Raw genomic sequence first — 144,179 nt, forward strand, 5'->3', positions numbered from 1 at the left:
ACACCTAACCTATTTCAGACCTTCTTTTAGGTTTTTTTTAATGCCTATCCCCTGCGAGGGGCTTATTTGTACATTCATATCTTAACCTAACCTAATATGTATAAAGATACTTAAGAAATTAATATTTTAACACACCTGCGTTTGTCCACTTCTGCGTTTGGGACTCCTACGTTTGTCCTGGAGCCTAAAAAAGATCTATATAAACAAACAGTTAAAGATTTTTTAAATTTTTTATCTTAATTAAGAAAATTTAAAATAACCTAACCAGTTAGGGACTGTAAAATGGGTTCAGAATAATGTTTTAAATATTTTAGAAACAAGTGTAGAGCAAATTGTGTCAAAGAAATTTTTACCTCTTTCTATTCCACTAGCAGCTATGCCCCTTGAGGCCTCTAGTGGCACTTTAAATATTTCTTTTTATTTCATGTCTATGTTGTGTTCAAGTCTCTAAAGGAGAACCTGATCAGTTCAGCGGATAGTGAGAACCTTTGGTACAAACACACAAACACACAGACAAGCTGTTACTTTATTAAAAGGCTAACAACAATGAGCTATCAAAAAAGCATATTATATATTTTGGAAGTAAAATAAGACTAATTCAATATCTTTGGACCTACCCTGTATCACTTGTTTCAAGAAATTATGTAAAATTTATCGACATTCTATTTTGAGACAGAAAAAGAAAATTTAATTGAAGAAATATCTTTTTAAGGCCTTGTGGTACATGTGTTTTATATTGGTGTATATTGAAACAATTTACTCTTAAAGAGAAAGGCAAATATTACAATATTGTGTTAGCTTGCCATAGGGTTGACAAGCTAACAAATTTTAATCGCATAAATTAACTGGTTAGCTTGGAATAGATGTATTCTAGTTTAAAAAGGTTGCCTTAAATTTATTTGATGGGGGAGGATTTAAATAGTTTGAAACCATGATAGAATTATTAGGTTTACTCCCTAAAAAGCAAGATCCTAACAGTTCAGCTGTTAATATAATTATAGAGGAAGAATACACAGACAAACAAACAAATACCCATATCTATAATACAAAGTAGAATGATGTCTGTCTGTCTGTCCATCCGTCCATCTGTCTGTCTGTCCATCCGTCTGTCTGTCTGTCTGTCCGTCCCTTACGATCTCTGTAACCACTAAACTGATTGGATTCTACTCTTCAGGGAATATACCTACTGGTTTTGTGGGGGTTTTAGGCTATTTTCTTGGGGGGTGGGACAAATGAAAAATACCTTTCCCCTAAAAAAAATTTCTTTTTCTTTTGAAAGCTAAAATTAAAATTAAAAAAAAGATTCTCCTTCCCCCCCTAAAGAAATAATTTTTCTTTTCTTTTTTCTTTTAAATTTAAAATACGAAAAATTATGTTGTTCAAAAATCTTGGGGCAAAGCCCCTAGAGGCTAGGGGCAAAGCCGCTAGTACTTTTTATTATAGTAGTAATTAAGCTAATCATGCTCTGATATTGTTTATATGTAATTCGATTAAAAAAAATTGTGAAATACAATATATTTTAGTTATTCAAGCATGTGAACCAATTTGTCAACTATGTTCTTTGCTGTGAGCTCACATCAAAAGAAACCCACATTTTTACAAGATTGTCAAATCTAAACCATCCGTTTCATGTTTAGCTGCATCTCAAAATAGATATTTTCTTCAATTCTATTTCTATTCAATTTGTGTATAATTTGCCATAATTTAAAGCAAAATGTGTGCAGAATGTTTATTCTATTTTTATTGGTTGTTGTTAAAAATACTTAAAAATTCATAGTGCTAATTGGATTGCATCTGCAATTAATGCTATTTTGATAGATTATAGTCTTTTTTAAAGATATATAAAAATTCTTGGGATTTGCAAACAATGTTATTTTATTATCTGTTTTAAAACTTATTATAACTTTTAATAATTAATATTATAGACAAATGAATATAGGCTTTGAGGAAAACAACCTAAGACAAACACTTTGAATAGGTTTTATAGTTCATCCATCAAAATAATTTATTACAAACAACTAACACTTTGATAATGCAACCTTTGTTTTATGTGGACAGTTACAGCTGTATTCCAAAATACATTAATTCAAACTATTATTTAAAAAAAAAAGATGGTACAATTCTTAACCTTATAGTTCTGAATTTCTTCTTTTTAAGATTTAAACTTACTAAATGTGCTACAACATTCATCACAGGTTTTGAGCCAAACAGATTTAGCAATTTAAAAACAGTTTAAAGCTAAAACTATAAAACAATTAATTACTCTTTTAGAAGATGATTAAAGTCCCTCCACAGATTATGACGTCATACGATAGAATAGCCAATGAGAAGCCAGTATACACTGTAATTGATTAATGGTAAAATTTATGCTGGCATCTCATTGGTTATTCTATCGTATGACGTCATAATCTGTGGAGGGACTTTAATCATCTTCCTATTTTATATCATTTTAGGAACAACAATAACACAAGCGAGAAAGAAAAAACCTGATATGAAAAAAAAGCTTATTGGTGTCCCTAACTGTTTTATTCGCTTAACAAAATGGTTACCTTTATGATACAGTACAAGTACTTGATACTTACATTCATGCGTACAATGTATTGTACATTCATACATTCATTCCACATGTTACAAGAACAATTATGTCTGTAAGCAGCGGAACAATATTAATAAAACAACATGTTTGATTTATTGTACGTCTCAAATGATAAAAAAATATTTCCAAACAAATCTGAAAGATAATTTAAAAATTATATTATAGGGTGAATTTTTCACCATGAGCCTTGAATTAACGCCAAGCATGTAATTACTTGGATGTTGCACCAGAATTTCATGTACTATCATAAAGTGATACACCAAACTGGCTAAAATATCCTCCATCCACTGCATTTATATCCCCTCCTCACCTACTCGATGATCGAACTGACCAATAAATGAGGTCCATATTAGAATCCTGAAGTGGCGATCCACGTACTCTATATCCATTTGCAACTGACTACTGAAAAATGTTAAAATAATATAGCCTGTTTGTAGATGACGTACAGACGGACTTATATTTCTAATTGATGCGCCCCTACTATATTATGTATGCATGGTGTATTGTGAACATATTACGAGGAGCACAATAAAAAGTACTTAATGTGTTACATCAAGAAGCCAAAGGTCAGGCTACTGAATAATACATTTGACGTAAAGATTGCTTTTATACTACTTCAACCTTTATGGAGAACAGAATCTTCTCTTTCTGTCTTTTGTGTTGGTTGATATGTCTTACAATTATATAGTTGACTTAGATAATTATTTTGTATTACTTTCCAATTTTTATTTGATAATAAAGCTACTTTAAACATTGTAGGTGTTGGTTAGTCGGTAATTCACTGTTCAAATGGATTCCTAAAGACTTGAAACGTTCAAAAGACTCGTGGCTGGGTGCGAAGATAAGATTTATCCACATAAAGAAAAACTACAATGGATGTAAAAGGTTTTAAAAATAATACTTTTCTAAGGATATCTTTAAGAGTTTCGTTTTTATTGAAAGTTTACGAGCTTGTTCATCTATTCTACTGGTGCATATAAATGCCTCTTTTTAGATAGTGTGCAATCATAGACAATCCTAGATTAGTCAACAGGTAGATGTTTTGACAAGGCTAGTCTTAGCAAAATATGCCCATTTTCCAGTATGCTGTTTTCAAAACATCTAAAATTAAGGGTTTGAAAGGGTGACATTTATAGGTTAATTGTTGATTCTGGTTGATAACTTTTTTCAACGAGGTTACACTGATAAGCTTCGGTTAGTATTCTTTGTCGGTAATGCATCAAATTGCTCAGAATTAAAATCTTTCATCATTATGCAAAATTTAATTCACAGTTTTCTATTGAAAGGGAGAGATTGAGTGAACTCTTAAGATTCTCAAATAGGTTTTTGATCGTGGTTCGCAAGCCGCCATTAAGCCTGTAACATCCAAGCGTTAATATGCTGTAAATACAAAGCATGCAGCTAAAATAATCAAGAGATGCTGAGCCAATAATTCGTATTTATACAATTTTGGGGGTCTTTTAGCCGCAATTATAAGTCCAATAAAGCTGTCCTAATCGCTAAAATCGCTATGAATGGTTCTGATTGGTTACATTATAAACATTACCCTTAATCGTATCATGATTGCGGATCGATAGCAGCTGTCAATCTTGCTAAAGAAAAGTATACTCTGCATCAATTTACCTAAATTTTCTGTTCAGATTTCATTCATACACCATAATATACAAAAAGTATACAAAAAAAAAATAAAAGTCATACAAGTCAGAAATCCTCATCACAAGAAAAACAGACACTTACCCCAAATACTGCAAAAAAGCATGTGTCCCCCAAATAATACCTGAAACATAGATAGAAAGGAAGATGAAGACGTACGGACGGGCTTGTATTATGAAGAGTAACTTTGCACGACTACAAAGCAAAATCCTAAAAATCAAATTTGAATCATTAAAAGAAAACTAAGTAGCGTATTTCGTCGTATTTTAAAGTAGCTTTCCTCCTATTTGTAGCCTCTGCGGTGGGCTTTAAACCTGCTTGGCAATGATTAACATTTACCTTACCTAATCTAACCTAAAGTAACCTACCAAAAGCTACTGTGAAAATACGATGAAATCCGCAACCTCGTTTTCTACCATGATCCCAAAATTTCTGTCAGATTCACTAATAATATTAATTTAATCCAGTCATTTGGAAAAATGTTCACTGTTGAGTAATTGTTTTAAACAAGGACGATAGCACTGAATAAAAGCAGAGCTAACAGTACTCAAATTATTGCGGGGCCCTATCAACCAAATACCATCCTAATATTTAAAACGACTTTTTTAATTTTTTGCTTTACCGTTAAGATCTCTCAAACCAAAAACAACAAAACTGAAGCCTTTATCGTTGGTATTAGGCTTTTTTGCTCTTCCTTAAAAATCAGAAAACAGAGCACTTAGAATCAGATACTAAAGGCGCATCCCCTTGTTTTTTTCTTTGTTTTTTTATATTTATTGCAAAGTGCCAATACCTTTTTCTTGATTTATTTTTTTTTCATCATTAATTATTGTAAATTAACCATATTTGGCTGTACATTCTTCTAAAATTTCTTCTAATATCTTTAGCGTGTTTTAGTTGTGTGTTATTTTTGGATACAATTGTCTTTGTTGTGTACATGTTTGCATTATGGGTAAAGTATAGAGTAGCAACTCTAATAACAATCAATCCGTTTCCTCCTGCTGCCAAATCACGTCTCTGAAAGTCTTGCTTGGTTTTTACAAAGTTTTTATAGTACAACAATTTGGTCATCAAATAAAAATAAAAGATTGAAAGCCTATTCATTTCAAAGTTGGGATGCTTGATTTAGATTTCATTTATTAGAAATTTGTCAAGATCGGCCGTAAGCTGTATCTAAATAATTTGAACAATTTGTTGTACTAAAAAGACTATATTTGTTAATGTGTGTGTCCTGAAAGATCTCACACTGCGAATTTTAAAAGAAAAAAAGTTGACCCTCAAAATTTCACCTTAAAATGATACTTTTCTAATAGTTTATAGTCCACTGAGTCGTAAGCAGTAAGAATTAAAATCTATTAAGTCCCTTCTAACGAGATATTGGCAACTTTTTGCACACATTTTCGCAAACGGCAATTATTTCCTTTATTTGAAGTTTTTGTTGATAACATTTTCATAAAAGTTTTCAGTAATAATCATTTAAGATCCATTGTTGAGAAGAAATAACTGAAAAAAAGTGTTTCCATGTAAAATAAGCATAAAATCTAATGATTTTAAATATTTGCGATTTAATGGTAAAAAAGAATATTTTTTGCTTTTTGATAGCCTGAATATGTTTAATTTCGTTTTTTATTTAATCTATTCTTTAAAAAGACATGCATATTCTTTCAGATTTGAAAAAAATTTAAAAAAATTAAAAATCGGAATTAATCAAAATTAATCTATAGCCTTTAAAAAATACTTTTAATATTTTGAACCTATATAATCAATAAAATCAATGGAAAATAAAATAGTTTTATAAAATAAACTTTTGGAAAAGGTTTAAGATAACTTCATAAAAGTAGCATTAAAGTAGGATATTTTACTTGTCTTTTTTAAAAATGCAAATTAAACATAGTTAACGACTATTTAATTATCAAGAATGGTAATAAAATATTTCAATAACCACTTAAACCTTTTTGTGGCTATGTTATTTACTTAAACAGAAATTCTATTTTGTCAGAATTATAAAAATAATGAAGTATTTTCCAAAAAGCTTGCAAAAAAACGTAATTTTATCAAACTTACTCACAGTTTATAGCAGATATTGTTGTAAAATATTAATTATCAAAATAAAATCTTCAATTTACAACGTTTAAAACACCTGAAATTCTAAGCAAAATTAGATTTATCCCCTAAATTTAGAGTAGCTGCGCTACTTAAAAAAACATCTAGTATTCAAACCAATCAGCTGATCAAATTGCTATAGACATAATTTGTTGGGTTGTTATTATCTGAAACATTTATTTTCTTTAATTTTAAAATGATGCTTGACATACTTAAAACAAGCGGCTACGCCCCCAGCGCTCATTAGGGGCACTAGAATTTGATCCCCTCCATTTTTAAATTTAATTTTTACAAAAAAAAAACCAAGAACTATATCTGTTCAGTGGATAGCGAGTTCCTTTGTTACAGACAGATATACATACATCTCATTATTTCCATATAAGGACTATCGGCTACGTACCCTTAAAGTCTCTAGGGGCACTTGGGGATAGGGAGGGGGGGGGGGTGGAGAGTCCTAACTATACTTAAGATGATTGTTTTTCAAAATTTTTAGAGGGTTATTTTTTGTTCAGGAACAATTTTTATATGGTGGAGGCACCCTTCCCAAAATAGTTATAAACATTGCCAGGACATATAAAAAGCTTTAATGTAAAGAAAAACCATATCTGTCTAGCAGTTAGCGAGATTCTTTGAGACAAATAGATAAATAGTTATCATGATACTTTTATATAAGGATAAAAAAATCAAAGACGTTCAAGCTTTATTTTGGGATTCAAATTAAAAAAAAGAGTTATGCGACAGGTTTGTGGGTAAAATGATACTCGGAGTGTCAAAATGCTGTTTCAAACTAACTTGAAATTTTTACATTGTGGGATCAGAACTGTGGTGCAATTTCACCCATTTTGTAACAACTACAAGGACGTCCAAGGGGAGGGGGTAAAGGGGTGATTATTCCCCCCCCCCATATAAAATTTACCCCCCCAAACAGTTTTTTTAATTGGGGGGTGAATTTCCCCCCCCAAAAAAATAATCCTAAAAAAATTTAGAGAGCTTCATGTGCATTTTTATGTCCACTATCAAGATTTTTTACCACAGCCCAAATTCAAAATACTTTATGGTTCCGCTAATAAATTTTGAGATTTCTAATATAAAATAATAATAAAGATAAACATCTTCTGAAAAAATTGTTTTTCTAACTTTAAAGATAAAAAAGGCAGCTGTTTGAAATGTTTAAATAAACAGGGTCCTACCCCAAACGTAAGAGTCCCAAACGTCAGAGTGGACAAACGCAAGAGTCCCAAACGCAAGAGTCCCAAACGCAAGAGTCCCAAACGTCAGAGTGGGACAAACGTCAGAGTGGACATTGCTTAAGTAAAACATCAGAGTCTATGCTATTTTAATTATATGACAAAAAATAGACAGTTAGGCCCCCTAGCCTGCCTAGCCGCGGGCGCTCGGCCCCCTAGCCTATAACCTAACCTAACCTAATCATAAAGAAAATGACTCTGGCTGCAGCACTCAGCACCCTGGCCTACCTAGCCGCAGCGCTCGGCCCCCTAGCCTGCCTAGCCGCGGGCGCTCGGCCCCCTAGCCTATAACCTAACCTAACCTAATCATAAAGAAAATGACTCTGGCTGCAGCACTCAGCACCCTGGCCTACCTAGCCGCAGCGCTTTAATGATTATAAAATCGAGACTCATACGTTTTACTTATAAAATGTCCACTCTGACGTTTGTCCCAAAAATCCTGCGTTTGTCCACTCTGACGTTTGTCCCACTCTGACGTTTGTCCCACTCTGACGTTTGGGACTCTTGCGTTTGTCCACTCTGATGTTTTTCCACTCTGACGTTTGGGACTCTTACGTTTGTCGTGGAACCATAAACAGGACCTAAAAACAAAGGTTGTGAAATAAAAGGGCTAAGTAAATAATACAATATGATATTTAGTCAAATTTCAAACAAATATTTTTTCATTAATTCATTTATAAAAATCAATATTTTAAATATGAACTCACAAAGAGACGTTGTATATTATCATAATATATTTAGTCTGCTTTGTAAAACAAAACACACATTTTTCTTTCTTTAATGCAGGGATGATTTTGGAACAAAAAAAACATAAAAAATAAATTATTTTTAATCTAATTTGATATTATCGTACAATATTTTTTTATATACATAATTTAAGAAATATATTCATAATATAATAACCTGTCATAAAGACGACATATAAAAACATCATCCTGATAAGGAAATTAAAATATATCTTCAAAATTTTCAAATTCATTTTATATTCAAGAAGGAACGAGAAGGATTTGAATTTCAACATTAACTTGTTATTTTGGTTGTATATTTATCATATCTCTTTACAGTTTATTGGTAAAGTTTGGTAATACTTTATTTCGAGTCTATGCCATTGTGCTCAGTAACCACTTGAATATTATAAGAATAAAAAGAGGCTACTTCGGATATAGTTTATCTTTATTGATAATTTCCCATATCTTTCTCAAGGATTGAGTTTTTCATTTATTTTCAATCTAAATCTATGAAATATTTAATCTTTGCCTATTTGTCCTACATAATAGTATCGTAGCTACTCCACAAACTAAATGCAAACGTCGGTGTTTAAAATAAAATTATTATTAGTGATATACTGAAATACCTTTGGAATATCCTCAATTGTTGTCTTTTTTTAAATCAACGTTTTCAATTAAAACGTATTTGCCTTTTTTAGATTACTAGCGGCATCGTATCCAGAATTTAGAAAAAGGAGGGGGGTAGTGAAATAGATTAAAACCTGCCCAAGACCTAAATCTAAAATGAAATAGAATAATCTTAAAGGACACACAAAAAACCTTACTACTTTACATAATAAGTTACATATTTTTCTTGTTCTTGCTGCGCTTATTATGTGCAATAGTATTCTTGGTTTGTTAATGGTTTATGTTATATGGGTATGAAGTGCTCCTATGATAAAGTACTTTAATTAGCACCTATGCGGTCCACAGGTTCAGAAAGTAGCACCGAGAATTGGCGCTGTTTTGCAATAATTTAAGGTGTGTAGCTTCTGCACAATTCTATTACGTTGGTTTGTTAGTTGTAATAGGCGTTTTTATACGCTACGGAAGAGAATAACTCCTCTAAAATATATCTTGGAAAAAAACAGATCAGCATATTACAATTCAGAAAGCTTATTAATAGTTGAGGGGGAGAGGGGTGTAAGCCACTTACTGTTCAAAGATGCCGAACTGCCCCCAAAAAGTTGTTTTTAGGATTTAATATTGAAGACCCTACGCTGCTATAAGACTTTCTTCCATGTTGTATAGCTAAATTAACTATTTGAGGCGCTATTTCATACACTTATTATCATTAACGCTGCTTTTCTACTTTTAGATACTGTCTGTAAGTATGACATAAGTTTAACTAAAAGTTAACTCTATTTTTAGAGTTGAATTAGTCCTAATAGATTTCAATCATCGCATCTGCAAATGTAAAATAGTAGAGCAGCATAGATATATATACACTTATTATCAGATGGTCAGAAGTTTGTTGAGGAACTTTTAATTTTCGCCGAATATACATAAATAATTCTGAAGTTTTTATAATGATTTATTGAACGTCCAGGCAGGAAGTCATAAAAGTTAGGTAGGTACGCAAATATTACCTATTTCACAAAAAATGTTGTCTTGAATTATTAAAGTTTTTGCCATTCTGAGAAAATTATCTTTGGTTTTAGTTTTAGAGGCTTAATTTATTTGGTTGAGCTTTGTTTTTATGGATGTTGTCATTCTCTATGATCTTTAATTTAGTGTTATACTCTATATGTGGTATCCGCCTAGGATGAATGGCAGACACCAGAGTTCAAATGACTACGGCAGTGTGAACAGACGTGGACACCTATACTATAGAGAAGCTACGCTTCTCTAGCAATCACTAAATAATAAACAGAGTCTATTCAGTTGTTCCTTTATTCAGGGTCTAAGGTTTACTAACGTTATATACAACAAACAATAAATACACAGATAGGAATAAATAATCATAAACAGAATCAATATAATACATATACAATAGTCAGTTTGGGCAATAATTTTCCCCCATCCCTGGAAAGGGTGGGGGGAATTAACAATACAGCTTAACCATAATAAGGCTGTCAGAACCTATCATTAATTTTAGGCATAGGGAGGGGGTCGGCAGACCCCTTCCCCAGGACTCGGGGGAGGGCCCTCGGCCCTTCCCCGAACCCAGGTCAGGGTTGCCATAGGCATGGCTCACGGTTGCCGAATACCACAACTCTCCCCTCGGAAGGCTGGGAGGGGGTCTCCCTGCCAGACTTCCGACAGTGGTTGAGGCCTTCGGCCCGCTCCTTAGGGCTAATTTATATACAAGCGATAATGATTCAATGGAATCCTAGTGGTGATTTTCAGGGCTGATGGGCTCCCAACGTGGGATAGAAGGTAGAGGCTGGCTTTTGTTGGACACGTAGCTCGGCGCCAGCAGGTGTCAGGTTGGCGTGGGGCACAGCCGCTACGGGGCCGGTCAGTAGCGGGGCATTCTGGTTGTTGTTGGCAGCGGCTGGGGCACTGGCTACCAGGTTGACCGTCTGAGCGACAGCCTGGCCTCCCGAGGGGCCGCGGGGCTTTCCAGAGTGTGGCCCAGGCCTGCCTGGGCGGTCATTCCCACTATCGGCTGATTGCATGGACACCATTTCCTCGGCTGCTTCCCGGCCGATAGGAATGGCATCCCAGTCTACTGAAAAGTCCCGGGACTTGGCATGGGTGAGTCTGGCTCTGGCCAAGGCCTTACGATACAAGGTTGGGTGGTACAGGAACACTTGTGACATCGCGTTCATGGCGGCCCGTACACCTCCTTGTGCGGCTGCCAGGGAAATGATGGTTAAGTCTCCCAGCAGCTTGAGAATCAACAACAGCAAACACAGTATGGCTGCGCCATCTCCCCACTCGTGAATGGCCTGTCTGAACCCAGCCCAGACATCCAGGGCTGCTTCTCCTTCCTCCACCAGTCGGTCAATATCGTAGGACACGATCCCATGGTCTCCGGTGGCTGAACAGCTACCTTGCTGAACGCATGAGCCATAAGACAGGCCGGTCAGCATGGCGGCCTTATACGCTGGGAACGCTAGCAGCTGCTGCCAGTCGTTCAGCTCAGCCTGCGAATACAAGCCTCCCGAACTAAAGTCACCCAAGGGCTCTGTCAGCAGCTGCTTGGGCGTATCCAGCGGGGGTGGCCTCTTCTTAGGTGCGGGGGTTAGCTCTATCCAGCCTTCCTCAGCGTGCACAGTTAAGGGGTAGGTGGAGGAGCAGGGAATTTTGGTGGCGTGGCCGCTATACACCTTTGTCACGGCATCCACGAATCCTGTGGGCTCCACCGGCACTTTGTCCCAACATTCATTGCTTTCCCTGACAACATATTTGTTGCGTTGGCAGGTAAGCTGGAGCAGTACATCTCCCCTCAGCACAGAGAACGTGCTCCCCTGGACACGCACCGGATGGGCCGGGTCTAGTTGCTGGAGCTTCCAGCAATTGGCCGCTACTTCTTCTGCTGCGGTGCTTCTCATTCGAGTCTCCAGGGTAAATCCGATGTAACCTGCATGTATCTGGGCCTGCAGGGGGACATCCACGTCCCTGGCCGATACTCTGGGCAGCGCTGCCGCGGCCGGGTCAGCTGCCACAAACAATGCTGGGTGGTTGGTGGCATGGGCCTCAAAGTCGCAGTTCACTATTGAGGTGGGGGTAGTCATGTTGATGAGGAATTGGGCTTGATGGTCAACCAGAAACGCATCCATCACTAGGCTAGGCTGGAGGCTGCGGATCAGCCTCCAGGGGCAATCTCTCCCCAGGTGGTCCCACACGTAGGTGGCCTCCCCAGTGATGCAGGACAGCTCAGAATGGGGACACTCTAGGGTCAGGTGGTCAGACTGGGACTCCACCCGTCCATTCTCGACTACATAGGTCTCTTCATTGACCAGTAGCCATCGTTCCTGGAGCACTAATTCATTGCGGTACAGCTGGCCCTCGAAATGGACGTCCTCCCCTTCACAACCCAACCCCTCGGGGCTGTTGACCAAGGCGCCCACCATATCGAGGGTGAAGAACAGGGGATGGTTCAGCTGAAACGTCAGTGGCTGGGTCTTGCCTGGCAGCGTGTAGACTCGGTTCCTGGCCAGGTCTCGGCACGTTTCTGGATCAATCTTTGTTGGCCGCATGAGGGTGGGGACCGAGGTCACCTTGAGGTGGCCCCATACTCCACACCTAAATGTCCACTGGGACACGGTGAGTTGACAGCTATATCCCGTTGTTTCCCTAATCTTGACTTGCTGCAGGACATGTACCTCATGGCCCAAGGGCACCTCCTGGTGTAGCGGCTCCGTGCTACACATCTTCTCCTTGTTGTAGGCTGTGACATGGGTGGGGTTGGCACAGTCCCACCCTACCAGGACGTAGCTAGTTGTAGGCCACACGGCTGCGAGCAGTAGTCCCCACAGAACCTTCCACCAGTGTGAGAATCTACCAGACAGCCATCGACCTCGCGCACGCGGCTGGGGATCCTCGGCTCGGGCCACGGCTGCTTCTTGGGGCTGGACACTGCTAGGCTGCTCCTGGCTAGATACAAATTTCCATTGAGCGTTATCTTTGGGTGCCCGGGGCATCCCGATACCCTCCCCAATGACAGACTGACAGGCGACTGGCGCCTGCCTGGGTGTCGGCTCCCCTAGCCCCAAGGGGTCCCTTCCCTTGTCCATGGCATGCCCAGTGGCATGGGGCTGGAGTGCGTGTGGCACAGGCTCGCCCTGGATTACGTCCCTCCCCTGCCCTAGGAACTCAGGTGCATGTGGCACAGGCAAGTCCTTATATCCCCAAATTTCAATCTCCCCAGCCTCTGGTGCGGGAGGCACAGGCAAGGCTGGAGGGTTACAATACTTTGGATACAATACATTTGTCAAATTTAACTTATCCTGGCTCGGTTGGGAATGGTGGGCAGCTGGGTTCCCTCGGATGGCAGGGGGCGCTGGATGGTGTATGGCTGGGCTCTCCCTACGGACTGGTGGCGCTGGCTGATGGATCGCTGGACCCTCCCTGCTGGCTGGTGGCGCTGGCTGACTGGGGGTGACGGATGTCACCCCTCCCTCTGGGGCTGCTGGCTCGTTCCAGGATCCAGGTATCTCGGTGGCGGCGACGGTTGTCGCCCCAGGCACCAGGGTGGGGGCGCTGGATAGCACCCCCCAGTCATCGCAGGTGGCGGCGGCGGTTGCCGCCCCAGACATCAGCTTGGGGGTGCGGGGGCGCACCTCTCGTCCTTCCCAGGTGGCGGCGCCGGATGGCGCCCCATACATCGACTCCGATGCGCTGGCTAGCGCCTCCTGCCTCTCTCGCTCAGCGGCCGCCAGGGCCTCCCCGTACACCGTCTCAGTGGCGCTGGGTAGCGCCCCTCCACTCTTGCTGGGTAGACTCGGTCTGGCAGGCCCCATCATGTTGAGGCTGAAGGGTTGAGGCCTCAGGACTTCTGGCTCTGCAATGTTGGTGGGCTGCACGAACTCTGGTCCCAGGTGATTGAGGCTGAAGCCCAGACCAACCCGGTTGGGTTCAGCCGCTCCTCCCAGCACGTTGATCCTAGCTGGGACGGTTCCAAACTGCGGCATTCCATCGGCTCGGCCCGCTGCGTTGGGGGCGGCTGCTTGCTGGAGTGTTGCTGGGGGCGCGCTCCCTTCCATGTTGGCTACTCTGCTGGGCTTTCCTGAGGGAGCGCCCTTGTCAGCGACGCGTCTCCGGCCGGCTACCTGGTCCCAGTCGGCTTTGCACTCGGCCGCCGTATGGCCTGCATAGTGGCAACGGTCACATTTGGCAGGACGGTCACGGCGTGGCTGGGTGCGTCTCTCTTCTAGGCTGACCTCCATAGGCGTCGGACAGTCTCGGACTCGGTGACCTTTCCCATGGCAGCGATAGCAGCGACCTGGAATCTTGTCATCTGGGGCGACCTTCCCCATCTGGTGGAGACCCGGAGCCAAGGCGCCAATCTCCATTGGCTCCGACTCATCATATTGGGGCAACTGGACGCTGGCTGATCCCGTGAGCCCGTCGGTGGCGTCCACTAGGCACACACCCTCCTTCAGCTGCTTGGTGATCATTGTGACGGTAAACATGGCTCGCCTCGTGTACTCAGGTACCGAGGCGATCTCATGACCCATCATTTCACGTTTCACATTAGCGTTACGAATGCCACGATTTAATTCGTCTATCAACAATTCAAGGTCCTCATGGCTATAGGCCTCCCTATACAATGCACACTTTGTGGATATGTATGCTTGTATAGGTTCTGTCGAGTGTTGCCTATAATCCCTGAAGGCTTGCTTCAGGGTCTGGGATTCATAGGCTGGACGAAATAACATTTCACACTCGGCCTTGACTTGTTCGTATGTCAAGGCTTGGCCTGCCTCGCCAAACAGATGAGAGGCCATCTCCGCCGCTTGCCCCGCCAGGGATAGTAAAAGGGCGTTGCGGCGGTTTAGTGTGTCATGGGGGGGCACACGGTAAGCCGCCCATGACATCTCGAGTCTCCGGATGTGGGAATTCCAGGATTGCTTGGGCGGTCCTCGATACTCCGGCAGGTTACTCAGCATCAGCTTGCGGTACTCGGCTGGAGCCGGCTGGGGATCATCCTGGAGCCATCCTTGGAGCTGGTCGCTCCATCGGGTCAAAGGTTCAGCGGCGGGACACGAAGTTTTAAGTCAATACTATAAATGGTTTACACTTGAGGCTTTCTAGCCTAGCAGCCAACACTGTTTTATCACTAGGTTGGTAGTTTAACTACAAAGATTTAAATTAAGTGTACCTAAAGTACTTGTCACTAGTTTCTGAGTTGTAGAGTAGGCTGGTAGGTGTAGATAGCTGTTGAGGGTCTGAACTGCTGTCAGGAACTGATTGGGTTTTCCTTATCACACTATAGATAGGAGGGAGGAGCTGGCAAGTCTTTTTTTCTAAAAATATCTCTGTTGGATGCTATGGAGTAGCTCCGCTCCTGTGTGTGTGTGTGTGCGTGAAATATCCTTTCCTTGCAACGCGCTTACGCACCGGCAGATTCGCGCACACAGGTAAAACGCACACCAATCCCTCAACCCGCTCTCTCATTGGTCCGCTTTGTCTTATTCGTCCGTTGAATTTTGTTGTGCGTCCCGAGCTCTGCTGCGCGACCTGTAAATGGCGCTCTGTTCTCCCGGTCGCTATCTCCACACCGTGGGCGGACTGATTCAAGTGTGGATAGGAAGGGGGAGCGCGTGAGGAGACGGGGTAAAACCGTCCGTTCCCCCCTATGGGGAGGGGGGGGTGCTGTAGGTTTGAAGTAACTGTGTGGTGAGGTAATTGTGCCCTGTCCTTAATCCTGAGCTTATTGTTATGTCACCTCGATTGTATTTTCTTCAATTGATGGTGGGCCCCTCCCCTTCCGTTGGGATAAGGGGTGTATTTGTTGTGCTGAAGGCTTGGGGGTTAGATTGTTTATCAATGCATTGTTATATTACATCTAGGTTCTATTTTTGGCTTTATCACAATACACAACAGATTTGCTTACCAAGCCTGTTCTATTTTTAGCTTTATCACAATACACAACAAATTTGTTTACCAAGCCTTGCTCATAAATCTATTGTTCAGCCTTCACACTAGGGTGGTAATCCCTAAAATGTGATATAATATCTGTTTTTCTAGATGGGTGGCTGCGCTGTAGCCTCTCAGGATACTTGGAGTTAACGTAGTTTTCTTCTGCTTGGTACACTACACTCGTATTTTCGCTCGCAGCTCGCAGCTATTTGGCTTGTTTCAGCCTGTCGGCGGCAGGGAATGTCCCGTCCTGCAGCGCCGTGTATCCGAATCCGGCTGGTGGCGGCAGGGAATGTCCCTTCCTGCAGCGCCGCTGGTTCGGATCCTGCTATCTCTTGCAGTAAATGTTGGCCTATTTTCAGCCGTTTGCACTTATTTGGCCTGTTTCAGCCCGTCTGCAGGCCTGTTTCAGCCCTTGAGCGCTCAATTCTCCGTTAGATGTCGGCGCTTCTCGCGGTTCTCCGTCAAGTTTCGCTGCTCTCCGCAGTCTCTCGTCCGATTTCGCTACTCTCCGCAGCTCGGGTTCCGCCACACTTAGTGGTCTTTCGCTAGGTTTCGCTTCCACAACTGCCGGATGCAGAGTTAGACCTTGCTATCCAGGGTGGGTAATTCAGGTTGCTTGTGTCAGTTTTGCCAGTTTCACTGCTGGGAGTACCTTAGCCTCAGCTGCGCGTCTGCTCTACACTTGTGGTTTGCCGTAATCTCACACAGCTGTCACCAAAAGTTGTGGTATCCGCCTAGGATGAATGGCAGACACCAGAGTTCAAATGACTACGGCAGTGTGAACAGACGTGGACACCTATACTATAGAGAAGCTACGCTTCTCTAGCAATCACTAAATAATAAACAGAGTCTATTCAGTTGTTCCTTTATTCAGGGTCTAAGGTTTACTAACGTTATATACAACAAACAATAAATACACAGATAGGAATAAATAATCATAAACAGAATCAATATAATACATATACAATAGTCAGTTTGGGCAATAATGATCCCCCATCCCTGGAAAGGGTGGGGGGAATTAACAATACAGCTTAACCATAATAAGGCTGTCAGAACCTATCATTAATTTTAGGCATAGGGAGGGGGTCGGCAGACCCCTTCCCCAGGACTCGGGGGAGGGCCCTCGGCCCTTCCCCGAACCCAGGTCAGGGTTGCCATAGGCATGGCTCACGGTTGCCGAATACCACATATACTTTCATTCAAATATATCATTTAATCAACATCTTTGCCCCTTACTGCTATGTGAGAAGCCAAGACAGAAAAAGGGAATATTATTATTTGTCTCACCAAAAAATTTCGAATGATATTTTTCAAAGAAGATTATCTTTATCTTCTTAGGTATTTTTTCTTTGTGCCAAATCTCTGATGGGTTAAACTACTCCCCCACTTTTATGAAACCGGCCATGGGTTAATACAAAATTTGACTAAAAATTGTAAATTATCTGAAGGTCGTTTACGAGATAATAACGGTAAAGCATACATCCAGAAAACAAAAATCTAGTTCTTGTTGGTTATAGGATTAATCTAATTCTAAACTATTAAGTAGCGTTTAAAATACAAGGATAAATATGACCATCGTTTGCGCAATATCTTACTGAGAAAAATTGCCCGATGAACCCATATCAATAAATTAATTGATACATATGACAATGATGTCATGAGATATCTTATTTATTTTTATTTATATGTTTTAAAATATTAAAACTCCGACAGAAATAAGAAACATTATACATCAACATGATGGATATTTGCAGTCACCTTAATCGTAGAGTTACTTAACAAGGGACGGTACATACGGACAAGCCTTAATTTTAGAGTATCTTATCCACCTAACAAAAAAATACAATATTTTAAATTAAAAGATTATATTAAGTCTCAATTAATTAATATAGCATGTCTTAAAAAGGTACATGTTCTAAATTTAAACATATGTAAACGGATACAATATTTGTAATTGATTTAATTACATAAAAGTACTTAATTATTTTGTACAAGTATAAATTATTACTAGTGGCTTCTCCCATAGACGGTGAATGTGTCCCATGGTCATAACTTTCAGCATATAATTTACCCCCCCCCCCCCCATTCATTAGAAAAAAAATTAAAGGGGTATTCACCTTCTAAATTATCTATTATATTAACTAAGTGATAGATTTTTATTGCTTTCAGGATAAAAGCTGATGTAATTTCAAATCTTTGAGGCTATTAACCTCAATTGGACACAAAATAAACTAAAACCTGCTTAGAACCAACACTTAATTTTCCAATCTATTAATAACATATTATTCCAGCTGTTCATGAGGTCTTACAGAACAACTAACCATACATCCAAATACTTTAGTGTACACTGTACAGTGTACATTGTACATATAGGAAAGATGTAACCTTTTTGTTTGAAAGAATTTTTCGGCCTAATAAGTTAAAGAGTTAATTGATGTTTAAACATTCAGAAATACTTTTTTAGTAGCGAAGCTACTCTTTTACACATAAACCTCCATCCGTTAATACGTCCAACTGTCAAAGTTAGTAATAACAAAAGACTGTATTTACCTTGTTTACTTTGAAAATTTATACTAAATAAAAAAGTTGCTTAAACTGATGAATACAATCATAATTAATATTATATTTTATTTCTGATTATATTTAGTGATTTCATGAATGTTTTAATTCCTTTTTTTCGATATAAAAGTTGTTGGTTGTTATTGCTGCGCATATAGTATTTTCAAATTTGATTTTATCATTATCAAATTTATATACATTATTATATTTTGATATCTGTTACAGCTAAATTTTACATTTTTACCCTTCCCGATGAATATACCTTTTCCTTCCCATAATATCAAACAAAATAAAGGCCACGTTGTTTTTGACCAAAATTTACGCTAAAAGAACCAACTTGTGTAAAAGCCGGGTGTAATCTACGCCCCCCGTGTCTCCCCCCCTTCCCCGGCTCAATTATTTACGCCTTTAACCCTCTCTCTCTATACCTCCGTCTGTGTCTCTATCTCTGTGTGCGTGTCTCTATATCTGTAAGTAAAATTAGTGCATGAAGTAAGAATGGATATAGCGACGAGTATTTTAGTTAGTGAGTAACTATTACAGAGTAAAGTTAGATTGAGAGCGCCCCCCAGGACAAATAAAACATATACACACACACATACAAAATTTGTGTATAAAACGGTGGATTTTTACAAATCTGTTTTCCCGCATTTTCTGTTTGAGATAATGACACATCCAACCTAGGCAACACATCTTTTTATTAAATTAATTATAAATACTAATTACCAATAAGGTAAGGTAAAGTATGATGTTATTAGGTTTACCTAAATTTTTTTTTCATTAAACATGCTCTTTTAGTTTTAAACATTGTTCGAAAGATTAATAATCTTATCTAAAAATTCATAACTCTTTGAGATAAAAAGTCAAAGTTTCTTTGAATATTTGGGGTGAAGTTTAATTTTTCATTCATTGTCCTTTCCATGTTTCCAAATCAATGAGCCTATGGTCTTTGAATTTTATTGAAATTGTGCTAGTTTTTTGTCTTTGGTATGACATAGTTTTTTTAATGGAAATATTTACATTGATAAAGACTATTTTAAGGAAAAGGGTTGGGCATTAATTTATTCACAATGTTATCCTCCCTTCCACCACCTAGGAATATTTAGTTTGGTAAACTAAACAGAAAGTTAATTTAAACAAACCTCGGCAGCCGCGTAGTTCTAGTTTTGTTCGGTAGCAGCTGCGGATAGTTAAAAATTGTATGGCTGAACTAAACACAAGGCGGCTGAGGTTGATTTTTTGGGCAGCAGTTTCCCTAGTGTCTAGTCAAGCAAAAAAACAACCGCCTTTTTAAAAAATAAATTGAACATAAGGAGGGGGGAATTTTCCTTTTGTAGTATTGTTAGTTTAGAATAGAAGTTCGATATTCACTAGACACTTTAAGGGAAAGCACCCTTACGGCTGTTTTTTTTTTGCGGCAGTTGCAGCTATAGCTTACTAAAAATAGGCTCAGGTGTAAGCGGCTGCCTAGCCCTACTTTTAAAGTTAGATTATACATTGTCATGTTTGAAAGTTAAATGAAAATATAAACAATTAAGTGTGCTTAGTATAATTTTATTTACTAAGTGTCTGAGGCTACAAATTTTTAGCAGCAAAGCTGTTTGTTAACTTAGGTTGCTAATACGTCCGAAGCCTAGTTAAAAAAAAATGCTAAACAATTCATGTCTTGATGACAGCAAAGCATATTTTTTATTGTAAAGTAAAGTATTATAAAACAAAATACGTACGCTTAAGCAAGTTCAAAAAATTAACAAATAGATTTAAATCTAAATAGTCTATTGGCTATATAACAATCTTATTCAACACTTTTAGGTGTTCTCTACAGACGAACGGACGTGCCCTTATTATAAAGTTCTAAAAAAGGATATTTTTGTCTATAAAGTTAGTGTAAAATATTAGATTAAAAAATCACACAACCTTTCATATAAATTTAGTCCGATTATACATTGTTAAAATAGGAACATCTTTTATATCTTATTTTGTACAATACTAGATGATAAATAAATGTCGCAAGTTTTAAGCTGTTTTTTCGTAAGAACATCAACTCCCCCCCCCCCCCCTTAGTATAAGAAAAAGTCCCAAGATGCAAATAACTCAATAAGGGTTTATTGATTCAACCCTCCTCTTTCAACCCATTTCCTTTTGGGCTGATTCATTAGAGTCAGTCCCTAGAGCCATTGGGCGCAGCCACCTGCAAATATAAATTGTTAAGTATTATCTCGTACGTGGTTTGTAATTGACTTTATCTAAGGTTTAGATAAGTAAACAAACTTGACACACACATACACACATGCACACACACACACACACACACATATACACAGACAAACAAATCTAAAATTGAATAAATAGAAGGAAAGGAATTTTGTTGAGTGCGCTATTTCTATAAATCTATAACTAGCGGCTACGCCCCCTAGAAGCCTCTAGGGGCACTAAGGGTAGGAGGGTGAAATGTCGACCTCATCCCATTTTAAATTTGAGTTTCAAAAGAGTAAACAAATATTTCTTTTTTAGGGGGGTATAGGGGTGTGAAGACTCCCTCCCCAAAAATAGTTTAAAACCTTCCCAGGAACTATAAGAAGCTTCATTGTAAATTAGAACAATATTGGTTCAGTGGTTAGCGAGATCCTTTGGGACATACAAAAAAAGCTTTCTACTTTATATAATATAATATATCAGTTTTTTTGTAAACTGTGCTAAGCAAGGATGTCAAAATATATAATGGCGAAGCTCGACAAATCAGACGGTAATATAGACGAACATTATAACATGATAAGCTACTTGACTAATAACTATGTAGTTCAACCCCTCAACTTTAAAGTAACAATTCTAAGTTATTGTTTTTTGTTGTAAATTGTGAGAGAGTTAGTGTACAAATTTTGTATTATGTGTTGAATGGAGACTTAGACAACTATAGATGACATGTCAGGTAGATAATGTTGGATAGATACTTATACAACTGTAGATGACAGGTCAGGTAGATAATGTTGGATGGTGGCTTAGACAACTATAGATGGCAGGACAGGTAGATAATGTTGGATGGAGACTTAGACAACTATAGATGGTTGGTCAGGTAGATAATGTTGGATAGATACTTAGCGACTATAGATGACAGGTCAGGTAGATAATGTTAGATAGATACTTAGACAACTATAGATGACAGGTCAGGTAGATAATGTTGGATGGAGACTTAGACAACTATAGATGGTTGGTCAGGTAGATAATGTTGGATAGATACTTAGACAACTATAGATGACAGGTCAGGTAGATAATGTTGGATGGAGACTTAGACAACTATAGATGGTTGGTCAGGTAGATAATGTTGGATAGATACTTAGACAACTATAGATGACAGGTCAGGTAGATAATGTTGGATGGAGACTTAGACAACTATAGATGGTTAGTCAGGTAGATAATGTTGGATAGATACTTAGACAACTATAGATGGTTGGTCAGGTAGATAATGTTGGATAGATACTTAGACAACTATAGATGACAGTTCATGTAGATAATGTAAGATGGAGACTTAGACAACTATAGATGGTTGGTCAGGTAGATAATGTTGGATAGATACTTAGACAACTATAGATGACAGTTCATGTAGATAATGTAAGATGTAGCAGATCAAAGGTCTTACTAGTTTTGTTTCTTTAAAAAAAATAATTTTCAACTATTTATCTCAGCTGTAGACATTTTCATGATGATCGGTCATTTTTAGGTAATTTTTCCAGGATTGATAGGGGACGTCATTCAAAAGTAGAGAACTTAAATATTGTTAGTAAAACCAGAGACCATTTTCATTTGTTATATAGAGTGAAAAAAATGGCATATCCGTTTTATTAACCTATTAGATAAGATATTAGTTATTATCCCTTTTTTGGTTGATATGCAAAAATTTAAGATTTCTACTTAGCAGGCTTTAAAAATATCTTTGCTTTTAATTTCGGAATATTCTGATTAAAATCATAATTACAAAATTACTAACGGTTTTTTTTGTACATTATTATTTCCCAAAATTAAGTTTTACTTATTATTAAATTTGAATAAATCTAGATATTGGGCCAAATCCTGAAATTTCGTATGATTTGGTTATAGATTATTTTGTCTTTTTGTAAAAAAAAAGTAGTTCTGAAAATTAATAACATTTTAGAATATATCAGTCAATCTAGCTTTATTTAACCAAAAGCCATAACATTGTTATTTTCTTTCAAATGCCACTACTAAAAATGCCAGCTTTTTTTCTATCTGGGCTAAAGCGATATGTCACGGGGAAAAATACACTTGGTAGATTAGATATATTTCAAAGTTATTAGGTTTCCCAGATCATTGAAAGAAATTAAAGTAGTGGGTTTCGTCGTATTTTCACAGAATCTTTTTATAGGTAAATGTTAGTGATTACCCAGCGGTGTTATGAAATAGGCCCGCAGAGTTAGAGCCCCCTGCATGGGCTAGAAATAGGAAAAAAGTTACTGTGAAAATACGACGGAACCCACTACTTAATTTTCTTTGTATGATCCGGTTTCCTTTATTAGATTTGAACAGGAATAAGAGGTTAGGTCAATGGTAGAAAAAAATCTTCTCTCAAATCTCAATTACCTATTCCTGTATCCCTGGGACTGTAGAGTACTCTATTTTGAATTTTCCTAATTACCTTATTAATCCTACATATACATATCCCTGTATCCCTGGGACTCTAGAGGAATCTATTTTAAATGTTCCTAATTACCTTATTTATCCTACATATACGTATCACTGTATCCCTGGGACTAAAGAGGACTCTATTTTAAATGTTCCTAATTACCTTATTTATCCTACATATACATATCCCTGTATACCTGGGACTCTAGAGGAATCTATTTTAAATGTTCCTAATTACTTTCTTTATCCTACATATACGTATCCTTCTATCCCTGAAACTTTAGAGAACTCTATTTTGAATATTTTTCTAATTACCTTTATTAATCCTACATATACATATCCCTGTATCCCTGGGGCTCTAGAAGACTCTATTTTAAATTTTCCTAATTACCTTATTAATCCTACATATACATATCCCTGTATCCCTGGGACTCTAGAAGACTCTATTTTAAATTTTCCTAATTACCTTATTAATCCTACATATACATATCCCTGTATCCCTGGGGCTCTAGAGGACTCTATTTTGAATTTTTCTAATTACCTTATTAATCATACATATATATATCCCTGTATCCCTGAGACTCTAGAGGACTCTATTTTAAATGTTCCTAATTATCTTATTTATCCTACATATACATATCCCTGTATCCCTGAGACTTTAAAGGACTCTATTTTGAATTTTCCTAATTACCTTATATATCCTACATATACATATCCCTGTATCCCAGAATTCTAGAGAACTCTATTTTGAATTTTCCTAATTACCTTATTAATCCTACATATACATTTCCTTGTATCCCTGAAACTTTAGAGAACTCTATTTTGAATATTTTTTCTAATTACCTTATTATTCCTACATATACATTTCCTTGTATCCCTGGTACTCTAGAGGACTCTATTTTGAATTTTTCTAATTACCTTATTAATCCTACATATACGTATTCCTGTATTCCTGGGACTCTAGAGGACTCTATTTTGAATTTTCCTAATTACCTTATTCATCCTACATATATATATCCCTGTATCCCTGGTACTCTAGAGGACTCTAGTTTGAATTTTCCTAATTACCTTTATTAATCCTACATATACGTATTCCTGTATTCCTGAGACTCTAGAGGACTCTATTTTGAATGTTCCTAATTACCTTATCAATCATACATCCTGACTAATTATCGAACTTAATTAACTCACAATTAAATATCTTCGATACTTTTAATCAAGGCCCGGCAACCGTCAACAATTTGCAATTAATTTGATAAAATCTGCGTAAACATGTCCTTAATATGATTCTCTTATTCGCTTACCATACATGGTTTAATAGAAGCCAAACGGGCAAAAACTTGGCGGCTTAGCCGCGGTTTATAGCGGCTGTCTAGCCCTAACAAAAAATTTTACTTTGGTGATTAATCAAATTTTTCCTAAAATACAATAAAAGTACTTTTTTAAAAGTTTAATATATCTATAAATTATTTTAAAAAATTACTAGAACAGCTATTGACCGAAGAAAAATATTAAAAAGCAAAAATTGGTTTAATTTGAGTTAATAATAGTATTTAAAACTTTTCTGTATTTTTTTTTATCAAAATGCTTCTTTTGCTTTCATTTTTATGTTATTTTTTTAGTAATATTTTTTCTAGTTTTTTAATTACTAAAAAACAGTGTACAATGTAGATACATAAAAAGATAGCATGATATAGTATGATAATAGTAAAATTCAGAATAGTATGTTAGATTAAATAGATTACAACAAGGACAATGTGGTCCTTGAGGGGCGAAGCAAAAACAAGAAAATCATGTTGTTGTGTTTTACAAATAGAAAAGAAATAATCTCAATATTTGTTTTATTTTTTCAGTTAATGTCAAAAAATTATTCATTTTCATTGAATTTGTTGAATGAGTATGTCAAAAATACTTAAAATACAGTTGATTTAGAGTAAGAGAAAGTACTGGACAAACCGTCAGATTCTTGGACGGACTAACGAACGGACCCAATTATAGAGTAGCTGTACAACTTAAAATACTTCCCTTTCTTACTACTGCGAGAGAATTTAAGATTTTAGAAATTACTCCGAGGAGACTAATAAAATCTGTGTATAATGTCGGGTGTGCACACAATGCCGCCTATTAATATTATCACTTAGATTTATATTAGCGAAAGGACACCAAAGAAAATAAACTAGGGAGTGTATAATGATGAAAGTGAAGAAAAAGGGGAAATTTATGCTGTTTTGTTACTTGAATTATGTTATAAATTTGCGTAAATGGAGGCACATATTAATGTATATTGTAAAATTTTAAACTTAATCAACATATGTATGTATGGCAGGGTACCCACACATTTTGTCCTGTTCAAGTTCAGAAACAGTGCTCTTTAAAAATTAAGAAGTATTCTCTATTTAAATATTTTGAGATTTAAGAAATCTTGAATTATTTTTTGACTATTTTTTTTTTATTTTAAAGCTTAGAATTACAATATTTACATAATTGATTCAATTTTTTTATTATCCTACCCATTTGAAAAAGAGCCATTAGATGCTGTTTTTGTTTGTTTTTAGATTAAGTAAGGAATGTTTGAGCAGACGAGTTGGTTTCTGACTACTATTTTAGCCACTTTTAGCTCCCAAAGGCACATTTAGGGGTAAAATATCTTTTTTAATTAATATTGACATTATTTATAATAACACATGCATTTCGAATTATCTTAATTCTCGTTAAAGTTTATCAACTGCTAATTACTAAATAAAACAGGGGAACTAATTTATCATCCATAAACCTATCCCTGTATACCTGGATGATTTAGAATTATGGTAATTAGTCCTGGATATAATTCATTTTATCAATTTTACGCTGAATTCCATGCACCCCTTTCTAGCAAGGTGTGTATTCATTTCCGTAAATGTATCAAAATATCCAACCAAGACCCGCGCGCAAGTTATGACAATACCACTTAAAAACTTCTCCCATCCCTCTTTGTTTCAGTTTCATCGTCAAACACATCCTTGATCTTTCAGTTTTTTTTCACTTTTTGCGCGCGGAAGTGATTGCTCACCTCTTATAATAACATTTAATAATAATAGATTAGGTGAGATGAATCTTATTAATTTGTAAATAAAGAGAATAATGAATAAGATCTTTTTTTTTTACAAGGTATTTACTTTTTATAACTATTCATTTACAAGATCCCCTTTTTTTTTTAAAACCAACTTTAAATATCTAAAGTAATTTGTAAATATATATTTTTTTATTTCAAAAATCTATTAGTAACTTTCCAAATGCTAAAGTCATAAATTATCGTTACTACATTAAGATTAAGTACGTACAAACGAAAAGGATTAAAATAAAAGAGTAGCTACGCTACCACTATAGGAAAAGTTGAAAAATGCCTTCTTGGGAGTCGAGGCATTACCCTGCACCATTAACTTACATTATAAAATATGGTATATAATCACCGCCGTTTAAATCTCATATTTGCAGAACAGATCAAAAGTGAATAAATTAGTTGTTTCTTGATATGAGTTGAGCAATGGTAAGGAGACAATAAAAAAAACAATGTTTTTTTTCAATTACAAATAGTTCCTTTATTTAATCTAAATCCATATTATTTTATTAAACTTACTTTTTTCAAAATTTGTTATCCGTAATCTATAATGCGTGTATGAAAATTTGTCGCGTTGTAATAATACATGGTTTTGTTGATTTTTTTATCTACATGTACGGAATTGTATGCTCACCATTAACATGAAATACATTGTGGTAATTTGATTAGATTTACTTTGGAAATTGATGGGAATAATATTGATTTTTAATTATCCATATAAGTCAAGATTTTAAAGTTGAAAGGCTGATAATATTTTTATTTTTTGGTATCCAACTTTACATTTATTGCAGGATTTGTCAATAAATCAATAAAATGACAATTTTGAAATGGAAACTAATTTTTTTTAAAAAGAATTATATTTTCTACACTACCGAATTATACATGTCTCTAGCCTCTAGGGGCCTATTTATAGGTGAATATGTGCATAGTCATTAGCCTAAAACCACTCCAAGCACAACTGAAAGCAAAACGTAACCTAATTAGAAATTTTAAAGATTCTTTCCTTTTAACAAAATATACCATTTTACTTTGTATTTAAGAATTATTATAAAAAGATTTATTCATAGAAATTGGAATTACGGACGTAGAGCATATTTTATGTATTGTATGTTTGCTGCATTGAATTAAAAATAAGGTTTAGTTGTTTTTCGATTTTACCATAAATATTTTGCTTTGTTGTAATAATTTTGATGTTAAGAGGCTGAAAATCCTTATAATACCATTATATTCTAAGGAAATAGAATTATAGCCAACCTCTCAACTTTTAGTATAAAGTTTGTTTGTGTAATTAGGAGCATGGACTTTCTTTGCCCAACAATTACATGATACTGCTAATTGCTAAATACTCTTTATTTTGCAAATTGTAGCGTAGCAGCGCTACACTGCTTATGTGTCGGTTTAGCAGCATATGTTTAGTCGTATGACTGACAGACTGACGGACAAAATAAATTACATACTGGATGCCCATTGGTTTAGGGAATATTCCCTAAAAAAAATCAGCTCTCTATCTTGAATAGTAGCTGAGAACATCATATTTTCTTTACAGCAATACGTAAAAACGGACGGACGGACAGTCAAAGTGAATTATATAGTATCTTTGCTACTAAAAAGGGTATAATGTGTTTTCTAGGAATTGAAGAAACGATATATTTTATTCTAATTTTATTTTTATTCTAAAAATGATTTGCAAACATTGGACAAAATCTCCCTTGTTATAGATATTGTACAGAGAGCAATGCAAAACATATTAGCTCCAGTTTTGCCAAAAAAAATGCATTTCACTTCAATTTTTGTTTTGGTAATTAGAAATTTTGTAAAATGAATAATATTATTTTTATTGTTGAGTTTCTTTTAGATTATGAACTGAAAGTTAACTGTCCCATATTATTACTAAATTGCAGATTTACATACTGTACCTGCTTTAACTTCTTGAATTAAATTAATGATAATTATAAAAAACAAACTTTTTCTTACTGAAAATTCATTTCATTGGTGGTTTAGTTTGTACAACTAAATCAGGATTTAATAAAAGTCCCCAAAGTTTTCAATGAGATATCATTTTTAAAAAAATATTGGGATCAATATTATCTACAGCCAATTGTCCTCTCCCTTCCCATCACTTATGTTATATAGGTTATACAAGCCTTATAGCACATGTAGGTAGTATATTAAATATAGTAAAGATACCAAAAATTAAGGAAAGGAACATATTTCAAGGATTTTATTCGAAATTAATGAAATTAATTTCAAATTGTATCAGGGGGATGTAGTGGGTTGGATAATTTGTGTGTTCCCTCCCCCCCCCATAATTTTTTCGGGGGGGAAGATGCACCTTTTTTCTGCACTCCTCTGCTTCTAATAATTGTTATAATTCTGTGTATGATTTGATTATTTCTTTAAATTTAGGTTAGATTAGATTATATTTGCCATTTGGTAATGGATAGTCTTCCAGGGTTTGGGCACCGTAAATACAGTCCCCAAAGGGTTAGTTCCTTCCACGGGGTTTGGGCACAGGGAAAAGTACTACCCCCTCGCTCCTCCCTGTTTTTTTTTAAGAGAGAGAAGGGAGTGGGGAAGGCATCTCCAATAATTTCAGCAGATTAAAATCTTTAAATATTTGTCTATATCCGAGTGAATGGAGTAAGAACCACCCCGACAACATTACACAATCCCTAATCTTTATAATTCTTTAATGTTGTCTTTATTGACTTGTTGCGTGCCAGATACTATGTCAAGGGGGGGTGTAATACCCCCTCTCCCACATCAACCCAATATTAAAGCTTTTCTTTACTTGGGGTAGTTCTGTCCGTCAGTATGTAACAGACAGTTTTGTAAATATAGCATAAATTTAAGCATTTTAGAATCGACCTTTTTATTCCAGAACATGACTGGGGATTCCTATATGGATCAAGTAAAATATTGAACAATAATTATTTTCATTTAAAACAAGTTGATCTTTTTAAATAAGAGACAAATAAATTATATGATAGAACGGTTCTTAGATTTTAAAACCTGGGACATTTAAATGTTTTTCTCGTATTCATTCGAATCCGGTGGATAGGAACCAGTTCTCATCCATACGAAAAACTATGTCTAGCATCGTATTATATCCAGTTTTCTACGAATATAAAAATGTACAATCATAAGATTAAAACCAGTTTTTTTAGCCGGTGCCTTCGGTACCTCGGGGCTAAAAAAACTAGTTTTAATCTCATAATTGTACATTCTATATCCGCGGAAAGCCGATTATAATACGATGCGAGAAATAACTATTAATAACATATAAAATTGATTAAGATAATATGATTTTTTGAGTTTCGCATTTATGGATGATTTAATTTCTGTTTTGTAGAAGCTAGGTGGTTAATGTTATATGATGTATAAAAGTGTTCTTATAAGGTAGGATAGATAGTTTTACTGCTAGTATAGCCACTCAGATAGTTAACTGAGACTTTTAAAAAATTAAATAGGAAGCTATTATATCAAGATTAATGCTAATAAAATACATTTAAATACACCTTGTAAAAATTTTAAAAAGGCCTTATATTCTATCCACGAAATTTCTATAAAGAGAAAGAGAAAAATCTAAAAAAGCTGGCCTAAATGTTGAATCGTTGAATTAAAATTAGGGGCAATTTTTACACATGCAAATAATATGTCATTCTTTACCACTTTTGTTTCCACCTTTTTATTAAATAAAACCATTAAGATCGTAATTTGATAAAGTAATATTGTAAAGGAAAGTTATAGAGATGCTACGCTTTCTGTCACTCCCCTCCATCGCTAAAACTGATTTATATAACAATAAAAACTGTTTATATCTTAATTTTTGTGTGTATAGGTACAAAATTCTTACGAAAGGGGATGGCCAACTTTTTATATCAAGGAGTAGTAAAATAACGGTTAGAATATTAATTCTATAATATATAAGTTATTTTTTGTCCTAAGCATTAAATTTAATAAATTACTGTTCTTTTTGATTGTACGTTTACTGAAGATTCGTAAATATATTGGGAAAGTTTTAGGCTATTTTCTTATTTCTTCTGCCTTACCCTAGAAGCTAGGGGCGAAGCAATTGGTTTTAATATTAAAAATCCGGCAGAGAACAAGAAAGAACAGCTATAGGAGAGTCCCTAGATTACTTTTAACAAACTTTATTTTAAGACTTTTAGTATGTTATCCTTAAAGACGTAGTCCACTTAACATGATAAAATCAACATAAAACTTTTTAATAATAATCAAATGTCTATAATTAATATGGGCTAGGCGGTTTTGAAGCTTTTTTTTGCGCATTTTTTATTGTTATATTTCAACATAAAAATAAAATTAGTATGTTTTTACAATTACCCATTATTGATAGCAAAGCTACTCTATCACTTGTTTATGATCGCATATATGGCCGTCCGTACTCACGAAAGTTATTTAGTAATAGCAGAAAAAAATATTTAAGAATGTTCAGAAGAAACAAGTAGGCTATTAATACTTGTGGTTATTCATTGATAATACCTGCCAAAATGAAAGCACAGTCTACTTTAATAATAACTAGTTGATTCCCCCCTGGCCTCTAGGGGAGCGTTATGGAGATATGGAAAATAGCCTTAAACCACCCAAATATACTTCTAAAGCTTCCTTAAGACGTACAGTAAATTGAAACCATCTATTTCCGAGATCTTAAGCCTGAGACAAAGACTTTATAACATAACATAGAGTGATCAAAATGTTAACAATCTTCAAACATAATTTACCTAAAACATTTAGTTTTTACCTTTTAATGCCTACTCATCATTTTTAAAAGCGAAGCTTTTCTATAATTATGGTCGGGCCGTCATTTGTTTCGACTTTTATACATTTATGTTCTGATTATTCAGTTCTGACACTCTACATGTGTTAATGTTCGTTTGTCCTACCGTTTCAAAGCTTTGCTTTGATGGATGTCGTCATTCTTGTTCAATATTGAAATTAAAAAAGCTCTAAAGATTTTTATATTAAAATTCAACAAAAAATCACGAAACCTCCTTATTTATTTTTTTACATACACATCAAAATACAGATTATATACAATCTTTTTTGTTTAATCTTAAACAGTTGTGACATTTTAACATTGATTGTGATGAATTATTATAACATTAAATAAAACAAGAATAATTTCTTATGGAAAAGCGCAGCTTATAAACAATATATAATATTGTAAATATATATAAAAAATAGGATACAAAAAATTTGACTTTTTCAGAAGTCTATTTCATGATAACAGGGATTGAGGTCAATAGCCAATTGCCTAATATTACTTCAAAACTAGCAAAATTATACAACTCTCTTGATACCATGAATTTCCCACAAAGAGAGAGATGAAAAAGAAAGCCTAAAACCATCCTTTGGACATATATGAATCTTTCCTGAAAAGTTCAACTTAATAACATCAGACATTTCCGAGATATTTCTCTCCAGACTAAAATGTCCATCTAGTATTTGAGACCATTGGTACCTAACATTATTTAATTACTTTATTTCTATAGACTAGCGGCTACGCCCCTAGAGGCCTCTAGTGGCACTTTAAATGTTGTTGTTTGTTAAAGTTAATTTTTTATGTACGATACCACCTTATTTGACGTTGAAGTCTCCTCTAAATTTGAAATTTTTTTGATTTTTTTGTCATTTTTCTTGGGAGGGTGGTGGTACCCTCCCCCAAAGTAGTTATAAACCTTCCCGGGACTTATGAGTAGCTACCCTGTTAAGGAGAACCCGATCGGTTCAGCGGTTAGCGAGATCCTTCGGTACAGACACACAGACAGACACACAGACATCCTGTTACTTTAGTATAAGGATATAAATTTATATCTAAGTTTAATATCCATTACAGAAAATGCCCCTAAACATAAATCTAATCTTAGAGCAGCTTTGATTCTTAAACATGAAATAAAATAAAAAGACAATCCAAATGTTAAATGTTAAAAATGTTGAACTGAAGTGATTAATTTCAAACATTAACAACAAACATTTAGCTTCATGTTAGCACATTAACACCTCATTATCTATCTATCTATCTATCTATCTGTCTATCTATCTGTCTATCTATCTATCTATCTATCTATCTATCTATCTATCTATCTATCTATCTATCTATCTATCTATCTATCTATCTATCTATCTATCTATCTATCTATCTATCTATCTATCTATCTATCTATCTATCTATCTATCTATCTATCTATCTATCTATCTATCTATCTATCTATCTATCTATCTATCTGTCTATCTATCTATCTATTTATCTATCTATCTATCTATCTATCTATCTATCTATCTATCTATCTATCTATCTATCTATCTATCTATCTATCTATCTATCTATCTATCTATCTATCTATCTATCTATCTTGTTAACTAAGTGACATGATATTTCTTTATAAAATTTATAAAAAATCTGATGTTTTTGTGGTGTTGTAGTGATATTAGGTTTCACCGTTTTTCAATTCGGTAAAAACTTTATCCGTCAAAATTAATCATGTCCATACACAGACTCATATACACACACACACATACACACACACATAAACAAACATACACACGCACATTTACATCTTACATTTGCTGCGGCTGTAGCGCACAGTGCTGCTATTAGCTGTATTTAGATATTAGTATAAAACGCTTGCAAACGACCCGACGTTTGCACAAACGAACAAGCGAAAATCCTAATTATAGAGGAACTGTAGGACGAATATAAATACTAAAATAATTCAAAATTCTGGATAATTTCGACTATTGATATATGTTCAAATTTAATTTTTTTATGAAAGAAAGATTAAATCCCATAAAAAGTTATAATCCTTTTCAAATATTCGTAATTTTTCAATAGAAAAAAATGTTATAATTTAAAATTATCTTTTTATTTAATCTAAAAAAATTGCGCATTTGAATAAATTTAAAAAAAAAATAATTTTAAAATATATTTTAATTCTTAAAATTAATTAAAGATGGATATCAATTAATGACAAGTATATTTTCTCAACAAAAAATATAAAGATTTATGTCTTTGGTAGCTTGAAAACGTTTGAAGAAAGGTTAGGAAAAGCCCAAGTTGTTACCTTTCGCTTATATCCTTCTTGCTGTGTGTTTTAACCAACAATTCATTACTGACAGTAAAAAAGATAGAAAGACAGACAGACACATTTTTTTTGTAATGGTTTTGCTTAAAAATAAGAAAACGTGCTTATTTGAGTTTAAATGTGGGTGTGTGTTAAAAAGAAAGATATGTAAAATGTTCAAGACTTGAAATAAAAAACTTGTAAAGAATAGTTATTTCTCGCATCGTATTATATACAAGATTTTTCAGACGAAACCGGTGCTAAACCATGTTTCTAATCGGTTACGAAGCCATACTGTAATAGTTATTTCTCGTATCGTATTATAAACGGCTTTCCGCGGATATAGAATGTACAATTATGAGATTGAAACTAGTTTTTTTAGCCCCGAGGTGCCGAAGGCACCGGCTAAAAAAACTGGTTTTAATCTTATGATTGTACATTTTTATATTCGTAGAAAGCTGGATATAATACGATGCTAGACATAGTTTTTTCGTATGGATGAGAACCGGTTCCTATCCACCGGATGCGAATGAATACGAGAAAATATTCTTATGTCCTTTTCCTGATTAGCGATACACTTTTTCACCCTTTAGTTTTTAAAAGCGAAGCTTTTCTATAATTAGGGTCGGTCCGTCCGTACGTCCGTCCGTCACAGAGAGTTAGCTCTTTTCATTAGAATTGTCCTATCGATTCCAAACTTTGCACGATGATTCCTGTAGTAGTTAGGTACAATTTAGAAAGCGTAGCAACTCTATAATCACTACCAGAATGTCCGTACGTCCATTTGAAACATGTGGATTTTTAACTTTTTTGACAACAAATTTTTGTATGTTAAAATTATCCGATTCTTTTTTGAAAAGTGATTCCTATTACAACAAGATACAATGTTATGAGCAAAGCATCTCTATAAACAAGTTCCAAAAATGTAAGTATGTCCTTAAACAGTATCATATATTTTTGCAGTTTTGCAACAAATTTACTTTACAATATTGTTTGTACTGATGCATTAATATTCTGCTAATTCAGTTCTGACAATCTACAAGTTTTAATGTTCGTTTGTCCTTCCATTTCAGAGCTTCGCTTTTATGGATGTTGTCATCCTTGTTTTTAGTAACGGAGCTGCTTTATAATTAACATATTTTAACATTAAATGAATCGTCCCTCCGAAACTTAATAAGTAAATTTTAAAATGGTGGCCTTAGAACGATTAAGAATAATGTTACGACCGTAGTGTTAAAAATTTTACTTATTTTTGCATGAATTCTTTAAAATTAAAAATAGTTTATAGATTTTTTGAGTTTTTCTGATCTTTGCTTTCTAAACGTGATTGTCCTAGTCCTGTTACACTTATGAGTCAAAGGAATTTACATAAAAATCAGAACTTCGTGTTTTGCTCAATAAAGATGAAAGAAAAGGGAGGATGGGAATTTAAATACAATTATGTCAAAAATTAACCAAAAACTCTAGCAATTTTTAGATTAAACATATAAACGGTTTAAACTTATGTAAGCCTGATGTAGACCCTGGTAAGGTTTTAGCTATTTTGCGGAAAGAAAAGTCAACACTCCCAAAAGATATCTATCGCAGAAGTTTACCCCCACTCACCCCCAAAATGTTTTTTCCTTCTTATTTAAAGAAACAGATCCATTTTGGAGCCTAGCTTCTAGGTTCTAGAAGCAAAATATATGCTTTCCATAATTAGGCGTATAGTTTACAAAAGTTTAAAATATTACATCAAATTTAATAAATAATGAAATAAATAAGGTTGGTATTTGACAAAAGAACAATCCACAAGAGTTATTTCAATGTTCTTTTGTCAGTAAAAAGTTTGGGTTTGTGTCAATTTTGTCCTTTTGAATGCTCCTGGGAATACTTCCTCAGATTTGGTGTGTCATACTGCTCCATGGAGTACGTCTAGTCAGCTGTGGCCTGTCTGTCATTTCTTCCATTGACTTTTCCTTCTCTAAATCTCGGGAAACCTTCCTCTTGGCGGTGGGCATCCAGCCAAGTCCCTGGATAAACAGGATGAAATTAGGTGTATAGATTGTACAGTCGGAATTAACGTTATCAAAGAGAAGCTTTACTACCCAAAAAAGAAATCCGGCAAAACATTGTAGAAATGACATTTTAGCCTGAACTAAACATCGGATATACGTGAAAAAAAGTGGAGACTAGGTATTGGCCACAAAAAGCTTCAACTTTTGGGGACATAGGAAAGTTATAAGCGCTGGTCTCGGCAGCCGAGCGGGAACCGCTATCAGGCCGTCAGTTTCGGTTATTAACAAATTTTATCAAACGAACAAATTACAATATTATAAAACAGATTTTGTCATCCCAGCTTATTTGTAAAATTATCAAACTTTGATTTCCCTCCAACGCGCGGCTGCCGAGCCCTGAATTTAAGTTGGAATGTTTAAACTGTACAAAATTGTACATATGAAACGTATTAGAAAAATTAAAGTTATCTACTTACAACATTGTATCCGTAAATAACAATAAGTTAATTATAGATTTCTAAATTTTGCAACAAGAATGATAACCTACATAATAAAAGCAAAGGTCTATATATTCTTGATTTAGCAAAAGTTAAAAAATCTCAGAATTGGTAGGCTAATTAAGTTTTCATAACCTGAACAATTCTAAAAAAAAGTACTGACGTACAGACGCAAACTGAAGTATCAAATAAAAAAAAAGTATTTGGGTCAAAGAGTTTTTCAGAATGTAAAATAATTATAAAAGCATAAATAAGATTTAATATTAGTTATAAAAGAATTGCGTTATCAGCTAAAAAATATAGAAATTACATATCTAGTTATTTCAGTTACAAAAGAGTATTTACTATTCAATTTATTTTAACAGTAAACCTTAATACAGTAATGATTTTAAAGAGAGATTGTTTGTAGGGTCTTAACTCTCTAGGGTCGAGAATTCCTTTGAACTACATTAAATTCTACAGCCAAGTACGTACAACAATCAGAGTTATATAGTAGCTTCGCTAGAAATAGTTTTGGTCAGTTTAATAAGGCTAAAATAAACATTTCATGTTAACAAACTTAAAAATACAGGATGGAAAGTACAATGGCTGATAATTCATCTTAAAAATGTATTCCCCCACACGTTTTCAAGAGTTGATTCCATGATAATTGGGGACAAGATTAATTTATCACCCAATGTCTTATCCCTGTATTCCATCCGTAAACCACATGTATATAATTTGATTTACATATTTAATGGGTATAAAATATAGTAATTGAATGTGGTTATTTTACTTAAACTTTTCAATTGTTTAATTTAGGTGCTTTATTTGTGGTTTATTAAAAGTGTGGTAATGTTAGGATATATTTGTACATTTAAGAAAAAAATGATTACATAATCAATAAGAAGCAAAGTAATGATTTCCCTTCAATCTTGTTTTGACCACAACCTCCCCCACCCGGCCCCCCAACTAATTTTAGATACTGCTTTTTTTAACAGGCATATGGTGGTTTTATTTTCATTTTTGTAGGTATAATAAATCTATAATTGCGAAATTCTCTCTAAGAATATATTTGATGTTATCTAATAATTTTTAAAGCACATTCAATTATTTTTTAGGTAAAAGGATTCATACTGGAATGATCGACGACACATTTTTATGTGTGAAATTTTAACTTTGACAGCTAGTAAATAATTAGGGGGAAGAAAAGGTTGTAGATTAAATTAATCATCATAATCCTTTTCTGGGAATAAATTGAAACATGACCTAGTCGCATAATTTAAATCAAGGCTTTACTAAATATCAGACCAATTTGAGTATCACACAATGAAAATATATTATTTTGGTAATTTTGATGAAATAAGCATTCTAATAAAAATATAATGGCTTGACTTTTTTGTAAGTTAGCTCATTGTCAGATTTTAATTGTTATTATATCTAAGAGTATTTACGCTATTTGTTTGATCATGCAATTTTAATGTTATAGGGAACTCTAACAAATGTCTAATATTTAATCAATAAAAGTTTAATTTCCAAACAAGCCGTAATTGCGTATAATTAAAAGGTCTAATTTGTTATTTCAATTTTACTAATTGAATACAACCTCATTTTGAGGTCTAGATACCTAGGTGTTGCTAAACTTCCACAAAAGTAATTTTTTTTTCGTCAACACAAACTGCCCTTTTCGATTAGCAACGTTATTACCATCTATCATTTTGTTCATGTCTTTTGGCCAATAACCAAAAACTTAATTTAACTTTAAATTTAAAAAAAAGAATATTTTGTTTAAATAAAGTAGGGGCAGGGGCGTCCAAGCTTTTTTTTTTTTTTTTTGGGGGGGGGGGAAATTTTAAGGGGGGGGGAACGGCGCGCCGCAAATTTTGCTTTCCCCCAAAATTTTTACCCCGGGGGTAAAATTTGCTTGGGGGGGTAATTACCCCCCCTGAATTTTGTTGGCAAAGGTAATTTTTTTTTGGGGAGGGGGATGGGTTAATTACCACTTTACCCCCCCCCCTCTTGGACGTCCTTGAGTAGGGTAAAACAGTATTGAAAATTTAAACCAGTAAGTGTTTAAGGTTTGGTCACTTTTCTATGACCAATATGAAAGACTTTACTATAATAAGACTTTTGCGGAAGCTGTAACACACCAGAGATTAAATAATATTTCTGTAATTTAAATTTTGAACAAGAAGTTAGGGGACAGTGACTGTAAATTATACTAACATCCAACTTTTATAAACTTGTTCTGCCATTAGTTAGCTTAGAATTAACATTAGATATCTTGAATGTGGTGTGATATCTCTACATAAAGGGGAATCTGGTTTATCATAGTTTGTGGGTACATTGTTTTTGTCCAATTCCCTAAGATCCCTGATTTTAACAGATTTGTAAATTGATTTCTGTAATTTGTCTTCAACAGATTTTCAAATACGCAAATTATTGCAATTTATTTTAAAATAGATTTTTTTCCATATTTAAATGCAGACAAACAATTGTTTGGTCGACTTTTTTCTGTTAGTACCAAACACATTGCACTAGAAATAATTTTCTTCACGATTAGTTTTCATGTATAAAAAATTAAAAGATAGAAAAGGGTTAAATAAATTTTATTAATTATTTTAATTTGTGTGTAATTAGAAAGCTAATGAGTTATTTATGAAAGCAGCGGATTTACATGGATTCAAGAATAAGGGAGAGGTCAATGAAAGAATAGTTAATTTTTTCACTCAACTCCAATAAATGAGTTCTCTTTTGTAGGAAGAAAGGGCGTTAGATTAATTCAGGCCCTATATCACTGTAGATATATAGGAAACCAGAGATAAAAAAATATAATGAACAAATCTGTACTGTTTTGTAGTTTATAAATACTTTGGGGTTAGTCATGTCTGCTTCCCTGAGAATATTTATTTATATTCTATTTCGCATCCCTGTATCTCTGATTTAATGAACCATGGACGCCAGGAAAAACTTTTTAATCAAATAACCGGGAATAGGGAATTGGGAGGTGAAAGGCTTTATTTGTTTTTAAATACAATGACAATTTTGTCAATAGAGAGTTCTTTAAAATCAACAAAACCAATTTCAAAGAAGTTAACGTATTTTTTGTATCTTACTATAAGTAAGACGGACATACAGACGTACAAAAGGACGGGTCTAATTTTACAGTAGCACAATACCAAAAATGCAGAATTTAACTCCCTAATCCTTGGACAAACATGTTTCATGTTGAAAAAACTAGAAAACTGTGCATATTTTATGATTTTACAATTTAGTGGACAAAATTAAATAATAATTTATATTTGATTGCATAAAATTAAATTTGGTCATAATTACTTACAAGCCGCGTGACTTATCCAATGTTTGTCTTTCAGCCCCGTGAATGACCAATTTCTAAAATTCTTAGAAATGATTCTTATGGTAATAGACTATTATCAACCTTTAAAAATATCATTAGAAAAATACTCATTTTTCAGCATTTTATTTCATTTTGAAACTCAAATAGATAAAAACATTTATTTAAGAGTGTTTACTACATTCCATGTAGATACTATGGGCACAGCCACTAGCCCTCTGAAAAACATTATATTATCTTAATTGAAATTAGTTGTCTGATATTCCTTTATCTCTTGTTAAATGCAAAATGATTGTTTTACACCTGAAAACCATGCATTCATACCCACATGTAAAGTTAAAGGATATTTTACTTAAAAGTTGGAAAATTAGTTTCTTTCATTATGGTTTCTGGTCAGTGGCATGAACAGGAATTTTCCAGAGGGTGTAAACTATGAGGAGGTGAAAAAGAGTCGAATGCTAGACAGGTATTCAAGATTTTATTTTTTAAGTAGGGTGTTGAGATCCTACTACACCACCCTTTCTCACACTTGATTTTAGTACATATTAGGGCGTGCACAGAAAATGCAGATGTGTTGGCCTTAGATGTTCACTTAAAGCTGGTTGTCGGCCATTAAAATCCCCTTATTTGATTTACAAAAATATGTCTCTTCGAGTATAATTTTTTTCCTGTAATGTTAATTTCCTGACCTTAAGGAACCTTTACATTGCATTGCAAATTAGGGACTCAGGGAATGGTCTGTAGAAGATATATTAATGTTATTATAAAATCTAAATTCCAAAACACGAATTCGTATTAAATTATTTATTTTCGTACTTATATTTCCTAAAAATTAACTTTTGTTGTCTTGCAAAGTGTTAGAAGCTTTATTGCTTTATAACAACCTATATTAGTGTTTGGGAAAGATAAAGTATCAATTTAGATCCCATTTTATATTCTCTGCATCCCTGGTTGTTGCACAATTGTAAAACTGCCAATTATGGAAAAATTCCACTTTATAATAGAATATGAAAATTATTCTTTCATAATTGTAAACATCTTATATAGACTGTAAAACCTGAAAAAAGGCAATTTTAACTTTTTTGGCTCATGCATCCAGGATTAGATAAATGGGAGATAAATAATTTCTATTTATGAAATTTGGCCTTTGATAGATATAAATAATTGTTGAAGATTTGAATCGTCATCGCAATTCGATACTCTCTGGTACAACCTGATAATTTCCATAGATGAAAAATTTATATAAATTAGTCATCCCTTTTATAATATACTAGCGGCTGCGCCCTCAACATTGAAGGGTTATGCAATCAAGGGGGTAAGAGGGGGGCAGAGGAAAGTCTAAAATCACCATAAAGTTAAAATCCATAAATAAAATAGCCTAAAACCATCCTGGGACCTATGTAAAGCTTTCCTCAAAAGGAGAAATCAGTCGGTTCAGTAGTTACCGAAATCTTAAGCTTCATGCACAAAACGTATGAAAATTAGTAAAATAAAGAACTAAAAACTACATTTTTTACTGTATTATGTACAGGATTGTGCTTGTTTTAGTGGGTTTAAACCTGTTATTTTTTAGCAAAAAGGGAAATTGTAAAAAAATCCCAGAGTCGTCTTTAATATTAGTTTAAAGCTCATTAATTTTTAATGAGTAATTAAAACCTTTTGTAATCAGTACTTAATACTTAATAGTTTATAGTTATGACGTAGATTTCAGGGCTTGGCAAAAGCTTCATTTTTGTTTGACTAAGCCGCGTTTCGGTGATTTCTTGCAGTTTAAAAGAAATCGTGCAATTTCAGCTGCTATTAGATCTAAGATTTGCAGTTACCGTAGTTTGTCCAAGAATAATGCCATTCGTCTGCAGATGCGCACAGTTGACTTAATGGCAGCTGATTGAGTAGTCCTAAAAGGAAGACAGAATACTATAGTTTTGGCTAAAGCCGCGAACGCGGCTGCCGAGCCCTTGAATATATATTTAAATTTTAATTTGAAGTGATTTTCATATTCTATTGATATTTAAGGTTCATAAACTTTATACTAATTAAAAAAAAAATAAAGGGATTGCTGATAAAAATTTTTAATATTATCAAATGTGAAAAGCCTTATTTCTTCCATCAAAGTAAAGAATGAAATTAAGGGAAGATTTACATATCTTCAATTAAACTATCCCTGTATCGGTATTTTAAAAAAAAGAATTCACGCAACCTTATTTGAAATAGGGACATACAGCAACAATAAGAAGTTAAAAACAATTTTTATAATAAAAACAGCAAACTGTAATACAGTAAAAACAATCATGCTAAATATTCATTAATACATTGATTCAAGAAATTTGAAACAATTGCTGACAGTCAAATACTAGGACGGAAGTATGATGTAACTTGAACATAGAGAACTTACTTAGATAATATTAGAGATCAAAATTTCGCAAATAAACAGATAATTGACATCAAATCTTATAATTAAAACATTTTGGCTGCTTCTTAACTGCTTTTTGGTCGATTGCAATATTATAAAAGATGTGTTTTATTTGTACAGATAATGTTGTGTCTGACCCCGCAGGAGATATTACGGTCTATGCAGGTTGACCCACAATCTAAAACTCCATATTCTGATGCTACCCAGGTAACATTTTCATTTTGTCCCCCAAGGGATATTCAGTTTTATGATTAATAAGTTTTGAAAACCTGCAGTCTGTCTATAAATTCAAGTTATTTTAGTTTTGATGAGGAAAGAGTCGTCCTGCTTATTGGAAACTTTACTCAAACAAAATGATGTCATTACTTGGATAACCCCATTGCTACTTAAATTTTTTTTAGAAGCACTTTTACTTAACTAGATATAATCAAGTTCTTTTAGTTTAATCACGAATGGAGTTGTCCAATTGGACTTAAATCTTAAAGTTTTAATTATTCATTTGTATTTCTTTTAATATAACTTTAATAAGAAAATATTATTGGAATGTTTAACACCTAAATCTTCTAGTTTTTTATTACCCTTGGAAAACTATAGATAAATAAGCATGTAGCTTATTTTGCCTTTTTTCATCAAAACAAACCGTTTCATTTCCTTTAAAACTTAAATTGTGTATTGAAATAAATAAGATTAATCGACTAAAGTCCGAATTGCATAGTTTTAGACTTTTTTCAATAATAATGTCAGATTGAATGTCTGTAAATTTTCGTTCATAATAAAAAGTATGTCACTCATGATCACTTTTATGAAATATCTTTATGTCGAACTTGATAGTTGTATCATTTCTAGTGGAAATTTAAAGTCAGCCCACACAAAGATTTGAAGTTTTGAAAAAAGATTTTTTTCAACAAGCGGCTACACAACTATTATCTTAGAGCTATGTAAATCATTCTTAATTGAAAACTAAAACAATGCAAAGGTCATCGAGATCTTAACAGACAAACAAACAAATAAAAACCTAATTGCTTTATGTACCATGCTTAGTGGGATTCTATGTTATTCCATGTTATAGCCCCAGACCTCAGTTGAATAAAATTATTCATATTCATAGACAATAAATCTGCCATACTACCACCTCCTATAATATTGGGGGGAAGAGTGAAGCGGGGGGGGGGGGGGATTCCGGGGGATAATTCATTTCTGGACCACCGGAGTTTTACAATTAACCCTAGTCAGTGGGTTTCTAATTCTATAATACAAAATAGTAAGGTTTGTTTGTTTGAAGCAAAAGATCTCTAAAGTAACTTATTTGTTTAAGATTTGGTTTCAGTTAAGCCTTTTGTGTGATTTTAGGCACCAATTCATTAATAATTTTGCTAAAAAAAGGTAGGGGAGCAACAGCTATTAATTTATGATTTTTTTTGAGGATTTTATGAGGATTACACATTTACTGAGAAATTTTCCTTATTATAGTATTATTTATACATACAATATACAGATTAAATTAATGAAAATATTATCATTTTTTAAATTCAAAAAACTCCATAGAAACTGTAATAAAATTTGAATCAAAATGTTCCCCTTAATAAAAGTATCAATAACTGTAACTATAAGTGTATAACAAAATGGGAATTTAAATTCCATAGTATTTCAAAACACTGCAATTTTTCAAATTTAAACAGTACAACTATGTTCATAAGCAGCGCAGCATTAATAAAGATTTTGACTAAATAGTATTGCTATTTTTGAGGGGATTAAAGGTTTGAGGGGTGGAGCATTTTTTTCAGGTATTGGGAATAAATGATTACTACTAATTATTAATGTAAAATAATCGCAGCTACAGTATTATTTGAAAATTTCCTCTAACGCCAGGATAGGCGTACAAAAAATGTACAGACATACCCTAGTTATATAATAGCTGCGCTACCTAAAAGAATGAAATTCCACCACCACCCTCCTCACCTCCAAAATTTTTGTGTATGGAAAAAGATTTAGTGTGAGGGTTAAGTATTGAGCTCTTGCAGTTAGATCCACAAAGAAATATTACTTGTGACTACTGGAGCTTGTATGATATGTTTCCTTTTATGTCAAAGTTTAATCATAAGCTATGCTTTTTAAGTTAGATTTAATTTTCTTGCTATGATAATAGAAAAGTGATCTTTGTTTTGAGTCGAGTTGAGAGGCAACTTCGATAAGCATATAATAGAATTATGAATTGTAATAAATAATTCCGTACAAATAATAGATAGACAATATTTATGTTCGTAATTTGAATAGAAAATAGATAAAATCCTCTTTTATCTTATTTTATTTTAAAGGTTATTGTTTTTTTTCTTCAATCAAATATTCCTTCTCGTTAAGGAGAAATTGACTAGTTCTTTATTAAGTTTAATAATATGGTTCGTCCTTTTCCCCTAAACCGATTCTATGAATAACTTGTAGAGTAGCTTTGCTGGGGAAAAATCCAAACCATACCTTAAATTATGTATTTATTCTAATGAAAATAAAAGACGATAAAATATTATCAAAATTAGACAAATTTAAAACAATTTTTAAGTAAAAAAGCACGTATAAAGACCTATTTATTAAAATGGGGAAATAAGATCTATAAAACGAAGACCCTATAAGGTAAAGTGAGAGACAATACCCCTTTTAATAGAATGGTCATAATACAGCTAAAAAATTATTAGCAAAAATTGTCAATATAAATTAACATTAGTAAAACAACACAAGAATCATAAAATTAGAGGTTTCGAGATAAACAAACTAAATTAAAAGAATAAAAATTTGTAAAAATAAAGATGACATTGAAAAAACATTATTAGAAAAACTAATTTGAAACCAATAGTTTAATGTATTCTTGATGAAAAATAAAATAAAATGTGATCTTACTAATTTATGCAATGCTAATTGTGATTTAGTTGAGATATGCACACACTTTTAAATGCAAAATCTTAATAATCAGGTCGCCAATTTCCCTAAAACATGAAAATCAACACAAAAATAAAAGTCATCCCTTTTGTCTCTCTTTTTCCTAAGGCTTCAGGGCCTATAAAAGTAAACCTGGGAAAGAGAAACAGGCAGTCGTGATACAGAATTACTATATTACACATACTCTTTAAAAAATTCTAAAATTTAAGGGAAGACTCCCTTCTCTTTCTTTGGAATTTTCTTGAGAGTCTTGGCGGCTCACACTTAGGATTTTCATTTAAAACACACCTAAAAAATAAAAAGTTTTGTTAGATAAATTCATAAATACTTTGTTAAATAAATTGTAGAATATCATTTGATGTTGGTCAATTGAGATAAATTTAAGGATAAGGCCTTCTTAGGGCCTAAAAGCTTAGGCATCCGAACGGATAGTTATCTCCAAGTTTTTGTTCTGAAGAGAACTCCTATAGCGTGGTGTGACCACACCATTAAATTGCAAGTTACTACGGGACTAAATAGGAATAACAAAGGGAAAGCACGGTGGTGGCCCCGCCACTACGGTTGATGATAGCTCATTATCTGACGGCCGATACTAACAAACCGGATCTTCCCTCGAGTTTCTGAAGTCCAAAAAGGTTGGAGATCATTATCTATTCGGACAATTTAACATTTTCGAATTAGAACTCTGAATAAGTTCAAGTCTTAAAGGTAGTTTTATTTTGCCAATACTCTGGAAGATCGGTTCGGTGCTAGCCTAGTGATTTTCCTACCTGACAAAGGTACCTAACAAGGAACTTCACGCCTCACGGGGATACAGGCAGCAGAACAGGAATGTTGTAGTCATGTTCGCATGACTCTGGTAATCACAACAGATACTTCCAGTTTAAAAAGTGTTGGTAAAGTCAGATACCTAGGAATAAAAAATTCTCAGATTAAATAGCAATACAAAGTTATCAGTAATATTTTGATATCATTTTCGGATTAGGGCTATTAAGAAAAAGATTATCTCTTAAGCGAACTTGGATTTAGGATCGGTGTAATATAATACCGCCATTCTAAGGTTAGATATACTCGCCGAACAGAGATTAATGCGTCACTGATCTGGAAAGGAGACATTGGTGAGAGATTGTAGTTCTGTGATAAAGGATTACATTTGTCCCTAGAACCCGGAGGTGACCCATAAAATTGGTTCCGTTACCGGATAACCCCAGGTAAGATTTAACTTTTCCTTTAGGGGGGGAGAGGGCTACAAAGCCACTAAATAAGTCTTACCGCTAGATATCCATAGTCAGAATTAACATCGTATTCTTCTAGCCTCGAATATATGTCCTAAAAATGGAAGATAATATTATTGATAATATAGACGAGGATGTATTAAATCCTCCACCATATAACCCTGAATATCAACCTAACTTAGATAATACTGAAGATCAGTATTTACACTTAGAAACCATAAATGATCAAATCGAGGAAATACCTCGAATTCAAACTGAGCCTGAGGTTCACACAATACCAGCCATGTTTGTTTTAAATAACAGACGTAGAAATAGAATCTTGCATAGGCCACAATTACATCTCAACCTCCAAAATGAGATAGAGCATAATACACAAACAATTAAGCAAGAACAAACAGGCACAAAGCCTAAAATTAAAAAAGAAAATAAACCATCATCAGATCCACCAGAATATGAATCTGAATCTAGCGACTACTCAGAAAAACGAAAAAATAAAAAACATACAAATAAAAAATACAGACACTATGATCCTCTCAATCCTCATGGCTTTGAGGATAGGCGAAAGCATAAACATCATGAACACCGTCACAAACAAAAAGACAAACAAAGCGATAGCGACAAAGAGGACAGAAGGAAAGACGAAAAAAACTTCTCAATGCCAAAGAGAATGAATAAACGCAGAGACAGTAGTAGTCCAACATCAAGTTCAAGTTCCAGTTCATCTGATACCGAATCAGATTGGGACAGACGAACATCCTCTAACAATAGAGATAATAGAAATAGAGAGGAAATGATCGAAATGAACATATTAGAAAATAAACTAACCTCTGAACAGATGGATAAGTTGAGACTTCTCCTCCAAGACTCGCCCAGCCATACAGATCTAAATATTAAAAAAATTATAAAACTAATCCCAAACAATCTAGTATGGGGTACCGCGGAACATGAGCGTATTTTCCGCCAAATAAAATACCTTGGCAAAATACCTAACCTATATGGGGAACAAACCAATCCCTATACCTTCTTCAACACTTTTAAATACTTAGAAACATATATAAAACCATTCACCCATAGTTCCTATAACAACATAATAATCCACTATTTTAACCCAGAATCAAGGAACAAATTGGACATGCTAGAAATAGATCCTAATGTGCTAAGTGCACAGGATTTCGTAAAAGCCATCTTAACTACCATAGGTGCCGAAATACTTGGGCCACAGGACTATGAAAGGCGCTTCCATACCTATAGGATAACGACAGAGGACGAGGACAGACCTAACAAAGCTGTCATAAATCTAGCTGCAATGTTGCAAAAAACGGGAAATTCCCACGATAATCAAATGGCTAAACTTAGAGAAAAAGTGTGTTTTTATCTGGTACCGCAATATTTGCAATCTGCATTTTTGGCAACGACAAATATACCAAATTGCACAAAAGAGACAATACTAAACTGGTTTAGCAACAATCGCAGCTATTATCATGCAGCTGTGGACAGAAAAAGAAGGATGGAAAAACAGAAAAACGGGAATGTTAATCAATTAGGAAAAAATCGCCTAAATTCCCTAACAGCCAAAAAAGAGACACCAAAAGATAATGGCAAAAATAAAGGACAACAAAATGATAAAAATGCCAAAGATGTATCTACAAAACCTAAACCTGTTTGCGAACATTGCAAAAAAGGACATTATAGCAAACATTGTCTTAAACACCCAGACCCTGCTATTAGGAAAGCTAATGGAGAATGGTGGGACAAAAAGAAAAAAGAGAAGGAATTAGCCAATCGTATCGTATGCCTACTATGTAATTCTGACACCCATGGTAGTGCCGATTGTCACTATTACCCCAATGTGACACCGGCTCAAGAACAATGCCCTAGATGCCTACATTATGGGATAACGAGACGCCATCATCCACTGGCAGCGTGTACTTTACCACTGCCAGCGGAAAAAAACGGCTAAGGCCGCCGAGTACTTCTCAAGAAATCAATAAAATATATAATACGGATTCTTGGGAAATACCCGGCGCCCTTGACAAAGGGAAAAACTCACCTGCTATAAACAAACATCAAATATCCATTCCAGTGGCAGTTACACTCACTCTAAAAACAGAAATAAATAATGAAAATCAAGAAATTAAACTACTGGAATGTTCAACCAATAAAGACAAACAAAATAACCCTGTAAATATTCCACTTAATTATGATATTCAAGATGAATCTGTACATAATAAATCAGCAGCCCCTGGCAGCTTAAATGAAGGTAACAGCTGTGATATTGTAAATAGTAATAGTATAAATAATGACCAAATATTAGATATCAATTTGACAGAAACCATACCTGTCAAAGAAGTTGTAAAAAAGGGTATATCCGAAAAACTACAAGAGCTTAAAGAATCAGAAAACGAACCAATTAATGATAGCAAAAATAGCAACTTACCCATTTCGAACGAAGATAAAGCCAATAGCACTCTTCTTGAACACACAACGCTATATCCTAAAATAGAAATAAAAAATGTTAGTAGTAATTCTAATGATACCCAATCTATTGAAGAAAATGACTTAAAAATTCTCTCCGAAGAAAACCCTTCAATGGAAGATACCCCTGAATATGATATAGATGAAAACGATCTATTAACAGATATTACAGGATTAACTAGGGCTGAAATCATGGCCGAAATCGAAAAAATTGAATTAGATAGTGACAAAGACTCTATATCAGACTTAAGTGACTTAGATAGTAGCGACTTTAGCTCAGATGAGGATGAAAATATTCCCCCATCAATCTCCGAATCCGGATTGGAAAAAATATTTGAAAATTTCGAGTATCGGGGAGATAAATCTGTTGAGGAACACTTATTGAATATCAATCAAACCATAGCTAACATAGATATGGCAAACAAAATAAAAACAGACGAACAGACTGAAGTTGAAACTATCGCTAGCGGCTGTTTTTACCTGGACGAATTTGATAATGCAGCGTCTGCTAGGGAACAACATAAAGCCGGACACATTGAGCAGTCATTTTTAGAACCTGATGATGAGTCTGAAAGCAGAATAAAACATAAAAAACATTATTTTAAAAATGAATTATCATTGGAGAGTCGTGTAAAAATTGCAAAAACAATATCGTTTTTGAGTTATTTACACGAATACCCAAAACAAAATAAACTTATGACAATTATTATGATTGTGCTCACAGCCATGTTGTTGGGAAATTATCTTGCTCCATATGGGCTATTGACAATAATTTTCCTATATGTCAATATACCCAATGGGAGATATTTCTTGCAATTGCTGGCTGAGAGGACAACCGACATAATAGACATAGACAAATTAGAAACAAATCTCGAAATTAAAACAATTCAAAGCCACCTAGGCGTGCTGGACAAGATCCAAATTCCCGTGGCAATTAATGGCAGCAAAATAATTTTTGAACTAGACACTGGGGCCGCAGTAAACTGCGTGTCAGAAAATATCTTACTAAAAGTGCTGCCTAATTACCACGAGATGGACCTTTGTTCAGCCTACCGTTTGTCTTCAGTAGAAGGCAAAGCAATAAGCGTCATTGATGCCCGACGCCTAGGGGTTGAGTTTGAGGGGGTGGGAAAAGTGTTCTTGGACTTCCATGTACTTAAAGAAAAGAATATTTGCCTATTAGGACGCCCATTTTTGATCACTTGCAATATAGGCATGCAAGTAAAGGGGCAAAAAGTCTACATAGAAATAAACCCTAACAGAAGAAAGGTAAAAAATCCTTTTGCTGTCAACATCAAAAAATTAGAATTAGCAAAGGGAGAAGAAAAATTAATAGAACTGGAAGTCAAAGATAAAGACCCAAAACAAGAACACTTTATCCCACACCTTTCAAACATGTATAATCAAATTAAGATAAGATATAAAATGTATTCAATAACCAGGACAGGGGAGAATAAACTCGCGGTGTACTGTGAAAATGTAGGAGAAAATCCTCTTGTCATCAAACCAGGCGGGTTTCTGATCTCTCTCCTGCCTTGCCAACCTGAAACAAACAAAAAATTAGAATTAAAAGGTTTTAAAGCACCTAAAATGGGTTCAATTAAATCAATCGCTGTCTTGAGAGGAAACAATGGAATTAAAGAGCAGCTTAATAAAATAAAAAAAGGTTCCAATATTCTGTCAAAGACGCGCGATTATCTAATTAAACCCATCCTAAATATAATAAAATATGTTAAGAATAAAGTAAAAAATATTGTAAATAAACTACTGGATAAAATACCATTTAAAATAGTGCTAAAAAACGTATAAAGCCCCGCTCTAATGTTGATATTTTTAAGAAAGATAAAACATATGTTAACGTAAATAAGATTATTAAAATAAATAGTGTAAATACAATACAACCAGAAAATGAATTAAGTCTCGAAGAAATAGCAGATATTTTTGGGGATAATAAAGAGGGAATTGAGTTGACTGCGCCACTACCCCCACCACCATTAACCTTAGAACAAATATTAGAAAAATTAAGCTACATAGAGGACCAAAATGTAAAACAAAGAGTAGCTAATCTTTTATTAAAATTTGAAAGTGGAGCGTCCCACAACTTCGATATTGGGGAAAGCATTGAAGAAATGGATTTCCCTTGCCCTGAAAATTATGATAAGAATACTAAAATCTATAATCTCTCCCTAACAGATACGCTCCATCTTAGATATTTCATAGACCTATGCTTAAAAATGGACATTATAGAATGCTCCCCACCCAGCCAGCAGTTTGGGTCACCTGTTTTCCTTACGAGCCGTAAGGATAAACAGGCGCCCCCACGTATAATCATTGACTCTAGGGGGGTAAATGCTAGTATTCCTTACAGCGTATCATCAATCACAATGGATCCGATGAATACGCTAAAAAATCTGCTACCTAAAGTAAGATATGGGACTTTTGTAGATATTAAAAATGCATTTTATAATCTTAAACTATCCCAAAAAGTTCTAGACTCAGGAGTGTCCTGCATTGTGACTAGCTTTGGGTGTTTCCGCTTCAAAAGAGCCATCACCGGCTATGCGGGAACACCCAGCCTTCTGTTGCATTATATATTATCAAATATTCATTTAAATGATTTAAAAATTAATGACATTATAGAATTGTTACTAGTTTGGTTCGATGACCTCTCAATTTTCAGTTGGTATGAAGAGGACATAGAGGACCACCTCGCCAAACTAGAAACTTTTCTATCCCGCCTTAATAGGCTAAATCTAAAATTAAATTTGGACAAATGTACTTTCTGTACAGACTTAAACAAAGATAAAGTAGTAGTACTAGGCTATGAAATCGGCCAGGGACGGATTACCATCCCTGACAAAAAGGTCAAATATATAATGCAACTAAAGGCTCCAAAAACACTAAAAGAACTTCAATCATTTATAGGAAATCTTCAATATTATAGATCACTTTTGCCCCTACCTATCCATGGACATATGAATGCTTTGTTCCCCCAAGTAAGGAATTTTGACTGGAATGAAGAAGCCGATTTTCACTTCAATAAAATCAAAGAAATACTTGCATCTGATAATCTCAGCAATGAAACAGCAAGAAATATAGACTTTCAGATGTTATATACAGACGCCAGCAAGCATGCCATAGGTTCCAGCTTGCTAGGATTTGAAATTAAAGACCTTTTTCAATCCGAGCTGCCTAACTTTATGGACATGCCTGCTGAACTAAAAGCATATTTTAATGACCATGAAGCGATAGGGGTACTTTTTAAAGAATCAGATTATCTAAACTTATTTTATCAAATATCAATCTTCTTAAAACTAGATTTTTCAAATTCATATGAAAATTGGTATAAAATTTTTTCAAATAATTTTACAATGTATTCACAATTAAGCTATCTCTTGGAAGTCACATCTGACGATGTTGTAAGGACTAAAAAAGAAATGAATAAAATATTTGTAGAAAAAATAAATCTACTTAGAGCAGGGGCTCTATCATTAAATAATCCATACGTTCAGACATTCCTATTCTATGCTTTTTCAATGTTTTCGAAACATAAACTTCGAATAATTTACCTGTCAAGCAAGGACGGATCCATCCTCGAGAACTTGCTCTACCAGCGGTTCACCGAATCCTCCAACTCTGAAATTATAATTTTTGTTAATAATGACAATTTTTATTATTTGGGAGTAAAAGAAAATTTTGAAATAAAACAGAGAAAATATAAAAAGACAGTTCAGAATCTAGACGTCAGTGACAGAGAAGTTTATACGTTCCTCGAAAAAAGCATGAAAAATAATTTAAATGATATTAATGTGAGAGGAAAAATATTAGGGTTTTTCTCAAAAACCGTGGCCCCCAAAGTTATGGAGACCACAGGTATAGTGTACCTAGAGATCCTGGCCATATACGAGGGCCTCACCTTCTTTGAGGTGGAGATCAAAGGTACAAGGACATTAATACTGACAGACAATGTGGCTTGTTATAAGATCCTTAGAAACAAGAAAATTGAGAATCGTAAGAGTAAGCTTGATTACTTGAGTCAAAAAATTCTCTACTGGTTTGGAAAAATGGTTTCCTTTCTATCTATTCGGACAGACGAACAGCTGGCCGATTTTATTAGCCGCTTAATGCCCCATGCTACTGAAAGACTTGACTTTCAGGTGGAGGAAATAAAGCCTGTATATCAAGGGGAAAATTTTGCTATTTTTGATGCAGCACCCATTATACGGGACAAAGAAAACTTTATAAACAAGGACACGGATGTACAAATTTTAGCAGTAACTAGAGGCAAAGCTGACGAAGTTCTTAAGAAATATGAGGAATTAACAACCCGCAATAAAAGGGCAAAAAAGGATAAAACCAAAAAGCCCAGTAAAAAGGAATTGCAAGAATCAAAAGCTTTAGCAGAAAAATTACTAGAACAAGTTTTGCCTCCTGTCCCTGCTAAAAATCCGTCCGAAGAAAATATTAATGTGCAACATGAAAGTACTAGTATACCTATCCCTGTCCCCGAGACATCAGACAATAAGACACATGTTGAAAAGAGCTCAAATCAAATTGATGACCAAAATGTTAATTTTTATTCAAGGGTTAAGGATACAGACTCAGATAAAAATCAACAACTTTTTAATGACCCAATTCCTATAACAATTGAGGATAATAATCCAATAGATATTGTGCCCGTAGATGAACAATTTATTATAAATGATCCTATTCCAATTCTCCCTGACGAAGAGCAAAAAATAATAGAAAATCCAATAAGTAATCTTGCAGATAATAAATCAATAAATTTTAATAATATAGATCCCCTGACTCCTGACCCTATTGAACAAAATGTTAACACGAGTTCAAAAATAAATTTAAATATTGAAAACACTGAGGATTTAGGGATAAGCATTGATACAAAAAAATCATTTTCTGAAGTCCTATTAAATACACAGGAACACAGTACAGTAGGACATAGTTCAAATCAGGCTATGGCAGACAAAATGGCACATTTTGAACAACAACTTAATAAAAAACCTGACAGGGAAGAAAGGGAAAAAATGAGAAAAGAAATAGTAAATGAATTCCTAAATCAACCCCATGATAATGAACAAAATCTGTCAAATAAAACTGAAAGTCACACCGAATATGAAGAAAGCATAATATTATTACCAAATGCAAATGCTACTTTTGAAAGGCTGCGAATTTTTGAAAAATCTACCTTTATACAATTACAAATAAAAGAAAATTTGTCAAATGACGTCGATCCAACGACATTAAAATATAAACAAAATTTATTAATTCTACCCTACCCTCTTTATGGCTATATGGCTGGAAGCATGCACCGTGATATGGTACACGCAGGGGTGAAAAGGGTTCGTGATAATATAACATCTACATTTTATGTACAGTATAAAACAAAATTGCGGAAAATAATTGAAGCCCATATAGGTTTATGTTGTACATGTATAAAATCCAAAAACAATCACCTAAGACTAAAGAGATTAACCTCAATTAATAGAAATAATAAATTTAGAAATACGGTGGTAGCAATGGACATATTGGAATTTAGTAAGAAATCAAAAATAGATGGAATAAAAGGAATACTGGTTTTTATGGATGTGGCCACCCAGTATATTACATTGCATTATCTACCAGACCTAAACTATGAAGATATTGAGAATGGCATAAGCCAGTACATTCTATTGCATGGACATGTCAAAAACTTTTGGGCCGACAACGGCAAGAACATCAAAAATTCAAAAAGTCATTTATTTTTAAGAAAAATAGGCTCAAGATTTTTAGATAGTGCTGCTTATAAAAGTGCCTCGAGAGGCAATATCGAAAATAGGATTAAAGTAATCCAAAATTTAGTACGAATTGCAAGGGCACATGCCGCAGATATAAAAATTAAAACAGCATTAAGCACAGTAATACATATAGTGAATACAATAAAATTAATAGGAACAAAGCTAAGTCCCTATAACCTCCATTACCTTAGTTTGTATGGTTTTGAAGGTGGAATAGTGCAAAATGATAATTTATTTAGACCTAACTTTTCATTTGACCCCAAATCTCTATCCAAGAGATTTGAGGATTATCAGATTCCTTTTAAGCAATTACATGATGAAACACAAGAGTTTATTTTTAACAGACAAGAAAAATTGTTGAAAAAACTTAACAAGAATAGACATGACCATAACTATAAAGTGGGGCAGTTTTGCGTGCTGCGCCGTGACCATCTAAAAAAGAAATACTACGCAAAAAATAAACCAGTTTTTGATTTAATAGTATGGGTAATACTTCATATAGGAACACCCCTAATTACGATAAAAAATATCTGGAGCACTTCTACAAAGAAAGTGAACCCCACGCAAATAAAAATACTGCGTGAGGATTTAATAGGCGATTATCAATTACCCAGCAAGGTTGCTAAACACTTTAAGGTGCTGACCTTGCGAGATATCCGAAAATTTAACAAAATAAATAAAGCAAATAGAATACTGAGAAGTATATCAGACGACAAATCAAATTCTAGAGTAGATTCACTGTCAAGTATTTAATCTTAGCTAAATTAAAGAAAGACAAATATCCTAGTTATATAGTAGCTATTCTCCTTTAATATTTAAAAACCCACCTTTCGTCATTGCGGCCAATTTCGGAAAGCTCAAGCTCATCGGACTCCAAGGGAAAATCTTGTCCATCAGTTCCTTGTTTTGTAACAGCATCTTGGACCTCGCTGTAAACATCCAGCTCCAGCCACGAGCCAGACAGGCAGATGTCCTGGAGCGAGGTGGGAAGGCTTCGGGTTCCGATGGGATACAAACAAGGCAGAGATCTTGGAGTAGGGTCGCGCAGCGACGACGGGATTAGATCCATCTTTTGTTTAGCCACGTTATAACGTCGCTGGTAACCATGCATTTCAGTTCGCAACCTCAAACACTCTACTCTAAGGCGTTGGGTTTTGGTATTCAAGATTCTATAGCGAATTTTTAACCCCTCCTCTTCGGTTTTAGATCTCTTCAACAGCTGGCGAACATTCCTCAAATCACACCAAAGGCAGAGGGAGTTACAAATACAGGTCACCTGAAAATAAAAAATACAAATTAATAAAATAAGTGATTAAAAAACACATTTGCTAGAATAAGTGTAATATGTGTCATCCAAAAACAATAGATCTAACAAAAAGCAAACAAGTAGTGTCCCATGATCGCATAAGTATATATTGGGAGCTAGTTAGAATAATTCGACAGTTGGATTTATTGTACAACGCAATCATACAAGCCAAAATCTGTTTATGCAGAGCTTGTAAGAAATTAAAAAGGAGAGCAGCTACTCAGGAATCAGACGCACGTTTTTATCGATATATGGAGTTAAACTATCAACGTATGGCACGCCCTTATTTGAGAAGAGTCATTCTAAGTTTAGCCGCACAAATTAGAAATTTAGGACAACAAAACTCTTTAGAGTAGTTAACCAATCATTCATTTAAATAAGCTACACAAATTATTTTCAGTAAAAAATCAGAAAATAAAGACAATACCTAAACTAAGTGAAAAACAATGATAGTTGTGAATTCACCAGAACTTTTTAGATGCTTCCCTAAGAAAAAACTTATGGAACTAGTAAGTGATGATATGAAGGCGGAGGATGTGATTGTACTTTGTTATGATTACATCTTCTACTTCAACGCAATGTTCAGGGACTTGAGATGGGTCCAAAGCGCCACCTCCGATGAGATATTTCATGACCAGCTGAGCGATCAAATTCGAAAGAACGGCGAATGGAAAGCCTTCTTAAAGAATTTGATCGCTTGGTTCCGCGATTCTCCACGGAGTGAAAGGCTGCCTAAAATCTTCCTTGACCATGCAGCCAGCATCGACCATACTATTAACAAATACCACCAAGCCATTAGGGAATGGGACTCTGCAGTATGGGAGGGACGAGATAAACCCAGCCGTTTTCAGAGAGAGCGACACGAGCTCCCCCATCACGAAGGAAGCCGACTCCAAAGCCTCGGCCGCCGTGCTCACCGCAACCAGGATAGACGAGATAGACGTTATCAACACCTTCAAGAACACCGTGCTAACCATTACCAGCACGATACTCGCAACATACTTGGCGAATACCCAAGGGAACAGCGACAAAGGCCTAGTGGCCTAGCAGCATGGGGATTCAGAGCTTGGCCAACTAGTGGCGACCTTCGCCAACAACTTGACAGAGGACGTCGCCGCTGTGCCTCGGTTCAACCAGTGCCACGCTATGACCACTAAAAATCACGACAGCTAAGAAAATTAGCACCCATCAGCTTAGTTGGTAGTCTAGAGTAGCAACATATTTAATCCTTATTCATGATATCTATATTTAACCATGTTATCCTTATTTAATCTTATTTAACCATATTAATATTATAATCATTATATGTTAATCTCTATTTAATCAAAATATATTATAATCAATAAGCACAAAATGAGTTAATATGTCGTCTAAAAAATAATTATGAAAGATTGATAAACTCTATTTAAGAAGGATAGGGATAAGTTAATTAAAAATTAATTGCAATTTTGATTCTATAAAACGAGAAAAATTTATAAAAAGGTTTCTAAGCGACAATAGTAGGTTTTGCCTCAAATTAATTAAAATTGTATCAATAAAATGTGCGGCTGATGCCTAGAAAAGCTTCGCTCCCAGAAAAATAGGATTGTTATTAAAACGAAAACGCAATTTTTTAAAAACTTGTTTATTTCCAAAAAATTTTTAGTTGATAGGTGTATCTTAATTATACGTTAATACTTAAGTAAAACGCTAACTTTAGAAAAGGGACCGATCCAAAAAAGGTTTCTATAAAAATGTAATAACTAAAATAAAAAAGGTCCTAAACAGAAAAATGACTTAAAAAAAAAAAAAAAAAAATAATTACTACAAAAAATCTATATCGACGAACGGAAAAAGCTAATTTTAGAGAAAGTTTCGCTCCAAAATTATTTTTGTTTGTGAATGAATGAACATCCCTTTTTGTAAGAACTAACAAAGGGTTAAAAAAGTTGACACATGTCAAATTTGAACATAAAACAGATCCAAAATTATTTAAAATTTAATTCAAACAATGCAAGTTTGAATAAATATGACGCCATCTTGCTTATTTAAAGTCCAACTTGCGAATTTTTGAAACACACTCACACAGCCTAGCCTACTGGTGTGTTTGCGTCACACAACTCAGTTAAGGGGTACGCACACCCTAGCGCCATATAGGCATACACACACACAAGCCAATTAGCAGTAAAGTACATCTCAGAAGGTCACCAAGGCACACACACACCACCCGTGCTATACAAGCACACACACACACACAAATACACTTAACCTAGATAAAACATAAAACATACAAAATACAATCTTTATTAACAAAAAGCAACAAATTAATTTATAATCATATTAATAAAAAATTCTTCACGTAAGCGTAAATACTCATCAATAATAGGTCTCAAACAAACGACAACGGTCTCACGATCGTCACCATAGCTGGGATATTGGGAGAGAAAGACACTATACAAGCGTTCCAAACGTGCATGAAATCCAGTAAAGAAACCTTCCCTAACTCTCATAGGCAATTCAGGATTGTTAAGCCTGGTCACACTTTCGTATTTAACTTCATCCAACACCTTATCCAATAAAACCTTAATATGAGTTTGCAAATTATCAAAATTAAGGTCATTTACAAGTAAGGCTTTAGAATTCTCCAGCACATTTTCTGCAAACGACATCTTTCAAACAGAATATATAAATGATTCAAACACCAAATAACCATTCATTTTTATACCAAAATAACCAGGTGCGTAAAGCTAGAGATATGAGTAAAGCTCACGAGTAAACCTCATTAACCTGTCATTAATCAATTTCTATTGGTTAATAGAATGCTACATATTAATGCGCTGAATTACAGCGGCAAGCCTAACAATAAAATTCTTTCCAATAAAAATCTTACAATATAAAATAATTCTAACCTTTTAATAACAATTATTAATAAATTATTACGCCGTTTAAAAAACAAATAAAAAATAGTTTTCCACAATTTATTGAAAAATCAATTTGGAAACATTAAGAAAAATATTTCAAAATCAGGGAAAGCTGCCGCTTGTCTTCTCGCAGATCCTGTTGGAAATAGAATCGAATCTTCGACGGATAAACTCAATGTAATCATTCGAATTCTCGATAAAATCATCCCCAAAAGTAGCCGGGTTAGTATCATCTGGTGTGAAACGGCTGACCCACTCAAATTCTAGATCCAGCAACTCTCTTCTAAAATTACCGCGATCAGTTTGAGAAGCTAAATCTCCGTATTCGCCGTTTTGTAAACCCACCACAATTTTGGCTATATTTCTAGTGAAATCGCCATAAATAACTTTTAGAGCCTCGCGGCTAGCAAATGTAGGCATTTTCGCAATAAGCAACCAAACACAACTAAAATTAAACAAAACAAACCAAACAAACATCAATTAAAACACAAAGATAAACCAACTCACGCGCAAATTAAACGCGCCAAATAACAAAGGTATAATAAGCTATCACACCTGGAGAATAAAAAACACCCCTTTTTAAACCGATTAAAATAAAAACCAATCTACACAACAGCTGCAGGCAGCTAGACAGTAAAAGAGGCGGCAAAATTGTTAAAACAAAAACAAAATTTTAGAAAAAATAATAATAAAACAAAATAAATAAAATAATTTTCACATTTATTAATGCATATTTGAAACACAAATAATTTGTCTAAACATGAAAAACTTGGAGCTGGTGAAACTCTACATCATCTTCTACAGTTTTCAACTTAGCAAGTTGAACATCTTCAGTTTCTCCTGGCAAAGGCCGACAGAGCAAGACCCTTGAGACTAAAGTCTCTTGGACACCCAATAGTCTAACCACCTCCTGTCTATCTACGGTAGGATCAGAGGTCTCAATCCTCGCTTGTAAATATCTATGGGCATTCCTCATGACGCTAGTCAAATCCTCCCAAATTAATCTAACAGTTTCGCTTGCAGCCATTCTTTTAAAAATTCGCTCACAAACTAAAAGTAAAGCCAAAACCAAAAAACATTAGAACTCTAAGCACACCAGATACGCGCGCGCAAAACTAAATAAACCATCCATAGAACAAAAACAAAATAGATCAGAAATATTTTCGAACACACAAAACAACAAATAAATAAATATTACAAAATTTATTCATAAACTATGACAATAAATTTTATAAAACACTACAAATTGAAACTAAACTACGAATTTAAATTTTAATATTCTTGCCAAAAATCATAAACAGTCTGGCCAGCAAAGCCCATAGCATCCCGGAAAAATCGATCCAGTCTTGCAACCTTTTTAAAGATAGGCTTAATTCTTCGTATAAAAGCCCCCTTGGTTTCTCCAAAGATGGGGCGGCTCAAGCTGAAATAGTTGAACAGTACATCCAATTCACGCAAACATCCTTTAGCCAAGATACAGATACCATCATCAACACATTCCAAATATGCTTCGAACTGCTGCCGAGCACAACCAAACTCGTATTCTCGAATAAAATCCCAATCTTCACAGGCACTCGCATACGCATTTTCATAACAAACATCCGCATCCATGGAATCCTTCTCAGACATTTTTACTCCAAAGTTCAATAAAGAATGATAAAATCATAAAGCACAACTTATATTTATACTTAAAATTGTCAATAACATACATACAGATTACAAACACACACACCGATATCAAAATATTCAAATAACAAGTAAAAAACTTAAACCTTAGAATAAATAGGAAAAATTTTAAATTTTGTTCCAAAAGCGTTAAATTTATAAAACTTCTAAATGTGGGCTATAATCCTTATAGCATTAACACACAACAACACTAGAAAAAATTAGCAAAATTAAAAATAATATTTAACATTGCATCTAAAATGTAATCCTTTCTATAAAACTTTTTAACATAAACAAAACGATACTAAACCATATAAAATTAATTTCGAATAATAAAACCTAACAACACTCAACCATAAAAACAAAATACAAATTTTACAACACATCATATTTATAAATAAGAAACAACAAACTAATTAATAATCATATTAGCATAAAACTCTTCGCGCAGCTGATAATACCCTTCAATAATAGGTCTAATATTAGCAATAAAAGAATCACGATCAACACCAAATACTGGCTGTAGGGTAAGAAATCTCTCATATAGGCTATCCAAGCGACCAAAGAATCCAGAGACCCAGAACTCTTCCCTCATTCTTACAGGCAACGTTGGATCATTAAATCTAGTAAAACTAGCATAACGGGCCTCATCTTGAAATCTATCCAACAGGAAAGTAAAATTCAATTTCAAACTCTCAAAATGGCTATTATTCAACTCGAAAGCTTCAACTTTCTCTTCCTCTGTTAAAGGCATTTTCAAACAAAAAACCACAACTAATAAAACCAAAACAAAAGCAAACTATTTTTATACCAAAAAACCCAAGCGCATAAAAACAAATCACGTTAACTTAACTCACGAGTACACCTCTTAAACCTGTCTTTAAAACAAATTCCTATTGGACAACCAACCATAACCGAACCCCAGATAAAGAGGAACATAAAATAGCAACAAACTAATGTCCACATAAAACAACAAATAAAATGAAAAAGCAAATCCTATCTATCTTTCTCTCGACTAAATCTATATCACTAATACTCAGTCAGGCAAAATTCTAAAAGTCAATAAAAAAGCGCTACTAGTCTTGAACAAATAATCACTTATAAGATAGATAGAAAATAATTTTCAACAAATACACCCTCCCTCCCTACATCCCTGGAATTTAAATAATTAAAGGAGATATAAAAGCTACAAATATGTCGTCAAAATACCCTAAACGGTAATTTTTTTGCCACAGGGGGAGAGTATTTGCCATTGCAAATAACATTAAATCTTTTGGTTAATAAAAAAATCCTTTAAAGTTTCATTCAAATAAAATAAGGGTAAAGTATGCATACGGCCTTATTCCTCAATGAAAGAAAAAAGAGGTCTTTTAGCTCAAATCAAAAAAGGGCAACTAGCTCCCAAACTTATAAACAGATAAGAACGGGGCAATAGGTCAAACATAGACCAAAAATAACTTTCCAAAGACCCTAAAATAAAAACAGGGAGGAAAGCACCATAGGTTATAAAAAACCAAAAATATTGAAACTTAAAAAACATAAAAGGTACTCACCACAATAACCAAAAGAAAACACACAACGCCAGCCCCAACCAGCAAGAGTGCTGGGCAAGCGGCCCGAAGGCCGCTCACGGGCGCCTCCTTCAAATCCGAGATATTTTCGGAACAGTTAAACAAGACAGGCGGCGCTGGATGTTGGTAGCGACTAAAAAAGAAAAAGATAGAATTAATAAATAATACTATTTTTTCCTCTAATAAATACTTCTAAAAAAGTACAAAAAATAATCATTACCTACAAATAACATTAACTACAGAAGGCTCTAAGCAACGTAAAAAATCTTTATGATAGTCCAACGAACCATCATGGAGATCAACACCAATCTCCTCACTACTATCTTCGTCGTAAACGTAGTTGGGATCCATAACAATAACTAATCAAAAACTGTAAGATTTCAGTGTATAATTTCACTGACTAAATAAAAAAGCAATATATATATCAAAATTCTAATTATTACCTCGCAATCTGCTAAACAGCAGATAAAATAGATGGTGAAATTAGCATACAGCCAAATGGCCAAAGAATACCCCAGGTAGATCTGGGAAAGCAGAAAAATCTGAAAATAACATAAATAAATTAGTAAAGAAATACCAAAAAATATATTAAAAGACTCTTGTTAAATGTCTTTAGATAATAAAACGCTAAAATCGAGATAAAAATTAGCGGGATATTGAGAACACTTTATTAAAATAAGTCCGATACTTAAAAAAGTTACTTACCACATAATAGAACAATAAGCTGGGGGAGCATCCTCCACAGCAACAACATCGCGCTCAACAGCGGCGTTAGATACAGGAGCTTCAACATCCTGGAGCTGAAACTCTTCAGTGGCCCCCCCCGGACGTGAGCGAAGATGAAACACCTGGCCAAACGCCAGGGAAAAACGCCGGGAGAAGGCCTTCAGCCTGTCTTTTGGCAACACTGAAAATAAATCAAAATTAATAAAACATTATAAATAAATTAAGATAAACCTTTTAAAGATCGGACCAATACTCAATAAATCTATTAATTGATATCATTTTCAAAAAGCAATTATATTATTTTTATGTTTCAGCACAGCACATAAATCAGAGATTAAAAGATGGCGCGTGCATATAAAAAGCAAAAAGTTATATGCATAGGGGGAAGTTACTTTCAACGAGTAAGGTCCGAACTTGAAAAGGCAGGTTTTATTTTTCTTTTCCTAACAAATGTACAGATGTTATATTCATCAAACTTACCCCCCAGAAAAAGGGAAATGAAAAGAAATTTCTTTAAAACCTTAAGAAAAGAATTAAACAAAGACACACTAATACTGTTAAATTTAACAGGAAACTCTCTATTTGTCAACCAATGTAAAAATGACCACCACAACCCAGAAAATACAACCGGTTTCGACAATGACAAAACAATATCCTACATAGAATGTATGAAAAAACTAATAAGATTCCTGATTAGAAATTTCAGGAAAAAAAGGATGGAAGTGTCAGAAATGAAGGAAAAAATCGTGATTCTGCCAACCTCCCCAAGATTTATCTATACGTGTTGCCAAGATCCTAATCACCACACACAAGATTTAAAAACAATCCATGATACAGTGTCATCAATGCAATTAACTTTAAAACAATGTTTCACCTTAAAAAAAGTACCGATAGTCCGAGTGGTGCCATTGCGCCACTGGATCAACTTCATACTAATCAACCTGGACATAAACGAAATATTTTGTGCAGATATGGAATTCTTGAAAAAACTGTGCAAAAGGAACTTCTTGTACTCTTTCCGAAATTTAGGAGGGAATAAGACCGCTCAAAAAATAATACTGAAATATGTGTTAGACTTGAAAAAAGACAATGGATTACACATCAAATCAGACTACAACAAATTATGGATTGACTACCTGCACTGTCTGATAACACCTGACTATCCGATTAATGCAATTGTAAACAAAAAATTGCGTATTCATTATGATAAACTAAAGCACTAAGACGATTAAAAATGTATGACTTTCAGTGGTTACACAAAAAACTAGACGAAAAACTAAAAAACTTTTTCTACTTTTAGGAAATGATTTTGTTAATCCTATCCTTACTATTTGGGGCTAGTAGTGGTGTGTTACAAGGGGAACAGGTCAGTTTTCTCAAGGAATCTCACTACCTACCAGTAGAAAGATTCCCTTCTTATTACCAAGATTCCATAAAATTCAAAATACAAATTCTAGGGGAAAAAGAGTTTAAAAACATTTTTAGAGAACAAATTCAACATGGCTTTTGGCAAGCCTTTAAATTCATTGCTAGGAGATATTTCCAAAACGAACAACTGAACCATATTGGTATAGGATTACTAGACTTAAAAAATAGTTTGGATAGAATCAAAAATGGCACTATTACATGTAAATTAGCTAACGTAGAGGATCTGATTATAGAATTATATGACATGATTACTGCTAGTAACCCTACAACCACTGAAAGTCCTACTAGAAAAAAGCGAAGTGAACCTAAAAAACCACGTCTTGACCCCGCAATTTCTAACAAACCACCAGCAATAGAAAATCCAGCATTTCCAGCTTTCACTATGAGACAAATATTGGAAATAATTTTTGATAACGGTTTTGAAAACCCACCTACTCAATATAATGATAGACCCAGATCTGAACAACTAAAAATAAGTATATCAGTAAATTATGGAATCGAAAATTTAAGAAGAGAACAATTATTTAGAATAGGAAAACTAGGGAATTTTGATTTAAAAAGATACAATACCCGAGTACTAAAAAAGAAAGTAAGAAAAGGCATAGCTAAATTGCTAGGAATGGAAGAAATGCCAGACGAAGTGTTTCGTAGATATGTCAGCGATTCAACTTCTGGTTTAATCAACTTTTTGGATTCAAATAATCTTCCATTACCTGGTGCTAATTCAGCTGGCCCTTCTACTTCAAATAATATAAATACAAATAGTAACAGTCAAGACAACGGGGGTCAAAACATGGATTTAGGAGGACTCAATTATAATGATTATAATGATTATGACGACCCAAATTATAACCCTGACACAGACTCTGACGCTCAAATGAGTTCAAGCTCCGACTCTGAAAGCGATAGCGATGATATTAACGAAAGTGAACTAGAGGATCTAGGGGATGAACAACCCCCTTCATCATACTCAACAGAGGAACCAACATCCGAATCTCTACCTCCATCACCTCCACCAACACTACCTTCAACACAATCTGAATCTACCCCATCAACAGAAACCCCTCCAACTACTGAAACTAGCTCTAACCCTACGGAAAAATCGAGCTCAGCAACAGTAGCAAGTACAGATCCTACAACAAAAACAGAAACCCCTCCAACTACTGAAACTAGCTCTAACCCTACGGAAAAATCGAGCTCAGCAACAGTAGCAAATACTAATCCTACAACAAAAACAGAAGCTCCTATGATTTCTCCCAAACCGGAAGAACCACAGGAAGGTCATAGCCATGCAGCCTCCAATGGGGAACCTCCTTTACCTGGGCATTCTCCACCTGTGAAAGAAGAATCTCATCTACCTGAAAATTCTTCTCCTGTGACAGAAGAATCCCATTCATCTGAAAACTCCTCACCTGTAAAAGAAGAACCTCCCTTACCTGAACACACTCCACCCATAAAACCTGAAGAAATCCTAATTAAACCCGACATAGAATCTTATCTATCCAGAGACATGGAAGATTCCACCTCCAATGCCAATCCTATAAAACCTGAAAACAATCTTAACACGGAAATGGAGGTTGACAATGATGACCCTAACCCAATAAAACCAGAAAATAATCCCGAATCACAAATGGAAGTCAGTGGGGAAAGTAATGCTTCAATAAAACCTTTACCTAAAGATGAAAATAATAGAAAGGGATTAAGATGTATACCACTAAATAGGTTGACAGAGGAAATAATGGAGGTGGATCTAACAGAGTGTGATGAACCCAACCACGTAAATATACTACAAACTATTTTTGAATTAAGACAACATCTAGGTCAACTTGTTAATCAAGCAGCTAGTAAAGATAGCGAAATAACAAGGTTAAAAGATCATATAGAAGATCTAGAAAACATCATTAAACTGGAAACACAGGAAAGAACCAGGCTAGAAAATCTACAACGAGATTGTTCAGCAAGCTTAGCACATTTATCCACAACATATCAGGACTTAGGTCGAAGGTATGATGACCTAGAAGCGCAAAATCAAGCCTTATTTGGAAGTAAATTAACACTAGAAAGTAGAGTAACAGCTGAAAAAACAAGAGCTGATACAGCGGAAGGAAGATGGGCAGAACTAAATGAATTATACGAACAAATAATGGCTGAAAAATTAAGTACTGATTTAAGTCTCAATGAACTTAAAAGTACTGTAACATCATTAACAATAGACAACAAACAGGTCAACAACGATAAAGAACTACTAACAATAAGGTTAGAGAATTGCGAAAAAAGGACAAATACTCTAGATAAGAATCTCCAAGAATTAAATCAAAATATACTTGCTTTGCAAATAGAAATAAATAGACTAGAACTAGAAAGAAATAAAGCCATTAACGAAAAAACCACAGTTCAAAATCAATTAGATACCTTAATATTCCAAAAAGATAGGTTTAAAGATGATAAGGTAACTTGGCTAAATAAAGAAATAAAAGAAATAGAAATAAAAAGGGGTTTATTAGAAAATAATTTGGAAGACTGCCAAAAAACTATCAAAGATCTAACACTAGAAAAAGAAAAAGCTCAAAAAGACTATGGGAGAAACATCTTACAAATAAGAGAGAAATTGTCACAAGAAATTTCAGAATTAAAAGAACAACTTCAATCTGCTACTTCATACATCAATGAAGGGATTGAAACAGAAAAAACTCTGCAAAATGACAAAGCAGTAGCAAAAAATAAAGAACTAAAACTTGTTGCTGAAAAAATCGCATTACAAAATAATATAATCTCCATTGATTCAATGTTAAAATCAAAAACATTAAAAAACCGCTATCTTAGAGGACTATTCAAGAAAACTATGGGGAAAAATAGGGATTTAAAGAAACAAAATCGTATTCTAAAACGACAAATACTTGAAGGCAATAATTTACCAATCAGCGGACCAAAAGTGGAGAATGGAACTCCTTCATCCTCTGAAAAACCTGCATCACCGGCAGGATCAAGCTCCGAAACACCTCCAGCTAACAATGGAGGACAATCAGAAGCGAACGGCGTACCTCCTGATAATAGTGAAGCACCTCCAACAAACAGTGAAACACCTCCAGTCAATGCTGGATCATCCCAAGAAAATAACAATGGGGAACAAAATAATAACAATGGAGGTCAAAATAATAACAATGGAGGACAAAATAATAACAATGGGGAACAAAATAATAACAATGGAGGACAAAATAATAATAATGGAGATCAAAATAACAACGATAGGTCAGAACAATCTGAAAAAGGAGACAGTGGCGAAGGTGATGACGAATCTGATTATCCAGACTTCAGAACATCCGAAGAAGTCCTGTCTCAAATTAATCTAGCTTACGGTGAAATTAAAAAGATCAAAAACTTAGTACAAACTCCTGAAACTAGACAAAGATTAATAAGATTGGAAACAAAATATGACACTTTAACAGAAATTTTAGCAAGCCTAGCACGAGATAGCGAAAAAATTCAGAATACTCTAGAATCTATACCAAATAGTGGACTCACACCACTCTATTCCAAGATCAACTTTAGAAAAACCTTAAAACTACAGGAATTTGACTTAGGCCTCAGAATACAAAAAATCTATGACATCTTAAAAGGGACCAAAACACCATTGAGACAAAGAATATACCGCCGTATCATGGAAGAAATAGACCTAATATCAAATTATCTAATTAATATTATCCCATTGGGGGATCAACCTAAAGTGATTGATCCCACCTTACTACGAGAATGCGTGGATTTAGTAGCTGCTGATAAACCTATAGTAAGCATGTTGTACCATGATGATTATTTATGGGCCTTTAATACTGATAAACATTATGGATACAAATACAAATCGATGTGGTTTGGTGGTGTGCCACAATGGGCTTTGCGAGAAAGGACGATTTTTTCACCTACCTTTCCCCCAGAGCTCCTTTGTGACAAAACACTAATCCATCATCACTCTGTATATTGCTTAGGAAGACATATAAGAGTAGAGGACAACAAATGCATAAAGGACACAATGAAAAGTTGCGATTATACTTTTACATTCTCAGCAGACGCACACACAGAATTAATAGAGGACCTAACTTATGCCTGCAACACTACCTGTGAAATTTACCAACACGAAGGAAATCCTATCGCCAGCTTTCTTATGACGCCGGACATTATTAACAAATATTTTGGAAAAACCGGATCTTTCAATGATATCTTAGGGGTAATCTACGATTTTATAGTGCAACACTGGTGGGCAATTTTCGTTTGGGTTTCTTTTGGAGGTCTTAACGTGATCATAATCATTGTTACATGCTTTAGTAATTATTTCATTAGTAACGAAGGAGAATTCAGATGGTTCCCTTGCACAAAAGATGACGCAAAAAATTTGGCAAAATGTTGTTGTTGCAAAGAACAAGAAATTAGGCATACAGAATATGAGCTCGTTAACCTCCAAAGGCCAGCCGTTTAAAAGGTCGACCACCAGTGTACACAAAAATTTCCTAACAAAATAAATAAAATTATCAAAAAACTAAATTAATATCATTAAAAGATCCAAATTTATTTAGGAAAAAATATACATCCAATTACCTTACTGCTAATTTTGTTTTTAGGTACCTATATATATATATTTTTAGACCGACAGACTAGGAAAATTGTACAACATCCACGCAGCACCAGAAATTACCAGGGTAACCAAAAAACCATTAAAATTCTAAAAAAGACCAAAAGACAATAACTAGACATTTAAAACGCAAAGGTCTACTTTACAAAAACTACGGCACACAAATTTTAACATTATTATGTCACAAAATCAAATTTTGCTTAATTATAAAAACATATAAAAAACCTCCATATTGTTCTAAAAAATGTAAAGAATAATTCAAAATAAAATTAAATCAGTTACAATTAAGACTTGAGGCTGGACACATCTATCTGAAATTATGCTTGGCTTTTATTGATTATAATTCGAATAGAAATAGTTTTGTAAAAGAACAATTTTTAAGGTAAACCACAGTTTTTCCATTACGAAATAATATTAATAAATCATACGTGATAAATAACCACCTGGTACCTCAAAAACCAATGTTTATTTCTCCAATTTTTAAATTTTTAAACAATTTTGATACGTTCCAATCACTAATTAATAATTTTCCTGTTCTTAATCAAAAAAGGCTACATTAATCCGGGATAAAGGAAAGGATACGGAATCTTTAATGATTTTTAAATATTTTTAGAATGAACAATCAGAGTTTGCATTTCCTAAAGACGAGAAGTTATTAGCTGCGGCTGCAAAGTCCCGCAAATACAGCGTCACCGCTCAGGGTGGTTCTACCACCTGTATTTGTTAGGGCATTCCCGCCTATCCCAGCCACGCTCAGGTGGACAATTGAGAGGATTGACAATGGCTGATAATTTTTCAGGAACGACAGCTCCAATTGAGGGGGTAAATAATCATGTTAGACAATCTGCAACCTATCCCGAGGGGCAATACCAATCTGTCCTAACCGAAGCCTTAAGGAAGCTGATGTTATCAGCTGAAAATATAGATTTCCCATCTGGAGAACTAATGCAATTGGTTGAGAGGAATTTGACCGTTTACACCCCAAAATACAAACGTCCAATTACCCCAGCTGAAATGTTAACTATGTGTCCTAATCAATGGATGGGAGGGGAAGTAATATTTGCTTTTCTATTGGAAGAACTTGGTCACCTCGAAAATGTCACTATTCTACATACCTATTTTGGCGAATTTCTAAAAAGCAACAGCCGAGAGGAACTAAACCAAATATATGACGGACAACTAAATAGCATGTTAAATAGAGAAGTAGTCCTAATTCCCCTTCACCTAAGGGGAAACCACTGGGCTCTCGTCGTAGTTTATAAATCAAGCAATCAAATAGCATACTATGACTCGCTCCTTCAATGGGACTTAGCAGATCATAGAAAAAGTATTGTTGAATTTCTGCAAAAATTACACAACATTTTTGTAGAAGAAAGAATTCTAAACGCGCCTGTAACCGCTAATATCGTCAATGATGCGCCACAACAAACAAATCTAAATGAATGTGGCCTTTACGTCTGTAAAACGGCGGTTGCCTTGATCAGGGGAGAACCACTCAACTTTGGCGGTCAAGACCTAAACTACTATCGAAAAACCATAGTCAAAAGCGTTCTTGGCATTGACTGCAAAGATGCCCCGGCAAATTCTGCGAATACGCTAGAACCAACATCACCAAGCCTGGAAGAAACCATAGAAACGGAATTAAACCTTACCTTTCAGGATCTCCCTGACTATAGCGACATGTTAGAGGACCTCTTTGCCGAAATAGACAAGGACATAGCCAATGCCCCTCAACCAACTCAACAGATAAACCAACCAAGCATGGAGTGTACAATGGATCAACCAACCCCTATGGACAGCGTTAGCCAACTACCTGTAACAGCTGCGGAAGTTGAAGATCCTTTCCAACTATGGGATAAAAAATACCAAGAACAAATAAAATACCTTAAAACAACCGAGATCCCCTATCTAGACTTTAACCGAGACAATGTTTTGTGTACACATAACTGGTTAGGAAGCTACAAAGATTGCAGAAAAATGTCAGAAGTTGCCCTAATACTAAGACAACAATATAATGTAGTTGGGGAACATAAATGGACCTTCTTGGCAAATGAAGCCAGACGAGACGGGCGTTTCATCATAAATTGGTTTCTAAAAACCCCTGTGTATGACATAGAAATTGGGCCTATGTCTTTTCTACCAGGAAACCGGAAAACTGTATGCAGAACGATAAGAATTATAAAAAACCTCAGCAGACACCAACTGGACTTGGCTACACAACAAATGATAGACAAAAAACTCAATATGTTCCACAATAATCCCGACTACCACAAGAAAAAAATACTTGAGACCAGGAAGATTCCAACAAAAAGGACCGTCAAACGACTACAAAATTAAATGTAATGAAAATCTACCACTGGAAACAAAAACGCAAAAAAGATTTTATTCTTACTCAAAAAACCCAAAACAAATTTTTACCCAAAAAACCCCAAGCAAAATTTATTTTTAATCAAAACCCAAAACAAAATTTATTCTTACTCAATAATTCAAAGCAAAATTTCCTACTTTTAAAAGGGAAAACTTTATAAAATTTTAAAAATTAAAAACACAAAAAAAGCTAATGCTAGCTAAAAAACCACAAAAAAACCTAAAGCTAAAAGGGAAAAAACTACTCTATAATTAAGTTGTCTAAAATAATAAAATACGATAATATATATATATACTCGAGGAAATATCTGATCAATGATACCTTTCTGTCACTGCTAGCTGCTCTTATGTAAATAATATAAGTGGAAGAGGGTGACATTGATCAGACGGTTCCTTTGACCAATAATTTAAAATATAGTAAACTGATTGAAAAATACACAAATAAAAGAGGCTAAATTGTTTGAGTATTTTACTTTCAGCAAATAAAGTAGTAAAGTTAAAATATATTAAAAAATCGGTCAAAATCGAATAAAACGAACTATGCACTTACGGAATTTCGCAGAAAGGAGGACGATTAGCAGAGAAATAAGAGTCAGGGTGGCAATCAACACGTCTCCGGACACAGGATCAGCAGGGCTTATCATGTCAAGCCCGACCTTCTCCAACTGATACAACGTATTCTGAAAAAAGGAAAAATCATTTACTTATCAAAAGAGAATAATTAAAACAGAATAAAATAAATAAAATATAAAATTCAAACACAAAACAACTGTTGTGCGATAAGCATAATACAGGGATGTTTGAAATTTTATATGATTATGAAAATGAAAAAAAAATTTTTTTTAAAGAATACGTATAAAATTTAGTCCGAAAAAGATATTTATCTACCGCCATAGGGAGACTAAATATTATACAATTCTAAATTAAGTAATAGAGAATTTTTAAGAAAACTGATATAAATGATTTACTTTGAAACTAAGCGATAATGACCGAAAATATTGTAATTAAAGTAATATTGTAATTAATGTAATAACATTTTATGTTTATTAAAATCAGCAAATAAAAGAAGAAAGCTAAACCAAAAAACAGAAGCTGATTCTAATAAATACAAAATTATTAATATTAAGGGAATACATTATTGTGATTGAAATATTCATTTGATAAAACATTATATATTATAGTAAACAAGTCTCCATAGAAAGAACAGGACTAAGGATCAGTGCCGGAACAATAAAAAAGGTATATTTACCTGCAGAAACAACCGGTCCTCCTCCTTATCCCTGCCCGGCTGCCCTAACATCTCTACCAGCTTACCGCCGGTATAGATGTTTAGGGCATTAAACTGTTGCATGGTGAGATTATACTCGGCCAGGACCGAGTATAACCTCCCCATGGCAACTTCGTTTAACATAATGCCTGACAAAAATAAGTTCGTAAAAATTGAGGAAATGAGGTCGCGGAAAATAATCGAAAATTCTGAAAAATAAGAATCACTTTTAATAATATCAACATGAAGAATTGATTCCTCATTCGACAAGACAAAAAACTTATCACCGAAGGCTAATTCGAAGGGAAAAAATATTGAAATTATCACCTAGCCTTTATTTGTGCATTTACACATGCTTTTTTCATATTATTAACCTATAAAAGGTGAATTTTCACTGTATTTTTCCCTTTTTACAAAATAAAAAATTTTCAGCGTGCCGCCACCTTAAAGTAAACTAAAACCGGCATGGTTATACAATATGGCGTACTCTGGAGTATACGCGGCATTCGCGAAATATGTGAGATAAGACGACATTTGGCCATCGGTATAAGTATTTTTGGTCTCTTTATATTTATGAAATAAAAACCTTAACAAAATCGTAAATATAGTATTTAGTAATTTTTCTTTGTACAAAAAACACAAAAAAATCATTAAAATAATAAACGAAAGATGTCCTATGAATTAAAACACCTCAAAAACCAAGGCTGTATGAAACACGGGTCATCCTTAGCCTCTTGAAACGTGTTATAATCGAGCTTTTCTTTTTGAGGGGGGTACATGGTTCGTCCTTTTCCCCTAAACCGATTCTATGAATAACTTGTAGAGTAGCTTTGCTGGGGAAAAATCCAAACCATACCTTAAATTATGTATTTATTCTAATGAAAATAAAAGACGATAAAATATTATCAAAATTAGACAAATTTAAAACAATTTTTAAGTAAAAAAGCACGTATAAAGACCTATTTATTAAAATGGGGAAATAAGATCTATAAAACGAAGACCCTATAAGGTAAAGTGAGAGACAATACCCCTTTTAATAGAATGGTCATAATACAGCTAAAAAATTATTAGCAAAAATTGTCAATATAAATTAACATTAGTAAAACAACACAAGAATCATAAAATTAGAGGTTTCGAGATAAACAAACTAAATTAAAAGAATAAAAATTTGTAAAAATAAAGATGACATTGAAAAAACATTATTAGAAAAACTAATTTGAAACCAATAGTTTAATGTATTCTTGATGAAAAATAAAATAAAATGTGATCTTACTAATTTATGCAATGCTAATTGTGATTTAGTTGAGATATGCACACACTTTTAAATGCAAAATCTTAATAATCAGGTCGCCAATTTCCCTAAAACATGAAAATCAACACAAAAATAAAAGTCATCCCTTTTGTCTCTCTTTTTCCTAAGGCTTCAGGGCCTATAAAAGTAAACCTGGGAAAGAGAAACAGGCAGTCGTGATACAGAATTACTATATTACACATACTCTTTAAAAAATTCTAAAATTTAAGGGAAGACTCCCTTCTCTTTCTTTGGAATTTTCTTGAGAGTCTTGGCGGCTCACACTTAGGATTTTCATTTAAAACACACCTAAAAAATAAAAAGTTTTGTTAGATAAATTCATAAATACTTTGTTAAATAAATTGTAGAATATCATTTGATGTTGGTCAATTGAGATAAATTTAAGGATAAGGCCTTCTTAGGGCCTAAAAGCTTAGGCATCCGAACGGATAGTTATCTCCAAGTTTTTGTTCTGAAGAGAACTCCTATAGCGTGGTGTGACCACACCATTAAATTGCAAGTTACTACGGGACTAAATAGGAATAACAAAGGGAAAGCACGGTGGTGGCCCCGCCACTACGGTTGATGATAGCTCATTATCTGACGGCCGATACTAACAAACCGGATCTTCCCTCGAGTTTCTGAAGTCCAAAAAGGTTGGAGATCATTATCTATTCGGACAATTTAACATTTTCGAATTAGAACTCTGAATAAGTTCAAGTCTTAAAGGTAGTTTTATTTTGCCAATACTCTGGAAGATCGGTTCGGTGCTAGCCTAGTGATTTTCCTACCTGACAAAGGTACCTAACAAGGAACTTCACGCCTCACGGGGATACAGGCAGCAGAACAGGAATGTTGTAGTCATGTTCGCATGACTCTGGTAATCACAACAGATACTTCCAGTTTAAAAAGTGTTGGTAAAGTCAGATACCTAGGAATAAAAAATTCTCAGATTAAATAGCAATACAAAGTTATCAGTAATATTTTGATATCATTTTCGGATTAGGGCTATTAAGAAAAAGATTATCTCTTAAGCGAACTTGGATTTAGGATCGGTGTAATATAATACCGCCATTCTAAGGTTAGATATACTCGCCGAACAGAGATTAATGCGTCACTGATCTGGAAAGGAGACATTGGTGAGAGATTGTAGTTCTGTGATAAAGGATTACATTTGTCCCTAGAACCCGGAGGTGACCCAAATACTAAACCATATGGCTGACAAAATCTCCGATTTTAGAACATTGGCCCGAGTAGTAAGTAATAATACATTTGTGGGTCTCACTGTTTAAGTCCTCCCTGACAGCATAAATCATTTCGGACCTGCTGATAAAACCCAGAGTCAATAATTTAGGTTAATCCTTGAATGTGTGTGTGTGTGTGTATGTGTGTGTTATCTTTCCCTATACCCCAAAATAGCCCATTATTATTATTTTGTGTGTGTATCAATATCAGTGTTTGTGTGTGTGTGTATATCAGCATAGCCTTAAAAGATATTTTCATAAAGCTGAGACTTTTCTACAATTAGGGCCACTAAAACTTTTAAGGGGATCTTATGATAAAGATGTTGAATATATCCAATTTTTTTGTTAGATTTTTGGGTGATTTTTTTCATGGCTTAGCAGTATTTTAAAAAAGAAAGAGAAATTATATTCTTATAGGTGAGAATGAATATATATTATATATCTAGCCATTTTCTCTGTTCGTTGTTTGGGCCGGGTTGCCTGTTTTTTCTTCTTTGACAACAAAAAAAGATTTAGACCTCGTTTTTCCCTATTTAGATTTGTCATCCTTGTTGATAGTGTGTTAGAGAAAGGGGAAAAATTGGGTGAAAAATATGTGTTTTCAATATTTATTGTATCATACTAAAAACACAACAAAAATTTTATTCCTCAATTTTTAAAATAACTTTAACAAGGATGAGTGGATACATAATAAAAAAGAAAGGGCAGACAATGATTATACTGCTCTTTTGTTACCTATCAAAGATATAATAGAAACATTTAAAAATTATTTTGAAAAAAAATAAAACCAGGTAAAACTATTATACTTTATTATTACATGAATTAATATCTATTACGCTGTTGTACAAACCTGTATATAAGCAGAAAAGCTTCGTTTTTAAAACTTCAGGATGAAATAATATTAAAATCCTAATCTTGATGCTTTGAAGTTTAAATTAACCATAAATATTTTTAGCATTAATTTATTTTGTGAAAGTAATTTGATTATAAAAGTTTATTTGATCTAAGTTGTAAGACCTAACAAGTGCTTAGATGTTAACAAGGATTATCAAGCTTGATAGTGGCTGAACTTTCGAGAGAGAAACCCTAAGTGTAATAATAATTTTATGGTTCAGAATGTTTTTACTTTAAGAATTGTTACTACTGTATAACTTTAAAATCTACCCAACGAAATATTTATTATAAATCATCTTTTCTTAACAAAATTTCTTTTGATTTTTTAATTAAAATATGGTTTTTTGATTTTTTTACTTAGCTTTTTAAATTTTTTTTTAAATTTTAATTTTCGGCATAATGTTCTTTTTATATAATTGTCTGTCTGTCAGTTTTTCTACGGTCAACGCCAACATAGAGAAAAGGGAGAGAATATAGAGGAAGGCTAAAGGCCTTGGCATAACAATCCAATAGACCAAAAAGTCCAATGCTTATAGAATGGCTTCGCCACTAAAAGTAAAACTCATTCAATGATAACAAAACCCCATGATTCCCATCATATCATTTATACAATCTTAACAAACTCACACACACCCTTACTCTCACACACACACCCAAACACACTCACTCACACAAATAAACTGAAATTTACTAATAAACACACATAAAACACACCTAACTAAAATTTTGTTCAAAATTTTATCACATATAAATATGAACTTCATCCATAGACGTCCAAGGGGGGGGGGGGGTAAAGGGGTGATTACCCCCCCCCCCCCAATTTTGGATTTTCAAATTTCCCCCCCTCCCAAATAAAAAGCTTCCCTCTTTCATATAAAGATTAGCCCCCCCCCCCAAAAATGAGCTTGGGGGTGCCAAAATTTTTATTTTCAAATTTTTACCCCCTCCAAATGAAAAATCTTGGACGCCCCTGACTTCATCATTGCTATCTATTTTAAACCGATAAAACAGAATCGTAGAACGATTTCTTTCTGTTAGTCTTTCGATCTCAGTAAAATCGAGTGGTCTCTATTCTTCAGCTACTGATTCTGCGGTGGTTTTAAGCTATTTTCTTCGAGAGTGGGACATCCCTACCTCCCCCCCCCAAAACAAAAAAGACAAAATACCCTCATAATGTATTACACTTTCAGTTTGTTTAGAGTGTTATAAAATCAAAACCCTTTTACAAAATTACCTAATAAAATTTCTATGCAAAAACACAGCCACCTATAAACATGTAGCCAATTTACTGAAGAGGCATGGATAGGACTTTGGGAGATAAATTAATCTTCCTATCAATTTTAAGGTGATAATTTTAAGCTTTAGTAGCAGATTGTTTGGTGGGAAGTATATATGGTGTAGTTTTATTTAAAGGCCATTGTCCTATCTCTCCATGCCAATTTATAGAATTTATTTGAGCAAAAAACCTGCGATGAACTAAAACCTTTATTTGCACTTAAAGCCTTGTTGCCATTTATACATGTACAAGGTTTCTTTACGTTCAGGGTTGGAAATTAATTCTTCCTTTTTTAAAATAGAGCCCAAAGTAACAGCTACTTTGAATTTTTAATCATGTATCGTTGATTGGTCAAGCTAAATAAACATATTTTACTCTATGGGAGAGAGAATGGGGGCCGGATGTTAAGAAAGTAGCCAAACACCACTCTAAGACATTAACAGAGCTTCCCCTAAAAGAACAACAGATTACGATAAGCATTAAGCTTCAGACAAAAAACCTTACTACTTTATATAATCGGATTATGACTACAGTTTCGGGAGAACCTGCATATTTTCAAGTCAGTTAGCTTGGCCACAAACAAAAACAAATATTCTAAATAAGAGTTCTGATTAAAACAAAAACAAAAACATTAGAAAACAGCTTTAAAAGAGAATCTATTTTTTAAAATTGTCTTTTAGTTTAGGGTATAATCCTCCAAGTTCCAGACCTTATTAAAACTATACTTGACAAGTTGATGCTAGAATTGAGACCAGCTAAACTTAAAGGGCCTGCTCACCCAACCATTGGTGTCACTTTTATTGTGACAAAGCCTGATTTTAGTTATGATTACATTCTTACAAAATTTTTACCATCGTTTTTGTTGTGTCTATATGATATTCTCGTATCTAGGGCAGGACGGGGGGACATACACCTCTTTTACAGTTAGGTAACTCAAATATAAATATTTAGACAAAAATTTATTATCTTTCCATCCAATCAAAAAAGTTTAGACTGAATTTTAAAAATCGAAATAGTCAGCTGCATATGATTTGATTCTTTTCACTGCAGATACAAATTGATAAAAGTATCTTGAAAATTAGGGCGACCGCCGCTTTATGCTAATAACAACGTCTTATTGATCGTTTTTCATAGCTTAAGTTATGCAAGGAAATGAAACTGCGGCTGACTGCGGTTGCTTTATTCTGATCAATTAATCTACATACGATTGACATGAATTTGAAACAAATTTTACAAATCCCAACGTTATATGCAAATGATTTGATGAATATATTGTTATAAACCAACACATTGTTTTTTATCTGCTCCACTATTTTTAGATCCATGCAATTGGATCTTTTATACACTTTTTATATTTTTTATATGACACATTTAAAATTTTGCAAATTTTTTATCTAGTTTTGTTGTTGATATAATTATGCTTTTTGTACATATTGGATAAAAAGCCTTATGGCTGTGAAGCCGATTAATATCCGTTGGATTACAACCGGTTCTTAGCCATACTGAAAAATCATGTATATCATCGTATTATAGATAATTTATACGAATATTAAAATAAAATCATTTTGTCCATATAATTGACAGAATAATACATTTCCGTTATTAAAAACTTCAAGTCTTGTAATTCCGTCAACAAACAATAAAAATACAGTTAATTTACTAAAGAACATCACGATTGTAAATGTCCTGGTTAAAGAGTAGCTACGCTACATAAATACAAAAAGAAACGTAGGCGAAACTAGGCTTTTATAGTCAATTAAAGTACCATAAATTAAAAGTTGATAATGACCATCCTTTCCTCCTTCTTCTGGCCATGTTTAATTAATTTTTACCAACTTTTTGTTAAACTGCCGCAAATTAGTTTTGATTTAAACAACTTTGATGGAAAATTAATGTCGTTCAGGAAAATTTATTGCTTTTACTATCATAGAACGTAAATGCTCTACAACGAGAGTCTGTATGTTCATATTAAAATAAAATTCAGTGAATTTTGTTAAAAATTTAGACCAATTATTATTTAATCATTTTTGTTTTTGTGTTACTATTTTTCCAAATTGTTGTTTTACTTTTGCTTATGGACATAATTATCCTTGGTTATTTAATATTTAAGTTTTATAAAGGAATAAAAACACCTTATAAAAAAGCAATGTTTAAAGTCCAAAATATGTCTAAAATCCAACATAAAATAACAAAACTATTTTGGTTCAAAATTGCCGAGTTCTCGCCATTTTTTGTCTAAAACTGAGAAAGTTTGTTATAAAATGCTAAATGGATGATTTTCACAATCAAAGCTTACTCACTAAACTCGGGATTAATACTAACACACTGTGCTTTTGGACCAAGAAAGTTTAAGGTTAACAATTACAAAAGCACAGTATAATGGCAGTTTGTTTGTGGAACTTGTAGAATCAAAAATCCAATCTGCTTCTTCTCATTAAATATAATTAAAAAGTTTAAAATTCAATTTTTGAAAATTTTATTTAATTTATTTAATCAATTACTTTCCATATGCACAAAATAACACAAAAATTCTATTTAGATTTTATTTTTATTATGTTTTAAAAGCTTTAGATGTAAATACAAACAATAAAAAAATTAATAAAAATTTCTGATTTATATTTTATTTCTTATAATACTACAACTCACAAGCACTTTTTTTGGTATTTTATGTAGTTTTACCTCAAACTTTCTTCATCTAGGAGCACAGTGTGTGTACCTTTCCCCTTCTCACCTCTTCCAATCTAATGAAAGAGTTTATTTTCAAGTTAAAAAGTTTGAATATAAAAAGTGGGGTGGTCTGCTAAAATGTTGCTAAGCTTTATTTATGTTCTAAAGGGTTGGGAAACAAAGAGTCAACAATAATGATACCTAAAAACTAATTAAAGCAGTGCAGATGGTAAAACGTAAACTATAGTTTACTTACGGCATAATTAGTAAATATAAATTTAAGTCCGTAGGGGTCTTTTTTTTAATGGTTTTTGCAGATTAAAGTTGTTTACCCTTTATCATATTTTTTTATGCAAATGTGCGCACTAAGCCACGTGAAGGAGTTGCGATTTCCCTTCAACAGACAGTAGATTACAAGCAATCATGGTTTTGATGCCTTATTTTGGTAGTTTAGGTTAATGGTTCGCATTTTTTTTTTTGGGGGGGGGGGAAGAAACATTAGTCAAACTTTTGAAATAAATCAGTTGTTTCTGAACCTTCAAGTATTGACTCTTTTTTTGATAAGAAGGCAAACAATTGTAAAATATTTCAACTCACTCTGTGATATTTTTTGCTCCTGTGAAGCGTCGAGGATTTCAGTATTACACACCCCTTATTAACTCAGTTTTGATATCACTTTCTTTCAGCAGAATATTTTTTTTTGGATAATTTCTCTGGAGCTTTCTAAAACTTGGGGGTGTGGGGGTTCGGGGTTTATTAATTCCTAACCCTGCGGATCATTAAAAGATTAAAACTTACGAAAAACAGTTTTCTTAAAAATATTAGAGAGAACACAGTTTAAAAGGCCAGATATTTTAATAATATTTTTATACATGACTCTTGATTGCTGAACGGTCGTTCATGTTAGCTTTACATATAGATTAGCTGGGCCACTTAAAATTAAGGAGTCCTGTTATAAAAGGCGAGATATTTGAACCTTTCTTTCTTTCTTTTCTGGCATGACTCTTGCTGTTTAATTTTCAATTTTCAATTACGGATAATATTGAATAATTGGGGCCTTTCTCCCAGCCAAGGGCGTGCAGTGTTTTATTCTTTAGGGGTAATATAGTAAGTAAGAACTGTCTTTTTTTTTTTTGGGGGGGGGGTATTTAAACATAACATTTTCTGATAAAAATGTTCACTTGAGGGGTATGCTAGTTCCCCTATGTCCTAGGTCTTTGATGTCCTTTAACTTCTTATTAGTTGTTTCTATACATAGGTATACCTGTATCCCAAATAGGTATGCCCAGCTGGTTAAAGTGGTTAAGCTTACTTATTAGGAGGAATCGTGACTTAACTAATAAAAATAAATGATATTAAAGTTACATAATTAAAGCAGTTTAGGGCTGTTTTTGCTCATCTACAGTCTATCTTACAATCGTAGCAACTCTACAGTTGTTACTTCTTATTATGGTACCAGTACATATTTGTTTGTTTGGAGAGGTGGACATTTTTAGAGAGGGGTATGAGGGGCAAGAAAATGGCCAAAAACCATAGATTGGCTAAAAGCTTAATTGTATTATCAGTTACAGATATATTAAACTTTAGACTAACGGACAGACATCGTTCTAATAAAACGGATGAATTGATATATAGATATAATATAATAGAAATAAAACTGTAGAGATACTTCGCTTCTGAAAATATGTATAATATGAAAATACTTAATTACAAATCAAGCTCACTACATAATAAGACATGAACCAATATGCCTCTTACAGTTTCTACTTATTTAATATTAATACGAAGTATTATATTATAAGCAAATCTGCTCAATAATTATTTTTTTTCTACCTCGGTACAGACTTTCCTCAGTTAATCAAAGTAAATTGTCTATTACTTTCTTGACCTTTAGTGGATTTTAAACAGTTGAAATCTTAATATGCCAAATGACCAAAAGAGCTAAAAATCAATTTTCCTTTTAATGTCAAATTGCTTTACGTTTACTGTTTGTCACTTAACTGTTATTGCTACGCTACTTTTTGACATAATCTTACTCGTATTGGTATTAAGTAACTGGGTGAATTATATGTTTATTTTTTGTGTAATATTTTATTTAAATGGGTAATTTATATGTTGGTGTTCTTTTACCACAAATATGCGCAGTAATAATACCCTGTAAAACCTAGTGAAATGTTGCTGACTTACAACGCCAATCTTTTTTGTCGTCAATATACTTATTTTTAAGATAACCAGGGGGGAAGGAGACATTGGACTGTTTATTACACTAGTTTATTACAACTTTGGGGGCTGTTTTTTTATTTGGTTGGTTAGTTCATAAAGTTGAGTGTATAAACGTTTCAACCACTAATTGTAATTAATAGACGCTATTCTAATAACATAATGGTTACCATTAATTAACAAAGTTAATCCAAAATTTAATGAATTCTAAAGATACAGAGTGAAAATATTGAAAATAATAAAAAAGTAATATACTATTTTCTAAGAAAGGAAATTTTACATTCTTAAGATGTAGGAAAGAATAGCTAATATAAACAGAATCTTAGAAATATATTTGAGAAAAAAAGTAATATTAGTATTAAGAAAAGTATATATATAATTTATGAAAGTATAAAATAAAATGTAAGAGTGTCTAAAACTGTGAAGCAAAAATCCAATCAAAAAGAATGAAGAAAGGGGAATCGGATCAAGATGGACATACCAAGTAATTATATATTTTAAGACAAATTAGTTTAAGCTGCTCACGGTAAAACGGCCGGTCGTCAAACAGCATAATATCACATAGCATAATATAGTATACAAATGAATTTTGAAAGGCCTGTATCTTTACTTTGAAAAAAGAAGCGCATGGCTAACGACAAGCGCATAGATTAGTCTCTGATAGTAAGCTCTGTTTGGCCGTAAGTTGTTGATGAAAAATATTCATTTAACAAAAATACAGCTTAATAACACATATGATAAGATCAAATTAAGTCTGGTTAGCCCCGGGCCAGCAAAATTTTTACAATTCAATTTATTGTCGATATATAATTTTTCAGTATGGCTTCAAAGCCGGTTCTAATCCAGCAGATATTACTCGGATTCGAAGCCATGCTAAAGATACCTTTCTTGGCATTTCCAACCCAATCCGGGGAATCTTTTGGATTGGACATTAATTGCAAAATTGGTTTGAAGCAAATATTTGCGTAAAAATCAATTATTGAGCCAACAACAGTATTTTGCAAGGATGTTTAGCCGCACATACTTTTTGCCATATTTTGCATATTTATATGCGGTAAAGTTTATTGAAGATCCTAGATTATAAATTATAATGGCTTTTTGTAAAATTACGAAAACTTTGAAATGACGAATTTAAAATCAGAAATAAACGTAATATGCCACTTATTTTGCATTAATTTTCCTCTGAAAAATTGATTTTCTGTGAGGCAAGCATCATTCATTGTAAAAAAACTTAAACTTCGCATTTTTTGATAGGATTTTATGATTTTAACAAAGACATTATGGTTTCCAAAAGAAATATATATAATCTCCTTTTATCTGTTACACTCTGACGAAAACAAACAAACGACTGTGAAGCTTTTTATTAAGCCTATAAAAGATTACGTCATACTGGCCAACCATTGGTCAATTTAAATGTATACTGGTCTGCGATTGGTAATTTAGTCTGTTTATTGGTCATTTTTATTTAATGACGTCATTTTTTTATAAGCACTATAAGCTGCTTCAACGACTGCAGCTAACCTCATCATAAATTGGTGGATTTTAATGATTGCGGCTGTTGTTCCCTTTTATTTTCCCACAATCTAAAACTAGTGAAGGGATATAAAACTTATTACAGATTAAAAATACATTTTCAATTTTCCTTGCTAGACCTCTTTTTTTGGTAATTAAAAATAAATATAAATGTATGAATAACCAGGACAACTACCTGCTTCCAGTAGTGTGGACCTTTTTTGTCTGCTAGCAAATTGATTTCTGCTCCATCGAAGCGACTTGGCTGTTTTGATATTTCCGACGATATTGGCTGATATTCAAAGACCCAATTGAAAGTCGGCACAGGGTCCCCACCTCGTCAACGTATAGTTATTTAATCCCTGTCCCATCTATTCTTTTATTTTAATTTTTTAAAACATTTACAGAGAATTCTTTGATTTTATATGAACTAGTTTTGTCTATTTAAAACTTTAGAACAGGATTTCATAAAGCTTTGTATGTCCATATACATAGATAATGTATTTGTTATATTACTTTATAACAGGTCCCCTCAAAATTCTTTTATGAAAGTTGTCATCCTTGTTTTGATGTATATTCTATATGTTACGGAGTTATGAGCTTTAGTTACAGCTTTGATATAAACGAGAATGAAAATATAAAGAAAAGCGAAGCATAAGATTTTGAAAAATAGAACACGTATTTAAATTCTACTAGTTAAAGTAGAACTTGAGTCAATAAAATTCTAATATGAAATATGCAATAAAACATTGCTTTATATGCTGAATTCTCAAACATACTTTGTTTTGAATTAACGGCCTTTCTTTTAATTGGAGAAACTAAAGTTTTCTGTTAGACCGTTCGGATGAACATGTCTTTATTTTAAAAAAGCTTCGCCTTAAATAATGTGCTCGTGCGTTTAGTAAATATGTTTAATATTATGCGCAGTGGCCTTAATTTAACTTTTAATATTGAATAACAGTATACACAAAATATTATAATTAACTAATGATCAGGAATAAATGGAGAGGGTAATGGAGGAAAATTTGTAATCTAAAAAGATATTGGTTTTGTCAGGGAGGAAAAAGATTTTAGACTGACACGTCGGCTTTTGGGTATTTTATTTAATCTTGATTGTTTAAAACAAATTAGCAGTGTCCATTCCTTTCCACAAATAATTTTAATTTACAGAAGGGGTAACTTTGATAATCGTCGATTATGGAGGGGGAGGGTAATTTATCATCCATTGTCCTGTCTCTTAAGATCTCTGAGTTTTGTAGATTAATTTATTGTCATTGTCCTTTCCTTACCTGCCAAATCATAAAAAAATATAATAAGTAGATAGATTTATTTTTAGTTTATTTTATATTTAATGTTGGCAATGTGTATCCTTAGATTTCTGCAACGGCTAAATTTTTTAGGTTGTGATGAATGATTGAAGCTTTGTATTGGTCCTAACTATTTTAAAGGAATTACCACCTACTTCTCCTTACATATACTCAATATATTTTTAGGGGGTTGACACTACCCTAAATTAATTTTTCAGTTTTAGTGGGGGAGTTTGTTAATTAAACAACCATTGGATTAGATTAAGAGACCTACTTAAATCTTTATTGGCCATTTTCAGGAGTGAAACTACTCTATTACAATAAATTGGCCGTTTGTCTGTTAGGCCGATGTAGAGTATAGGGCTAATGAGAAATGACTGCCTTCTTACAAATTTTAAATTTACAAACCCTATTAAAAGTATAATAGGCATCAATTGAAAATATATGAGTGATTTGTTTAGAATTTGTTCAGAATTACTTTACTTTAATGCTTATCATTTACTTTACAGTCCTTGTTATGTTAAATCCAGTATCTTATTGTGTTATGTGAAGAAAAATGTAATAAAGCTTAAATTTGGTGGGTTATTACCATCTAATGAATCTATTTAGTTTTTACAATTACAATTGGTCCACATCAGGGGTGCAGTGTCTATTTTTATAGGGGATGGTGAAAGTATCTTAGGTTGGGAGCAAGGGCGTCCAATCTTTTTCATTTGAGGGGGGGGGGTAAAAAATCAAAATTAATTTTTTTTTGTGGGGGGGGGGATCTTTTTATCATATTATCATTTAAGCAAGGACGTCCAAGCTTTTTTTTTTTTTGGGGGGGGGACAGGTAAACACCAATTTACCCTTCCCCCCCCCCCCCCCATTGGACGTCCTTGGTTGGGAGTAATAATATTTTCCTTTTTTTTCTTTTTCCTGCTCTCCATTTTTTCTGTCCCTTTCTTTAAATTTCTTTCTTTTGTCTTTCTATCATTATTATTCTATTTCCCCCCCTTGTTTCTTTATTTTCTTTTTTCTCTTTCTTTCTTTTTCTTTTTTTCTTTCTCTGTCTCTCTTTATCTCTTAATGAATGTTCCTATATTTAGTTTACTATTTCCAATAAATTAACAGAAATCGGCGTAAAGGTCCTTTTTTTATCATCAGAGATGGAGAATAAATTATTCAAGGGGGACTTCTTACTTTTTATTATTAGATAATCTAGAGGGTATACCACCCCCCCCCCCCCTACTAAAATATTGGTCCGTATAGCCTTGTAATTTCCTAACCATAATGAGGCATAAGGAAGTATTATCATTTGCTTAGAAAATTAGGTGTGGCAACTCTTAGACATTAACAGCTGCTCTAAAATTGCCACATCCATAAAATATATGTAAAGGAGTTATTAATTCTGAATGATATTCTTATTAAATTTAATAAATATGCACGTTGTGCTATATTCTAAATGGCAGCTTTGCTGTAAAGTTGCCACAACCTAAAAATGTAACTCTATGTGTTGATGAAGTTAATAAGCAACCAGGGGAGTAATCTTTAAAGTTAGGTAAACAATTGGACTACTAAGTATTAGGAGAGTTAAAGTTATTATTAAATTATATTTTGTAGATCATAGTTTAGTAGAAATTAGATTAGAAAACAATTTTTTTTTTAAATTATTAAAATCACAGTTTCGTCTTTAGAGCAACTACAATCAAATTCTTAACACGAAAAGGTACAATGTTATGCCTTATTCACTGGTATGGAAATACATGGTTTGATTTGCATTGAAACAAGAAGGATATAATTTCTAAGAAGGTTAATAAAATTGATAAAATAAGCATTAAATGAAATTTTCGCAAACATATCATCATTACCAATTACAAATTATCTATTGGTGTACCTAACTATTATAGTCATTTCATACCTTGTGATTTATTTAGACTATAATGTTCGTGATTTTTCGCACGACAAGTCTACTCAAATCAACTCTTAATGTTTGCTTAATTAAATTTTTACACTCTAAAAATTGTATCCTATATTCAGAATTTTGTTACATTTACTTACATTATTAGTTAATTTTCATGAAAGGTGCACAATATTAGTTTAAAATATCAAATATGAAATATATTAAAAGTAAACTTTTAGGATATATAAATTATCTAGGAATTGACTAAAAGATACATTCAAAGCACTATAATAGAAAAATTCAATATTTGAAACTATTCATTCTATATAAATCAAAAACTCACTTCCATAAATTGCTTAATGTTTAATTTTTACAGTGTATAAATAGTAAAGGGTGAGATATTAAGAGGATGGCACTGTATATATTTTTTTGGAAGCAATGCTTTTCCACATTTAGTTTAATGTTTTTTAAGAAGTAAAAAGTTATGCTAATAGTTCTTAAAGAAGCATGACATGTGTATGTAATATGTATGTGAGTAATGTCTAATAAGATCACTTAAACGGCAAGTATAAATTAATCAAATACAGAGCCCCTAGATGCCATGGGCGAAACCGCGAGTTATGAATATTGTAATCCTTGTTAAATCTAAAGCTGAGATGTATGTATGACTCCGAACAATTTTGTGACACTTAAATTTAAGATATAAATATCATGCAAAAAAAAACTATTCTAGATTCACTTTCACTTTTGAATTTGTTTATTTTTAACAAATACGATATGTAAAGGACAATAGTTGTTATGATTTTTAACATCTATATTTTACACACTTTATTTTTATAGAGAACTCTAAAACTAATGCATACATGAAGGACGTCCAAGCTTTTTATTTTGCGAGGGGGTAGGGGTGGTAAAATGAGAGGTTTGAAAGGTTTGAGGGTAATATAATGTATTTTAAAATTTTTAGGGGGTTTCAATGTTTTAGGGAGGTAAACACCCCTTTACCCCTGCCCTTGGACGTCTACAACACATACATGTCATCTGCCTGTTTGATTCAATAACAAATACATGACAAAAATTTTTAGAATAAAGGCGGGGTACAGACGGACATACAAACATACTATTATCATAGACTAGCTGCTCTCCTAAAAAGTCATTTGACTAGTTCAGCATTTTTTGCATTTTCTAAGATGTTTTCTGGTGCAATAAAAAGTTACATTATAATCTAAAAATAGACAAGTCAATCATTTCTGATGCAAAAGATACAAATTTATCTTTTTTTTCTGGTTGCAACAAGGATGAATAAAATTCACTACCAACTTGGTAGCGTGGCTACGATAGAATAGCTTATACGAGGACAATTATGTAGCGCAATAATGACGATTAGCAAAAGGAAAAAATCGGATTTATTATAGATATATGAATTTCTTACTTTATTGTTTAAAAACGGGCGTTTAAAAAGCAACTGAATATAAACAATAGACTGAAGCCTAAATACTATTTTAAAACTAACCTCCCCTTAAAAAAATCTAGAATAATTGGTATGAGTTTATATATAAGAATGAATGTGTAGGGCTGTATAATGAGGTAGGCCCCCCGCAGGGCTGGGATCACAACCATTCTCTGCCTTTTCTATTATTGTTATTGGTAGTAAAATACATTGCTATAGCTGATATTGTTCCTATAAATCTGGGCTCGGCAACTAAATATTTTTGATCCGGAATTAAACTTTTTTTTGGCAGAATACATAATTTGGGTATTGTCCCTATCGTTATGTCATATTTCACAGTAGATTTTATCCTATTTCTAGCCCTTGCGGGGAGCTCTAACCCTGCAGGGCCAATTGTCTAACCCTGCGTTGCAATCACCTAACCTAACATAACCTATCAAAAGCTACTATTAAAATACGGTGAAACGCCCCTTAAGTGGCGTTGTCACGAAAGGGACTATACCCCATGTTTTTAAATGACTCTAGGTGCAGATTATGAAAAACATCGACTGCTAACATATTCACGACTTTATTCGATACTTTGGACGACTGCTATCTTTATTATTAGGTTAAGGAATGCAATGGTAGCAAATAATAAAGTAAGATGGACATAAGATTTTAAACTGCACCATCATCTGCCGAGCCCTGATATTGTTCCTATAAATATATTGATACAATTATGCTCTATGCCATTTGCACATAAAGCCACGGATTCACGGTTAGGACAATGGTCATTAAATTCATGTATTTATATGTATTTGGCCTCTGGATGCTGTAAAATGATTGGGATAATAGATCAACCGTTTTCGATTCCTTTTTACAGCAGGGAATAAACAAAGAAAAAATCCAACAAAACAAAACTTTAATTTTGTAAATAACGTTTTGAAAGGGGACCATGGAGGTAACTTACAATCCAACCTTTTTATTTTTATTATTTTGTTTTAGTCATTTTTTTTTATCCATTTATCCCTGATACTCTTATGTGTGTGAGAGTGTGTGTGAGTGTGTGTGTGTGCGAGAGTAATTTTCTTATTATGCACAGTTTTTTTGTTCACATTAAATTACTAAGAATAATATGAAGGTCTTTATTATTATGGATCAGTATTTTCGAGGAGGGAAAAGTCAATTGCTGTTAAATCAATGCTGTTACACACAATAAAGAGTAGGTATAATATTGCATTGTCCATTGTCCTATCACTGAACTATATGGGTATTAGTTGATTTGCAAACTACATTATAAACTTTACAAATTATTGTTCCTCTTAATAGAATTCAGTAAATTCTTGAATTCAGCTAAGCTGCAACTGCCGAACTACTGTGAGATTAAAAGTGGCGGCGGCTGTAGAATTTAGCGGCTGTTAAAGATGTGTCAAACCACCAAATTTTAAGTTACGGCTGCTAAATAAAACGAAAACAAAAATGTACAGATAGCTGGATTTGATGCGGATTTTTTTTTATAATTCCATTTTTATAATGTTCCATCTGGCTGCGGCTTGCCATGAAATTGAGTTGCCGGCTGCTGCTTGCTAAAGGGCAAATATATAACAGACATTTGTCAAATTCTAATAACAAATAAAAACATAGAATTGTGTGATTTCGTGACAAAATTAAATTAAGTCGACAATATCTTATCTTGTAAATTAATTTGATTTATTGTAGTTTTTTACTAAATATAATGAAGCTACGCTACTTAAAAACAAACAAACATTTTAACATCTTAAAGTTGTTATTTTTAATGTTATTGTTTTACAATTTGTCAATTATTTCTGAACGTTAATTAGGTTTTAAATACACATATAGCACAAAGTTATATGCATACTTAATAAGGATAACAACGTCCGATAAGGCGAAGTTCATCAAAACAAAATTGTGAAAAAGAACATTGAAAATTAATAGATAGGCGAAGCAAGCTTTTTATTAGCACAACAATATGCAGTTGCTCTAAGTGCAAGATTCTTATTGATTTATCCTAAAAGTTATGCTTAAAGTAAAAAACTGTATTTTTGAAACTGTCTTAAAAGTGATAGAAAGCCCTATCGTTAAAAGAATAATCACATAGTAAAATTATAATCACCAGGACCAATTTAATTTTACCCACTTTCTATTTGAGGTAGTTGTTCTGGGTGTACAGACAGACACACCCAAAATGTAGAAAAGGCTTGCTTTGAAAAAATGTTTTCCAAACATTAATTGCTTGCAAGCAGTATAGTTTACAAGAAAGGGGGCATAATAAATTTTTATGAAATGAGCCCCATTCTGACATTTTTGTTATATATTAGTACTCTTCAGCTATACTTCAATTTACAAACAGTCAATATATTATAATCATTAGGAAAAATTGTGAGGGTCGGCAGCCGCAAAAAGATTAAACCCTTACCCGCAAAATACATTATTGTATTATAAATTATATTTTGTTATATGTTTTGATGTAGAATCAAATTTCTGGTTTTGTTAGTTCTTAGAAATTATGAGGAAAATTTGTATGAAAGGGAGATATATCCGAAATATAACCTTTCAAGATATAATTTGATTTGAGTATTTAAAATCCACTAATAACGCAGTTAATATGCGGCTAGCTAACAGCTTCATGGCGGCTGCAAATTCCTAAAAATATTTTTGTTCCACAAAGAATGAAAAGTTGAGGGGCGTTTGTGCCGAGAGAGAAGAGATAAACTGGTCTGATTAGCCCAGAAATATTGCTTTTAATGAGCTTCAAATATGTATTTTCAAACTTTGAATAATGAGGCTGAATATAGATATTGAAGATTAGGCTCTCTCTCTCACTCTCTAACTTTTTTTTCAATATAATTTTGTGTAAAACAGGGCAGGCGCCTTTTTACATACATTTGGGCTTTTTACAAAATTTGATTTATTGCTTTATTATTTGAAAAATGCCTTTTTTGTGGCGTGTATAAAAATAACGCTTTAATTTGGGGTTAAATTTTAAACAGAACAAATAAAAGAAATTTACATAAAAATGTTTTAATCATATTATCAATAATTTCAAGAATTATATTTAGATTAAATTTGATTTATTTTAGAATGTAATTTTTTAAAAGGTTTACATTTTATTTAATCTTATAAATATAACTATCAAGAAATTTATAAGCATAAGCCTGCAAAGGGGGGAGGGGGATGTTTGGGTTTTAGAAGGCATGCCTTAACACCCTATAACCCCCTCAAGGCTCCACATTCGTACGATAATCGTGTGAACGCCACTGTTTTAAGTCTTCTTTTAAATAATCTATATTTGTAAATTGAGCAATAATAATATCATATTTAGCATTGATATTTTTAAAGTAGCTAAAGGGTTGTTCTTGTTTTAAAATTTACCAAAACTACCTAAATCAAACTCTAAAACAGCTTATTCTAAGTTAGCTAGCCTGTCTAAATGTTCCAGTGACAAAGTTGTATATTTGAAAACTTGGTTGCTGGTTAAACTTTATTAACTTCACAAAAGGAGGGTTGTCCCCATCCCCCCACTCCTCCATTATCTCAGATTTAATGTTTCCGTAAGTTTCTCATATAATGTGTTTTATACACTTATATAAACTTATATATTTAGGGATAGGCCAAAAAAAGATTAAATAACCGCTCTTAAACTAAAACCCCATAGTTTCATTTTGAATGATTAGACCAACTGAAAGATGTATTCCAATTAGAATATTCAGCCAGTATCCTAAACTTGAGATCAAAAGTTTCTAATAAAAACAATGAAATAGTTATTTATATCATCGTATTTCCGTGGATAATAAAATAATAATTATAAGATCAAAACCAGTTTTGTTAGGCCTCAGGGGCAGATTGCACGCACGGGCTAACAAAACTGGTTTAAATTTTATGATTTAAAAAAAAATTTATTCGTGGAAAATTGTCTTTAATACGATGCTTTACATGACTTTTAGTATGAATGAAAACCGGTTCTAATCCAGTGAATATTAATAGGTTTCAAAGCTATACTGGAAAATAAAATAATTTTATCAAAAATAGTTTCAATTTTCAATGGTGCTATGTGAATAAAATTAGCTACATGATTGGTAATCTACAATTTCATGTGGCATTGATTTGAGTTTATTAAAGGAAGTTTGTATCTACAACTTTTGTTATAGAATCACAGTTTCGGGTAAATCTTATAATAGAAAGACATTTCAACAGGATCTAAGAAGAAGTCATTGGCAAATATTTTGTTATTCTTAAGTTTGTCATATACATATTTCTAAAGTACTTGAATCAGTGGTAACATTAATTTTTTACATATTAATTATACATAAATTGAAAAAGTTTTTGATTTATTAAGAGCTGCAAAAAATCTTCAAACTAAATTAAGACAAAGAAAAATTCACAAAACCTTTCAACAAGATAATCTTTAGTATTATAATATATTAATATTTTCAACAAACTTACTTTTTATGCTTGTAATTTTGTCATTGGTGATTTCTCTTTTAAATAAAAATCACAAAATATGTTGTAAAAAATAACTTTAGTTGAAGAATGTAAAAACCGTTTTCCTCATAATTTACAAACAAATAACAAGGTTTAAGGAATTAAGGTTGGTAAGTTTAAAGAAATTATAGCTAGATAGACTCTTAATATGATAAATAAAACTGACTCTCTGGGATGTTTACAAAATTTATTGCTCTTTGTATAGAATTAAAAAAAAATTTACTTTGAAATATAAAGAGTTTTATAACTTATATTACTTTTTTGATAACTACAACATTTAAAGTTTTTGAAAATAATATATTTTTGAATATTTCTTCTTTTTATTGTAGAGTTTTTTTCGCAGATATATTAATAAAGAATAACAGAAGCAGCTTATAGTGCCTATATAAGAATGACTTCATTCAATAAAATGACCAATGAAAGGCCAGTATAAATTTTGATTGGCCAATTGTAAAATGTATACTGGCCTATCATTGGTCATTTGTGTTGTTGGTCGTCATTTTTTTAGGCAAAATAAACTGTTTCAGGATAACTCTGCAATCATGAAAGAGACGTTTTTAAACATTCCAATTTCTTTCAAAAACCTTTATTTTATTTCAAACATGCCTTTGTTTCATCAAACAAACATTAAAACATCATTTACTAATGTGGAAATGTTTTTTGCCCATTTGAATATTATTATTATTATCAAGGATGCAGGGATATGTCTATGGAAGAAAAAAATTATATTCGAATTTTTGTAGGAAAATATTTGCAATGATTCATAGATAGATAAATTTTTTTTTAATACTAGAAGGTTTAAAAATAGTTTTTTTATGGCTCTGTATTAAAGGGAAAACCTAAATTTATCTAACCGTGTATTCCTGATAATAAAACACAACATAACACAAGCTAAGGTCATAACATAGAATACGAAAATAACAAAAAAAGGGCCCAAATTTATATTTTGAAATATTTAGAATACAATCATTGCAAATGCAAAATTTTAAAAAGGTTTGAAAGGATATGAACAGTAACATAAAATAAACACTAGAACTTTTTATCCAAAAGAGTATTCAACGAAAGATACTAAATTGTGCAGAATTGAAGGGATGTAAAGGGATATAACAATGGCCGAAAAAGTGATGTTGAAACTTTTGGACACTCAACTTAATGTACAAACCAACCAAATTTCGAATAATAAAACGTCATTATAAAACTTTGGGGTCTAGTGTAATAAACAGCCCAATGTCCCCTCCCTCCCTGTCAGAATTGGCTACCTCACCTTTTATCTATATTCATCTATTTATTGTCCATGTGATGCGACCCTCTCCTTAACACACATATAAACATATACATATTTCTGCCTAAATTCTAAATTAGGATTGAAAACGGGGCATAAGAGTTATGACGAAGCACACTAAGCTTATACACTAATAAAGTTGAAGGTCGTTGTTAAAAGTTTTTGGTGTAGAATAATACACCTGAATTACAGAATATCTAACTAACAACTTTGTTTTTATAAAGTATCTCCAAAAAGTGCTTTAAATTTCGAGCTTTTTATAAACTGGTTTGTTGATTTTATGAGAGAAAAATGGAGATAGGGAAGGCAGTTTTACAAAAGTTAAATGAAAGCAAATTTGTTTTGAAAAAAATAATAGCAATGAATGTAAATAAGTGCTTTTTTGGACGTAGAAATAATATTTATTTTTTTTTTTAAATTTATTTTTTATATAAAATTTATCTATTTGTTTATTTTTGTGCAGCTATCAACTTTTCTGGTCCACAAGCCCATAGTGTGAGGGGTGTAATTTTAGTATATTTATCTCACTTTCTCAAACTCATGGCTCTGTAATGGGCTGAGCCCAGGACTCTAAAATTGGTACAATCAAGCCCTAACCATGGTAATTTTAACCCATAACATTTCATACAGGGTCAGACAACAACACCAAAAATAACGAGGACAATTGGGTTCCTAAGTAGCGCAGCAATTCAAGCAGTAAAGTGTAATGTAACAAGAATAGACAAAAAAACAGACAACACATTAAACTTCGCCATTTGGACAATTAAATTTTGATAATTTTTGGTAGACAATGTCGGTAAAACATTAGAAATGAATTTTCTTTTGATAGCTAATCTGATTTATAGAAGGTTATTTGGAACATTTTAGACACACGTATGTACCAATCCCCAAATTATAGAGTAGCTTCGCTGGTAATAATTTTACAAACTTGAAAAGACAAATAGGTAACAAGTGCTTCATTATCAAATTAAACCCATTCCAAAACAATTTTTTGCCCAAATATATAACATGTTTACACATTTTTTGTTGGCATTTAAATTTGTGCGGCCACGCTACATGATATTATATGCCATAAATTTAATTTTTATTCTTTTGTTTTAGACTAAGAAGCACAAGAAGAACCATGTGAAGAGGCCTATGAACGCGTTCATGGTCTGGTCTCAGTTGGAGAGAAGGAAGATAATTGACAGGAATCCTGATGCTCATAATGCTGAGATATCCAAAAATCTTGGTGCTAAGTGGAGAACCCTGACTGAGGAGGAGAGACAACCATTTATAGATGAAGCTGAGAGACTTAGACTACTTCACCAGAAAGAATATCCAGATTATAAATATAAACCAAAGAAGAAGCCGAAACTGCCAGGCATCCGCAGCCAACCTGCCAGGGAGCCTAGAGGTGCTAAAACTAAGCTTGCCGAAGCGGTCAAAGCCGGCAAAATTGACAAAGATGACATCAAAAAAGAAAATGAAGAATTAAAAGGAAATCTCAAAGAAGAAGTCTTGTACGAAATTGATTTCTATTTCGACGGCGAATTCAGCCCACCCGATTCTACCAGCCGTTTCTCTGATCCTGTGTCTCCGCCGCCGATGGATTGCGACATCGGTGGCGGTTCCCGATGCACAACGCCGACGCCCAAAATTTGCCCCGGTTCTCCTGTACCATTCAATACAACAATGTCCGCTCAAAATGAACCTATTCTAAATACAATAACCAACAGAGTGAATATTTCTTGTGTTAAAGACGTGTCTGCCATTGCTACAACCCCTTCTCCCCCCCGTCACCCTCCTTGTTTGCAAAACCCCGACTGCTTTTATGAGAAAAGTGATAAATATTCAGAGAGTACTAAACCCAGTGAAGCCTGCAGAGTTCTAGTAAAATCAGACCATAAAACTTCATCAAACGACCATCAATACTTGATATTGGGTGCACAGAGCCCACGCCACTGCCCTGCTGGGGGTGGGGTAACATCTCCCCCCCTACAATATACCCCAAACACATGTGTGAGCCCCCCGTCCACCACTACGAGCCTGTGCAACTCCTACCTAACCCGCCCCCAGCATCTCACCCCGCAGCAAAGCTCAGGCACCTCCCTGTTAACGACCACATTAACAAACCATATTAAACTTGCCACAAATTTTGGAGTCAAAAAAGAGAATGAAAGTCTGATAACTACTGCTAGCAACCATTTAAATAACAATAACACAAATGCCTATCAGTATAAGATTAAATCTAATGTTAAAAAAGAATTTGGTGGATTAATTTTTGACCCTTCCCAGTACCAGAACGGGCACCTGGAGCCTGTTTCACGTCAGGAGACATTCCACCAAACCGTTACAGAGCTTACAGAACTTCAAGACATTGCAGATTTACTAGAGGTTCCAGATCTTCACCAAGCCGCCGTTAATCTTGCCAACGGCTGTTCAGAAATGGCCGACACACCCCACACAATTCACCACCACCCGGCGGTTGGACTAGCCGCCGGCAATGGCGCAGCAGGCAGCATGGATTGGGAGGTCAGATCGCATAGTTCATCATCCGGCGGCTGTAGTACAAGTGGCGCCGCCAGCTTCGAGTTTATGGACGATGTTTCAGATATGTTGGCGTCGATACATTCAAAACATGATTTCGACTGGATGGAAAACATTATAAAACTATAAATGATCAGTTTTTCTAAACGAAAATTTGTGGGAAGAATAAAACAGGCCATGTAGTAGAATAATGATTATACACAAGATAATGTTCTAAAGATAAAAATCTATGAAATAAATTTGCCCAAATATGTATTATGTATTGTGTAATCCAACAAAATTTTTCACACTTTGATAAATTAGTTGTCCATATTTTAAGAGGGGTACAGGGATTGAACAATGGAAACTAAGCCTTCCTTATTTTTAATTCCGAGGGAAGAAAAGGTTGTAGATTAATTTAGAAATATTATTATTATTTCAATAACTAAATGTGCAAATTTATATTCGTAGGGGTCATAAAATAAAAAGAAAAAAATATAATCATTTGTATAAGTAGCGCAGCAACTTATAAATAAAAATAAGGAAAAATTTTGTATTATTCAGGTTTTTGTCAATACAATAAAAATTGATTAGTTTTTTGTAATATTATTCATTCATTGCTTTGAAAAATACGTGAAGAACCATATTGTTTTTTTTCCTTTTTCTTTTTATAAAACGTATGAGGACGTATAGAGTAGCCGCGCTACTAAAAAATTGAAATGTTTTTGTGTGCGCCTAATGTTTCGTTAAATTGAAGTTTGAAATAGCCAATCATTAGAAACAAGGTTAGTTTTGTTCTAAGTAGGTTTTTTTTATAAAGTAACATAGAAAGTCAAAATTTTCTCTAAAAGTAAAATTATTGTGTATGTATTTTTATAATATAGAACAATACAGTTAAAACCAAAGGTTGAATTTTATGCCTTAGAATGTTTCACTTTAAGGCAACTTACACTATGTAAATTAAAATTTGTATTAAAAGCCTTGCCATGCTTAAAAAAAGACTGCACTGATATTAATATATGTTTTTTTCCTTGAAAGTTAAATGTAAGCATAGTTAAATTTTAATGACTATAATTTTAATATTATTTGGCGCTTGTTGGAATTAAATTTTATTTGCCATTTTCTTTCACTAAAACCAAGGCTCGCCAGCTGCAAGAGAGTCGCCACGTACCAGTATAATTTCTATGCAGCATAACAGCTGCATATAGGCAGTTTGCTTGTGGCTGCCGAGCCCTGCATTATAACCCACATTTAGCAGCTATCGCATTAGCTTTATTTTTATTCAAGTCTTTCAGACAGATTTATTTGATTTTATTAGTATTTTAGTAATAGTTGTTGTAATAGCTACTTTAAATAGGCAAATTGAAATAATAAAAGTTTTATAAGATTCAAAATCCATAAACCCGTATTTCTTGCCACTTTTTAAAAAAAGTATTTTTTTATGTTTGTTAAAATTAAGACATTAATGTGTATCATAAAATTACAAACGGCCGCAGAGCAATTGTTATATTTTTTTTACAATTTCCTTACTTTTATTATACCCTTTTTTTTTAACAATACTCCTTATTTTATTCTTTCTTCCTACTCTAGCCACCTTTTTTACTGTTTCTATTCCAGCCACCCTTTTTTCGCCTCTAGATGCAAGTCATGATTTATCTTGGCGATTTTTTTGGCATTTTCCCTTATTTTGAACGTGACACAAGCAGAACCACCTCACGTTATTTGAAAATGGTCTACAATGCCTTTTTTTGGGGGTTTGTGATTCCTGCTGGGTTTACATTAAATTATTCGAAAATAAACTTGGCTAAACAACTACTCATTTCAAAAAAATGCGCCAAGCAAAAGTACCCTTTTTCCAATTTTTTAAAAAGAAAATGTATGATTTAAAGATTGGGATTGAATTTTATGTGGTCCATATCTAGAAAAGGGAAACCGCCTGATATTTTTTGGCCCTTTCATCCTTATGCGTGCATCTGAATATGGACACTAACCAGGAATACAGGGGTGGATATGGACCGAGGGATCTAAAGGGATAAGACAATGGCAGATAAATTGATGTACATTGTACATCCATGATGATGATACCCAAAATTTCCCATTTTGTAGGTTAAAATTAGTGGTTGGACTGTTTGAACACTCAACTAATAATTCAACCAATCAAAGTCCCAAAAGTAGTTAAGCCAACTAATAAGAAAAAGTTTGGGTTCTTGTTTAATAAATAGCCCATTGTCACCTCTATCTCTCTCTGATATAACCCTGAAACTTATCTTAACCCCATCCTATTTGTGACATTATCCCTTTGGTATTGGGAGAAGAAAGAGTTGTAGAATAATTGATACTCATTTGTCCTTTATTCCTGAATCATCTTAGAAAGCAAAAAGTTCCTTTAAGTGTTTTATGTTGACTTAGGATTTAATATCTATACATTGTATTTTTATTAGGTATCATTTTGAATTATCTACCTTTTTTACATTTTTTTTCGTACTTTTTAACAAAAATTTTTAGTTTTTGTAATACATTGATTTTTTGCCTATTTAACTACTTTTGCTCATATATTTGATATTTGTTCAATTTGTAATTACGAACGCTAATTTGATGTTATGCTGATAAAGGTTAGGGTCGCGAAACTAACTTTATAATTGTAGAAATAAAATCTAAGATTATCAATAACTTCATTTTCAAATTAAGATATAGATATTTTGGGGTTGGGGGCAGGTGGACATAGATGAATACAGGTTGATTGATTAATTGGAAGGAATATGAATCTTAGATTATATTTCTTTTGCTATAAAGTTAGTTTCATGGCCCCAACTAAAAAACACGGTGAAATATGTTGTCATATTTATATTTATATTACAGTTTGTATTAATTATTCATAATACGATTATTATCATTATTATTAATGTGTTTGTGAGTTAAAACCCTTATAGTACTTGAAGGGAGCCTCGGCGATTTAGATTGTTTGGATTTTGAATAAAAAAAACAAGAATAACTTTGTGATAAACATCACAGTATTAACAAGTTGTTTGAACCTTACTGTAAGTGTTATTTTTTTAATTACAAAAAGTGCTTGTTCATACTTAAAGGGTTGTAAATTGCCTTTCCTGTGAAAATTACAAAAAAAAGGAATAGCGAAGCTCAACTACAATTTTAACACACAAACATAAATCCACGAGATTCTCTTCATAGGCATATGTTTAAATAATCATGTCTACCATTTTGTTATGTTTTTTTGCATAGTTACCACACCAATATTTTACTATAACCCTTTATGTGTTGTAATTTATATAATTATCCTGCTTTAAAAAGGTGTATATTACCATTAGGTGTAGCGCAGCTACTCTAGAATTAGGTTATGTCCATACGTCTTGTTTATTGCATAACGCGATGGTTAAGAATATTTGTCTCTCAAGTTTTTTTTGTCTTGCTTCTGTATTATACTATATTGTTCTTATAAGTATTGTTAGCTTGCTATTGCTGCTGACAAAGTTTAGGATAAATTTTTTAAGACTGATATTAATAAAGTTAAGACCATTAAATATTATTGTTATATGTAGTCTAAAAACATTTTTAAAATAAATATCTTATTTATTTTTGGCAATTTATAATTTTAAATTTCAATTTCTATCTGCAGCATTTTTAATTACAGCATTTCCACCCTCCTCTTCCTAACTAGTGTGTATTCCAAAAAAAGAAAGAAAAAAGTATAAATTTTGTTTTGTGGACTTGTAGAATTGTTAAACAGTTGGTAAAATAATACTGCCACTACTGTATATTTGGGCATGTCAGACATACCCTCAATTATGAATACAGTGTCCATCGTACTATTCTGAAATTTTTAAAATCTAGACTCTAGAATATTTTGCAGTTTTTTTCTTTCGCGAATTTCTTTATTTTTTTTACCATATTGTAGGCTTTTTTTGGACAAAATTGTTCTTGTTTACATTATTTCCCTTTGGCAAAAAACAAAAAAATTGTTATATCCCCCTTTTAAAGCATCATACATTATATTTAGATGAATTATGGAATGTTATGTTTTCTATGTTTTGTGCTCTGGTGTTTATTTGTTTGTTACACATTATGGCCAACAATGGTTGAAAATACGGACCAAGAAGAAATGTAAATGGTGGCAGGGCCCACACTGTGCTCTTGGACTGAATAAAGTTGAAGGTTGATTTCACACAAAGGCAAAACCATTAGCTGATGTATTTAAAATCATTTTAACAAGAAAGTTAAAACTTTACCTGATAAATGTTTAAAGCAGTATTTTATGTATTTTCAAACTGATTTATTCTTTCAAAATTGGAAACAACCATAAACTTTTTTTGTCCAAATACACATAGTGAGGTCCGTTCATAAATAATGCACACTCCCTGTATTGTTTGAATAAAAACATACATTTACATTTCATAAACTTTTATATATTTGTTGTGTATCCTCCCTTTAATACCCTCTTTATTATTTTTTATATATATAGTCTTTACTACCATTTTTTAGTAGCAAATCTACAATATAAGTTATATGTATAGGTCATCTGATCAGTTATGCTATTTTGTCATCTGAAATCAATACTTTTTTCTCGTTGAAAATGGAGTCTATTTTGTTCTTTGTCATCTTTGATTGGTTTTCATAATTGATGTCATTTCTATTTTTATAATTTAATAATTTAGAAATCCCACGGATGACTAATTATAATTAAAAGTGTTAATTTTGTATTAATCCAGAAGTTGGTTTTTTTTTTTTTTAAATAAAATGAGAGGACAAGTTTTTTTTTGGTGGCAACTCTTTCAATGGTTTAATCAAATTCTTTTTAAAAGATAATTGAAATATAGTTATAGCTACCCTTGTTTTAATATTCTTATCATTTCTTAGCTCTCATCCTGCTTAAATTTTTTTCACGAGAAGAAATGAGCCCACTAAATAAAAATGGCCTAAAACCTGCGCGTGGTCCAATCAATTCAGTCATGTTTGAGTTCTTTTGCTTAAAATAAGAAAAAAATATATTTTAATAGCTAACCGTTTATTTTTATTTGAATTTCGGACCTATTAAAAGACATTTAGCCCTGTCTGTCTGTTTATCAGGGATGCAGGGACAGGACAACAAACTAATCTTCATCCAATTAGTAGGGTAAAAATTTTACTAAAATAGCATCTAAATATTGATTGAAATATTTGGGTATTGACTATTTTAACCACTTTTGTCCACCCCCTGCCTGGCTGTATGTAGATATTACGTGTCTGCAGCCGTCAATCTGTTTGCAAATTTCTAGGAAACAATTTAATGTAAATTGGTTGATGATTCACAAATCACGCAACAATCCCAACCCCCATTCCCTTTCCTTTTAAACCTTTCAATCCCTTCTAAATGCTTTTGGGGGGTACTCCCCCCATCTCCCCCTCTTATGAAAACAATACCTCCTTTTTAACTTCCTGACATTAACATTTTTATATCACTACAAAAAAAAAACATTTTTGCAACTAAAATTAGCGAAAATTAGCACAATTTTTTTTTATATCGTGGAAATTCTAGAAATCGTTTTCGAAGCATTTCAATAAGTAGGCGTATGATAGAATAATCCGTTGGTTTTGAATCTTTAAGGCCTTACTTGTTTATGAGGTAATTTTTCGATATAAATTATGACTTAAGCAGTTGACTAAGTTTTGTCAATGAAAATTTAATGTAAAGGTTGACAAAGCCCAAATTGTGTCGAAAAGCATCCATGTGACGTAATAAAAATGAGAGATTATCCATCTATTTTTTAGGGATTTTCTTTCCCTCATTTTATTACGTCACATTGATAATTTTTTACACAATTTTAACACAATTTGGGCTTTGTCGTAAAGGTTTCTTCGTCCAAATTTTATATCTTTATATGAAGACTATAGCTTAATTAAGGTTCATTGCTCCACTCCCATTATGGCTATTATACTGTATATATTTTTTGCGCAATTGTGTAAATATTTTTGACATTGCAGTGTCTAGGTGGGATTTCTAAATTTGCACATTTCCCTTACCAAGTTTTTTTTGGAGCAAATCTACTCAACGATTGGTCGGTCTGTCAGATGGTAAATAATTGACCTGACATACATAATACTGCAGATTATTAGTAGAATAAAACTATTATTCAAGAAATAAAGTAGCACAGGGCCTGACGTATTTCTTTAAACAAAACATAACTGAAAAGATTTTTGCTCTTTATGAAAATTGTCCTTGTTTTTTACCATTATTATCTATATTATTGTTAAGAAGAATTTCCAATATTATTAAAACAATTTTAAAACTAAATTAAAATTTTTATCCCTTTTTAATAAGTTTAATTTTGAATAAACAGATTCAATTAAAATAAATTAAAAAGTCAAGCATTTTTTATAAGAATTTAATAATTAGAAAACTATCATATTTTTGGGTTAATTTTTAGAAAATTATTCATTTAATTTTGTTCATTTTATAATTTTTTATTATTATTGATGTTTAAACCCAACTCCAGCTTAATTTTACATATATAAATATAAAATATATAACATTTGTTTATCAAATTTGCAATTTTATATCATTATTATTATAAAATAATGAAATATAATTTCATTTAGATTTTTAAAAGATATATAGAATAAATTACTGTCTTTTGATTTGTTTTGATTTTATATTTAGTTTTGCAGCTACTCTATAACTAGTTTTTGGAGGTTTATTCGCTTGTCACTGTGCGTATTGCGTATTAATTAAAAAGTAAGAAAATAAAACGCACGTATTACCTAATAGATGATCTTTTTACTTCATGTTATAATTTTCAATGTTCAATTAAAACTTAAGTTTTAAATTTTAACTGCATTAAATCTAAATTTGGGTCTAATCTGCTTAAAATTTAGAATTGAGTTGTATGTGACTGAACTGAAAAATTTGACTTACTAAAATTCAGAGAAGATTATTTTGCCTCACTAAAATTTTAGTGAGGCTAACTGATTTTAGTGAGGTAAAAGTTTTTTTAAGAATTCACCTCTGATATTTCAATCCCAAAAAGTTAGAGATTGACAGCCATCCTTTCATAATCATTAGGTATACACTTTCATCATAGTGAATAATGTCATAAAACATAATATATATCTTTTGGCTTTCAATACTGATTTCATATAACTAAATAACAGAAATTTGAATTGACAAAGTTTTCCAAATTTTAAAGTTAAACAAAATTTGGATGACTGCTCTTATGTTGATTTCTCTGTGGTAATTCAACATTTGGTTATAAAATCCATTAGCCTTGCTTTTCAATTCTTTAAGTTACAAGTTTTAACAATTTTTACCCCCCTCTTTAAACAGTTAGATACATGAACGGATTAATTTGTTTCTAAAAAACCTGGTTTGGTTTTAATATAATGAAAATGACTACGCGATTTAAGTTACTCTTTTGAATCATCGATGCGAAAAGAAAGAAATAGACGATACATTGATGTTTTCTGGTTGAAAATTTTGGAAACTGATTAAGATTTAATAAAGCCCTTCAAATTTTTAAGCCAGTAATTCCATAAATTAGAGAACTCGTTTGGAGACCAATATAAGTTACCTTCCATTATACAGGAGTCTATTTCTGTATCTAACCATTTTAAAAATTCTAGCAGATCATCCTTCCCTTTGCCAAGGTTTTCCTTTCCATTCTCCACTTCAAAAATTTTCCTTTCCTTTTTTTCTTCTCATTTTCCCCGTATCTGAAGTTCACAAGACAGGAGGAAAAAAATCATCGAATATTAAACGACTGATGAAAAGTGTATTCAAATTGAGGAAAAAATAATTTTTAATAGTATAGAAATGACAGAAGGGCGGGACCAGGGGACAAACAGAAGGACAGACAAAATAACAAACAGAAGACAGACAGAAGTACAGAGAGAAGGACAGAGAGAAGGACAGACAAAAGGACAGACAAAAGGACAGACAAAATAACAAACAGAAGGACAGGAAGAAATGAAAGAAGGACTGATAAAAGGACAGACAGAAGTATAGAAAGAAGGACAGACAGAAGGACAGACAGAATGACAGACAGAAGGACAGACAAAAGGACGAAAGAAGGATAGACAGAAAGATAGAAAGAAGGAATAATAAAAGGACAGACAGAAGGATGGACAGAAGGACAGACAGAAGGAGAGACAGAAGAACAGATAGAAGAACAGACAGAAGAACAGACAGAAGGACAGTTAGAATGACAAACAGAAGGACAGACTAAAAAAAGACAGAAGGCCACAAAGAACAGCTACAAGGACAAATAAAAAGAAAGGTGGGAAGACAGACAAAATAACAGACTGAGGAACATACAAAAGGACAGACAAAAAGACAGACAGAAGGACAGACAGATGGACAGACAAAGGGACGAAAGAAGGATAGACAGAAATATAGAAATAAGAAATGATAAAAGGACAGACAGAAGGATGGACAGAAGGACAGATAAAAGGACAGACAGAAAGACAGAAAAAAAGAACTGACAGAAGGATAAAAGAAATACAGACAGAAGGACAGAGAGAAGAACAGATAAAAGGGTAAAAAGAAGGACAGACAGAAGGACAGTTAGAATGACAAACAGAAGGACAGTTAGAATGACAGACAGAAGGACAGTTAGAATGACAAACAGAAGGACAGTTAGAATGACAAACAGAAGGACAGTTAGAATGACAAACAGAAGGACAGTTAGAATGACAAACAGAAGGACAGAATGGAGGACGGACCAGAGGACAGACAGAAGGACAGACAGAAGAACAGATAGAATAAAAGACAGATAGAAGATTAGACAGAAGAACAGAACGAAGGTCAGACAGAAGGACGAAAGAAGGACAGACATAAGGACAGATATAATGTCAGACAGAACGAAATGAAAGACAGACAGATGGACACACAGAAGGGTTAGACAGAAAATCAAGTAGACAGACCGAAAACAGACAAACTTCCAATGCACCATTGATTTCAAAGAAAAATGTACAGAATAAGCTACCTACCTATACATCTAAAGTACTCCATGAAGAACTGCTCAATATATCTTCCTGTGATCATTCGTATTCAGAGTAAAACATTTCAAAATTAAATACTTTCAACTTAGAACATTATCATAACAAAACTTTGGGCTCAAACAAAAAGAGAGAAAAAGATAGATAGACAGAGTTAGATTGAAATATATCGAGAGAGAGTGATAGAAAGAGAGAAAGATACACAGAGAGAGAGAAAGAACAAGAACAATTACATCCAACAAAAGCTATAAAGTGTTATCAAAAGAAAAATAATGAAAAAGAATAAATAGAAAGAATATATCTGAAAAAAATAATGAAATAATGAATATACAGCATGACCCTCGAAAAAGTATTTTTAAGCATCTGCAGCCTATATTTCTCAATAAAATATTAAAAGATTCATATGTACTTGTTCTCTATAATTTTCTACATCAAAGGATATCAAAATATTTTTTTACATCAATTAACAGCCGAGATTTTTAAAGCCAAAGTTTGGATAAAGTGCTTGAGAAACTGGATATTGCTAAATATTTTTTAGCTTTTTATTAGTATATTACTTTTTATCAACCAGTTAAAAAACAAATAAGAAAGAAGAGCAAGTTTACAATTGATACATTTTTTATTGCATTAAAAAATGTTACTTTTACATATAAAAAACTACTTTTCAAATTTTACTGAATACATTTTTCTTATAACCATTTTCCCTCAAATCTTATAATATCTCCCACTTATTAATATGACCTTAAATAAACCCCTCCCCAATTTATGCTCATTACCGGAAGGATTAGCGCCACCTTTACCAATAAATTCACGCCCACTCATCAAATTAATCTAAGACACATAAATATCATTTAAATTGTTAAATGTTTAATAAAAGTTTGTAGCTGTAACTTTTTGGTTTTTTAACTTATTTTGATAAGATAAAAAGTGTTTGATTTCTGTTTATGTAAACTTTCAATTTGCTACTATTTTTTATAGGATTTCTTTCTGTAAGGGTGTTTTTGCAATTTACACTAATCTAAAAATGCCTTTTAGATCAAGTGAAAAAAGTGCTTTCAGCATGAAATAAATTTTTTGGAAACATCTTTATATAAGTTTTATACCATTTTTCCAAAACTTTGGCTCTAAAAATCTCAGCTGTTAATTGATGGAAAAAAAATATTTTTATATCAACTTATGTGGAAATCTACAGAGAACAAGGACATATACATTTTTTGATAATTCATTGAGAAATATGGGCTGCAGATGCTTAAAAATACTTTTTCGAGGTTCATGCTGTACATACATACAGACTTATATAGATAAATAGAGAGATAGATGGATAGAAAGATAGATACAGAGAGAGAGATAGAGAGAGGGAGAGAGAGAGAGATAGAGATAGAGAGAGAGAGAGAGAGAGAGAGAGAGAGAGAGAGAGAGAGAGAGAGAGAGAGAGAGAGAGAGAGAGAGAAAGAGAGAGAGTGAGAAAGAGTGTGATAGATAAAGAGAAGGAGAATGTGATCATTGAATGAATTTCCAAAGTTTTGAAATATAATCTCTTAAAAATTATTAGAATTTAATCTGGAAAGTTTGAATAGAATTAGTACAAATGACTTGACTCGCTTCTTTCTCTACAGTTCTCTACAGGAATACGGATCCGAAAACAATTCGTAGACGGTTTTCCTAGTCTAATATAGAACCACTTAAGACGTCTAAGCTTTATATTTTGAGGGGGTTGAAAACTTGAGTTCATCATCAAAGTTCGAGTGGAACCGCTTTACCCCCTCAGTTGGACGTCTATGGAATCATCATTCTATCTTATTTTTAAATGAATTAAAAATAAGGAGTTAAGTTGACTTTTTGTACAGGGTAGCCCCGCAGTAAATGGGAATAGCACCCGCAGGATTACGGACAGAGAAAGTTGAGTCAACTCAGTGTTTAATCACGAAGCCACGACGCCTCATCTCATTGAAATTGTTAGCTGAAAAAAACCAACGAATCAAATTTGAAAAAAGTACCCTAAGTTTAAAAGATATCGCGGTAATACAATTTTAGGTACCAGTTTAATTTACAGTCCAATATGTGTGGCCTCCCAGAGAGAGAGGGAGAGAGGGGACAATGGGCTGTTTATAACACTAGTCCCCAAAGATTTACAATAACGTTTTCGTATTCGTTGGCTTAACAACTTTGGGGACTTTTGCTGAATTTTATTAATAGGTTAATTAAGTTGAGTGTTCAAACGTTTCAACTACTAATTTTAATCTGCAGAACAGAAGGTTAATTTTTTTTTTCATCATTGGGGATGTGCATCAATTGTCATATCCCTTTAGATCCCTGGTGGCCTCTCTACCTGGCTAGAACCACATCACTGTTCACCCAGAGAAAATTATGTCTGGCTAGAAGAAAAGATATTCAAACTTTTCAAACTATCAGAATAAGGTTTCATTTACCTCAAAATAGATATCTTATAGTATTATAGATAGATAGTTGAATTTCCAGTTATTTTTACTTGAAATCATAGGATAATGTTTAAATTCCATTAAAAGTGATTCCATAGATGATTTGGTATTATTTTCCCAAAAATAATACATAAGAATTAGTTGAACCTCAAATAATATATCACGACTAAAGTTTAGACGGTATGTTAATTTAAGAAGCTTTGCAAAGTGTCGGAAAAAATGAACCATGTGACGTCATAAAAATGAGGGATAAGAGAAGAAGAAGGAAAGGAAAACCCTCAAAAAGAGATGGTTCTATTGAAGTCAAACGGCCATATTACCTATAATTATAAAAACCATACATAGATAACATTAATTTAGAAATATGGTAGGTTCGATATACAACAAGAAAACTTTAAATAGAGTAGCTACACTAACAAACTATGTATTTGATAAGTGGATAATAAGCATGAGAAGCTATTTATGCGTGTCTGTGTTTTTATTTTAGCGAAGCCTAGCTTCTCTATAACTAAGCAAGTATAATCGCACTCTAATACTAAATTCTTGCTGTAGAACTATAACAATAAAAAAATTTAATATCCCAAGGGTAATCAGAGGAAGGGTTAATAACACCCCTAAATTATTTTTTTTGGAGGGGGGAAAGGGGTGGGATAAAAAACAAATTAAATTTTATTGTATCTCGTAAATTCAGCTAATTTAAAAACAAAATAGTAAGAAAAAAAACATCATTAAACGGAAACCAAATTTTGATCAGCAAATTCATGGTTACAATTTTCCTTGTTATTTGTGATGTGTGTCTGTCTGTCTGTGTGTGTGTGTGTGTGTGTAAGACTGGTATAAGATAAGAAATGGATATTGTCTAAAGATATTAAAGGTAACTTCCAGCTTACGTTGCACAATTTCACAATTTATGTGTACAAGATGTCCCAGAACTACATACATATAATTATACAGGGTGCCACAATTTATGTGTACAAGATGTTTCAGAACTACATACATATAAAGGGTGGCACAATTTATGTGTACAAGATGTTCCAGAACTACATACATATACTGGGTGCCAGAATTTATGTGTACAAGATGTCCCAGAACTACATACATATACAGGGTGCCACAATTTATATGTACAAGATGTCCCAGAACTACATACATATACATGGTGCCACAATTTATGTGTAAAAGATGCCTGCATTGATATTTACAATATGTCTCAAAACTACAATTTAAATGTACAAGAGGTACTAAAACTACATACATATACAGGGTGCCACAATGTATTTGTACAAGATGTCCCAGAACTACATACATATACAGGGTTCCACAATTTATGTGTACAAGATGTCTGTGAACTTCATACATAGACATACAGGGTGCCACAGTTTATATGTACAAGATGTTCCAGAACTACGTACATATACAGTGTGCCACAATTTATGTGTAAAAGATGTCTTAGATCTACATACATATACAGGGTGCCAGCATTCATATTTACAATATGTCTCAAAACTACAATTTAAATGTACAAGATGTACTAAAACTGTATATATATACAGGGTGCCACAAATTATTTGTACAAGATGTCCAAGAACTTCATACATATACAGGGTGCCACAATTGATGTATACAAGATGTTTCAGAACTACATACATATACAGGTTGCCACAATTTATATGTACAATATGTCTCAGAACTACATACATATACAGGGTGGCACAATTTATGTGTACAAGATGTTCCAGAACTACACATATATACAGGGTGTCAAAATTTATGTGTAGAAGATGTCTTAGAACTACATACATATACAGGGTGCCACAATTTATGTGTAAAAGATGTCTTAGATCTACATACATATACAGGGTGCCAGCATTCATATTTACAATATGTCTCAAAACTACAATTTAAATGTACAAGAGGTACTAAAACTACATACATATACAGGGTGCCACAATTTATTTGTACAAGATGTCCCAGAACTACATACATATACAGGGTTCCACAATTTATGTGTACAAGATGTCTGTGAACTACATACATAGACATACAGGGTGCCACAGTTTATATGTACAAGATGTTCCAGAACTACACACATATACAGGGTGCCACAATTTATATGTACAAGATGTCCAAGATCTACATACATATACAGGGTGCCACAATTCTTTCATACAGGATGTAATTTTCCAAAAACTAAATAATAAATCTACGCTCTAGTCTAGTATTAAGATACAGTGGTTATATAAAAACTTTTTAAGCCTCATACTAAAGTTAAAAAAAGTTATTCAGATGTTTCTGAGATCCTATTGAAAACACATACAAGGATTTTTTTATATATGATTTACATTACTGTAGACACCCTGTATTTTACATAAATGTTTATAATGTCTACATAAATTATACTGATTTAATTCACAAAGTAAGTATACATACATATATTTTCTTTATGCAAGATTTCCTTGAATAACTCTCATTAAAGCGCAGCTATTTCAGAGATCTTACCCATAAGGATAATTTTTGATGTCATTAGCACTGACTGATTTGGACAAGGATCAAACCCATAACTTTAACCAGTACAAGCTAGTACACATAAACAGAAAAAAATTTGGAGGTGTTTTATCCTTGGTTTTCCCCTACTCCCATTAATCTATTTATAAGGAATGTATGGTACATTGGACTCTAAATTATACTGGTCCCCATAGGTTCTCAAATGATTGATTTGTACAAGTCCTGAGTGTTCAAACATTTCCACTATTTTTTTCTATGCAGTACGAGATATAATTGAATTTAATGTTTTGTAGATTTTTATAAACAAGAATAGCAGTATGGAACGTTCTTTTCAATGCGTGCGGTTGGAGGGTTTTGAGGGGTGGCAAAACACCCTCATTAAAATTGAAATTGTGACTCTTTGTGTCTTGTTTGTGTTGTAGTCAATTATTTAGTCTGCTTTTTTCAAAAAAAATTGCCTCAGCTTAAACAAATACTATAATACCCAAATAGTGAAATAAAAATGAAAAAATCAAAATTGAACTGCATACAAAAAAAGTAAATATTCTCTTTTACAAAGATTGTTGGCTAAAAAATACTGCAAAATATGAATATTATAAATTGAAGAGCGACTTTGATATGAAAATTACGAGAAAAAAAAACATATACTCAGAGAAACAGAATTTTCATTTTCCTATTCTGACACAATTTTAAATTCTTCACATTATTCATCTATTTTTAAAGGAATTGGAGGGAGAGAAAAAAAGAGGGATATAAAATAAGGGTGAGTTTTGACAGTTTTATTTGGGGCTTGGCAGCCGTAGAAATATTCAATTCTTTTTTTTGCATGCCTCTTTTGCATCCGCTTATCTAATTTATGGACAATTAACAGCTGCAGCATCGTCTTATCATACAATAGTAGTCATAATAAGGCCACACTTTTAATGACTATAGCAGGAGTGCAGCTGAATCCAATAGTAAGGCTTCTGAAATTTAACAGCATTGAAAATTTTTTTAAGTTAGCTGTCTCAAATTCCTATATATTTGACAAAATCCGTTGTATATGTTGCGGTCATATACAAATGGACAGCTGCCGAGCCCTATTTTCATTCAAGTCAAAGTGTAAAGTAACCTCAAAACTTTTTTTAAGACTAAAGTTTTTCCGTTTTCTCCCCTTCTACACTTTAGAGATCATAAAAGCGATTAATAAAAGGTTAGAATTATTAGTTCCTCATTATAAAAGTTTTAACTATTTTAAGGTCATAAAGAAAAACCTTCATTTTATTCCTTTGCTTTCTGGTAGCATCAGCATGGTTGCTCTATTACTAAGGTATATAGAAACGTTTTGTACTGACATTAACCTCGCAGGGGTAATATTCTCTTTCGATTTCAAAGTGATGATCCAAAGCATCATTTGTGGAATGCAATACTCTAACAGCCAAGGGTAATACTAATAGGTTAAGTAACATCCAATCGCCAACCATTCCTTTTCGTTGCACGATTTTTGTCTGGAAGTCCAAACTGTGGATGGTAGAGAGTTGTGCCTGTTTTTGGTCAATGCTCTCACTATAACCTGCAAGACATAACAGCAATAGCTACCTTTTTAGCGTCTCTAGTATGATGCTGTATGGTCCAGTCACGAACCCAACACCTCCCGATAGCAAGCAGGCACGCTATAATTTACGCTAATGCAGCATGTTTTTGACAATTTATTTCGATTGCCAAAATTTTACTGACGAATAAAAAATATTTTAAAATAAAGGCGAAAGAAGAACTTCATAATTTTTTACAGTATGGCTTCGTAACCGATTAGAAACATGGTTTAGCACCGGTTTCGTCTGAAAAATCTTGTATTGGACCATATTGCAGACAGCTGCCTACAAATACTAAAATAAAATCATAAAATTAATACCAGTTTTGTTATCCTGGAGCTTCGGTCCCTTGGGTCTAACAAAACAGGTTTTTAACTTATATTCCTTTATTTTTATATCTGCGGAAAGCTGTCTAAAAAACGATTGATAAGTATTTACTCTAAAATTAAAGGGAAAATGATAATCTCCTAAAGAATTACATTTTTATTACTGCTGAGTTGTTGAATGAAATAAGTTATTTTATATATTCATTTCATATGCTAATTCTTACACAACAACTAAATTTATCAATATCCCCTTATATTTGTAAGTCAATAAGACAACCACCATCACTACTACCAAAAAAATGTGAATCTATAGTTCTACATGTTTTTTCGTAGGGTTCAGGGTAAAATAAATTTAAGGAATTTGATTATTTGTTTTATTGGAGCAGGTTTTGAAAAAAATATATGATTTTTTTAATGGCTAGGTATGAAAATTCTGGCTTGACAGTAGTTCAGAATTTCAACTTATCAACAATTTAAAAAAATAAAATGATCATATGAAAACAAATTTTGAGTAGAATATTGTCTTTGCTTTTTTTTATTATTATGGAACATATGGATATAATTATCCCAGTTCAATTAATAAAACATGGCGCGTTAAATCAAAACTAATTGTATTTCTGGTGTGTCACAAATATTACCATTAAATTTCAGGGTCGCCACATTTTGTCAATATATTTCCCCAAAGTTTAGAGTGATTTTTTACATGTAATAAAACGATTGTTGAAATTAAATTATAGCTAAAAATAGAGAAAACTAGTTTATTTAATTATATTAATTCCTAAATTAACTGCTTTATAAATAAAATTTCTCAAAATTGATGACTAAAGTTTATGAATTTAAAAGTCTGATAATTTTTAAAATTGAGCTTTTATACTCATTTTTTTGAAAGTATTTAAAAGAAAATACATTATTAAACATACCCTAGCAATTTCTTGTCATTCTGATCACTAGAACCAACTGTCTGTTACTTTTTATAAAAATGGGGTCATTATTATCTTCGTTAAGGTATGTGTTTTAAGTCTGTAATACAGGAGTAGAATGCTAAAATTTGAAATGGCAGTTGCTCTAATATCATACAATATGAAATTGTTAAGAAATGGCTGCAAAACTGCTGTTGCCGCCGAAAACTGGTAATCCCCTGAAAAAAATTTAGCTTGTTCTTAATTAATTAGACAATTTTGAAAAACTTTAAGGCTCAATGAGTAAACAATGTCCTAGTTGGACCCAAGCATAACTGAGATAAGCAAGCCTATAGTAGAAACCAATCCATTGCTTTGAGCTAAGAAGGAAGGCATAAATTACGGGTAAGACAGTACTAACCACTACCGCACGTAGTATAGCTAGATATCTTATGCTCAAATGCAGATTTTCACAACCATATTTAAAGTTTTAATTTGTTCTTTAGAAGCTACCAATACATAAAAATGTATTTCCAAAGTTTTAATGAATATTATTTTTCAAAGGGAAAAAGTTTCCAAATTGCATGGCAACCATGTTATATACTATTACTGGCTGTACTCTGTGTACAGCTGATATAACAGCTGATCCTAAAGATTTAAAATGTTCAGAAGTTACAATAGGATTAGGAAAAATATGTTCTTTAACATACTGTGATTATTTGATGTAAAGTGACTATAGAGATGCGAAATGATTTGTATTGACTCAAATTTTAAAGTACAGTAGAAGTGATTGCTTAAAGCGCGGTGAAAAATGTTGATTTTAATTTAAGGATACATTAAACTAGATTTAGGATAGACTTTCAGGGTTAACAAGCATTTTCAAATTGAAAAAATGCGAGGGAGAGTGTCGGTGGTCCATCTAGAAGTTAAAGGAATTTTTTTTTACAAAATTTGAATTTGTTCTAAATTTATGTGTACTATTATGTTTTTTAGGTTTTGTTTTTGTCTTACTTACATTTGTGATAAAATTTAAATTCAACAAGAACAAGTATGTTCAAGTTTAAAATACATCTGTTATGGTAAGTAAAGCAAAGTATAAAGACATTTAATTTAAGAAATATCGGTATTATCCTCTTAGAAATTTTTTTTCAATATTGAAAATTTGAGTACCCCCCCCCCCCCTCAGCGAATTATGATCAAGGCCGCAGCGCTCGACTCCCTAGCCTGCCTAGCCGCAGGGCTCGGCCCCCTTGCCTGCCTAGCCGCAGCGCTCGGCTCCCTAGCCTAAAACCTAACATAACCTAAAATAGTTGTTCGTCGGTAGTCGGGGGGGTACAAAATTTTCTAAGAGGATAACGCCGAAATATCAAGCCATAGTTGAATTTAAAAATGGATTTAAAAATCCTCGTGTTTCAATTCTTTGAAACTAATGGAAAGAACGATCATAAACTTTGTTATCAGTGTTTAAATATTAGAGAAAAACAATAGAGGGAGAAGGGGTTAAAAAATTGTACCTACTCTCAATTGGGCCTTTAAAAATCAACCAATAGCGTCGGAAATATAAACAAAGCCAAGTCGCTACAATAGAGCAGAAAGCAATATGATAGCAGACAAGAAAGTTCTCTAACAGGTAGTTGTCTGGTTATTCATCTGTATCTATAGATTTATTGTTTAAATCAATCAACAAAAAGGATTTATAGTTATTTTTTGTCAATATTGACCACAGTCGGAAACCTGCCATAGCTATAGAGTAGCTGCGCTATTAAATCTATATGACTGCTTTGCATCCTTGTCAAATATTTGTTTAAATTTTCCCTACAAGACCGAAAAAAGGTGATAACATTCCCCCCACCACCGTGTTAGTTAAAGGAATTTTTCAATCGAGGGAGAATAATTGAATTGTCATGATATTTTTTGAGTAAACAAGTTTAAAACATTGAAATTAGTTTGAAAAATGTGACCTTGCCGCTCATGTATGTCAGGGATATGGTGATCAGCAATTGGCCTGAAAATGATTCTCTAACCTATGAATAACAATCATCATCTTATGTCTTCCATCTAACTAAATGACATTTTTAAGCAGCTTTATAATGTTTTTGCGAAGGTTTTGTCGAAGCACTCCCCCAAAACTTTTGCACCCCATTTTCAATTTTTAACATCCCCTTAAAACAAAAAACCTATGGGGTGTAGTGGGGTTGGAGCTTTAGCACATTGCATTACAGACAAAATGAGGGGTGTTATTTATTATCTGGGAGATGGATACACCGCCCTACATTAACATACTCAAAAGTAAAACAATCGTTCTTTTATTTGTATATTTACGCTGATGATATTCTTTAAGAATAATATATAGCAATGGCTTGATTTAAAAGTTTAGTTAAATACAACAATTCTGATTTATTTTAAGAAAAACCTTGTCCGTGGCTCAACACTTAGCACATCCACTCGTCTTAGGGGAGGTGATAAGTTCGAATCTCTGCATAATTATAAACGTTATAATGAATCCTGCTGCTGCTATGTTAGGTGCATGTCATAAATAGTTAAAGTAGGGGGAATACCTTTTCCCATAAACAGGCGCAACTAATCACCATACACAGTTAAGACATCTCAGAATTAGAGTGAAACACTAGAGGGGGAAGGGGTTATATAACTGTATGTCCCCTTCCCAATCAAAAGGTTGGTCTTCAGTTGGGTGTTACTTAACCTAATATCCTAAGGGTATCGAATCTCATTACAAGGCGAATGATGTTCTGGATTCTCTAATCATTTAGAAATTGTTGGGAAATCCCGCACTTACGAGATAAGGTATTATATGTAAATAGAAACAATTCCCTATGTCCTATAATTTATAGGTGGAGGGATGGGATTGTTGTTTTTACTTTGAGCATAGGTGTACATAAACAAATACACATTCTACATGCCTATAAAATCACTCATTTAACTATTTTACATACAATTTAAGTTAAAAATAATACATACAATCTATTCTTTTGTAAAACAAAATTCACATTAAATTATTTCATGTTTTATTTACGGGAATTCATTATAAAAAAAGAAATTAAAATTTAAGACCTTTATCTTTGATAGGAGCCGATATACAGTATCCTTTGGTTGCTTTTTTTTCACGGGTCCAGCAAAACTGAAACAAATCCTAAATTTTTTCATTTTACTATTCGAAGAAAACAGTCTAAAATAAGAAGCGACGAACTATTCTACTTTTCTGTTTATCTTAAAATTGTTATAATCACGCAACTACCTTCAAAATGCCAACAGAAAGAAAGCAAAAAAAAGAATTTTTTAAGCATAGTATGTCTACAATTAGAGTCAACACGTCAATATTCATACAATAACTAAATAATGGTCTAACGAATTTAAACATTAAAGAGAAAATTAACTTCAAGTTTTAAAAAAGTTTTAACCTATCAAAAATACATGGATCTAATGATATGACAATTGGTAAAAATACTATTTATCTATGTGGAATCCTGGTTTAAAGAGGTGGTACATCATTGGAAAGGAGTGGTGTTTTAAAATAATTAAAATTGTACTACACCTACCATTCTTCTTAAGGAATCATTTTAACTTTAATTTATTTTGAATTAAGATGTAATTTAGCTAGAAATATCATCTTTGCAAAAGAAGGTGTATCAACTTTTTTTTTATAGCTAGCCGGTTCTTTTAGTAAGTAGTAGATGTAAAATTTTTCATAGAATTCAGATATGCAATCGGTTTTTTTGTAGACCTCTTATTTTTAAAGTAATTTAAGTTTTTTAAAAAAAATAATTAAGTCGGTTTTAAGGTACTAAAACGCAACAAAATAAAAGAAGAAAATGGCCAGTAAGAACAAAAATAGTAAGATCTTTAATTTGACACCTTACTTTTAAAATTATGTTGAGTAACTATTGAAAAAATCTATTTTTTTAACCTCGGTTTAATAAAAACTTTAGACCTAAATATTTTCTCAAACAGACATAAAAAACATGGGTTCATATATACCTTTAGAATCAGAAAAATATTACGAATCCATTGTAAGCAAAATTGAAAAAAAGTAAAAAAATAAACAAATGGCCAATTATATTTTTTGTTCAGGCAACACTATCGTCTTCCCTTTTTTACCCCCTCTTTACCCCCTTCCCATTTTTATACTCAATTCAAGAATTAAGACGTTGCCTGTACAATATAATATGATATTTTCATATAATTCCTTTTATTGTAGTTTATATACTATATTGTAAACTTTTTTTTTCAATTTTGCTTACAATGGATTCATATTATTTTTCTGATTCTGAAGGTATATATGAACCCATATTTTTTTACCTGTGAAATAATAAAATTAAGTTCAAATTTTTTATTCTCGTGGGTTTAAAAAAATCGATTTTTTCAATAATTACCTGACAGAATTGAAAAAGTAAGGTGTCAAATTAAAGATCTTACTATTTTTGTTCATAATGACCATTTTCTTTCTTTTTTTTGTTGCATTTTAGTACCTTAAAATCGACTTAATTTTTTTTTAAAACTTAAATTACTTAAAAAATAAGAGGTCTACAAAAAAACCGATTGCATATCTGAATTCTATGAAAAATTTTACATCTACTACTTACTAAAAGAACCGGCTAGCTATAAAAAAATAGTTGATACACCTTCTTTGAAGCAAAGGGTTTGAAATAGTTTGATAATTCTCTCGCCATTACAACTTCAAACATCACTTTCATCCTTTACTTAGAACATAATTAACTTTTTGTTTTAATCACGGCACGGGGGGATAGGTTATGCAACATAAATTAGACTTCCATTGAATTTGGAAAAGTTTCTGTCTTTGAACTAGGTAAAGGTAAGACATAGATCAATGTTATATTTTGGATGAGAGAAATAATCTACGTCCCTTTTATTCCCAAACATTTTAAAAGTTATCAGTAACTGAACCAGGGATCTTAAGTGATAAGACTATGGACGATCATGATAATAAACAAAATTATTTCTTCTTTGGATTGAAATTTTGCAAAAAAGTTTTGACAGATTCAGATTTAAAAAATGTCCATTTAGTTTTAATCAAATTAATTTTTAAAACTTTGGGTACCATTTTGTAATCAGTCTAATCTTCCTCCCCCTGTCAGCTTATTATATCGTTACACAAATATAATTGAGGGGAGGGGTCTAATTAAAAAAATGACATTGTTAATTCCCTGTTTCCCTGCATCTATCCTAGATTAAACCATTTCAAGCTGGATAGTGTGGGATGGGGAAATTTAAAATCTAAAATATTGTTGGCTTGTTATTACTGCGCTATAACCAGACAACTACCTGGATCCTTCTGTTAAGGACCTATTTCGGCTGCTAGCATATTTCTTTCTGATCTTTTGTAGCGACTAATAATTCTGACGCTATTCGTTGATTTTCAAATACCCAATAAGTCGGCATAGGGTCCTCGGAAAGGGGACATACAGTTATTTAACCCCTTACCCCTCTAGTGTTTTACTCTAATGTTCTCTTTCTTAGATGTAAAACTTGTAAAAAAAGGTTTAATTTAGTAAAATTGTAAAGTGCATATGTTCAATATTTACCATACATAGTTAAGTGCAATTCTGCAGGGATCGATAGCCGCGCTTTTTTTAAATAGCCGCATTTCGCATAAATGATACAGAATGAAAGCTAAAAAAAACATTCTGCATGCTTGTCTACACCGCTCTTTTTTATTAACTCTTTGCCGAAACCTAGATGCCCTTCTTGAATTAATATACAGTAGCTGTCCTAAAAATTTGCGACTGCCGGGGTTTTCAACTTGCTTCCAATATTAAAATATTGGAAAAATCATTTTCAACACGTTAACAAGAAAAATCCCTTTAAAATTTGAAAAAATATAATTATCTTCATCAAAAAAGATTCGAAAAGTGGTTGTTCGTAGTTTTTTTTCCAAAAATGTTAGGTTATATATGTTAGTGAAGGGGCTGGCTGATTCTAAGAGACTTAGTTTTTGCACAAACCTTTAACTTAATTAATGCTTAGGGAGGAGAATACTGTTGTGAAATAACTTCCTTACATGAAGTTGTCATATTATAAAAACCTTGAGATGTACATATTATTACAACAACACAAACTGCCCAGAGAGAGAGAGAGAGAGAGAGAGAGAAGGAGAGAGAGAGAAGGAGAGAGAGAGAGAGGACAATGGACTGTTTTTACACTAGTCCCAAAAGTTTTATGATAATGTGTTCAGATTCATTAGCTTGAGTTTTAATCTGCAGTAGGGGTAATTTTGTGTATCATCATTGGGGATTTACATCAATTTATCGGCCATTGTCTTATCCCTTTCAGCTGCCTCTTTTCTTTTCCCAGACTAAAATCATTTAATGATTATCATATTGGGAGAAAAGTTTAGACACTGATAGCTTGTAACAAAATTTGATGATAGTTCACAAAGTTATCATACCAACGAATAAAAGAACGAAGTTTTAAAACGTTGTAAACCAGTTAATTTTCCAGCACTTTTTTTAAATGTGTCTTGATTGCATATGACACACAATGGGGATGTTTTAATATGCGGAAGTGGTTGCATAAACGTATTTGCAATAATTTTAAATGATTTATCGTGTTTTTAGTTTTTTTTTAATATTCTTAATCTTGAAACGATTAGATAGATAAGACAAAATCATTGTCTTATTTTTCTCAACAAAATTATCTACACAATTTAATTTTAATGTAATTGGTTTAACAACAAACATTCAAAACCGCCGAATATCCTATTGTATTAATGAGCTGCAGAAAAAAAATTACAGCTCTAATTAATGGCTGATGACGAAAAGACGAAAGAAAAATGCATTCATCGTAAAATAAATCACAGCCGACATGCTAACTCTTATCTTAGAACTGCCAATTTTTTAGCCATATTTTTAAATATAAAGCTTCAGGTTGCCTGCAGTTTTCGTCATGCTATACGTGAAACTCTTTTGTTGTCCAAACTGTATTGAAAACAAAGAGAAAATCATTGATGGATTTTGCCAATTAGGAACCTTTTTGCCATATACAACCTTTATTACTAACAAAATAGATAGCGCAAGAGATGGCAGGTTAGAAAGAAGGAGTGGGGGGGAGGGGGAGTTTGCATGAATTATACGTAGATAGCTTTGCATAGGCGTACTAACTACGTTTCTAAAACAAGGATGATTACGTTCCATAGTAGAAAATACGAAATTTTTGACGTACTAAATGTATCTGCTATAAAACTAGCTTAGATGCTAAAGTCTGTCCATTTAAAATAAATTCTTTAAAATTGAGATTTACTCAGCTGTTATGCGAAATAGGTGTCTCATTTCCATATCCACAAAGATTATCTCAGCAAAATGAAAATAAGCAGTTAGACTGTTTTATATTTGCCACTTTTATAGTAAGCTAAATTGTGTTCAATTCAACAGATAAAAGGTATGAATAGACCCTTGGAGTTTTGAAATGGCTCTCGCCCCACCGAAAAGAGATGGACAATTGGATAAAGCGCTGAGTGTGTGATTCATGAAAATATCTTAATTTCATCTTCAAATCTTTAATGTACTTGGACACAGGGAAAAAAGGGATCATATTCTTTTTTAATCTTTACCTTTTTCTTCCATTCAATATTTGGGTATAGTCCCTTTCGTGGCAACGCCTATTAATGGGCGTTTCGTCGTATCTTTACAATGGCTTTTGATAGGTTATTTTAGGTTAGGTTGGGTTATATTAGGTTAGGTGATTGCCCCGCAGGGTTAGAGACCCCCGCAGGGGCTAGAAATAGGAGAAAACTTACGGTGAAAATACAAAGAAACGCCCCTTAAGAGGAGTTGCCACGAAAGGGACTATACCCCAATATTTACCATTAAATTAAACACAAAAACATTGGAGAAAAGATTAATAATTTCTCTATTGACCTATCCCCTGTATCCCTGGTTTAAACACATTACAAACGACCACCAACTTGACAAAATATTTTACAACAGATTATGGAAGTATGAAACTATTCTTTAAACTTAAAAGTTTACAGTAATAATAATTAATATATAATTTAATTTTTATAAAAAAAATCGAATTCTTAACCAAAATCATAATAGTTATTTATCGCATCATATTATAAACAGCTTCCGCGTATGTAAATATTTACATTTATTAGATTAAAACTATTTTTTTTAGAAAATAGATAACAAAGGCATGGTCTAAAAACTGGTTTTAATCTTATGATTGTACATTTTAAAACTGGATATAATACGATGCTGTATATAATTTTTGAGTATGGCTTGGAACCAGTTCAAATCCACCGGATATTAATCGGTTTCGAAACGATACTGCAAATTAAACAGCACATTTATTTTGTTTTCAAAAATATATAACCTATTAGGTGTTATCCTAATTTTCATTCATAAATTCTATTTCTATATCTTGTTCATTGGCCAGCTATTTGGATGGTACTTGTTCTTGTTTTATTGTTTCTGATTTTGAGATTTCATGGTTAACAAACAGTGCCACTTTCTGCAGTAAGGCAGATAAAATGTTGCTGTCTCCTTAGGGGTAATCTATTTTCCAGTATGACTTTGAAGCCGATTTATATCCGCTGGATTACAACCAGTTCTCAGCCATGCCGAAAAATCAATATATAGCATCCTATTACAGAATAATCTCAAAAACCGCGCAACTAGAATACAGATTACAGAAAATTTCTTAGGCCCCTAGGGGTTAACAAAACTGGTTTAAAAATCTTATAATTTTTCATTTAAATATCCTCGGAAAGCTGTCTATAATACAATGCATAAATAGCTATAACTTGGCTTACATGATAGATTGGTAATTTTTTTGTTAAATAGTTTATAGCTATAATAATTAGCTAACTTAAACTTTTTGTAAGGAATGTTGATAAATTGAATCCAAAATCCACCAAAAATATTTTGTTATATAGAATGGTATTTAAATGAACTTAGTTTTAAATGGTTAAATCAGATTGTAAACACATAGAGCTGATTTAAGTATATAATAGTTTGACAGGTGGGTTTAACTATCACATAAGTAATAAAGAACTTTGATATTTTAAAGAAAAGATAGTTGTTGATCTGCCTAACTGTTGTAAATATATCAAGTGTCTAACACACTTACAATCTAATTCAAATTGGCTGTAAATTGATTAGGTCTAGTATAGCTATTTTAAAGGGATTTAAAAAGATTTATTAGTATAAGACGCTTTAAAAAAGCTTCTGTAAAGTGTCAGGGTGGTGTTGCCACCCCTCTGAATGCTCTTAATCAACATTCTCTTAAGATTCTTTTGACTGGTAAATTGATGCGCGATGGGATCAATTTTTTGTCTTCATATCCCCATTGAAAAGGGATTTGACTTTTTTACCTTGACACCTTCCTTGGGTGTACAAGGAAATGTATCTAAGAGGTGTAGACCCTTGTCAAGGGGGTGTAACTGTAGGGGGATGTATCCAACCCTCTTTTTTCCCCAGGGGGTGGATACACCCTCCTTTGCACAACTCTGTTTATGCAAGTAAGTATTTTATGGTTATTTGCTTCGAAATAACATGATACATTTTTAAGGATCGAATTTAGACTTATTTTAGCTGCGAAGAGTTTGTCGAACAGGAAATTCTTCAAAATGAAATTTATTTTAAATACATTGTATTATTAGATTACATTTTTTTAGCTAAATATGATAAAAGGGGTCGGGATCTGGTTCATAAAAAAATTCTGGCTATATAGTTCAATTTTATTATCTTACCGCTACTTCTTGCATATTTGAAATCGTGTGATAGCTGCAACTAAAGTTTTTTTTGTATTATCAGATTTATGGTTAGTATAATGCTATTCTGACTACAGCTGTGGATTGTCCCAAACTTTGGCGAACAACCGCATCATGCTAGCAAAGGGATGACTGAATGCAGCTGCGGCTACCACGACGAAATGTCCCAAATTCTTTTGTATAAATCTATATAGAATAGAGGAAAATGTTGGCTAATATGGAAATTCAATTGGCTGTTTAGTATCATAAAAATGATAAAAGCTGTAGGATTATCTTTATATCTTTGTGTTGTTGCTTCTTAAGGCATTTTTATAAGCGAAGCTTTTCAATATCAAGGGTTGTTCTGAATGTGCGATAGAAATGGAAGTTTTGAATGCAGTGGCGTCCAAGCTTTTTTTTGGGGGGGGGGGGGTAAAATGGCGCGCGAAGCGCTCCGCAAATTTTTTTTACCCATCCCAAAATTTTTACCCCGGGGGTAAAATTTGCATGGGGGGGTACCCCCCCTGAAATCTGTTGGCAGGGGTAAATTTTTTACCCCCTCCTAAATGGGTAGGGGTAAATTTTAAATGGGGGGGGGGGTAAAATGAAAAAAAAATTGGGGGGGTAATCACCCCATTACCACCCCCCCCACCCCCCCCCCTTGAACGTCTATGTTTGAAAGTACCTTTGGGAACGGTAGAATCGTACTATAAAAATCCTTTTCATAAAAAAATGCTAACGACGATAAAGCTCACTCTTGAAACGTGGCAACTTTGCCACGATTTCATGTGATTAATGCCTTTTTGTTATTGTAAAAGTTGATTCGTATCATGATTTTTATTTAAAATTAAATGTGCTATTACTTCTGATATACCAAACTCGCTCTTATGAATTTTGTCATTTTTGTTATAGTTGACAACTATTTAATCAAATACTCATAAAAAGAAATTTGAATTCTTGAGCAGATTAATTCTTTTAAAATACCAGGGATGTCATTGAAAAGAAGGATTTTTGATACATTTAATAATTTAAAATTTTGACTATTAAATGTTTTTCAAACCTTTCATTATTTATTCTTCATTTTTCATTTTAACCCAAGTTTAACCCAATATAATTCAGCAGTTTGGAATCTAAGCTAAATCTGAAAAATCCACAGCCATCCCTCATTTTTATAAGCGAAGCTTTTCTATAATTATTAAAAGAGAAGCTTTTCTTTAATTAGGGTCGGTCCGTTCGTCCGTCTGAGACAGATAGCTTTTTTCGTTAATTTGAGCATGTTAGAATTGTCCTACCGATTTCAAACTTTGTATGGTGATTCCTGTAGTAGTCAGGTATGATTTAGAAAGCGTAGCAACTCTATAATCATCACCAGATTGTCCTACGTCCATTTAAAACATGTTGATTTTTTACTTTTTTTACAACAAATTTTTGCATGTTAAATTAAAATTATCCGATTCATCTGATTTTTTAGTATACTGATTTCTATTACAACAAGATATAGTGTTATAAGCGAAGCATCTCTATAATCAAGTCCTAAAAACGTCAGTATGTCATTATTCAGTTCTGACACTCAACAAGTGTAAATATTCGTTTGTCCTTCCATTTCAGAGCTTCGCTTTTATGGATGTTGTCATCTTTGTTTTGATGCTATTAGCAGCCGCCGAAGCCGCCCTTTGTAAAGCACTCCAATGCTGCATTCATGACATTGTGATTTTAAATAAAATAATGAGAAAAAATCAATCAGAAAATTTAGCTGAATAAAAAGGCAAGGCCTGTTGCAGGTGACATAGAGTTGTTAAACCAAAAAGAATTCATTATTTTTTAACTTTTATTTCTATATTGTTATTTTAAATCTATAAATTGGAAATCTTTTTATTTTTAATACATAAATTTTTAAAAACCATAGAATTGTATAAAGTGCAAGTTGTATAGAAACGTTTATAAATTATAAATGCTATTATTTATAATTATAGCTCTTTGCTTTAGTATTTATGTTCATAAAAAAAGACAAAGTTGAATAAATTGCGAAGCTGTATCAAGCAAATTTTAGAATAAATTAAAACAATTAATGGCATTTTATAAATTTCTTTTTAAATATGCAGCAAGATAAATTATGTTTTTGACTTCTTAAAATTGACCAGAAAACAAACAAAAAAGATACAATTTACATAAATGCTATAGATTTACTTTTATATCTCTGTTTATAAATAAAAATAAATATTTTTGTTAAACGCCAAAATAATTAGATTTTTGTTAAGATACTCTTTAGGTGGTAATTGTTATTTGGAATGTCTTTTTGTCACTCCCTCAACTTTTTCTCTGTATGTGTGAGTTTTATGGTATAGGGACAGGTAGTGGAACTAAAAATAGTGAAATAATTTTAGTATAAACAATATTATTAATTTGATTTATGTTGTCTGCATCTGTATGGTCAATCTTTTTGTTTCTTTCTAAAGTTATGACCATTGAACATCTACTCTACATATAATTTGTCCGTTTGTCCATTTGTGTTTTTAATGTGCTTCGCTACTGGATAATGCCATTTTTGTTAATTTAAATCATTTAAACTGACAATGGCATCTTTATCTAAATTACAAAAAATCTATTTTTATGTATCCCTATGCCCCTGATTAATGTGTGATCTTGTGGTGTGCCTGTTCAGGGCCTTGGGTTAGTATGTCAAGAACTTCAAGAATCAACGCCAGGAGGGAAAGTATAAGAATTACTTTTTTCTAATTTTCCTTTAAGATATATATTATTTCAGAAAAATTTACTGACTTTTAGAGGTTTTGGGGTTGATTCTTTTTTTTTTTTGGGGGGGGGGGGTGATACGAACATTTTGTTGAGTGTAGAGTGGGGATTTTGATCCCTCCTTGGTATATGCTTTATTATAAAGTAATACAATGTGTATTACAATTTTTATCTTTATTTGCAATATCCCTTTGAATCCTGAATAGATGACTGACACTAAACCAAAATATTTCTTTTCTATGACTAAACTATATATATTTGTATATATATAGTATGGTATATAAATCCGTGCAAAAAGGTAAAACCACAAAAACGACAAAATTGGTTTCTCTAATCTCTAGCAAGCATAATGCACGGACAGACCCTCACACATACACACACACAGTTCATAAAACTTTGATAATGTTAAAAGCTTACGAAGCTTTTTAAATAAAAGGGCTGATTTTATGTTTTACCTGAAAGTCTATGTGTAATAAAAATGGTTAATGACGGTTATCTGAAGTTTAAAAATTGCTTTGACCGATACACACGTCGACATTAGGGAAAAAAGAATGCGTAGCTAAAAAAACAGTGGTGTGCACAGCGATTTTTCAGGTGGGCGTGAGCCTTGACTGGCTTAAAAGGAGGGAAAGCTTTTAATTTTTAGGCGAGTGTTTAGTCCCCATTACCACCCCCCCCCCCCCACAAATCCATCCTTTTATCAATGACTTTGTAAATATCTTTTTATTTATATGTGTGAAATGGGGAAGTTGGGGGTGCCCAAGTCTTAATTTTATCTCTGGAAGACAGACAACCGACACTAGTAAAATATCTTCTCAACAATTTTGACACAAACATACATTGATGGAGTCACGTACAAACACTTTCATAGGCAGTTTCATCTTTACTGGGATTTTTTAAAGGTACAACTAAAAACCTGCATAAGTTTTAAAAAAATGATAAAGAATATTTTAGAAGCAAGACTGCCACAATACTAAGGGGCATTTAATTGTTTTGGATCGTTGTACATGCCCCCGCCCCCCCCCTTAGAATCTCACACTAGTAAAAAAATTACATATCAGGTAAACGTTTAATATTTTACACCCAAAATGTGGGATTTTACTCCACCAAAAATATATTTTGGTTGGTAATTACAACAAATTCATACACAAATTGTTGATTGAGTTGCTAATTAATATTAGGGATATTCTAAGAAAAGACCTAGAATGATGAAAATTGATAGAAGACCAAATTATGAAGGAAATGTTTGAACACTGCGAGTTTGCACCATCTAATCAAGATTCAATTGAAGTACCCAAAGTTTGTAAGCCAACGAATGCCGATAAAAAATGACGTCATACAACACAAATGACCAATGATAGGCACTGTAAAAATCTTCATGCATTACTATAGTTGCTCCCCACTATTTGTGCATGTCACAACTTAGTTTGATTGAAATTAGATCCTTTCAACACCTTTTTACACAACATTTCATACCAGCTTAACATTTTTAGTGGCACCGCTACTTTATAATTTTCAAAATTTCCGTATGTCCGTCACTAAAAAGAACGTGAAGAATTACAGTCTCTACGCCTTTCAAGTTTTACCCAGTTTTATTCACTAAATCTTGTAGTTTTTCTCTTCTACAGTTTAGTTTTTTCTTTCAATTTGAAGTATTGATATTTTCTTGTTGCCGCGTTACTTAAGGATAATTATCCTTGTTACACAATCATCATATCAGCTTACCATTTTATAGATAAGAGAAATCATCAAAACTTTTTATATTTCTTGTTTGGACAGTATAGTTCAGTTGGGACAATGAAAATTAAGATTTTCTCTTAAATTAAAAAAAAAATATAATCTTACCCAGAAAATTTATTCCCAGTATCACTTCGAAATTGATTAATATCCGTTGGATTAGAACTGGTTCTCAGCCATTCTGAAAAATTATGTAAAGCTTAATATTTTATCCAATTTTCTACGAATTTAGAAATATTTGTTTTATCTTACAATTGTACATTCAAACATCTGCGGAAAGCTGTTTATAATACGATGCGATAAATAACTATTTTATGGTTACGACTTCAAAAATAGTGATTTGATAAAAGAAAACTCGGTAGTGGGTTGTTTTAATGTTAACTGGCTACAGCTGGTTTCCGACTGTCATACAGTCTTCAGCAGCAAAATATTTAAATGATAGCAAGCTGTTAAATGTATTACTTTTAGATTTTTGCATTCTGAGCTGGATCTTTAAATATGTAGCCGTTGGTGTTGCCGCTGCCGTAGCTCTAACCGTAGCCATAGCTGCAGCCGTTGCCGTTGCCGTAGTCGTAGCCGTAGCCGTAGCTGGAGCCGTAGTCATCGCCACAATGCCATGCTAATAAAACATGGATTTTTAAATGATTTTACAGCAGTGCATTGCCGGCTATAGCTAGAAATATGGATATCTAAAATATTTTATGGCCCACCCAAAAAATAAATTATTTTCATCAAAGAAATAAAAATTATTATGTATAATTTTTTAATTTTCTTTTTATACAAAATCGATATTTTAATAATATATTTTAAAACTTTGTAATATTTACGTATTATTACAAGGGCAAGAACCAATGTAGTTGGTATGGCTGGTATGGCCTATATCATGACGGGGCACGGCACAGCAAGACATGGCACGTCCTGCCATTTGGTGGGAGAGTAGTGGAACCTTAATAGCCCAGCACGGCTGGACAGGCAGCCAATACACACAAGATAAAGGAAGAGTCCAATTGATTCAATATAAATACAGAAATACATTCCATTACTAAAATTTTAAAAATTATATTGCAGTAATAAATCTCCAAAAGAATTTAATTTAAGTATATTTACAGTTTTATCATATTAATTTCCTAAAAACTGTCTCTTTATGTAACACAGGCAACATTCTTTATTACCCAATACCCGTACATGAGAGTTCAATATTAACTAATCATTTAATGCCCGTAGGTTATTTTATACATCATATAAATAATCTACATCCTAACTTATATAATTTACTTTTATTTTATTATTTATGAAAACCACAATTAAAATGTTTTTATGATAGTTTCGAAATAAAATATAATAATTAGCTTATAAAATATCAAAAGTTATGTCTTTATGGCTACACTTGGCAACACTAAGCTAGTGTAGCCACTTTCAGCGTGGCCAGCCACGGCCACAGCTACGACTAGGCGTTGCCAATATGATTTAAAGATTGCATTGTTTTTTTGTGGCCACGGCAACGCGTGGTTAATCTGATTTAAAGATTGCTATTAGGTTAGTGGCTGTACCTCCGGCCACGACTACGGCAACGGATACACATTTAAAGATCCAGCTCTGATAAAAAAAGGCCACTACAAATTGTCCAAAAATTGGGCAATTATTTTTGACTAAAATTTTAAAGACTTTAAAAAAGATTTCTACCTTCCAACTTTAGTTGGGCAAGTGCAAGGAGAAAATTTTATTATTATGTTATCCTTCATCTTTGTTATAATAAAAAAACGTTGGTTGTAATAAAAATGCACTGTGACTCTAATGCTTAATTTTAGGCTCTGCTGCAGATTTTAAAGTGTTTACAAATGGTGGCTTTAATAAGCAATTATTTTTGCATTTTTAGCTGCAGGTTATAGATAATATTTCGAACCGGCCGTGAATAATTGATTTGTTGGTGGATACTAGTTCGATTGTAGTTTAAACATTTAGCTGGATTAATCTTACCTATATATTAATCTTAAATTTGTTGTATATTATTGATTTACTTAATTCATTTTGAAAGCATTTCAGCCAAAGATAATTAATAAATTATGAATGTTTTGAAATTATAAAGGACAGACCAAGGAAATGATATATTTTTATATACATATTTTTTTTTTATAAATTTTAGCTAAATATCTTAAATAGCAGCTGAGAAAATCACATTTTACCCAGAGCGTTACACGAACGGATAGACATAAGACTAGTTCACAAAAGTCATAGGTCGACCTCTGAACATTTTAGGTCGACCTAAAGAAGCTTTAGGTTGACCGATTTTATAAAGGCATTTGTTAGTTGTAATTGTTTCAGTTGACCTACAGAATAAATCGGTCGACCTCTAACAGTTGTTTGTGAACTGGGCAATAGTAAATTATAAATAATCTAACCTTCTTATAAGTAATACACTATATACAGTTAAATTAAAACAGTTATGAATAATCTACACAGACAAAAAGTAAATCTCAATATTAGAGCAGAAACAGATTAAATTTAGTCCAGTTAAATTTTTATATTGTGTAATGTTTTCGTTAGTAGCAAAGCTAATATGCACAATGTCCGTTGGTAATGTAATGGTAAGGTTAGGCAATTGGACTCACAGGGTTGGGGGATAAGCTGCTGTGAAATTACGACTAAACGCCCCTTAGGAGGCGTTGCCACAAAAGCGACTATACACAATTTTTTCTTTGATCTGAATTTAATAAATGGTGATTTATTTATCATTATTAGAAATATACACTTAATTTTCAATGATTTTTTATTTCTAATTTATCCTAATTCTATTTCCATAAAAAGGTTTACTAACATTGTTACGTTATGTCCTTGTTGAAACTGTATTCAAATCTATTTGGATTAAGCAAAAAGCATCTAAATTTTGTGGCTAGTTTTTGTTTAATTGTTTGGAATGTTAGTGGGCCTAAAGCTTCTATCTAGGCCTAAAATCAGTTTTTAAAAATAAAGCACAGAATTAAAAGTTTTTTTTTTACAAAATATCAATTTTGTTAATTGCCTTCTATATCATCTCTTTTTTAACTTTAGAAAGCTATTTTTTTCTCAAATATGCCGGCCTGTCTGTTTGTCAATACCGGATGGCTCTAATCATAAATTGTCCAATCACCATAATTTTTGCTTTTTATTTGTTAATACAATAAAACCTTTTAGATGTGCCAATAAATATATTTTTAGCAGTCATGATTTTACATAAATAGTAGTTTCGGTAAAAAAGATTTAGATAGTAAAGTTTTATTATTAAAAACCCAGCTCCATTTCACAGAGTTAAGTTGCAAGTTGCCAAGATTCGCCTTGTCATAAGAGGATTAGTATAGCTCACTGTTAACAACAAATATTTCTACCAGTAAAATATCACTGTCCCCCCCCCCCCCCCCCACCCTCCCTCGGCCCTAACCTTTATATAAGCTTCAGCAAACTGTAGAGGCATGAAATTGTATTTCTGCTGTGGTTCGTCAGTCGCAGTTCTTCATGACTTCAGTCATTTAGGCATTTAAAAGAGGAATCTATCCCAAACTACCAAAAAAATCTTTTAAAGGTTGACAAACCCATTTCCAAAATCAAAGTTGATTCAGAACAGACTTATTGCGATCTCAAGCGGTATAATATATTATGTCAGTTGTTGCAACAAACTATATGAAGCAAAATACGACAAGCACTCATTTGATAATGTCTGCAATATGACAAACATTTCAAAGCATTTTATCGGCAGCTAAATGGCAGCTGCCAGTCCCTGTTTTCTACTCATCAAATTTCAGTTTCAGACTAATCTTGAATTAGGAATATGATGTTCATACACTATCAGGGACACAGGGACATGTCTATGCGAGATTGATAAATTTTTTCTTCCAATATTCTACTGAGTTTTGAAAATTTCTAAGTGGAATTACTTTAACATTTTTTTAAAGACAGGTTATCAAAGGCATCATATAAACTTTACTGCATTTACATATCCCCATATTCCTGAAACATAATATATTAAACATAATATGTATGTTAAATATATAAATTCTAAATTGTAGGCTAGAATAAATCTAAAAAAATAGTGTGGAAAATTCTACATTTTCTAATGTGTTTGTGTATGTATGTTCATTCAGATCTCGGAAACTGTCCTATGATATTTTTTGCATATTTACTTACAAATATAAAGACGATTGTTTATTGCATCGTCTTCCGCTGACAGGAATATTCAGTACAGCATAGAACCGGTTCTAATCCAGTGGATATTAATCGTTGTTGAGGCCATACTGAAAAAGAAAAAAAATAAAGCATAAGGTTTTAGCTAAGGAACGTGTACGTACAACAATTGGGTCAATTTACAGTCCATTGTCCTTTCCCTGGTGATTACTAAAGTTATCAAATTTATAGAAGAGTTGTCCTTGGAAATTTTGTTTGTATTGTTTTAATTATACCCTACACATTAACTATACAGTTGGGCAGATGAAATAATTATATTTTAGTTATACCCTAGACATTAACTATACAGTTGGGCAGATGAAATAATTATATTTTAGTTCTACACTAGACATTAACTATACAGTTGGGCAGATGAAATAATTATATTTTAATTATACCCTAGACACTTACTCTACAGTTGGGCAGATGAAATAATTATATTTTAATTATACCCTAGACATTAACTATACAGTTGGGGAGATGAAATAATTATATTTTAATTATACCCTAGACACTTACTCTACAGTTGGGCAGATGAAATAATTATATTTTAATTATACCCTAGACATTAACTATACAGTTGGGCAGATGAAATAATTATATTTTAATTATACCCTAGACACTTACTCTACAGTTGGGCAAATGAAATAATTATATTTTAATTATACCCTAGACATTAACTATACAGTTGGGCAGATAAAATAATTATATTTTAGTTTTTAGTTATACCCTAGACATTAACTATACAGTTGGGCAGATGAAATAATTATATTTTAATTATACCCTAGACACTTACTCTACAGTTGGGCAGATGAAATAATTATATTTTAATTATACCCTAGACATTAACTATACAGTTGGGCAGATGAAATAATTATATTTTAATTATACCCTAGACACTTACTCTACAGTTGGGCAGATGAAATAATTATATTTTAATTATACCCTAGACATTAACTATACAGTTGGCAGATGAAATAATTATATTTTAATTATACCCTAGACACTTACTCTACAGTTGGGCAGATGAAATTATTATATTTTAATTATACCCTAGACATTAACTATACAGTTGGGCAGATGAAATAAATATATTTTAAGTATATCCTAGACATTAACTGTACAGTTGGACAGATGAAATAATTATATTTTAGTTATACAATAGACATTAACTCTACAGTTGGGCAGATGAAATATATACAGTTATATTTTAATCATACCCTAGACGTTAACTATATAGTTGCTCGACTTATTTAGTTTTATGTATTGGTTTGGATTAAAGAATAGTGTGAGCTGCTTAACTGGAAAAGTAAAAAATACAATTATCTGTAGAGTAAAGTTTTAATCGGAGCTAAAAGCCGCCGGTTATACTACAACTGGCTGCAGATTGTTAAAAAGGGCGGCTAGAATTGTTGAATTGAATAGGAAAATTTGAATATATAAAGGTTGCTTGCTGTAAAAAAAATATTGAAAAGAGGAACAGTTAATTTTTGAAAGACTGCTGCACTTTAATTTTAGTTTTTAACTGCTAACAGCCGCAGTTTTAGCGTCTCTATACAGATGCGACTGCTGAGCCCTTGATCTTACTGATGAGCTTGCTAAAATATATGATCTGTTTGTCTGTTATGATATGTTTGTTTGCTAAATACACAACACAACTTTTAATAAGAGCTTTAAGTGGCAATAAAGATTTGAAGTGTGTCATTAACCAGAACCATAGGTAACTAAGAAATGGCACTGGGGGGAGATAAAACTAATCCACCCCCCTTTTAATCGGTTCATACATTCCCAATCAGTTTTTCCCCTTTGCTTGTCTATATTGGTTGTAACTCATTTTATGCTTGCTTAACATAATGCGTGTAGGTAATAGATTTAATAAAAAATATATTTCATAAGTAGTAATTTTCTTTAAAAATGATAAAGTCAGTTTGGATAGTCAATTTTTTGACATATTTTTCAACAAAGGACGGATGACCGCGATTTTTAATTGTAGCTTAACTGGCAACGACTGTGGCTTTGTGTATGGTTGGACAAAAGATCTAGGAAAACTATGACGGCTGTATTCTATCGGCTACGGAAAATATTCCAAAAAAGGATGACTTAATATATTGCTCTGATAAAATGATGCTCTTTTTAATGATGAACAATCTGAGATTAACCCTTTTAAACAATCTCGCTTCTCTCATAACACATAACACACTTTTGGGAAGCACATAAATAACCCATAAGAAATTAAACAGAGAGAAAAAAGGAGAGAGAGAGAGAGAGAGAGAGATAGAGAGAGAGAGAGAGAGAAAGAGAGAGAGAGAGAGAGTGAGTGAGAAATGGGAAAGTTTAGTATTGTACAGTAGGAGGAGAAATCAGGGAGGGATAGGATATCTGCAGATAGATTCTTATTCCTAATATTTACAATCTACCAAATAGATATTCAAACATTCTTATTAGGTGAAATTAATCCATTGTCTTATCCCTGTATCCATGGTTAGAGATATTGTTTTCATCTAATGAAGCTACACAGTCAATATCATATACACAGACATACAGACACACATACTACAGTTGGGAAGCTGAAAATATTTACAAACTATTTCATCTTCTCACAGTTACTATTTTGGGAGAATTAATTTATTATAATTATATCTTATTCTACATTATATAAATGTTATTAAAGGCGATCAGTACTTTTTCATCTCTTTTGTAAGAAAATCTTTTAGTGAATTCTTTCATAAATGGGTAATAGATTTTTATATGAAAAAAAACTATAAATAAAAATCTTAAACTTAAAAATCAAAAGATTCTTTAGGTTTTGAATTTCAATCGATTATTTAAGTTTAATTGCTGTCTACCTGTTAGCAAAGAAAGAGGAATCTCAAGGGATGATACATTGGAAGATAAATTGATGCAACCTCGTATCAAGATTAACAAAATTACCCCCTTATGTAAATTGAAATTATTGTTGAAAAAGTACTACCTTTTCAAAAGTTTATAGTCACCCCAGAGGATTGCAAGACAACGAATAAAAGCATGTTTATAACTTTACTATAATTTAGTGTTACCTCTCTTCATGGTAAGGAAGGGTTATTTACTAAGTATATTTGCGATAACTTTTATTTAATGAAATCTTCCAATTTTTAACATGTACAAAACGGCCTGCTTAATTGCTTTAAGATCCATGTCAGATCTATATAGGAAATAAATGCCTATAAACGAGCTCAAGTTTTCCAAGGAATATTTGTTTAAAACTCATAGTGCTCCAATAATCCATAATAAACTCTCATTGCCCAGAACGATAAGACCCATTATTTTACTTTATTAAAAATAAATTCCTTTTTTTAATTTCATGTTGCTATTTACCTTATATCAATGTATTTAATTTCTAATCATAAAAAAGAAAATTTAGATTTATAATATAATAAATTTAAGAAAACTCTATTTTAAAAGAATTCGATTGTGGCGACACTTTGTGTGTTCAAATATTAAACTAAAATTGTAATCATCATCATTAACCCTTTGGTGATGGTAATGTAAAGAAAAAAATATAACTTAAAAAATCTTTTTAAAATCATTTAGATTATTAAATATTTAGTTTCTTTTAGATAGTAATGCCGGGTGAGGAAAATAGATTTATTGAGAAATAGATATGCATATAGAAAACTAGCCAATAGGGAGATAATTATATCGAGCCAATTAATTAATAAAAGCAACATTGTCCCTCTCTTCACAAATGTTTACAAAGAAATGAGTCAAAGTTGGCCTTTTAATATGCAACTCTAATTATTTAATGAAAGGATTTGTAATCATATTTCTTTAAATTTCATAGTTTATTCAATCAAAATAGTCCTAGAATAGAATTACTAAAGGTAAAAATTTCCATCCTTCCAACTGCTACACACACATATACACAGAATCTGTAAGGATGTTTTAGTATTATCCTCTACTACTATCTATACCAGTAGCTTTATCCCCCTCCACCCCCTCCCCTTTCCTCACACCATCCCTCCAGGAATCCAACTCATTCAAAATCATTCCCTAAATTAATGGACCATTTTCCCTTTAAATGTCCTCCCTTTCCCCCTCTTCTGCAAAACCCACTTCCCTGAAGCTAATTATCTTCCAAAGGAACCTCTACTTTAATTCAGGGAGAAAGGGGATATTGGCGATAGAATTAATCTACAGCCCTTTTTTTACCTACCAATATTTACAGGCTAAATGGATGTAGAATAAATGTGAAAAACACAAAATTGTCGTCAATTTAGGCCACTTATTGGTCAGTTGGTTCCTCCAGTAGGAGAAGAGGCGGTGGGTAAAAGCTACAAGTTTTACTTAATTAGATAACATGATAATCTGGTGTAAGATCCAAATAATAATAAATCCACTACAGTCTTTAAACCGTTTTATTCATATTATTATTCATGACTAGACCTATCCCTTTATTCCTGGTATTATTTACTTCCATTTGGTATCCACTTCCTTATGAAATGAGATTCATTTAACTTAGTTTAACCGAGACGAACTTAATGGGTCGAAGAAGTGCTTTAAATACACAGGGACTGCGTGGATAAGAAAAAGAAGGTGTATTCTAGGGATCTAAAGGGATAAGACAATGGCCGATAAATAGATGTATATCCCCAATGATGAAAGACAAAATTATTCCTTTTGTAGATTATGATTAGTGGTTGAAACGTTTGAACACTAAACCTAATGAACCAACCAATCAAATTTAATAAAAGTCGCCACAGTTTTAAATCCAACTAAAAGAAAACGTTATTATATAACTTTGGGAATTAGAGTATTAAAAGTCCAATTTCCCCTACCTGCCTGGGTGTATTCATATAAAATCAAATTATGATTTTAAAAACTTGTTACAAAACAAATAAAAAAATTATTTTAACTTTTCAGCAAATTTTTCTATACCTTTGTGTTGTATTTAGACCGTGAAAGATAGACATACAAGACAAAACGTAAAACTTGTAGATTAGCTTCGCTTCTCAAATATCTATTTTGCAGTTTCCTTTATAATTTTTTTCTTATGCTTTAATTTGTATTTTAGTTTAAGATAAGTTTTGCACAAGAAAGCTGATATCCATGTTAAAGCGTTGCAGAAAACATATTCATTTTCATGAATAACCTTTCAAAATAAAATAAAAATATTGTAATATTTTTCCTGTTATTGCTGTTGAATATTACATTTGTTTAAGAAAATGTATGTATTGCAGCAGCCATACACGACCAAGAACTCCAAACTTTTCATTTTTTTTTTGGGGGGGGGGCAAAAATTGTTATTCTTTAAATTTTTTAAATCTATAACCTATAACTATTACTATCAGGTGATTTTACATGCAACAGAAAACCAACCATACGACCATTATATAATTATCCTAACTGTGTATGGTTATGAATTGTTCCTGCTTTTGGGCTAAGGCATTTATGTACTATTATACAGGGAGTAAGGGAGGGGACAATGGGCAATTAATTCAATATAAGAGTTATCAAAGAAAGGGCATGAAATCCAGTTTAATCCAATAAATTTGTAGGAAATTATAAAGGGATTGTTAATTGAATAATAGATTTCCATAGCGTCATGTAAAGTGAAATCACAACTTGTTTTTGATAAAATATATTGAGGTTTTTTGGTGTGATTTTTATATTAAAAGATTATTGGACCCGGCCAGCTGCTAGCAAGAATATGACTACCCCTTTTTATTCTGTTTATTTCCCTTGCCCCTTACCCCCACCTCCCTTCTCCCTTATTCCCGTCTGCCACATTCCAAACTAACACAACGAGTGTTTATTTCCCTTCTCCCCACTTCCCTTATCCCTTCTTCCCGTCTGCAATATTCAAAACATACATAACGAGTAGCGGCATTTCATGCGCAAGTCCCCAAACTCAGTCAGAAACTGCTAAATTCTTGCACATTCCCTTTAAGCCAGTCCCCAAAGTCTGAGACTCCTAAAAATTGAATATTCGATCCATTGTCCCCTCCCTTACTCCCTGACTATTATATTACTATTTATATCACGTATAAGTGATATCAGAAATGGGTACAATTTCAAATCTTTATTATGATGTTGCAAATTTCAGACTCGAATCCGATATCTAACCGCAAGTTAGCTGATGAGTTACCAATTGCACAAATATGCTGCGAGTTAGATCCAGGTACAAGGTATACAAGGTATTACAATAGATATATTATTACTTGCATCTTACACTAGATTTTCATGTTCTCTAATAAAGTGAAACTTGCAGCAGGCTAAAATAAAGATACCCTTCTCCACCATTTTACCCCGTCCCCTCTCCTCCTACAAGATGAACGAACTGAACAATAAACGAGTTCCATTTTAGCAACTAAATTAGCGACAATTTTTTACCACATCCAATGTATATTACATAAACGTAGTGTAGTGTACATGAGAGTGTACATACATATATAAGTTAGAGTACATATAAGTTGGTATATAGTACAGGTGCTTTAGTAAAACTTTTGATTAAATCCATTTGTTGTTTGTCTTCAAGAATATCATCTTAGACACAAAAGTAATTTAAGAAACTTAAACATTAGCTTTGTGTGCGTATCTTAAACTTTGTGGAAAAATAAAAATAAGAATGTTGATAAGGTCTGTTTTCAAAGGGGCGATAAAACTTTTCCAAGACCTGTAAAAAGCTTTATTGCAAAGAAGAGCCTGCAGTTACAGAGATCTTTCAGAACAGAGATCATGTTACTTTATAATCCTACTAGCGGCTACGCCCCTAGAGGCCTCTAGGGGCACTTGAAGAGGAGAGAGTCGAATTTAATAATTCAATTTCTTATTTTAGATTTTAAAAGAAAAAGTAAAAAAAAATTACGTTTGATGTTTGTTTTTCGTTGAACTCTCTTTCTAAAATTGAGAATTTTTAAAAAAATTTAATTTCTCTAGGGAGGGTGGTGGTACCCTCCCCCAAAATAGTTATAAACCTTCCCGGGACATATGAGAATCTACCCTGTTAAGGAGAACCCGATCGGTTCAGCGGTTAGCGAGATCCTTCGCTACAAACAAACAGACAGACAAACACACACACAAACAGACAGACATCGTTCTACTTTGTATTATAGATTACACTAGCGGCTTCGCCCCTAGCCTCTAGGGGCTTTGCCCCAAGAGGTTTGATCAACCTAATTTTTCGTATTTTAGATTTAAAAAGAAAAAGTAAAAATTTTTTTTTTTTGGGGGGGTATTTTTCATTTTTTGGGGGGGTTGGGGGTGTCCCACCCCCCAAGAAAACAGCTTAAAACCATCACAGGACCAGTAGGTGTATTCCCTGAAGAGTAGAGCCCAATCGGTTCAGTGGTTACTGATATCTTAAGCTTCAGACGGACAGACAGACGGACAGACGGACAGACAGACGGACAGACATCGTTCTACTTTGTATTATAGATAAAGTATTAAGCTTTTTTGCTTCTTATATATTCTGAGATGGTCTTAAGATATTTTTCTGCCCTTCCATTTCCCTTTGAATATAGAGCTAGGGGCGCATCCTCTACTATAGGATAAATTAACAATACAGCAGCAAGAACAGTTTCACATAAATCTGCACAAACTATCAACAGCATTCCAAAAGTTTGTGCTATTTTTCTAAAGCATTTCTGTTGCTGAAATAATAGGCAACCAGGGATCAACCCCCGCCTGAAAGCCTCAATGAAAAAATCTTATAAATTTTTTAATTTTAAAAATCAGAATGAATTAATGACTCAAATGTGGCAACTTCTCTTTTTGAAAAAATTTCAGAGCATCCAACGGGTTTAAATTTGAGGCTGACGCGCGGCTGTCGGCTTTAAGCAAATCTAGAAGAACTAACAGACACATAAAATTTCCCTAGTTGTAAAGAAGCTGCGCTGTATTGTAAATAAGATAGTAATATAAGAGAGTAAAGGAGCTTTAATCAGAGTAGACATTAATTAGCTATCTAATTACCCAGAGAAGATAAGATAAATTCTTATTCAGTTCCTAATTTACTTTTAGTAACATCATAGACAGACATCACTAAATTATCAAATTTTAATTTTAGATTTCTCAATATATGAGTCAATGATTAACGTCCAACAGGGGGGGGGGGTTACAGGGATGATTATCCCTCCTCCCCCCCCCTAATAAAAATTACAATTATATTTTTATAATAGGAATACCCCACCCCACCCCCCATATAAAATTTACCCATACCTTGGGGATGCTAGAGGCTACCCCAACCATTTAGGAAGAGGTATTTACCCCAAAAAAAATATTTCTTAAAAAAATTCAGCACCCTTTGCGCCATTTTACTTCTATTAAAAAGAAAGATTTTTACCACTCCCCTAGATAAAAAAGCTTGGATGTTCTTGATTAAATACAATATAGTTCTAAACTAAGATAAAAACATATACATTAGGGTGGGTCGATTTTGGACATTTTTTTCTGAGGCCAAAGCGGGGATCTGCAAATGATTTGTGTGAGTATAATACGCCTCTGGATGATTTAAAATTTATCCCAAGTCTTAAAACCGCTGACGACCAGACATTCAATTGTATAGCTATTTGTAAATGGGAGTCAAATTTTTTTTGAATTAGAACCATGGCTTCATGGTGCTCCCAGGAAAGGCATTGAGGAGTAGAATCAGGAATTTTTAACCATTTCAAAAAATCTCGTTCCTAGCCTGAGAAAATCTAAAAAACCTCTACAAATTAGACAATTCTCAATAAACCTTAAAAAATTGTGTTTTTTTTAGTGATTTCTAAGGCTAGGAACGAGATATTTTAAAACGGACAACAGTTCCTGATTCAGCTCCTCAAGGCCTTTCCAGGGAGCTACATGAAGCCATAGTTCTGATTAAAATTTTGTTTTAATGTTGTCTTTGCATATTAATAAGTAATGAAATATATTTTTTAGTGGTCCCGTTCTAAAACTCAATTTTAAAAATTCTTTTTCGGTCAGAAATGTTGGTACTTGCTTACATGTGGTAGACTGGAGCACCGAAACCCCCCCCCCCCCCCCCGCTTAGTTTTGACAAAAATCAAAAATAAGGGGGGGGGGTAGTTTTTTAATGTCTGGAAAACGGCAAGGAGGAAAAAAGCTCAGCAAGGCAAAGACTTAACCCCCCCCCCCTTAATTTTGAAGAAAATCAAAAATAAGGGGGGGTAGTTTTTTCACTGTACAACACGCCAGAAAGTTGAGTGAGGTAAATAAAGTAAATCCAGTATACCAGTATATTTTGTCAAAACTAAGCGGGGGGGGGGGGGGGGTTTTCGGTGCTCCGGTCTTCACATGTAAGCAAGCACCGAAATGTTTTTAAGGTTACTTTTATCTGTTGCATATCCCCTCTTTGTCTAATTCCGATATGAACCCGCCCTAATATACATGTTATAGTTTGTTGGATCATTTTGCAATGGCCCCTAAAGTACTTAGATTTAAATTTTTACATTATGAGTATAAGTATTGACATTCTATTGAAATGCAATTTCAATATTTTACGTCGACTCTATGGGTTAAGTAAAATGTGGTCGTGGCTGACACAATATCGACAACCCATTTTTAAAATGTTTTTTTGTCAACAGTCAACATAATGTCGACATATCAATAGTCTAATGACACAATAAAACCATTCTTTTATTGACATTGTAAATACACATTTTTTACAGTTTCTCATGCTTTTATATTGAGATAATTGCAAAATCTAAAAAAAAGCTGATTTTATCAATTTTTTGCTGTAATGCAAAAATAATGTAATGATATTTAGGCCCATTGATGAAATAATTAGCCTAATATTTGTTTCAATTCATAACAAAAAGATTCTTCTCAATGCAGATAGATAAATAGATAGTAGTAATGGAGTTTTTAAAACAAAGATGATAATAAATTAGTCATATTTCTCAGTTCAATTTCTTTGTTTGTTTCAGACTAAACACTGAGGAAACAAAAATTGTAATATTAAAATAAATCATTAAGAAAGAACCAATTCTTTTCAAATTTTTGGCTTTTGAAAATATTTTTAAATGATAAAATGCACCTTAAAAAATTGACGCTATGGAGCCGAAATCAGTCATTACATTTTGAGACTGTTACTGCCAAATCCGACAAAAAAAAAATAAAAAGGTCTTCTATAAAACAAGAATATGTTTTCCGGTATGCCTTTGAAACCGATTAATATCCACTGGATTAGAACCGGTTCGAAGCCACTATGAATAGAATCGTATTTTACACGAATATTAAAATAAAAATCATTGTAACCAGTTTTTTTTATGTTTTTTCATTTTGTTATTAGAGGAAAGTTGACTATAATACGATGCGATAAATAACTGTTCTAACATTGACATTTATTTTTATTATGAAAACGACTGCTGCTGAGAAAAATAAATTGATTTGAAAAAGGAGAATGATTTTAGTTAAAGTAACTAACATCTTCAAAGTTGACAGATACAGGAATATCAGGAAGAAGGCACTGGAACAAAATTTTTTTTTCACTAGCATAATAATTATAGTGTTCAGCTGCGGCTGAAAACGATTATCACATTTGATAGTGCATGTGGCTTTAATGATAAAAAAAGGATGGATTGGTTCACTTTTGTACCTTTCATGTCTCATTGTTAAGCTTCTCAGATACTTTTTTACAAAAAAAAGACAGACGGCTGTAAAATTATTATTTTTAATACTTAAGGTTTTCGTTTGATACTTGTAGAGTGTTAGATCTGAATAAACAAAATATAAATGTATAAGCCTAAACAAAATTGTGAGTAAATTTGTTGCAAAACTTCTTAAATACACTTACATTTTTAGGACTTAATTATAGAAATACTTTGCTTATAATGCTTGTTCCTTGGGGTAATAGAATAATTATAATATACAAAAAATTTTTGTCAAATAAAAGGAAATAAATCAGCATGTTTTAAATGGACGAAGCGTAAGGACTTTCTGGTAACGATTATGGATTTGCTACGCTTGCTAAATCGTACCTAATTGTTATAGAAATCTTCATGCAAATTTTTTAATTGATGGGACAATTCTAACCTGTTTAAAGTAACGAAAAGAGCTAACTGTTCCGGACGGACAGACCCTCATTATAGAAAAGCTTCACTTTTTAACATTATCATAAAAGATGATTTTTTTTTAGTTACCACATCCTTTATATTATAGTGACAGATCTGATGTATTTTTGCAAAGCAATAAGAAGTATCTTCTTGGTTTACCATCTCAACACACTCTTTTTATCAACACCATGTTAAACCTGTACCTATTTTGTTGACAAACAATTATATTCAATTGTGCGACTATTTGGCATTCATTGATTACTATTAAGAATATATAAACCCGATTCTGATTATTATTATAGAAATGAATTTATTACTTGGATCTTACGCCAGATTAATATGTATTTAAATAAAGTGAAACTTAAAGCTGGCTTAAATAACGATCCCATCCACACCTCTTTACAATATCCCCTCATCTCCTACTGCGTGAACGAACTGGTCAATAAAAGATATCCATGGTAGTAAGCTAAATTGACGGATATTTCCCGCCTGCCGTATCATCCACGTATATACTGTATTTATTACAATACAACACAACTACGTCTTTTGTTGATATAATGATAGCACAAAAGTTTGACAAAGATGTGCCTTGACTCTGGCTGGCTTCCCTGGCTGGTTGTCTGCGTGGGAGAAACTGATTTTCAGGGTGTTTTTTGGCCCATGCAAATTTTGTATTTTGCAAAAACTAGTTTTAAATTTAGATTTTTTTTTGCAGAAATAAATATATTATTGAAATAAAGTTGAAATCAAATTTCCATTCAGCTACCCTTAGACGCGAGAAGTCTTCGTTTCTAAAATAGTAAGGTTACGTGTTAAAATATAAAGCAAAGATCTGATGGAAAATTTTGGCATGTTTAATCCTACTTATGGATTTTAAGCCGTATGTGAAGATTTCCATAACGTTGATCCAGGAAGCGTTGCATCTGTAAAGTCAATGTCAGCAACTGTTTATTTACGTCTTCTTTAAACTAACATTTGAGAATAATTTGTATGAACACCTAAATTCCTATTCTATCATGCAGACATGCGTGTTTTATGTGCGTGTTACATTGGAAAATACTTACATAGACATGGACACTAAGTTTAAGGCATCAAGGAAAGTGTCACATGGAAAAAGACGACCTTTTCCTCTAATAACCCTTCCAATATACATTCTAGTTTATGAATAATTTAATACTAGCAGCTATGCCCTAGAGGCTTCTAGTGGAACTTTAAATGTTTTTTTTTTAAATAATACGTTACCTATCTATATTGCGTTCAAGTCACTACGATACCTATATCTACATATATCTATATATACATAAAAAAATTGATTTTATTGTGATTTCTCTTGGGAGGAAGGTGATATCCTCCCCCAAAATAGTTATAAACCTTCCCGGGACCTATGAGAAGCTACCCTGTTGAGGAGAACCCGATCGGTTCAGCGGTTAACGAGATCCTTTCTGTTCAAACATACAAACACACAGACAAACATACACATAGACATCCTGTTACTTTATTATAATGATTAATTATTAAATTATACATCTATACAAATTATAAAAATTATAAAAATTATACAAATAATGTTAACATCTATGAGCTTTTTTTAAAAAAATAGCTTGAAACCTGCTTTAGAAGACCAAAACCATACATTTCTAAACACCATTCTTACATAAATAAATACACATCATCATACACATAATCTTTTCACGATGAGTGTCCTTTAATGTTAATTTTAATGTTAGGATAAAGTCTCCACAAATGACAGTCTATAATTTTTATGTATTTTAAATTCAATTGGCTGAAAAAAAATCACGAGAAGTAAATTTAATATGAATTTGACAGAAACCTAAATATTAACTGAAAAAACACCGTAAAAAACAATACAGATAAAAACAACAAAGAATAAAAAATATGTTTTCATCTAATATGGAAGATTGGTTTTCTTCATGTTGTATCAATAAATAAATAAGAGATAAGTTAGCAATGATTAAATTATAGTTTTCCATATCAAATATTGCTTTTACCAGGGCTCAGCAGCCAAGGATGTATACAAGCTTTTTTAGGAGGGGGAAGTGATGTAGGGGATTTTTATAGAGAGAGGAGGTAACTCAACTTATGACGGTAGGTAAATTAGTTAGAGGAAATGGGGTAAATCTATAGTGTTTTTAAAAATTGGGGGGTTAGAATATTAACACCCTCTATCCTTTTGGACG

General features: G+C 33.0%; 2 protein-coding genes across 2 annotated transcripts; one reads left to right on the forward strand and one right to left on the reverse strand.

Annotated features, from left to right (window-relative positions):
- The first annotated feature begins 41,646 nt into the window (after positions 1–41,646).
- Positions 41,647–97,639, forward strand: LOC145323927 (uncharacterized). Its single transcript, XM_080166531.1, has 2 exons — positions 41,647–41,729; positions 94,409–97,639. The coding sequence occupies exons 1-2, from the start codon at positions 41,682–41,684 to the stop codon at positions 95,963–95,965; spliced, it is 1,605 nt and encodes a 534-aa protein (XP_080022657.1). The 5' UTR covers positions 41,647–41,681; the 3' UTR covers positions 95,966–97,639.
- Positions 49,021–55,107, reverse strand: LOC145323916 (uncharacterized). The gene is made up of 3 exons (XM_080166523.1): positions 54,780–55,107; positions 51,730–51,796; positions 49,021–49,703 (listed from the first exon to the last, which is right to left on the reverse strand). Exons 1-2 carry the CDS (start codon positions 55,061–55,063, stop codon positions 51,733–51,735), a joined length of 348 nt encoding a protein of 115 aa, XP_080022649.1. The 5' UTR covers positions 55,064–55,107; the 3' UTR covers positions 49,021–49,703; positions 51,730–51,732.
- Positions 97,640–144,179: the final 46,540 nt, after the last annotated feature.

Source organism: Acartia tonsa, chromosome 1, assembly GCF_053477335.1.
Source record: "Acartia tonsa isolate MP-2025a chromosome 1, ASM5347733v1, whole genome shotgun sequence".
Taxonomy (NCBI): Eukaryota; Metazoa; Arthropoda; class Copepoda; order Calanoida; family Acartiidae; genus Acartia; species Acartia tonsa.

Bases quoted from the DNA above. Each gene is read 5' to 3' on its own strand.
- LOC145323927 (XM_080166531.1), top strand. From the start codon at position 41,682: ATGCAGGTTGACCCACAATCTAAAACTCCATATTCTGATGCTACCCAG. The intron at 41,730-94,408 runs GTAACATTTTCA...CTTTTGTTTTAG, and splicing joins CATATTCTGATGCTACCCAG to ACTAAGAAGCACAAGAAGAA.
- LOC145323916 (XM_080166523.1), bottom strand. From the start codon at position 55,063: ATGCATGGTTACCAGCGACGTTATAACGTGGCTAAACAAAAGATGGAT. The intron at 51,797-54,779 runs GTGGGTTTTTAA...TTATAATTTCAG, and splicing joins ATTGGCCGCAATGACGAAAG to AGTTGGAGGATTCGGTGAAC.